The sequence below is a fragment of the Neovison vison genome, chromosome 6, assembly GCF_020171115.1.
Source record: "Neovison vison isolate M4711 chromosome 6, ASM_NN_V1, whole genome shotgun sequence".
Lineage (NCBI taxonomy): Eukaryota > Metazoa > Chordata > Mammalia > Carnivora > Mustelidae > Neogale > Neogale vison.
The window spans coordinates 213723034-213864697 of NC_058096.1; the positions used below are offsets into that span (position 1 = coordinate 213723034).

The 141664-nt window shown below is 48.7% G+C and overlaps 4 protein-coding genes across 5 annotated transcripts in view; 2 read left to right on the forward strand and 2 right to left on the reverse strand.

Moving 5' to 3' along the window:
• Nucleotides 1–6403: 6403 nt before the first annotated feature.
• NWD1 (NACHT and WD repeat domain containing 1) lies at nt 6404–65455 on the reverse strand. Its single transcript, XM_044253991.1, has 19 exons — nt 65398–65455; nt 61459–61544; nt 59137–59253; nt 54568–54865; nt 47764–49036; nt 43328–43531; nt 42372–42531; nt 41646–41763; nt 40823–40981; nt 36403–36600; nt 33348–33470; nt 27125–27333; nt 22815–23087; nt 21421–21511; nt 16772–16926; nt 14539–14815; nt 12618–13168; nt 10120–10225; nt 6404–8569 (listed from the first exon to the last, which is right to left on the reverse strand). The coding sequence occupies exons 2-19, from the start codon at nt 61540–61542 to the stop codon at nt 8277–8279; spliced, it is 4689 nt and encodes a 1562-aa protein (XP_044109926.1). The 5' UTR covers nt 61543–61544; nt 65398–65455; the 3' UTR covers nt 6404–8276.
• Nucleotides 65456–86823: 21368 nt separating this feature from the next.
• TMEM38A (transmembrane protein 38A) lies at nt 86824–103910 on the reverse strand. Of its 2 annotated transcripts, none has more exons than XM_044253992.1 (6): nt 103724–103910; nt 93025–93181; nt 92562–92746; nt 90797–90884; nt 89233–89350; nt 86824–88405 (listed from the first exon to the last, which is right to left on the reverse strand). In XM_044253992.1, exons 1-6 carry the CDS (start codon nt 103845–103847, stop codon nt 88166–88168), a joined length of 912 nt encoding a protein of 303 aa, XP_044109927.1. In that variant the 5' UTR covers nt 103848–103910; the 3' UTR covers nt 86824–88165. The 2 variants fall into 2 exon arrangements, with proteins under 2 accessions (XP_044109927.1, XP_044109928.1); XM_044253993.1 differs by having other exon boundaries at nt 93025–93178; nt 103724–103905.
• Nucleotides 103911–104930: 1020 nt separating this feature from the next.
• Nucleotides 104931–115890, forward strand: SMIM7 (small integral membrane protein 7). Its single transcript, XM_044253995.1, has 5 exons — nt 104931–104995; nt 105077–105118; nt 105616–105668; nt 109461–109551; nt 114770–115890. Exons 1-5 carry the CDS (start codon nt 104970–104972, stop codon nt 114783–114785), a joined length of 228 nt encoding a protein of 75 aa, XP_044109930.1. The 5' UTR covers nt 104931–104969; the 3' UTR covers nt 114786–115890.
• A 14923-nt stretch (nt 115891–130813) lies between these two features.
• The window catches only part of MED26 (mediator complex subunit 26), a 51541-nt gene continuing 40690 nt past the window's right edge, over nt 130814–141664 (forward strand). Inside the window, exon 1 of the mRNA XM_044253996.1 lies at nt 130814–131042. Within this exon, the coding sequence (XP_044109931.1) occupies nt 130971–131042 (72 nt within the window). The 5' untranslated portion in view covers nt 130814–130970. The remainder of the gene's footprint in view (nt 131043–141664) is intronic.

Genomic DNA, 141664 nt, shown 5'->3' on the forward strand with positions numbered 1-141664 from the left:
GTACCTCCTGCTTGTGCTCTCTCTCTCTCTCAAATAAATAAATTTTTTTAAAAAAAGATTTCGTTTATTTGACAGACAGAAATCACAAGTGGGCAGAGAGGCAGGCAGAGAGAGAAAGGGAAGCAGTTTCCCTGCTGAGCAGAGAGTTCCATGCAGGGCTCAATCCCAGGACCCTGGGATCATGACCTGAGCCGAAGGCAGAGGCTTAACCCACTGAGCCACTCAGGTGCCCCTCAAATAAATAAATCTTAAAAAAATAACAAGTCCCTCCCAAGTTCAAAAGGAGGGCAAACAGACTCCAGAACCTGAGGAATGGCCAGGTTCTGGAATACCATAGGGGACAGAAAATACTGCCATGACCATTTTTGGAAAATGCTACCTGCCACCTCCGGGGATTTAACCTGGTCTAGCAGGGGATGAGGAAGGCTTCTCAGAGGAGGTGGCATTCTAGGTGAGTTCTGAGGGTTGTGTAGGCATTCACCATGAAAGTCAGAAGGAGCTTGGGTGCCTGGGTGGCTCAGTCAGTTAAGCATCTGCCTTCAGCTCAGGTCATGATCCCGGATTCTGGGATCGGGTCCCACATTGGGCTCCTTGCTCAGCAGGGAGCTTGCTTCTCCCTCTGCCCCTCCCCCTCTCGCGCTCTCGCGCTCTCGCGCTCTCTGTCTCTCTCTCTCAAATTAATAAATAAAATCTTAAAAAAGAAAGAAAGGAAGAAAGAAAGTCAGAAGGAACAGCTGTACGAGAGCCCTGCGAAGGGAAGCAAGGTGGTGCATTTGAGCTTAGAAAGGGCAAGACAGAGACACCAGAGTTGTGGGATGGCAGAAGAGTCCAGGGCTGGCGGTGGGGACGGGGAGGTGCAGGGTAGGGGTGCCGAGGCCAGAAGAGGCAGACCACTCATCCTTATGGGCTGAGTTAAAAATTTTGGTCTTGGCATTTAGCACCGGTAGAAACCGCGCGTGGGTTTTCTCGGAGTTGCTGTTTGAGCAGCTTTGAATTTGGAAGCAAATGCTCCGGCTACTCTGCCGGGAAGCGATTGGAGAGGGGCCAGGGAGGCTGCGGGGAGGCTGTTTCATCATTTAGAAGGATGATGGTGGCTGAGACCAGGAGGAGGGCAGTGGAGGTGGAGAGAAGGGTGGAGGAAGGGAGCAATAATCAGAAGGTAAAGCAGAGAGAGTGCGGTGCTGGGTAGATGGGGGGGATGAGGAGGAAGAAAGCCTCGAGGATTCATGGCTCCCAGCCCAGAAAGGCATTCAGCTCAGTTTCAGCGCATTCCTGTATGAACATCAGCTAGGGCCGCCTGAACCCCTTGAGGCCACCAGATGTCTAGACTGTCACTCTCACACCAGCGCCTCCAGGCAATCTGTTAGTCACTGTCCCGGAGAGCCAACTGCACGCGTGGGCTTTTGACACACCGTGGGGTCCTCACTCCGTGCCTCCCCGCCTTCAAGGAGTATGAGTCTGTTTGCATTTCAAGGATCCCTTGTAGTTTTCCATTCTTTTTTACGGATCTCATGTGGTCTGAGGAAGCCCTCAGTCATTTGGAGAACAGGAAACCACAAGGCTGTTCTACCTTGGGTGTGTGTGCACATGTGCGTGCCTGTGTGTGTGCACATGTGTGTGCGTGTGTGTGTGTATTCAACATGTGGAGAGTAGTACAAAAAACCTTTCACCCTTATTTTTATAAAGCATAAAAAATGCTGAGTTTCTTTCCTTCACTGTTTTCATCTACACAGACAAAATTAACAACCTTAAAGTTAACGGTTTAAAGATTTTTTTGTTTGTTTGTTTATTTGACAGAGAGGGACACAGTGAGAGAGGGAACACAAGCAAGGGGAGTGGGAGAGGGAGAAACAGGCTTCCCGCTGAGCAGGAGCCCGATGCGGGGCTCGATCCCAGGACCCTGAGATCATGACCTGAGCCGAAGGCAGACCCTTAACGACTGAGCCACCCAGGCACCCCTAAAGCTGGCAGTTTAGATGGACCAACACACATTTCCCACCATTTCACAAGCTTGATAACACTGTGGTAAGATTCATAGGCAGGTCTTTCTTTGGATAGTGTTCTGGCAATGTTAGAAAGACAAGTTCAAAGGATCCTACTTTGAACTAATCTGAGTCTTTACAGATGGCAAACTTCATGACCAAAATCTCTCAAGTCCAGAATCACATATTGTGGCAGAATTATAAAGCAGGCCCCGAGATTCTCACCTCTGGTATGTGTACCCTTCCTACCCTGCCCCCCTAGAGTGGGGGCAGGACCTGTGAGTATAATGGATTTCACTTTTGCAACTAAGTCACACCACACGGCAAAGGTGAAGGGATTTTGCAAGTGGACTTAAGGTCCCCTTGGGTTGATTTTGAGTTCACCAGAAAGGAGATTCTTTTGGGTGGGCCTGACCTAATCAGGAACATCCTTTGAAAGACAATCTGAAGGTCAGAGCCTTGAAACAGCAGAGAGGTGCAATCCTGCTGGCCTTAAATGAGGAACTAGCTACGTTGTGCATGCCTGTGGACAAGAGCAGCCTTTAGGAGCTGAGGTCCGCAGTCTTGTAGCAATGAGGAGGACTCAGGGCTGCCAACAACCTGAATGAGCATGGAGGAGGGCTGTGAGCCTCTCAGTGAGATCCCAGCCCGGCTGGTGAGATCCTGAGCAAAAATCCCAGCCACAGTGAGCCTGGACTTGCAACCCACAGAAACTGTGAGTTATCATTCGCAGCTGCTAAATGAGCGGTACTTTGTTTTGTAAAAATGTCTACCTAATCCTTTTTGAAGTCGTCTTGCCAAAAATGTTTACCTTGTGATTATGATGTGTTAAAAAACAAAATTCAACCGAGTAAATTTAAAGATCGAGTTGACTTCATTCAGTGATTCACGAATTGGGCAGTATCCCGTCTAGCAAACAGAGACGAGCGCCAAGGAGCAGTAAAAAATGGAAAGATTTTATAGACAGAACGGGGCAAGAAAAAACAGATGATCTTATCTTTCTTTGGGGGCTGGAGGGGCTCCATCAGGTGGATTACCTCACTAGGGCTGACCAGCAAATTCCAGACTGATTAGTTAAGATTCCAGTCCTGGGAAGAGCTATTAAATTAGGTATTAAGTGTTGCTTTGCTGATGTGGAGCTTAGCACAAGTGACTGTTGTAGGCCAGCTGTTTCTTTTCTTTTCTTTTCTTTTCTTTTCTTTTCTTTTAAGATTTTATTTATTTATTTGACACAGAGAGAGAGAGATCACAAGTAGGCAGAGCAGCAGACGGGGGCGGGGTGGGGGGGGGAAGCAGGCCCCCTGCTGAGCAGAGAGTCCATCTCGGGGCTCGATCCCAGGACACTGAGATCATGTGGGGCTTGATCCCAGGACCTTGAGATCATGACCTGAGCTGAAGGCAGAGGCTTAACCCACTGAGCCACCCAGGCGCCCCAGCTGTTTCTTTTTTAACAGATGTATCAATGTAGGTTTATCAAGTGTAACTAAGGTACCACTTGATAGTAAAGGGGAGCTGTGCATATGTTGGAGCATGTGGTATATGGGAAATCTCTGCCTTTCACTCAATTTTGTTGTGAAGCTAAAACTGCTTTAAAAATTCTGTTAGGGGCAGCTGGGTGTCTTAGTCCATTGTCTGCCTTCAGCTCAGGTCATGATCTTGGGGTCCTGGGATGGAGCCCCCCCACCATGGGGCTCCTTGCTCAGCCGGGAGCCTGCTTGTCCTTCCCCCTACTTGTGTGTGCATGTATACATGCACGCTCTCTTCCCCCCCACCCCCTGTAGATAAATAAAGTCTTAAAAAAAAATCTGTTGGGACTCCTGGATGACATGGCTAAGCATCTGCTTTCGGCTCAGGTCATCATGCTAGGGTCCTGGACTGAGCCCCGCATCACATGGGGCTCCTTGCTCAGCAGGGAGCCTGCTTCTCTCTCTGCTGCTCTCCCTGCTTGTGCTCCGCTTTCTCTCTCTCTGACAAATAAATAACAAAAATCTTAAAAAAAAAAAAAAGATTTCCTCCTGCCTTATCTTTCTTTAAAAAAAAAAAATCTGTTAAAAAACATTTTACCTTGGGGCACCTGGGTGGCTCAGTGGGTTAAGCCTTTGCCTTTGGCTCAGGTCATGATCTCAGGGTCCTGGGATTGAGCCCTGCATGGAACTCTCTGCTCAGCAGGGAATCTGCTCCCCCGGCACCCCCGCCACCTGCTGTGATCTCTGTCTGTCAAATAAATAAGTAAAATCTTAAAAAGAAAAAAAAGGTTTACCTTGAATCTAATCAAGCCTTAAGATCACAATCATCGCACTTTCCTGTAAAGGGCTGTATTGGCTTTTGGAATCGTACACTCCCTGTCACTAATGAAAGCTGCCCTAGGCTGTATGTAAATGAATGGGTGTGGCCATGTTCCAATAAAACTTTATTTACAAAAGCCCCAGGTGGCAAGCCTGCTCTAGAAGGCAAGAGACTAAAAGAACAGAACAACCATGTGCCACTCGTGAACAAATCTTGATTGGATCCTAGTTTGAAAAAAAAAAATATCTATAAAAGATGTTTTAGGGCTGAGCAGGAAATTTAGGGATGCCTACTGAAAGATATTAAATAGGAAGTAACAACTGTTTGTTTTCATAGGTGTGCGGTTACGTTCAAGAATAACTTTATTCCTGAAAAGCCGTCTCCCGGTGCGTTTTGGCGGTGAGGAGTCTTGACATCACCAGAGTCAAAATAACGAGGCAAGTAAGGCCAGTTCACTCCAGTGCAGGGTCAGATCCCATCTTTAATTTAAAATGTTGATGTTTTGTTCAGTATGCATTTTTTAAATCCATTTTGAGTTTTTTTTTAAAGAATAGTAATAAAATATCACTTACTTTGATTTCTGCACCCTTAAAGCCTTCAGCCTCTGAGGGGCACCTGGGTGGCTCAGTTGGTTAGGCGTCTGACTCTTGCTTTTAGCTCAGGTCATGATCTCAGGCTCGTGGGATCGAGACATGTGTTGGGTTCCGAGCGGAATGTGGAGCCTGCTTGGTATTTTCCCTTTCTCCCTCTGTCCCTCCCCCCCAGCCCTCGTGGGCACTCTCTCTCTTTCATGCAAAAGGAAAAAAAAAGCTTTGTGCCTGAGGTGAGTGCCTCAGTACTCTCACCCAGTCTGGCGCTTCCTTTGAAATGTTTTAGCGGAAGATTGACAGCGATCAGGCAATTGTTCAGTCTTGATGGTGAGCAAACGCGCGTTCCTTGCCCTCATTGCAACTTGGTGGTAGGTTTGAACATCTTCACGTTGGGATAAATGAGTAAATAAAAAGTCTGTAGACTTTTAAAATAAAGTAAAATTTAAAAAATAAATTTAAACTTAAAATGTTAGAAATAAGCCCCAAACTTAAAGATACAGAAAACAGATGGGGGGGGGGCGGTTACCGGAGGCAGGGGAATAGGGTTGGTGGGAAAAATGGGTGAAGGTGGTCAAAAGTTATAAGAGAAATCCAGTTATAAGACAAGGGGGTTCTGGAGATGTCATGTCCAGCACGGTGAGTGTGGTTAGTAATACTGTAAGGTATATTTGAAAGTCACTAGGAATAGATCTTAGAAGTTCTCATCACGAGGGGCAGCTGGCTGGCTTAGTGGGTGAAGCATGTGACTCCTGATCTCCGGGTCATGAGTTTGAGCCCCATGTTGGGTGTAGCGATTACCTAAATCAATAAATCTTTTAAAAAAATAAATAAAATCTTAAAATCTTAAAAAAAAAGTTGTCATCACAGGAAAAAAAGGTGTAACTATGTGTGGTGCTGGATGTTAACTAGATGCATTGTGGTGATTGTTTTGTGATATATGCAAATATTAAATCTTTCTGTCATATACCAGAAACTGATACAGTGTTATATGTTAATTATATCTCAATTTTAAAAAGTCTCTGGGATCTCATATATGCTGCAACTAGAAGGGTGTATATTCCACTCATCTTGGGACTGTCCAATTTTTTTTTTCAGCTGTCAGGAGTAATCTTTTTTTTTTTTTTTAGGATTTTATTTATTTATTTGACAGACAGAGATTACAAGTAGGCAGAGAGGCAAGCAGAGAGAGAGGAGGAAGCAGGCTCCCCGCTGAGCAGAGAGCCCAATGTGGGACCCGATCCCAGGACCCTGGGATCATGACCCGAGCCGAAGGCAGAGGCTTTAACCCATCGAGCCACCCAGGTGCCCCAGTCCCACCTTTTCCTCTCAAAAGCATCCCAGTTCGGATGCTCCATGACACGGGGTCCTGCTTTGTGTAGGAGAGTGAGGTGGGGATTTTGATAATCTTGCTTTCATCCTGGCCCCGCCATGGCTGGAGACTTCCGGCTAAGTCACTCGTTAAAGTACAGAGCTTGTCAAACATTCTTAGCAACACAACTTCTTTCTCAAATGAGAGCTCGCTGCAAAAAACTCCAACAGAATAACTCAGAGTTGCATTTTATTAGTAAAATTTCTCTCCTCCGTTCAAAGTAGTATTTACTACAAGCATGGATTCTCACTGAGGTTGTTGAGATGGACACACACACATTTTAAACCAGAAGTTTTAGCTGAAATCTTACTCTGTCGCAATGTCCACTTTATTTCTGCATTGGGCAAAGCCCCCATTTCACTGAGGGGTGGTCCCAAAGAGTAGCTTTCCTCAAGAGCTCCCATCAAAATCTCAGTTAAATGAAGATGGCAGGAGAATCCTAAGTTAGTCCAGTATCCTAAAACCCGCTGCCTCATCCAGCTGGCCATGCATTTTACAATTACAGTTTAAAATATTTTTTCAAAATGGAATTTGATGCTAACATCTGCAGAACTGCCAAAGCCTCCCTGGGAACCCTAGTTTGGGAAATGACTGAAGAAGTCAATAGGGTCACACCTCACTTCAAAGCCTCTGTTTCTACGGTTGTTTTTCTAAAACTGTCTGGAAGCCAACAACAGAGGGGAGAGGGAATAGCACCTTGAAGTTTGGACTTTCCTATCTTTATGGTGAAAGCCCCAGAAGCAAGTGGGGGCTTTTGGAAGGCTACGGGCAAAGAAGAAAGATCCATTTCAGTGAAACAGAATCCGTTCCTCTGTTGAACTTGGGGAGAGTAGAGATGGTCAAAAAGCTCAGCAAAGAGATGTTGGTGACTTTTTCTGTCCACTTCCGAGAGCCTCTAGTTTTTTAGATAAAAGACCATCGTTATCCTCAAAGTTGGGGAGCCAGGGAGTAGGGATAGAAGAACTAAAATAGATTTCTTGTTTTCATGCTGGCTTGGGTCATGAAGTTGCCTCCTGAACTAGAGACACAGAGGCTAAATGTGCCTGTGGATGTAAATTTGAGACAATCGCCAACTTCTAAAAGTGGGAACATTTTGCCCAACAGTCTGGGTTTCCGACTTTGCTTACAACAGCAGGTAGCTCTTGCCGCTTTTCCCCATGGCCATTCTGAGGTGGAGTCGGGGTGCCCATATCCACCCAGGGCAGAACACACATCCTCCACGTGGCCCAGGGTCTCCATTATTCTCTGCTGTTCCCCCAGGTGCATGGCAATCACCTAGATTACTTGCTGGCCCCATGGACATCGGACTTGTCACCTATGGAATGGTCATGCTTCTGAGACTAAAATCAGAGGGAAGTGGGTAAACAGGATAGGGACAGGATGTCTCCTGGTTCTCATTTCCCAGAGCTTTGCCCCTGAGGCTTGACCAAATCACAGCCACCTACCAAGGCTCAGGTTCCTCATCTAAAACGGGTATGGACACTCCCACTCTCCCTGAAGTATGGGCTATGATAGAGATCAGAAAATAGCACCTGATGCTTTATAAATTATAAAGCTCTGTGGTCCACATCTGTGGTTGGATCAGTCTCACATCCCTCCATCCTCCCGCTGCCTTGTACCAGCACCCTAGGTCCCCTCCCAGGCTTAGCCTCTCCCAAGCTCAGGCAATCTGGGTGGGTGCTACTGACTCCATCCTTAGCTCTGGTGAGTACTGGGTCAGGCGGGCCCATCACAGCACTGCATTCTCCCAGAGACAGGTGCAAAAGCTCACTGGGACCCATAGAATCAGGGCCAGCGCTTTGGTTCAGATGGCTGGCAAGGGGGAAGGTTTCTTTTCTACTGACCTTGGCTGTCATGTTGTTAACCTGTGGGTAGCTGGTCTTTGACTACAGCCAACAAGGAGAGAAGAATGGAAGGGTGGTGAGAAACAGGGTCTGAGTTATATAACCTGAGGCTTTGGGTCCAGATACACATCAGCACATACATACTCTTTGCATCAACCAGATTGAATGGGGCTAACTCACTGGAGTCCCATGACTTTCGGGGGTTCTACACCAGCAGGCAGACTTGGGAGCGTTTGTTCGATTTGCATTCATTTCCCTGGGCACTCGAGTCCTGGAGTGTTCCGGCAGCAGCTGCCAGCTCTTCTCTCTGTCTGGATTTGACCTTCCACACTGCCTTCTTGAAGTTCTTGAGAGGGTCCTGCTGTGACGTTCTCGACGAAGGGCACTGGAAACGCTCGCGGATGAGATAGCCATGTCTAGTGGGGGCGATGAAGCCATTGGAAGTTGGGATGATCCTGTTCACCACAGCGTGGACAAACTGGACAGCCAGCAGAGTGCCTTTTGGGGGTGGAGGGCAAGGCACTAATGAGAAAGTAGGGGCTATAGAGATCTGATCTCACCCACTAGAGACTTGGCCGCATGGGGTCAAATCCTTCCTATGCCCCTTACTAGCTTACACACTAATTCTAAACTCTTGGAGTCCCTCTTGCTTCCTCTGCAATATGGGGATGACAACTGAACCCACCTGCAGAGGGGAATTCTAAGATTTGAAAAGGTCACAGATGTCACATGCTTTAGTATTGGCTTTAGCCCAGAGGGAGCTCGGTAAATATTATTAGTGGAGCAGGAGAGATTGGGAAGCAGCCGAGGAGGGGCCTTTAAGGCCACAGTCCACAGATCTCAGCTTCTGAACCATCTGTGACTTTTTGCCAGACATCTTTGCCATCAAACAGTAGACTACACTCTATTTGATTGCACTGTATTTTATTACAATGTATTCAAATCTACCCGATACTCATTCACTCACTTGCTTTGTGACCTTGGACAAATCTCTTAATGTCCCTGAATGTCAGCATCTTCACTTGGGCACCTATTCCCCTTCCAGTGTCATAAGGGGTCCTTTCTCTATAGAAGACTAGGTAGGAGAGTGACGAGGGTGACCATGGGGACTAGGCAGGCCAGCTGCAAACCACTGGGTACCAGTTACTCATTGTGTGACTTTGGGCAAGTCACCCTATCTCACAGAGCCTCAATTTTTGCTCTGCAAAATGAGCTGGCTGTCGAGAGAATCAAATAGCTCAGTGACAGTACCCAATACACAAAAAATCTTCACCCATATTAATATGCCTTGAAGGTAGTACTGAGCAGACCCAGAAATGTGGGGTTTTCAAAGCAGTTGGTCTTAAGCAAGCTGCCCCTATCATTTATAGAGCCTAGGGCAAGAGAAGGAATCGGGGCCCATATCCTATAAGGCACAATATGTAAATGTTGCAAAGCTAGCTAATAAACTATTAAGTGAAATTTTCTCTATCATCCTTCACTGAAGGATGTACCTTCAGAACCACCTGGAAGGTCATGCTTGGGTGGAGAATTGTAAGGCTTTTCAGTTCCATTATAGAATGTAATGGTGTGGGAGGGCCAGTCCCAGCTCTGAGCAGCTTGGCCTCCTTCTCTTCCCATACCCAGCTGTGTTCTTCACTCCTAAAGGCCTGACACATATGCATCCAGACCACCTACCCAGTTCATGCACCCAGACTCCATGCTTATCACCCCATGGTCAACCCCCAAGTCTAGGGATGCTCATACTAGGGAAGACAGTCCACCCTTGAGAGGATGAGCCTGGGGAAGAGGACTCTCCAGGCCCTGAAGAGGACACCATCCCAGGTGGGGAGAATGTTTCAGGGTTCCAGGTACCCAGAGCATGGGTCTAGAAGAGGAGATGTAGCTCCAGGGGGGGCCTGTCCCTTTGACTTGCAGACACCTCTCTCTAGGTAGCTCCCTCCCAGCTTGGGAAGGCCAGGGCAGGGCTCTGCAAGACCCAGAGCCCAACACAAGGTCTCCTTCTCCAGATCTAAGCTCAGTCTTGCCCCTGAAGCAAAATGACTCACCGTCTAGCACACTCCAGACGATGATGGAGCGATCCTTCAAGCCCGCATACACATACTTGTCATCCATGGAGAAGCAGAGACACTGGACTCCCCTACAGTAAGAATTCTGTAGAAAAAGACGATGTGATCTGGAGTGCAACTGAGATACCCAGGAGACCCACTGAAAGGCATTTGTGTCAGAAGCCAGGCATGCAAGCCTCCCATGGGGATGGATCCAACGGAACCCCGGAGACATGGGTATATTCCATCACCAAGATTCTAGGACCAAAACACATTTCACAGGGATTGGACTAAGAGGTCTGCAGACAGTTGGCCCTGGAGAGCCGGAATTATTGGATTTAATTTCCTAAGTGACCTCAATTCTATAAGCATCAGCTATCATGGTCTTTAGTTAAAGGCTATATACTAAATGCATCCTAGTTTGGATCCTAGACCAGGAAAAGGAAATGCACTGAAAAAATAGTATGATCCCAGTGAAGTTGGTAGCTTAGTTAACAATCCAGTCCCGTGGTAATTTCTTGGTTTTGACAAATGTGCTCGAGTTTTATAAGATGATAACATCGGGGAAGCTGGGTGAGGAGGAAGTAGAGGGGAACCTCTGTACTATCTTTATGACTTCTTTGTAGATCTAAAAAATCATTCCTGAATTAAGTTCATTTAAATAAAATGGGGGTGGGGAGGCTGTGGTCGGGTGGGTAAGTCAGTTAAGCCTCCAACTCTTGATCTCAGCTCAGGGCTTGATCTCAGTCCAAGTCACGACCATGAGTTTGAGTCCCACGTTGGGCTCCATGCTGGACACAGAGCCTGCTCAAAAATGACAACAAAAACAAAAACAAAAAGCTAGGTGTGTTTGACTGCTAGGGTGACATTTCCCATCTCAATGAAACAGAAGTTTACTGACAGCCCTGTATTATAGGGGCTTCATTTAAAAAAAGGTCAGATGGGATGAAGGCCTTTTAGACAAAACTCTATACACTCTCTTCTCTTAGTTACAAAATCATCTCCTTATGTTTATGAATAATGTTTACATCTTGCAACCAAAAGCGCGGCCTTTGTGCCGAACGTTGAAAAACCGGAATAATAACACCAGCCCTTCGAGGGCGTTGTGAAGATTAAACTCTTGGATTGTATTTTAATATGTGTTTTTATATAATATATGGATGTATTTATGACAGCCCCTGATTCTACTGATACAAACAGCTATCACAGCTCCTTGTGAGATGGGCAATGTGGACTCTGGCACACTTCTTAGGTTAAGGAGTCGGTTGCCTGTTTCTGCCTTCCTTCATAGCTGCTATTGCTTCTGCCTAGAAAGCCCTTACACCAGACTTAGTTTACCTTCTTCTTCTTTTCTTTCTTTTAAAGCTTATTTATTTATCATCTCTACACCCAACATGGGGCTCGAACTCCCAACCCCGAGATCAAGAGTTTCATGCTCTTCCGAATGAGCCAGCCGGGTGCTACGAGACTCGTTTGACCTTCCTAAGTAGCAGCCCTTGCCCCTCTACCCTGTTTACCTCGTCATTTTCTCAAAGTTCTTGTCACTCCACAGCCCATCATGTATGTGCTCTATTGTTTTTATTTTTTTTTAAGATTTTATTTATTTATTTGAGAGAGAGAGGGAGAGTGCAGGTGGTGGAGAGGGGCAGGGAGCTGGCTGTGGGGCTCGATCCCAGGACCCTAGGATCATCCTGGGATCATGACCTGAGCTGAAGGCAGCCTCTTAACTGACTGAGCCCCTCCCCCAGGTGTCCTGCTTTGTTTTTATTCCACAAACATTTGTGGAGCCCTGAGGACATGTCAGGAGCCCTCCTAGGGATGGGGGCCACCTCAGGAAGCAGAACACAAGAAGATCCTGTCGTCCCGGAGCTCACACTGTGTCCCCTCTGAGAACGTGGCTTTAAGAGGCAGAACAGCATGGACCCTGGCTATGGCTGGAAAGGGGACAGTCACAGACAAAGCAATCAAAACCGTTGGGCGCAAGTATGGCAGTCAGGATTAGGTTAAGGAAGGTGAGGCAGGGGTGTGCCGGGCAGGACTTGATCCTGTCTTTATTTAAAATGATATTTTGGGGACTTCTGCATGGTTCAGTCAGTTGAGCATCTGCCTTCAGTTCAGGTGGTGATCTCAAGGTCCTGGGAAAGAACCTAGCATCGTTGTTAATGGGCTCCCTGCTTCTCCCTCTCTCTCTGCCCCTCCTCCCTGCCCTTTCTCCCTCTAAACAAATAAATAAAATCTTTTAAAAAATGATATTTTGTTCTTTGGGGATTTTTTGCATTTCTTCAGATTTTGGTAAACATTGCATTAAAATCACATCTCTCTTAATGGCTGAGTCTTTTGGTGTCCCTTAAACTCTGCCCCCAAGGGGAGTGTCTCTCCTTGGCCTCACCCCACCCCCGACCCCAGGCAATGGTCCTTGGTGTGCACTTAACCCAGGACGCCTGTCCTCAGCTCTCTAATGCCAGGACCTCGCATCATGCCGTGTGGGGGCCACGCACCGTGTAGTTCATCTGGAATGTCCACTTGCAAGCCTGCAGGTCCCAGAGACACAGCAGGGCTTCCTCGGACCCGCTGACCGCCAGCTGCTCCCTGTGGCTGACCTGCATACAGGTGACCCGACTCCCATGGGCCTCCAGAGGGAACACTTTGGAATTCACACACTCATAAAGGAAGAGGTCACCGTTGGTCATGCCGTAGATGACGCGGTAGTCGGCCAGCACGGCCACGCTGGATATGGTCTCAGGCAGCTGGGTGTAGAAGGTGTAGGTTGGCCCGTCGATGACCGGACAGGGATCCCCGGGGCTGATGTCCAGCACCAGGACGATGCTGTCATAGGCGATGGCCAGGCGCTCCTCGCCTTGACTAAGGGCCATGCAGTTGATGGCTTTCCGGGCCTCGGGAGGGGGGATGCACATCACATCCTGTCTGGAATTCAGGGGGAACACCAGCACCACCCCCGAAACGAGGCCGGTGAAGAGGAGATTGGCCTGCTGGGCAACCTCCAGACACCTGACCTCATTGGACGTGTCCAGGGCATCTTGTTCCTCCCCTGCCACAGAGAGAAGACCACGTCAAGAACGGCTCAGAGGGAGGCGCATGCCATGGTTTTCCTATCTTTAAGCATTTTAAAAACTGCTTTCGTGATCCGTTCTCCCCACCTTCTCCGCTGCAATTCCCCTGCCTCCACTCCTGTCTTCCCATCTCCTCACCGCCCTGCCTAACACCTTCTGAGACTTTCCGCTCCCCATCGGGACAGATGGACAAAGGGACACGCAGGACCTCTCATCCCAGCCCTTTATAAACGCCCGGAAAGGGTCACAGACTAAATATCTGGCCTTGTGGGCTGTATGAACTCTGAGTGCAAGCTTGTAACCCTATTAGACAAATGGACTTTAGTCTGCACCCTTCTCTCTCAAGCCCCACTGTACCCCCTACCTCTGTGCACGGCTTCACCCCGTGCCTAGCGGGCAGGCACCTCCAACGTTGTAACCTCATCTGTCTTGCTCACAGCCAACCCCAGAGCCCGGCTCCACGGCTGGCACTAACCAAAGATCTGCCAAACCCGTGAACACAGGAACGTGAGAGTGAATCTCTTTTCTCCCAGTATTTTATCATTAACAAGGAATTTCCATACCTCCAGTCACCCCATGGAGATTACAGCAGACATATCAGTGACATGCCCTGACCCCCCTATACCAGTCAGGGCACCCAGCCCCAAGGCTGCCCACTGCTGTCAGGGCAAGGGAGCCCCTCATCTCAAAATGTTTGGGGAGCTGTCCCCAAACCAGAATGCCCCCCTGGGGATCAGGCTGAGCACACTTCCTTGTTCAGTCCTCCCCTGCCCCTGCCTGCTTCCCTCACTCCCTCTCGGGTTTCTCTAGGAGATCCCCTCAACACACCCCTTGGGCAAATGTCCCCATCCTGTGCTGTTTCCGGGAAACCGGAACTAACGCAGAGATTGACAACCAGGTGGTCAGTTACCCACGTGCTGGAAAACTTTTAAAGTCAAGTCCTGATCTATGTTAATCACTTTCAGCCTGACTGGAATTTGGGGGTTCTTATGGACTGAGTAAGTCCCCCCTCATGTGATGGTGTTAGGAGGTGATGTAGGCATGAGGCAGAGTCCCCACGACGGGATCAGTGCCTTTATACAAGGCACTGGGGAGCTAGCTTCCTTCTCTGTGCTCCTGTGAGGACATAAGAAGAAAGGGGCCATCAGCAACCAGGAAGACAGCTGTCACCAGACACCGATCTGCCTGGGCCTTGGCCTTGGCTTTTCCAGCCTCCAGAACTGTGAGAAATAAATGTCAATTTTTTAAACCACCCCAGCTATGGTGTTTGGTTCTGGTAGCCCAAGCAGACCAAGGCAGGGGCTCTACCTCTTCCCTGCACGAACGACCAGGCTTATATCTTACCCACCTTCCGCTGAGTCCCAAATGGTGACTTTGTTCTTGTCCCCAATCTTGGGGAAGTAAATGTAGCCCCCATTGTGTGACACTGCTGTGAGGCCGGTGCGATCCAGGAACGGGGTGCAGGCCCTCGGCTTCTGAAGGTAGGTGAGATTCCAGACTTTAAAAGACGAGGACTGATGGGAAGCAGATGCCACCAAGGCCCCACCCCAGGCCAGCAGGCTCACAGGGGCTCCGACACCTTCCAGAATGTCCAGCAGGGTTCCCTGTTCCGACAGACTCCACACCTGTGGACGGACAGCAGATGGCCAGAGCTGACTTCTTCCTTCTGCTTGTCCTAGCTCAGGAACAGGCATAAGCCTATCTGCGCATCTAGGGTGGAGTATCCGGCTGGAGTCCGAGGGCCTTCACCAGCCCCTCAAACTTCCCCACAACTCACCAATCTGCCACCACAGCAATTCTCAAAGTAGGATCCAGGGAACCCCTGGAAGTTACCTCCAGGCATCTTCAGGAAGCAATGCAGAGGCAAAACGGTTTTCACGCAAATTTAAGAAGTTATTTGCCACTTCTACTCTCTTCCCCTCATGAGTGAGTCCTGGAGTTTTCTAGAAGTTACCGGACACGTGATATCACAACAGATAGAACGCAGAATCAAATAGGAGAAGCCAATTCATCTTCCACTAAGCCAGGCATGAAAGAGATTTGTCCAAATGTGCAACAAGGACACTCTTGCCATGAGCTGTTTTGTTTGTTTCAGAAACTATAGTTATATTCCTGGAAGTCTGTCATTAACACTGACATGTCATATTCATGAGTCGATAGTGTTTTTGGATTTTCCCATTTCTAATTTTTTTTAATTTTTAATTTTTTATAAACATATATTATTACATATAATATATTTAATATATATTAAATATAATAAATATATATATATAATATATTTTTATCCCCCGGGGTACAGGTCTGTGAATCTCCAAGTTTACACACTTCACAGCACTCACCATAGCACACACCCTCCCCAATGTCCATAACCCCACCCCCCTCTCCTCACCCCTCTCCCCCCAGCAACCGTCAGTTTGTTTTGTGAGATTAAGAGTCACTTATGGTTTGTCTCCCTCCCAACCCATTTCTAATTTTTAACATAGTTAATTATCCATAAATACTAAATGCAACGGGGGATCCTAGATTGGATCCTGGAATAAAGAAAAAAAGGACATTGGTGGGAAAGCTGGTGAAATCAGAACAGAATCTGCGGGTCAGTTAACAGCATTGTCTTAATGTAAATCTTTCCGTTTGGATAGAGCTTGAGTGGCATGAGGTACTAATATTAAGCAAGCTGGGTAAAGAGTAGGTACACATACATGGGGCCTCTCTTTGCTTTTTTGGCAACACTTCTGTAAATCCTAAAACTATTCCAAAATAAGTCACGTGTTAAAAACATATCAATCAAAATGTTATAACCCACATGAACAAAAGCCCTTCGGGGTCCTCAATAATCTTTAAGAATGTAAATAGGTGGGGCGCCTGGGTGGTTCGGTGGGTTAAAGCCTCTGCCTTCGGCTCAGGTCACAATCCCAGGATCCCAGGGTCCTGGGATCCAGCCCCGCATCGCATCGGGCTCTCTGCTCAGCAGGGAGCCTGCTTCCTGCCCCCTCTCTTTGCCTGCCTCTCTGCCTACTTGTGATCTCTATCTGTCAAATAAATAAATAAAATCTTAAAAAAAAAAAAAAGAACGTAAAGAGGTTCTAGGGCCAGAATGTTGGAGAACTGCTACTTTCTTTCTTTTTTTTTTTTTTCTAGAGAGAGAGAGCTAGTGTGTGCACATGTGAGCACGAGATGGTGGGGAGGGGCAGAGGAAGAGAGAGAGAAGCCTCGGAGAGACACTCTGTTGAGTATAAGGCCCCACATGGGGCTCGATCTCAAGACCCTGAGACCATGACCTGAGCCAAAATTGAGAGTCAGAGGCTTAACCAACAGAGCCACCCAGGCGCTCTGAGAACTGCCATTTTATTCCGTGCCTCTCTCAACAGCCTGAGAACTTTGAGCTCAATGCAAAGTTTCCTCCAAGTTCGGTGGGAAGGCTATATCCTTTGCGAACATTTCGGTGGGATCCCTCCCCCACATCCTCCCAATGACCTGCCCTGTTCTGCCTGCATGAGTTTTTGTCTCTATATTGCGAAGCCAAGGGACGCCTAAGGAATCATACTTTCTGTTCCAAAGGCGGAGTGAGGACGACCCCTCACCTGAATGAGCGCATCCCGGGACCCAGTAATAATCAGGTTGTTCTTGGGATCGAAACCGGCTGTCTCCACCGTGTCCTCGTGTTCAAGGTCAGTGGCCATGAATCGATGAAACCCCTGTGAGTCGGCCAAGAATATCCGCACAGATCTTCCAAACCCTGAAACGGAAGGCATGGGATTGTCCCTTTCATTCCTGGAGGAGCTCGACAGTCATTCTGTTCAGTCAACAAAGGTTTTTCTGAGCACCTGCCATGAGGAGGAGGAAGGAATTCGGCGCAGAACAAGGGAGACATCGTCACCCAGCCTGTGGTCGCGGGGAGGGGGGCCCCTGACCACAGCGATCCATACGTTCACGGAAAACAGTCATGTTATTTGTCATCACAAAACTGTTCGTTCCCAGAGGACTGGGACTGCCTGTCTGGGCCGCTCAAGGCGTCCCAGGACCCAGCACAAAGCTGGATATAAGGTAGAAAATGTTTTGTAGATGGAAAGGAGGGAGGGAGGAAGACAGGAAGGGTAAGAAAGCATTACAATGTGCGATGAGGACAGTGCAGTCAGGGGGCTGGGTGCCGTGCGGAACAATGACACAGAGACACGTGGAGGAGGAGGCAATGTGAAGACAGCGGCAGGGACTGGAGAGATGTGGCCACAAGTCAAAGAATCACAAGGCAGAAGCGAGAAGGCGCAAAAGAGAAAATTCTTCTCTGGAACCTTTGGAGGGTGCATGACCCTGTCCACATCTTGATTTTGGATTTCTGGCCTCTAGAACTGTGAGAAAAGAGATTTCTGTTGTGTCAAAGACACCACGTTTGCGTGGTCATTGGTTGCAGCAGCCACAGGACATTGGAGCAGACATTTGAGAGCAGGACTAGCACCGGAAGAGTGGGAACAGCGGGAGATGACTGGGAGGTAGGAAAGGCCTGGATATGTCTCAGGAGCAACACAGAGACTCCTGTGGCAGGAGTGGTACAAAGGAGCAGGAGATGGGGGGGGGTTGCTAGATTTAACACAAAATAACACAAAACAAAAGACCCAACAGGACAGTTCAATTAAATTTGAATTTCAGATAAACAGTGAAATTCTGGTTAGTATAAGTGTATCCCAAATATTACATGGCATATTTTTATACTGAAAACTTGATTTGTTGTGTATCTGAAATTTAACTGTATTCTGTATTCAGAATGGGCATTCTGCATTTTCTCGGGCACCCCAGCCAAGGAGACTGGCTCCGGTGTGCTCCAGACACCAGCTGGGTGAATGCTTTATTAAGAGGAGGACCCCTGGCAATGTGGGAAGTGGGCAAAGGCCTGGTTATGCAGCTCTTCCAGGGCCCGAAGCTCTGGGGGGTGATGGTGTGGGACACCGAGCTAGGCTCCTGGCCCACGCCAATCGGTTTTGTTTCCTGGAAACCCTGGAATCAGGTCAGCGCAGGAGAAGCTGGGGGCCGAGCATCCATTCTCCTGCCTCTCCAGGCCCTCCGTGGAATTGTTTCACTGAAGTCCACTTGAACCTGAGGCTCACACAGAAGGGTGTTACGGGAAACGGATCAGAGGCAGCAGGATCGCTGCTATCCAAGGGCATCTGTGTTCCATTCTTGTGCCGGGTGTCAGAGATTTTGGTCGGCTGTGCAGGTGGTCAGCCTGTCTACATATCCCGCCCCCAGGAAAAATCCTAGACACCAAGGCAGGGTGGGCTTCCCTGGTTGGCAGGACCCTGTCGTCACACCCTGTTGCTGAGAGAAGTAGGCGCCGTCCATGTGCCTCCACGGGGAGGGGACACCAGGAAGATCGTGTCTGTTGCCTTCTCTGGGCTCCACACGTCTCTACCCTTTGTTGATCTTCATCTGTGTCCTTTGCCTCCAATAAATTGTGAGCATGAGCCTTTCTGAATTATTAGAGCCTTAGCAAGTCACCAAACCTGACAGCGAGCTTGGGGACCCCTGAGCTGCAATTCCATTTATGACACTAAGAAATCCCTGCCTGATCTTAGCTGAGCTGGGATTGGGGTACCTCTCCTGAGCAACAGGTGGGCTCCCGACACTGTGGATGGGGGAACCTGCTCGGGCTCCCCCTCATTGGCTGTTGGATAGAGCCACACTTGAGACCCACTGTGACAAGGTTCTCGGTCACTGAGGTCCTCAGTGGCTTTGGTCTTGGTCCTGATTCCATCTTGGGCTTCTATCCCGCGTTTTTCTTCCTTCTGTCATTCCTATTCCCCATGCTGCATTTCACACATACTTATGCCACCTAAAATTCTTTCTTTTTTTTTAAAGATTTTAAAAGAGAGAGAGACAGGGAAAGCGGGAACACAAGCAGGGAGAGTGTGAGAAGGAGAAGCAGGCTTCCTGCTGAGCAGGGAGCCCGATGTAGGGCTCGGTCATGACCTGAGCTGAAGGCAGATGCCCAATGACGGAGCCACTCAGGTGCTCCCCCCGACCCACCTAAAATTCTTTTGGAAACAGGACGGAAGATGCATTACCGGTCAGTCACCCATCAGTCAGCCTTGGAGTCTAAGTGTCTATCCATTCGACCTGTGCTCTCCATGCAGGTGTGGTCACCACGAGCCACGTGTGGCTCTTACTGTGGCTAATCAGGGTCGAGATGAGCTGTCAGTGAACAACACAGGCCAGGTTTCATATCCCGGGCACAAGAATTTCTTTAAACGTGAAATAGACCATTAATAATTTTTATATCAATGGGGCGCCTGGGTGGCTCAGTGGGGTAAGCCACTGCTTTCAGCTCAGGTCATGATCCTGGGGTCCTGGGATCGAGTCCCATATCTGGCTTCCCACGATTTGTGGGGAGCCTGCTTCTCCCTCTCCCTCCCTCTCCCGCTGCTTGTGTTCTCTCTTTCTCTCTCTCTCTGTCAAATAAATAAATAAAATCTTTAAAAAAATTATTTTTAGGGCACCTGGGTGGCTCAGTGGGTTGGGCCTCTGCCTTTGGCTCGGGTCATGATCTCAGGGTCCTGGGATCGAGTCCCGCATTGGGCTCTCTGCTCAGCGGGGAGCCTGCTTCCCCCTCTCTCTCTGCCTCTCTGACTACTTGTGATTTCTCTCTCTGTGTGTCAAATAAATAAATAAAATCTTTTAAAAAAATGATTTTTATATCGATTTCATGTTGAATTTTTGGGTGTGTTGGATTAAACAAGATCTGTTATTAACATGAATGACATATTTGTCTTTTTGCCTTTTTAAATAGGGGTATGAGAACATTCGGTTATACATGTGGCTCATGTTTGTGGTTTGCCTTGCAGGACAGCACTGGTCTCCCACTGTCTTTGACCCTTGGCAAAGGCGTTATAGAAGTCAGGCTGGGACATCTGGGGGGCTCAGTCAGTTAAGCGTCTGCCTTTGGCTCAGGTCATGATCCCAGGGTCCTGGGATCGAGCCCTGTGTCGGGATCCCTGCTCAGTGGGGAGCCTGCTTCTCCCTCTGCTCCCAGCTTGTGTTCTCTCTCACTGTCTCTGTTGTTATCTCTGTCTCTCTCTCAAACAAATAAATAAAATCTTTTTAAAAAATCAGGTTGATTTTAGGGCAATGCAAATGCCTTGAGATTATGATGGTGGGTATTATGTCGTTACGCGTCTGTCCAAACCTACAGATGGTCCAACACCCAGAGTGAATGGTAAGGTAAGCCATGGACTCTGGGTGATGATGGTCTGTCGAGGGAGTTCATCATTTACAGCAAATGCACCACCGTGATGGGGGATGTTGATATCAGAGGAGGCTGAGCAGGGGTATACGGGGAATCTCTGTACTTTCTGATCAATTTGGCTGAGAACTCCAATCTGATCTTTTAAAAAAAATATTTATTTATTTAAGTAATCTCTACACCTAAGATGGGGCTCAAACTTATAACCCTGAGATCAAGAGTCACACACTCCTCTAAAGGAACCAGCCAGGAGATCCCCCTCCCCAAGCTGATCTTTTAAAAAATAGTCTTAAAAAAATAATCAGGCTGAGGAGTTGGTCATCTGTGGGTCACCTCCTATGAAGCCTTCCCCGACTGCCTTAGACTCAAGAAGGAACCCTGTCACACCCTCCCCTAACCCCTCATTCTTGGCTGGCCGTCACACCAACCACTCTGCCCTGTGGCTGCCTTACCGTCTGCGAGCCTGGGAGCCCCTACAAGCAGGGGTCCCGGGGGCTGGCTCATCCTTGAGCACACCCCATCGGCTCACGTGGCACCCCTCCATCCCCGTCCCTATCTGGCAGGGATAACCACCGCCATCTCAAAGATAATGAACAGGGGTTGGCAAGCTACAGCCCGTGGGCCACAACTGGGCTGCCATCTCTTTTTGTATGACCAGAAGCTCAGAAGACTTTTCACAATATTAAATAGTTTCACAAAAATAAAAATATGATTCCTGTTTTGTGGCAGGTGAACATGATATGAAATCCACATTTCAGCCTCCATAAATGGGGTCTGAGGGGCACACAGCCTCGCCCGCATAAGATAGAATCTGTGGCAGCTTTCATATAGGCTCAATTTGTGGCGACAGAGACCACTGGGTCTGCAAAGCCAAGGTGTGCACTGTATGGCCCTCTGCAGAAAATGTCTAGGATGGCCCCCAGCCCCCTTGTCCCCTCTGCTCCTCCAACAAAATCTGAAGTTGCCGCCTCATGGCTCCGAATAAGAGCTAGACGCTACCTGCTGCCAGAAGGGACTCGTCTTCAGAGAGTACCAGGAACCTCACAGCTTCCGGAAGCTTCTCCAGCAGGCTGTCTCCTTCAGGGGAAACCTGTGCAAAGTCAAGGATGTCCATCAAACATTTCCAAGAGTGAAGGGTCCAGGGTCAGGGACTTGGATGCAAGGCTCTGCCGCTCACCAGCTTCTAAGCAAATGTCTCAGCCCTTGGGTGCCTTAGTTTCCTTATCTGTTAAATGGGCCATGATGCAGGACTACAGTATGGGGCCATCGTGGGGGGGGGTTCCCCCTTATCCTGCACACAGTCAGCCCTCAAACCGTGGCAGCTAGTAGTGTTTTTGTTGATGCTGCTTTTGTAATTGACTCAGGGACCTGGAGAACATCCCAGCATCTGTTTTCTGCCCCTGGGGGAGCTCTGGAGATCTCAGGTAAGATCGAAACACCAATTTCTCCCCATTCCCGAGTGGCGGAACTCATTTAGTTTGGATCTAAGAGGATGGGTCATTCCTCAGTCCTGCAGCCCCAGGTCAGCTACTGATTTCTGGGCATCAGACGGCTACCAGCCTGCAAGCCAAAAACTTTATGCTCATTATCTCGGTGAAGGGCACAGATGGGACACGTGGTGGGGGAGGGGCAAGAAAAGTGAATTTCCTCATGGATGTTATTGCTGACTTTTTAAAAAATATATTTATTTATTTATTTGACAGAGAGAGATCACAAGTAGATGGAGAGGCAGGCAGAGAGAGAGAGGGAAGCAGGCTCCCTGCTGAGCAGAGAGCCCGATATGGGACTCGATCCCAGCACCCTGAGATCATGACCTGAGCCGAAGGCAGCGGCTTAACCCACTGAGCCACCCAGACGCCCCTACTGCTGACTTTTTAAAAAACAAAAGCAAAAATATGTTTTTTGGGGCACCTGGGTAGCTAAGCGTTTACCTTTGGCTCAGGTCATGATCTCAGGGTCCTAGGATCGAGCCTCGCATCGAGTTCTCTGTTCAGTGGGGAGTCTGCTTCTCCCTCTCCCACCATCCTTTTTTGCACCATCCAGCAGAGACACTGTTCTACAAGTTTGCTTTTTTTCTACTTTATGTGTCTGGGGCAGTAGTTCTCAAGGGGTGGGGAGGGCCATTTTGTGCCATCCCCGCCAGCTGAGGACAGCTGGCAATGTCTAGAGACATTTTTGGCAGGACCGAGTGCCAACAACGACCCACAGTGGCCTGCCCCCAGGAAACACCAAGGCATGTTTCCTGAACTGCGCTGAGTTGCAAATCCCTCAATTAGAAAACCAAATGTCATTTAGGGAAAGATCAAAGGTGAAGTGGTTTCTCCCAGTTTCTAGGACATCTGAGCACTTTGGAGCTGAGCGATGCGGGCATCACATTCAGCAAAGGGACTTACCAAAGAGATGGAGCCCTTGCTAAACCCGGTCACCATCTTGCCTTGCTTCTGGACCGAGACCCCACAGGTTGGTGTTTCTTCTTTGACGCTGGATAAATGTTGCCTCCCCTGAAGCGTTCCTGTGGCTGAGCTCCACAGACTCACCACGCCAGCCTCAGACACGGTCAGCAGCATGGCCCGGGAAGCAAGTGCCCTGGTGCACATCCAGCGGTCAGAGACGTGTCCCAGGATACGGAAAACCAGCTCTGCCGTTTCTAGATTCCAAGCACTGATCTGAAGGAATCGTGGGAAGGAAGAGAAATCTCAGCATGAGACCTGGGTTGCAACATTTCTGGAGTCAGATGCAAAACGTGTGCTTTTCCATAGTGCATGCATTTATTTTCAACACTCTTCGTTACCAAAAAAAAAAAAAAAAAAAAAAAAAAAAAAAGGTAGAGGGGGAGAAGAGGTGTCCTGGATTAGATCCTAGAGTAGCAAAAGGTCATTTGCAGAAAAACTGAGGAAATCTGAGTGAGGTTGAGAGAACTTTAGCAATATTAATGTCTTAGCTGTAATGGATGTTCCCTGGTTATGTAAGACGTTGACATGATGGAAGACTGGATAGAAGGGAATAGGGGAACTCTCCATAATAGCTTTATAACATTGTCGTGAACCTAAAATTTCTCCAAAATAACAGTCTTAAAATGGGAAAAAAGGGGCCCCTCGGTGGCTCAATCATTAAGCATCTGCCTTCGGCTCAGGTCATGATCCCAGGGTCCTGGGTTCGAGCCCCACATCAGGCTCCCTGCTCAGCGGGAAGACTGCTTCTCCCTCTCCCAACCCCCTGCTTGTGTTCCTTCTCTCGTTGTCTCTCTCTCACCATCAAATAAATAAACAAAATCTTTAAAAAGGGGGCGGAAAATGTCAACCATACCATATGCATTCACATATCTGTTCACTAGAAGTATTTTTTTTTTAAGATTTTACTTATTTATTTGACAGAGAGAGATCACAGGTAGGCAGAGAGAGAGGAGGAAGCAGGCTCCCCACTGAGCAGTGAGCCCGATGTGGGGCTTGATCCCAGGACCCTGAGACCATGACCTGAGCCAAAGGCAGAGGCTTTAACCCACTGAGCCACCCAGGCGCCACTAGAAGTAATTTTTTAAAAAAGATTTTATTTATTTATTTTACAGAGATCACAAGTAGGCAGAGAGGCAGGCAGAGAGAGAGAGAGGGGGAAGCAGGCTCCCCGCTGAGCAGAGAGCCCAATGTGGGGCTTCATCCCAGGACTCTGAGATCATGACCCGAGCCGAAGGCAGAGGCTTAACCCACTGAGCCACCCAGGTGCCCCACTACATGTAATTCTTGATGACGGCAGGTTTCATATTTAACCTCACCCCAAAAAAGTACCTTTTCAAATCAATAGTAACCAGGGTGCCTGGGTGCCTTCAGTTCAGGTCATGATCTCGGGGTCCTGGGATCGAGCCCCGCATTGGGATCCCGGCTCAGCAGGGAGCCTGCTTCTCCCTTTACCCCTTCACCCAACACAAGAGCGAGTGCGAGCACTTGCTCTCTCTTGCTCTTTCTCAAATAACAAATAAAATCTTAAAAAGAAAGAAAGAAGGGGAGATTCAAACATCTATTTATAAGGAAAGTTGTCTCAGTTATTTGAAAGTACAAGGAACTAGAAATAACCTATATGTCCAGTAGGAAGGGATCAATTTAATAAACTGTAGAGGAGTCAAGGCAAGGACATCTCACAAAATCACTAAGCCTGCGGTTTCTGAAGAATGTTTGAGGTTATGGGCAAATAAAAATTGATTTATGAAGCAGCATAGCTAGCTTTCTATGTGGTCTGATCCCCATTTTGTGTTATACTTACACACACGAGTATTTGTACATACACATCCACACACCACAGAACACAAACTCATGTAAATGTCACAACAGTGGTTGTCTTTGGGATTAATTATTATTATTTCTTATTTCTTTTTTAAAGCTTTTTTTTAAAAAAAAGATTTCATTTATTTATTTGACAGAAAGAGCAAGCACAAGCAGGGGGAGTGGCAGGCAGAGGGAGAAGGTGGGTCCCCGCTGAGCAATGAGCCCCATGTGGGGCTCAATCCCAGGACCCTGGGATCATGACCTGAGCTGAAGTCAGAAGCTTAACTGACTGAGCCACCAAGGCACCCCTATTTCTTTCTTTCTTCCTCTCTTCCTTCCTTTCTTCTTTTCCTTCTTTCCTTCTTCCTTCCTTCCTTTCTTTTTTTAAGATTTATTTTAGAGAGAGGGAGAGCAAGAGATAATGTCTGAGTGCAGGGAGAGGCAGAGGAAGACAATCCAAGCAGACTCTTCGCTGAATGTGGAGCCCAACACTGCCCGCCTCCATCTCACGACCCTGTGATCATGACTTGAGCCGAAACCAAGAGTCGGACACTTAACCAACTGAGCCACACAGGCCCCCCTATTATTTCCTTTTTTTTTTTTTAACTGTGTTTTCCAAATGTATGCAGTTTGGAAATCAGTCAACACTTCCCTAATATTTAAGCCTGCCCTGTCAATAATAGTATAATGAATGCATGCCGTGTGTCTTCAAATTTTGTATTAGTCCCTTAAAAAAAAAGTAAGAGAAAACAAGTGAAATCGATTTAAATAATGTGTTTGGTTTAACCCTATGTCCAAATGTTACTACTGCAACATGTAATTAATACCAAATTACTATTGAAATCTTTTACCTTATTTCCACAGTACTAAGGCTTTGAAAGCCAGTGTGTGTTTCCTACTTATGGCACATTTCAGTGCAGAATAGGCACGTTTCAAGTGCTCAGTTTCAAACTTCATAATTGAAGTTTGGTGGTGACCCCCCATATTGGACAGCACAGTTTATAAGCTACCAATATTACTTATGTTAACAGTTGCCAGTTACTAATAAAATATAATAATTAATAGCTATTAAGTATTTGGTGCTTACTATGCACCAAGCACTCTTGCCAGGTATTTTAGTCATTATCTCATCAGGTAGATGAAGAATGGAGGCAGAGAGGTACAGTGATATGATCAAGATCACTCAGCTTGCAAAGAAGTCATCTGGGAGTTAGGTACAGATTTTTTACCATGCCTTTAGTTCCTAAGCTTTCACCCACTGTTCTACTGTGTCTCTATTCATCATACAATCAGATCGTAGGTTTAAAATTGACATAAGGGAATAACACAGCAGAATACAGATTGTTTTCAGGTGTATGTGGAATATTTACCACAAGAGACCCTAAAATGAGTTTTGATACATCTGAAAAGATTCATCATACAAATGAAAGTAATTAGGAAAGAAAAAGGTAAGCTACCTGGGAACCTTTCAAATATCTGGGAACGAACAGCACACTTCTAAATAGCCTGTCGACCAAAGAGCAAATCAAAAGGGAAATCTGAAAGTATTTTTTTAAAAAGACTTTTTATTTATGTATTTTACAGAGAGAGAGGGAGAGATCACAAGTAGGCAGAGAGGCAGGCAGAGGGGGAGGGAGAAGCAGGCTCCCTGCTGAGCAGAGAGCCTGATGCGGGGGCCCGATCTTAGGATATGACCTGGACATGAGATCATGACCTGAGCTGAAAGCAGAGGCTTAACCCCCTGAGCCACCCAGATGCCCCCTGACGGTATCATTTACTGACGGTAAATGATAATATGACATAGCAAGTTTTGTGGGATGCAAGTAAGGCTGTACTCAGAGGACAATTTATAGCACTAAAACGACCAAATTAAAAAAGATTAGGGGTGCCTGGGTGGCTCAGTCAGTTAAGCCTTCTACTCTTGGTTTCTGCTCAGGTCACAATCTCATGGGTCAAGGCTCCCTGGTGAGTGGGGGGGTCTGGTTGAAGATTCACTCCTCTGCCCCTCCCCACCAATAAATAAATAAGTCTTTATTTATTTATTATTTTTATGGAGAAAGAGTGAAAGAGCATGGGGAGAGGGAACAGAGGCTCTGCTAAGTCTGGAACCCAACGTGGGGCTTGATCTCATGACTCGGACATCATGACCTGAGCAGAAATCAAGAGGCAGAGGCTTAACCAACTGAGCCACTCAGGTGCCCCAATAAATACATCTTAAAAAAAAAAAAAGATGAAAGGTCTCAACTCTTAGGGTCAGAAAGAACTATCAGAATCATCTAATCCAACTGTGTAGTTTGAAACCCCTTATAGCATCCCATCCAGTGGTTGTGCACCCCTGTTTATGCCCACCCCCCCTCTCAGGGACACCGCCTCCTAGAAACAGCATATGCTGTCTTGGAATGCTCTAGTAACAGCTTTTCTTTGCAAACAGGACAGGTGTTTGTTACCTTTGAGCCAGATGCCAAATATACAACCTTCTTTGCTTCCTCCACGTGAAGACTCCAGATCTCAGGTTCAGTGGGATCTCTTGAGCCTCTGTCCCAAATGGTGAATTTCTCCTGCCCAGAGAGTAAGTCCCACAGACGCAGCGTGTGGTCCTTTGAGGCAGAGAGGGCAAGCGTCCCCTTGGCAAACACTTTCACATACCTCACCTCTCCTGCAGTAGACCGGGGGGGTGGGAGAATTTGTTAGTTGAAAACATTTTGACTTTCCAACTCCCCAAATGCCTGTTGGTTTGGAAAAGATGATGGATTCGAACAACCAAATTACAAATAAGGGAATGCGGCAAAACTCAATGAAGAGTGCAAGTGGTTGAGATTAAATCAATTGCCCTGATGTGACTATGTAATAAACAGAGATCGTGGCAATTTTAAAAAGCTCAGCGTCATCCTGGGAGTGTTTAAAATCAACAAACATGTAAAAACAAGGTAAGGTTATGGAGAAGATTTTACAGTCATGGAGAGATATTTTCCAAGCAAAACATGAAATTTGGAAGACATAAAGAGGAAACATTGATCAATTGCCTAACATAAAAATGCAAAATTTCAGGAGGACGAAATATAGTTGAAAGCCATATGACAGATCAAGAGAAAATATTTATAATGTATAACAGATGATGGAGACTCTCCTTAATAAGCAAAAAGTTCTTACAGATAAGCAGGGAAAATATAAACAACCCACTCAGAAATTGGACAAAGAGTATAATGCTGTGAACATGCATGAGCTGGGGTAGGGTGGGGTGGAGGGTAGGGGCAGAGAGAGAGGGAGAGAGTCTCAGGCAGGCTCCACACTCAGCATGGAGCCCTATGCAGATCTCAATCCCATGACCCTGAGATCATGGTACCTGAGGTGAAGTCAGGAGTCAGACATTTAATGTACTGAGCCACCCAGACGCTCCTGGCAAAAATTTTACAGATTGATTACTAGACTACTGACAAAGATATTCATACTGTCCTGATGGATGTATAAATTGATGTAAATTTGTAAAGGGTAATTTGGTAACACTGAAAGTTAAAATGTGTAGTCCCTTGGTTTTGTTAATACACTATAGTTATGTAAGATGTTGCCATTCTGGGAAAGTGGATACATGGTAGGGACTTCTACCTGTAGAGAAGTATAGCATAGAGAAGAAGGACTTCTCTGCACTACGTTAGCAACCTCTTGTGAGTCTAGAATTATTTCAAAATAAAATGCTCAGAAAAAGAGGGGACAAGGAAAAATGTGCATACAATTTGACTTAGAAATTCCACTTCTAGACATGCGTCTTGCTGAAATAATGGCACAGGTGTGTAAAGATACAGGATATTGGTTGCAGGGTTGTCTTATAAAAATAAAATCGCAAACAACCTATTTATGAAAAGGGAGTTGTTAAATAATATGGTGTAGGGGCGCCTGGGTGGCTCAGTGGTTAAAGTCTCTGCCTTCGGCTCAGGTCATGATCCCAGGGTCCTGGGATCGAGCCCCACATTGGGTGCTCTGCTCAGCAGGAAGCCTGCTTCCACCTCTCTCTCTCTCTGCCTGCCTCTCTGCCTACTTGTGATCTCAGCCTGTCAAATAAATAAATAAAAGCTTAAATAATATGGTGTATCCTTATAAAGAATGTTATGCAGCCATTAAAAATAATAAGATAGATCTATATATACACTTAACCGTAATAAATTATTACAACAGTCAATACTTACTGGGGGGCTTTCTATGTGCCAAGTGTAGCTATTAGTACTTTACATGCGTTAAACTCCTTTAATATCATAAAGATGTTATGAGGTACTATTATTATCCTGTTGTATAGATATGGAAACAGAGGCACAGCAGCTGAGTACGCAACTTACCCAGAACTACATGATTAATAAGTAGTGAAGCCAGGATTCCAGCCCAGAACCAAGCTCTCAGCCGCTACAAGGTAACATTACAATATATCGTGACAAAAGTGAGTTACAGCCCAGTGTATAAAATAGCACCATCTGCTTTTGACAAAAACATGAGCTTATACAGAGCTATGTCTGCATAAGCCTAGAAAAAAAATTGCTTATGGCATATCACAAACTGTGAGGACTGATCACTTCCATGGAGTCTGATGGATGAGAGAGATCAAAGGGAGTTTTATTTCTTTATGATTCAAATGACAGGAGGAGAGCGGGTAATTTTTATTTGTTGTGATTTGGATATTTTTCAATCCAAAATGTGTATAAATAGCAATGCATTACAAAATATCCCCATACAGGGATGCCTGGGTGGCTCCGTTGGTTAAGCGCCTGCCTTTGGCTCAGGTCATGATCCCAGGGTCCTGGGATCGAGTCCCACTTCTGGCTCCTTGCTCAGCAGGGAGCCTGCTTCTCCCTCTGCCAGCTCTTCCCTCTGCTTGTGCTCTCTCTCTTTCAAATAAATAAATAAAATCTTTTTAAAAATTCCCATACATGGAACACTATGCCACAGTTAAAATGAATTAGAGATATATACATAATGTGGAAAGAGGAAAATATGTAATGTTAACTAAAACAAAAAAAGTTTACACTAGCAAAAGCTTACATGACTTTATAGAAAACCACATATATTTATATATATCCAAACACCCCCAGGGGAAGGGACTAGAACAACAATATGCTGGTAAATGCCTCACAACGGGCTCTCCAAGGAGGTTGGGGAAAGCCCTGATTTGTGACATTGGCCAATTCCCTTGGTGTAAATATTCCCATCCTCGATTGATTTCAAGTCACTAACATGACGTCATAGAATGTAGGGTTGTAAAGAGAAACCAGTAGCAAGCACCCCATTTCCACTGCAAGGGTACAGTAGCCAAGAGCATATGTAAGAATGTGTGGTACAATACTTAGAAAGTGCTGAGTTTTGGGTGCCTGGGTGGCTCAGTTGGTTAAGCAACTGCCTTTGGCTCAGGTCATGATCCTGGAGTCCCAGAATCCAGTCTCTCATCAGGCTCCCTGCCTGACAGGGAGTCTGGTTCTCCTTCTCCCACTCCCCCCTCTCATGCTCTCTCACTGTCATTCTTTACCAAATAAATATATAAAATCTTAAAAAAACAAAGTGGGTAGGCTGTAAAAGAGAAATATCCAGGAGAGAGCAAGTTCATGGAGGACGAGAACCAGAGGATTTGTCTCAGTTATCACAGAGGGGAAGAATGTAAGGACCTGGTGTTAGAATATTAATGCTTTAAAAAAGAAAATAAAGTGCTGAGTTTTGAGGATTTATTACCTTGTTTAAATAGAATTGATTCAGCTGCAAGCTTCTATAATCGACTATTTTATAATGGCTGTGTTTGGGGCTCAGGGGTGGCTCAGTTACTTGTTCAAGCCAGCTCTTGATTTTGGCTCAGGTCATGATCTCAGGGTCTTGGGATCGAGCCCTGTGTTGGGCTCTGCTCTCAGCACAGAGTCAGCTTGCCCCTGTCCTTTCTCTTTGCCCCAGAAAATTTAATCTTTTAAAAACATTTACAAAATAGTGGTTGTGTTTGACAACTGTCTCACTGCGTTCCTGGAAATTTCCCCATCAACTCTTGCAAGCCAGGACGAAAGACCTCCAGGTCACCAGCACGTGATGGGAAATTTTCACTTTCCTTAGTACACATGCCTTTAATGCTCTCTGTTGTGCCAATAAACTGATGACTGAGTTTTCCTAATTACAAAGTTTGATGACTTTTTCAAAAATGAATCAAGGTGCATGGGTACATAAACGGATCCTTGTCTTGAACAGACGGTTCACGCACACACAGATACAAATATTGAATAGACCTAGATGAAAATAGCCATCCCAATGATGATAAAATGAATGGAATCTTATTGGATACTCTATCAGGACCCAACTCACTCCCAGCCCTTGAAAGAAATAAGAAAAAAAAAGAAAAGAGTAAATTGAGAACATCTGATGCCGGCAGCTTTGGGGTTGGGGAGGGGGGGATAGTCTATTACACACATACAGCCTGTTTGGAAAGCAGTAAGATGCCAGTTCTCAAAACCCCTAGAAAAGCTCACATCCTCCAATTTAAGACTCCTACTCGCTGGAAATAGTCATCAGAAGGAAAAAAGGGTTGATGAGAGAAAAAGAGATGCGTCGCGGTGTTCTCCCCAACAGCAGATAACTAGAAATAGCCTAAAATAGCAAAAATTAAAAAGTAAATAAATGGCATAAAATAAATTACCAAAAAATCATGTAATACATTCTGGAACATGATCTGTTGAGCATGAACTATTTTTGCCGCATTTTGACACGATAAATATACCATTTGATGGATCATAGCAGTGTGACTCACCCCAGCCTCAAATTGGAAACCATGTAAAAGTCCTTCAACCGATGCAATCACCTGATAAACACGTTGCTGTCCCTTCCATACAACGGATAGACTCGGCAACGCAGAGGACAGACTACTGCCACATGCAACAGTGAGAGCCAAGCCTTCCACACATCAGGCGGTGGACCAAAGATCACAGAGTGCGCAATTCCATTTGCAAGAACAGTCCAGAAAAGACGAATTCATAGACCCAGGATGCACATCAGCCACGGGGGGGGGGTAGTGTAGATGTATTCCAGAGTGGGCAAGTGATGCAAAGAGAACTCCTTGGGGTAGTGGAAAGTTCTACAATTATGGTGATGATTGTACAACTCTGTAAATCTACCAAAAAAGGTTGCATCCTCCGCTTAAAATGGGAGGAATGGTATGTCAATTACAACTCAATAAAGTTGTTTAAAAAAGATCAATGGAAAGAAAAGAATGTCTATGGCAAAATGTTGGGAAAAAATTATGAAAGAGCGTACATTTTTGGTTCACAATGATGTAATGTTTTTTAACACCTTTACTGAGGGGTGTCATGTGGCTCAGTAAGTTAAGCATCGGCCTTTGGCTCACCTCATGATCCCAGGGTCCTGGGATGGAGCCCCAGATCAGGCTCCCTGCTCAGTGGGGACTCTGCCTCCCCTATGTTGTGCTCTCTTTCTCAAATAAATAAATAAAATCTTAAAAAAATACTTTATTGAGATATAATGCACAAACATAAAATTCACCCATTCCATGGACCATGGTACAATTCATTGGTCTTTGAATGGTCACAGCTGGGCAACCATCACGCCAGTATAAATTTAGAATATTTTCAAAACCTGGCCTTCCCTCCCCTTTCTCTCCTTATCATGTAAACCATTTAAAGGTGTGTAACTCAATAACATAATAATTCACAATGGCGTGCAACCATCACTTCTATCTGATTCTAGAACATTTCCATCACCCCAAAAGGAAACCCCGTCCCCATGAGCAATCACTTCCCATTCCTCCCTCCCCAACTAGCAACTGCTAATCTGTTTTGCGTCTCCCTAGATCTGCCTGTTCTGGACATTTTGTATAAATGAATCATATACATGATGTGGGCTTTTGTGACTGACTGGCTTCTTTCATTTGATACAATGTCTCAAGCTCTGGCTTCATGGCTTCCTTGTTGTTCTGGAAACATGCCAACTTCCTCCCCCCTGTCAGGGCCTTTGCATGGGCTGTTTCCCATTCCTGGGATGCTCTTCCTTTTCCTACCCCTCTGCCCTCTGCCTACCTCTTTCTTTGCACCCTTGGAATCTTGGCTGAAATGTTCCCACTGAAGAAATGCCTTACACCTAACTGTCCTAAGTGGGTCACTTTGGTTACTGTTACTGATGACACCCTGTTGTCCTCACTACAATCTGTAACTATATTTTGCCTTCCCAAATACTTGAGTCTGACTTAGGCCAGAATTAAGGTAAGGCGAGTTAGGCACTCATCTTGGGTGCCAGACTTAAGGAGGTGCCAAATTCCTGAGTTTCTCTTTAGCCTCTGGCTCCCATAAGGTTTGGCACAGCACCATTACTGATCTTGTCTTTAAGACAGCTTGCTATTTAATCGCGGTGGAGTTTTTGCATTAATTCTGATTTTTTAAAACATTGCCTTGAAATATTATTTTTTTGAAAGATTATTTTATTTATTTATCTGAGAGGGAAAGAGTAGGAGTGGGTGGAGAAGGACAGAGGGAGAGTGAGAGGCAGACTCCCCGCTGAGCACAAAGCTAGAGGCGGGGCTCGATCCCAGCACCCCAAGATCACCACCGGAGCAGAAGTGAGATGCTCAACTGACTGAGCCACCCAGGTGCCCTGAAATCTTATTTATCTCGATGACCAAGTTGACAAAACCCACTTCCCAAGCCTCACCTGTGTGTCCAGTTAGAATGTGGATGACCTGCTGTTCCTCCATGTCCCACACGGCGACGATGCCATCCTGGGTGCCAACGACCAGCAGCCTCTCCTCCAGGCTCCACGCCATGGCCGTGATGCCTGCAGCCACACAGAGACAACAGTGACCACATCAGCTCCCAGGTTCGGACACGGGGTCCTCTAATGTTGCCTCTGCTGCACAGATGGGGAAACTGAGGCACAGGTTCAGTCCCTTGTCCAGAGCCACACACCTAGAAAGTGGCAGAGCCAGGATTTTGAAGTCAGCACTGTCGGGGGCCAGATTCAGGGCTCAGTTGTAACATTTATGTTGTTCTTAGGGACCAAACCACACAGAAGTGCCTCGCAAGTTTGGTGGTTCTCACATAGGGGTGATTCTGCTCCTGGGAAATGTCTGGAGCCTGGGGTCACTGGGCAAGTCTGGAGACGTTCTTGGTTGTCACAACCAGGAACCAGGTGCTACTGCCATCCTATGTGTGGAGGCCAGGGGTGCTGCCGACCCACCTCTGCAGCGCATAGGATGCCCCCCCTCCCCCCTGCAGAGGATGACCCAGTCCCAAATGTCAGTAGTGCCTGGTTGAGAAGCCCTGCCCTAGTGGGACAAGACTCAGAAATGGAATTATATTGGCTGAGAACGCGGACTCCTGCTTCTGACTTCTCTTGGAGGTCCACGTGGATGGAAAAATAAAGGCTGGCTGCTCCAAAGGGAAAAAAATCTTTGCCAATAATTTGGGCAAACAACAGCCTGGGGCGCTCTGCTGGGTTCTGACTGAAACAGCGCTGAGGAGAGAGAGGCGCTGATTTACACGGGGGAAAACACTGGCCCGGACCGTTGGAGACCAGATTTGCTGAATGCCCTCGGGTAATTCCTTCCTCTGCTCTGTGCCTCAGTTTCCCCAGATGTGAAATAGTGAGGAGGGAAGTGTGGAAATCAGCGCCGTCCAAGTTTGAGAAGCCCAGATTTTGTTCCTGCCTTATTGGGGCAGGGAGTGAGGACATGGGATCGATCTTTCTTTCTTTCTTTCTTTTTCTATCTCTCCCTCCCTCCCTCCCTCTTCCCTCCCTCCCCTCCCTCCTCCTTCCCTCCCTCCATTCCCTCTTTCCTTCCTTTCTTTTTTTTCTGGTCACTTACAGTGCGACCTTGGAAACATGAACTCAAACTTCTCATTTACAAAAGGGCCAAACTGAAGCCCAGAGTGGGTAGAAACTTCCTCAGCTTCACCACGACTGTGGCTGGTGTGAGAGTCATGGTGGGTCGGAAACACAGAACATCTCCCCACCCAAGGGATGGGAAAAACAAAACTTGACCTGACTGTGACTTCCTATGCCTATGCCATGGTAGAGACCACGACTGTCACTGCACCCTCTCAGATTTGTCCCCTGGAGCCATTCTGTCATGTTTCCTTTTGAAACCAAGCCCACAGCCCACAGGCATTAGCAGAATCCACACTCCCTGGGACCCTGTAATTCCCAGACTCCCTTGCAGCCAGAGAAGGCCGAGTTCTTGCCAATGAACTCGGTTCTTGCCAATATCACTCCAGAGGTGATAAATTCTGCTTCTAGACCGTGCCCTCAAAGGGAAGGGATCTGCCATCCACCTCCCCTTCCCACTGCCCACTGGCTGGAAGGCCATGGTGTGGGTCAGAGCGGGAACAGCCATTCTGAACCAACAAATGGAAGTTTCACATTGAACATGGCAGCAAACAAGATTGAAAGAGTCTGGGTCCTTGACACATTGAAGACTAGGAGTTTTACCTCTGCTTATGCCTGGACTGTTATGTGAGGGGGAAATGAACTGCCGTTTTATTTACATCACTGTTATCCTGTCCTTTGTTGTAGCATTTGAACCTGTAACCCAATAAATATACATTCTTACCCATTAAACTAGATTCGGTCCCAGAACCCTTCTGAACACAGCATTCAAGCAGCTGTCCCTAAATCAATTCCTCCACGCATGGTACTTAGTCTCTTGGAGCTTCTATTTTGGAAGCACTATGCCTTGGGAATGTAGCTTTCCCTACAAGGCTATGTGTGGCACAGAAACAGTCTGAGTTGCAATGACTGACATTTGAGCCAGACGTTAATTGTGTATTTGGTGGCCTTATAATTGATGCACGAGATTATGGGTGGGCAGAGGAAGGGACGGACGAGAGGGGGTGGACTGGTACATGAACGGATAGCTAGACGGCTGGCTGGATAGTTGGGTGAGCGGACGGATGGGTGTGCGTTGAGTAAGATGGAGGAATCAATGAATCAACGGAGAGATGGGGGGGGGCGAGGTGATGAATGGCTGGGCGGGTAGATGGGTGGAGGGGCGAGTGCTTGGAAGATGTCCAGAAGAGGGAAAGGGAAAGATACGTGGCGTGGCGAGAGGCATGGGAAGAAGATGACTAATGGAAATATGGGTGACTGATGGGTGGATGGAAGGAAGGAAGGGTGGATGGATGGATGGATGGAAGCACAGAAGGACAGGCAGGAGGAGGAGGGAAGGAGGGAAGGGAGGAAGGGAGGATGAGTGAATGGGTGACGGATGGATGGATGGATGGATGGATGGAAAGAAGGACAGACAGAAGAAGGAGGGAAGGAAAGAAGGGTGAAGGAAGGAGGGAAGGAAGCAAAACAAACAAATAGAGAGACAAGTCCTCTTGTCTCTGACGTTCTGGTGTCCCGGGGGCGGGATCTACGAGTTCCACCAGCCTCTCAGGGGCCAGTCAGGCATCTGTCCCTACCTTTTGGACTTACTAGCCTGAGCCAGTAAACCACAGAAACTGTAAGATGGACACTCTCTTCTTAGAGGCAGTCAGCACCCTCCTTGCTCTGGGCTCATTTGCAGTATTTACAATACTAATCTACAGTCCCTAGGGGGCAGAGACAGTCAAGTCAGCATGAGACAGCAAGGGCACACCCTGATGGGACCCTGGGGGCCTCCCTACTGACAGAGGGGAGCCCCAGGGAGCAGCCAGAAACAGCTGCCCTCTGCCGCCCTCAGGCACGACGGGCCAGGAAGGATTTTTGCTGTGCTGGGCAGACTCACCCTTGTGGCAGCCTGTGAGGGTTGCCCGGAGGGGTCCTCCTGGGGGCTGGAAGAATCCCCCCAGGGGTATGAGCACAGGGTGGGGGCACACCCGGAACCAGCTCTGGGCCTGTTGGCACAGCTGTCCCACCAGTGCTGGATGTGAGGCGGCGAAGAAATGGAGTCTGGCCAGGAGTTCTGTATACAGGATGCTCCTCTCTGCAACAAAGGGAACTCAGGTTAAGGGGAAGGGTGCTGCTGACCAGTCAAGGTCAAGTCCCCCGCCATCTTCTCCTGCCTCCTTCTCTCCTTTCCAAGGACTCTCATCCCTACTTCAAAAGCACCAGGTGGTTCCTAGCCTCTGGGTCCTCCCCTTCCCCTTTCTCAGGCTAAATATCTCGTTTTTTAGCTCAAGGCTTACTTCTTTAAAGAGCATTCTTCATCCCAGTGCTCTAATCCACTCGCCCAGCTCCCCCGAGCTCATCAGAGCTGCAACTGACATTTCTTTGTTTATTCCCTCCCTATCCTAGATTTTGAGTTTCCCCTGAGAACAGGGATGATATCTGTCTTGTTCATTGTGTTCGTAGTGCCTAGAACATCACAGACACCCAGTAAATTGCAGAGGCCACTTTTCAGTAATGGGCTTAAACAACGGAACGCAGAGCAAGGCAAAAGGGCCCACAGCAACCATGGAGCTGAAGACAGGCCCTCAAAATATCCAGAAGCCCTAGCTGACGGGGGCCGGCTACTGACAAGGAGGCAGAGATACAAAAAAAGGAAAATCTCCTACCTTCCCCATATCTCCTGACCTTCCCCCTGTAAAACAGCCCCTCCCACTGCCTTGGGGCAGACTGCCTCCCCTGTGGGGTGCTACCCACAGCTCCCTTGGGGTGTATTCAATAAACATCCATCTCCTTTGTTCTGGAAACTTCTACCTCCTTTGTCCTGCCTTTTCTGAATTATTTCACTGCTGGACCCTGAGCTGCCAGCTTCCATGGGATCATCATCGCCCCACTTTCCATCTCAAGTTTCTTTACTTAATCCCATCATTTGCAGTATAAGACGAGAGTCACAGGTTCCAGGGACTAGGAAGTGAATATATCTTCGGAATGAGGCAGTGTTTTCTGCCTCCCACAACAGGGGTATCATTATTATGCCAAGTTCGTAAAGGGGGAAATTGAGGCTCAGAGAGGTTAAGCAACTTGTACAAGGTCACACAGCCAGTAAGAGGCAGGAACCTAACCAATCAAGTTTTATTCCAACTCAAATGGACCAGGGACGTGGAAGGCAGGCAGTTCATTTTCCTTGTTCTAACTGTGGGGTTTGGGGCAATGGTGATGATGCCCTGTGCCTTGGTTCGCTGGTGGATGATGTGAGGCAAGGTCAGGACCAGGAGTGAGTGCCCCAATCACCATAGCTGCAAAATTTAAGGTGGCACCACCAAACTCAACCATCCATCCAGATAAACACTATTTTAATGGCAATATTTTAACAAATCAAAATTAATGCTCCCCAACCCATGATGAACAAAAATACCAGCCTTTAAAGCAAAAATAGGGTCAAAAACAGCACCACATTGAATCATCCTGGAGCCTGAGGCAATAAGAGAAATCAGGTGGGCTTTGAGGACCAGGCTCAAGGTCCTGGAATGTACTAAAACTCAAGGTTGGCCAACTGCACCCTCTGGTGGTGACATTCATTCCTACACCTCATTCTGGGCAAGCCACAGGGTGTCAATCAAGGATGGTTGAAAAGAACATGCTGTGCTGTGGGCTTTTAAATCTTCCCTCAAACTGGGCAGTTGTTCCCAAGGCTATTCTCCTGGTAAATCACTCCTTGTGAGGCTTACAACCAGTGAGCATGAATACACAAGAAAGGCCACGTTGACGGGCACCAGCATCTTCCCTGGGATGTCCTTTAGTTACAATCCTATATTTTGCAGATGATGGAAGCTGAGACTCCATGCAAAAGTGGCTCATCCAACAACAACAGCAACAACATAAACAAAAACAAAACAACAACAACAACAATAAAAGAAATGGCTCGTGCAAGGCTGTTCAGATCAACAATAGTGATGCTCTCACGTGACAGAAATAGGAGGCTTAGAAGGCAGTGTGGGGACAGGCTCTGCAAGAACTGACTTGCATATCTTTCCTCGTAGCTCTAGGTAGAAAGGTTGACCAGCATCCCCATTTTGCAGATGGAAAGACTGAGGGCAGTGAGGTCAGGAATGGGGTTGGAGAGCAAGGGACTTACAAGGTGACACCACCAGCAAGTAGCAAAGTCCAGATTTGAATCAGCCCAGTGGGGCTCAAATCTGAGTTCTTGGCCAGGACCGGTCTGTGTGGTAGGGCTGGCAATTTGGCAGGGAGCAAGTGGATGATAATGTCCCCATCCTCACAGAGCTCAGCGTCCGGTGGGGCCCTCAGGTGATACAAAAGACAACAGGCAGAAGTAACAATTTGAGAGCTAAGACAGACGGGAAAAGGGTACGTTGCTGGAGAACACAGGGACTGGGGAACCAGAGGGGGTTCCTGGTTCAGTGGTAGCTAGACAGGCTTCTCCGAGGAGGAGCTTTCGGTTAAGCTTCAAGAGAGCCCCAGAAGGGATATAGGGATTTAAACACCTTCGTAAAACTCCTTATAAAACCCTCAAATGAAAACCAGGTGGGAATTGTACAATAAAAACCACTCTGGGGGAACCTGGGTGGCTGAGTTGATTACGTGACTACCTTTGCTCAGGTCCTGGGATAGATCTCTGGGTCCTGAGATAGAGCCCTGCGTTGGCCTCCCTGCTAAGTGGGGAGTCTGCTTCTCCCTCTCCCTGTGCTCTCCCACCTCCGGCTGTGCTCTCTCCCACTCTTGCTCTCAAATAAATAAATAAAATCATAAAAAAAAAAGGTATCCTGGCCACCTCATACTCACTGGATGACTATTATTATTATTTATTTTTTTAATTAGAAAATCAGGACACCTGGACGGCTCAGCATCTGACTCTTGGTTTCGACTCAGGTTGTGATGTCAGAGTCGTGAGATCAAGCTCTGCATAGGCTTCCATGGTCAGGGTGGGGGTCTATGAGATTCTTTCTCCCCCTTTGCTCCTCCCCCTGCTCTCTCTCTCTCAGATAAATTTTTAAAAGTCTAAGAAAAAAAATCAGAAAATTAAAAGTATTGGTGAGGATGCAGAGAAATTGGAACCCTTGGGCTCTGCTGGTGGGAATAGGAAATGGGGCAGCCACCGCAGAAAATGGTAGGGTGATTCCTCGGAAAAAAAAGAACAAATAAATATACATAGAATTAGCATTTGATCTAGCAATTGCATTTCTGGGCATATATACCAAAGAATTGAAAGCAAGATCTTGAAAAGATATTTGTATACCCATGTTCACAGTGGCGATATTCCCAATGGGCAGAAGGTAGAAACTGCCCAAGTGTCCATCAAGGGATGAATGGATACACAAAAAAATGTGGTCCATCCATGTAACACAATGCTCTTCAGCTTCACAAATAAAGGGAATACAACAAGGATGTACCTTGAGGACATCATGGTGAGTGAAAGAAGCCAGTCCCAGAAGGGCAGACATTGTGGGTCCCCTGATATGAGGTCCCTATGGTGGTCGGATTCATAGAGACAGAAAATTGGAATGGTGGGCGCCAGGGACTGGGGATGGGGGTGGGGAGTTGGTGTTTCATGGGGACAGAGTCTTGACGGTTTGGGAAGACGGAAGATCTCTGGGCCAGGGTGCGGGCGGGGGACGGTGGTGATGTTTGCACAACATGGGGCATGTGCTTAATACCACTGAGCTCTACACTTAAAAATGATTACGTTGCTAAATGTGACGTTCTGTGTATTTTACCACAATTAAAAGATGAAGATAAAGACAGACCAACAAAACACAGTCCTGGGCAAAGCATCAGAGATTCTTCAAGTTCTAGGGCAGAAGGTGGGCCAAGCCCAGCCCGATGGCTGGCCCCTATTTGCAATGGATGGAATGGCAGGAAACACTGACTTTGAACCCCAAAGAAGCAAAATGTTTTCTTCTGGAGCAAATCTGCCCCCTTCCTTCTCTTGAATGGACTCATGTTAAAAAAAAATCATGTTCAATTATTATGATTGTATTTTGAATATTATCAATTAAAAAAAGTCACGGGAACGTGTTTTCTCTTGTTCTATTAAGTACTGACATAATTTCCTCGATTTTTGCCTGAGATTTTCCTATCTGGGCCTTTCTAGAAAAAGGTGCCATGCCAGGGAAGGGGATGGACACACTTTGGTAGTGCTCATTCCAAAGCTATCCCAGGTTCATTTCAAAAATCTAGATACCCTGCATGTGTAGAGATCAAAGATGTGCAGGTTGATGAAAATTCAGCTGGGGGCTCAGTGAGAAGAATGGACTTCTAGAAGTCAGTGCAGCCCACCCCCTCTGGCCAAGCCAACTCACCCATGCCTCGGAGCTCCACAGCCGGGCGGCACAGCTGGAGAGCATCCCGGACCAGGCTGACCTCGGGACAGTCCAGGTGAGGGCCATACAGGTCAAAGTCCTCCAACAGGCCCTCAATGCCCCCAGAGATGCCCCGGCAGGAAATCCAGTTCATGTTGCCTGTTTCGGGGAAAGGGGGCATTATGCGGAGGCACATGCCTCCCTCTGGTTCACACTGGAAGGCGGGCTCTCACCTGTCCATTTCTCTGGGGGTTCTCAGGCTCTGCACTGCCGAAGTTATCAGCACCCCTGCCCTCCACCCATCCGATGCCTGTAGCGCCTCCTCAGGCATGATAAGCAACAACAGGAGCATTGCCAAGAGTCCCCAGGGTGCGGACTCACCCTGAGTTGAGAATCTCAGGGAGAGGCAGATTGATAGCTAGACAGAAAAATGGAAAGACAGAGGGACAGATGGATGGGTACATAGGTAATGATAGATGGATAGATACAAATATAAATATGATATGATGATAGATATGATAGACAGACAGACAGGGTCTCATTCTAAGACCACATTTCTCACCTCTGTACTATCAACTAGCACTAGATGCCAAAAAGCGCCCCTGCTCCTCCAGCTGTGACAACCAAAATGTCCCCAGACATCGCCAAAAGTCCCCTGCTGTTGGGAGTGGGGCACAGAATGACCCCTGGAGAGAACCACTATCTTAGGAGGGGCCAAGGATTCTGACTTTTTCCCTTTACCCTTTCCCAGGCTCCTGGAGGGGGGAGCACAGCGGAGGGCTGGGACCCGCTCGCTGTGGTCCGCAATGGGTAGGAGCCTTACCCAGAACCTCCTGTTTCAGCTCCTCAATGCGGCCTGAGTGGACCAGGTGATGGGGCAACTCCTTCAGCTTCCGCAGATTTGCCACCGTGTCTGAGAACCACAGGGGCTGAGGGGCTACCTGCAGGGGAGAAGGGGGCTGGCAGCCAGGCCGCAGTGGTGCAAGCTCACTCATGCACTCCGGAGACATAGGCCAAGCTGGCACATGCAGGGGACACTGGAGGGGATGGGGACACAATTCCAGACAGAAATGACTCATGCCCACCCCTGGCAGGGCCAGGGAAGAAGGAAGATCTTGGGACTCAGGGAATCCGAGGGGCATCGGAGCTGGGTCTCAGAGTTTAAATGGGAGTCTGTCTGGGGAACCAACTTGGAAAACAATGGTATTCCTGGGCAAGGGAATGGCATGTGCAAAGGTCCAGGGGCAGGAGATGCCAGGAGTTCAGGGCAGTTCTGTATGCTCCGGAATGTTGTGATTCTTCCCTACTCTGGAATACTGGGGGTGGGCGGGCACAGGCCTCATCAGCTGCTCCCCATGCACCCCCATTATGCTCAGATGCTGAGGGGACATCCTGCTTTCTGGGGGAAGGAAAGGGAAGAAGGTCAGGAGCATTTTGGGTGGAAAAGAAGGGAAGAGCCAGGTAGTCCTTGCCAGGCAGCCTTGGTCTTGCCTGCACAGCAAGGTGGGGCCTGCAGGTAAAGAGCAGAGGTCCCAGACAGACACCTCACCTTACGGTCCAGGTTCAAGGGCTTCCCCACCAGTGGCAGAGTGATGAGTTTCTTGGTGCCCAGGCTCCAGGCTCCTGAGAAGAAGTCAGCCAACACTCCGTGCCTCTTGGCTCTCTCCGGCCTGGACAGGTAGCGCTCTTGGACCACCTCGGCCAGCTGCCTGCAGAGAGGGGACATGGGCTCATGGGCCTGGGGGACGGGGTGAGCTCAGAGGGGGCCACCAGCCTTCCAAGAAGCTGTTCCCAAATGGAGGTCCCTCCTAAGCCACCTGACGGGTGTTCTCTGGCGCCAGTGACCACCTTTCCTACTTGTTACCTAATATTCATCTATAAATTGGCCCATCTTTCTTTCTTCCCCTTAAATACATTTAGTTTAAAAAGGAACATTTGGGTTCTTCATTAAGTCAAACTTAAAATAAGGTAGTATAAGACCCAACAACTTTACTCCTGGGTGTAGACCCCCAAAAATTAAAAAACAAAAGCAAAGCAGGTGTTCAAATGAAAATTTGTGCTCACGTTTTCTTGCAGCACTGACCACAAGCCCGAGGAACGACCCAAGAGTCCGTCAATGACTCTCCCTCAATGGATAAACAAACATAATGAGGCCCATCTGTGCACTGGGATATTACTCAGCCACGGAAAGGAATGAAGCCCCGATTCATGCTAGAACAGGGATGAACCCTGGAAGCTTTATGCTGAGGAAAGCAGCCGGACGCTAATGGCCACATGCTGTGTGGTTCCATCTATATGAAACGTCTAAAATAAGCAAATCCACAAAGACAGAGAGCGGATTCATGGGTGCCAGACAGGGGCTGTGGGCAGAGAGGTGGGGGGGGGCGGGGAGTGACTACTGATGATGAACAGGGGTAAAAGAAGGATCTGGAAAAAGGAGGAGCCCCGACGAGTGAACCCTCACTCCCAGAAGCCCAGAGGGCCCTTCCACCACGTCGGACCCACCTGTGGGCGATGGCCAGGAGCGTGAAGCCGTCCACGGGCCGACGGGTCAAGCAGTGACCCAAGTCCCGGCGGAGCCTTACCCACATCAAGGGTGGGAAACGCAACAGCTCCTTGCTGGGCGGGGTCCAGTCCTGGTACACCGCCTGCAGGACCTCGTCATCCAGGGACAGGACGTCCTTCAGCTCTGCCTCTGAGAGCCCATGCCTGTGGGGAGGAGGGGTGGGCACTGGGACACACTGCGTCTCCTGAGGTCGGAGGGCGCAGACACCCAGGGACGGGGAGACGTGGCCAACCGCACAGCATCCTGCCCGTCCCCAAAGGGTCCGCCCTGAGGGTCGGCATTCAGACCCAGTTACAGCCATGCCCATCGAGTTCGCCCTTCCTGCTCTTTCCTTCCACGCACACACCGGCAGAGCCGTGAATCAGCCTCTCCCCAGCCTCACCTGAGTCAGGCAGCTCAGGGAAGGAGACAGGAAGTAACTTAGAAAAATAGTGCAGATGCCAACTGTGCCCACCCCAGCCTCACCCGTGTTTCCAGGCCCCAGAAAGGACAGAGCGAGAGAAGGGAAGCAGCCCTAAAGGGGAGGGGTGATGACGTTTTGGTGCTAGATCGCAAGGGACTTCTTAAAACCTAAGAGCATCAGACTTGAAATACTGGATTTGCCTGCAGCTTTCATCCAGATGGACCGCAATCAGAGCACCCTTCGGAGCAGGGGAGGGAGGGAGGCTGGCTTCTGTGGGCAACCTGTGTATGGTGTTCAACTCTGACATGGACGGGAATCTTCATTTTGATCGGAAGACCCGCCACCTACATTTAGAACATCTGCCCTCACTGCTTTCTAGTGTATAACATGGTGGGTGCCCCCCCAAGGGCTCTTCTGTGACATCAGTCATCTTGGACGATCCCAGCTAGAATATCACGGTTTTCTCCAAACTGGAATTCCTGGGAGCCACCTGCCAGCACCCCTGTGTGGTCCTGTGCCTCCTCAGAAACCCCCTCCTTCAGGATAGAATTCTTTCCTGCTCTTTGACACACCCTCAGCACAAATCAAGCTTGGGTCCCCTCCTTTCCTGCTCAGGTTCAGTGACTCGTCCATCCCACCGGCTGCCGATGGAACAATCCGGCAGGCTTGCGGGAGGACGCCCAGGAAGCTGAAGTCCCATAATTCCCCGGCATCGGGGCTCTGTACATGGCCCTCTGGGGAGGAGCCAGGCCAGTCCATTCATTCTCAGAGAAGCAGATGCAGGGTCTCGGGAGGTCAATGGCTCATCAGACCTTTGGCAGGTTTGTTTAGACATTATTCATGGAGTGGCGTCTCCATGCAAGTCACCGTGCTGAGTCCTGAGGGACAGAGAGGTAGACCCCTGTGAAGCTTCTCTTCTCATCCACAGAGCCAGGCAGGAAATAACAGAAGAGGAGCATGAAGAAGCCAGGTGACACCGATGACGAGGAAGAAGATAAACCACGTCCCACGGCAAAGAGCTACAAGGTCGGGGGGAGGGAGCTGGAGAGAGACGGTTCTTGGAAGATGTGAGTCCCTCCGAGAAGGTGTCACCGCCGCTGGGACTGGGTGGGAGGGAAGGGACCAGCATGAGATCTGGGGTCGGGGAGCTCCCAGCACGGGGTAGAAGGCAGCCAGGTCCAGCCAGGCTTGGTAAGGAGGCTGGATAGTTTTCTCAGAGAGATGGAAGTCACTGGAAGGCTTAATCAGGTCAGGAACCGAGTCAGATTTACGATTTTAAAAATCTCACTCCAGACAGGTGTTCAGACCACAGCTTGTACACACATCTTCAGAGCAACATCATTCACAATAGCCAAAAGGTGGCAACAGTCCAAACGTCCATGAACGTATGCGCGGATCAACCAAACGCTCTGCTATGGACTGAGTATGTGTCTCCCCCAAATCCACAGGCTGAAGTCCTGATCCCTAAGGTGATGGTGTCAGGAGGTAGGGCCGTTGGGAGGTGGTTAGGTCATCAAAGTGGAATCTCATGGGTGGGCTTAGTACCCCGGGGAGCTTCCTTATCCCTTCTGTCATGTGAGGACACAGCAAAGATGCCCATTTATGAACAAGGGAGCGAGCTCTCACCAGGCACTGTATTTGCCAGCACCTTGACCTTGGACTCCCTAGCCTTCCAGAGAGATAAATTGTGTATAAGCACCCGCCCCACACACTCTATGGTGTTTTTGTTACAGCAGCTCAAATGGACTAAGCAGGGGTGTATCCATACAATGGAATGTTCTTTGGCTGCAGAAAGAAACAAAGTCGGGACACACAGTGCAACACAGATCAGCCTGGCAAACAGTAGCTAAATGAAAGAGATCCGTCATAAAATACCGCACAGTGTATGATAAACTTGAAACGTTTAGAGCAGGATCCAAAAAGCCACAAAGTAGGTTAATGGTTGCCAGGCGCTGGATGGAGAAGCAGGGGGACAGCCCAAGGCACGCTCCTCCCCTCAGCCTCCTGTACCGCTGACATTTGGGGTCGGATCACCCTTTGCAGTGGGGACCATTCCGTGCATTGTAGGGCTTTTAGCAGCATCCCTGGTCTCCGCTCACTAGATGCCAGCAGCATCACCCCCAAGCTGCAACAACTGAAAATGTCCCTGGACCTGGCCACATGACCCCTGGGCGCAGATCCTCCCCAGGCAAGAACCAGTGGCCTAGAAGGACTCAGACCTGCCCCGAGAGCTGGGGCACCATCCCAGGGCACAGACTGCGTGGGGACGCATGATGTCTTTCCTGGAACCTGAGGTACCTCACCACCCCTGCATGGTCCCTCCCTAAACCACCTGCCACATCAGTCCCTGGGATGGCTGCTCCGACACACTGCAAGGCCCTCGGATTTACTCATTGGACCAGACGTGGGACCGAGGAGGTCGATTTTTTGTGTCTCCCTAGATTTTGGAATCAAGACTCAAGAAGGAGCCAGTAGGATGGTGCCAGGTCTCTGAAATGGGAGTTAATGATGCCAGTAGAAGCTTGAGGCAAGTAGAACAAAGGAAGAGTCCAGAACCGAAACCAATGGGCAGAGAGGACCCAGAGGGCCAGAGGATGAGAAACTGTCCTGATTCTCATGGCTTTCTGGTTCCCATGACAACCCACCTCCTCCATGTGGATTGCATCAGGGTTGGCCTGAAAGTCCACCCCTTCCCCCTGGAACATTCCACAGTCCGTCTTTGTAATCTTACAGGACTCAGGCCCAGCCTCCCCTCTGGGGGCACCCATCACAAAATCTAGGGTATGGCGTGCGATCTGGGGTACGCCCCCCTGGAGTTAGCAGTTGGGTGGGTGGTCCTGGATTCCCTGAGCTCTTCCCATGGCCTTGACACAAAGCCCTGACTTCTTATGCACTAGCATGTCTGTGCCTGACAAACAAAAACAAACAAAAAGCCACTCTCCCTGGTCTGATCACCAGGGACAAAGGTCTGGAAGAAAAACCTGCCCATGAAACCGGCACGAGGCAAAATCAGCCAGCCCCGCATTTCTAATGATGGGCTTGATGCTGGTTCTGCAGCGGTGTGTCTGCTAATTGGCCTCCATCCCACCCTCCTGGGGGTCCAGGGTCTGGCTGCTGGGTGTGTGATGGACCCACTCCTCCGTATTTCTCACTCCTCTCCGTCCCTCCCCACCATCTCTGAGCGGTAGCTCCCGACCATCATGACGTCACAGTGCGCCACCCTGAGACTTTCTCTGGGCTGAGCCGCAGGTCTAAGTATTCAGTCCTTCAAGCTCTAGAAACACACTGAAGTTGGATTTTCCTATTTGCTTTTTTGCTGATTCCCACGCGACAAGATTGGGATGAAGTGTAGATGTACGCTGGTGGACAGTCCTTCGGAGGATTTGGCTTTAAAAGGGTTTTTTTGAGCTCTCCCCATAGGATGGAGTATTAAATACAGAGCGGAGCTGGCAGGTTTACGACAGGGGGAAAAAAAAATCCGTGCCCAAGAAGGGCTGAGCGTCACTCAGCTTCAACCCAAATGTGATCATGAGGAAACATCAGACCAAGCCCGACGGAGGGGCACTCTACAAACTGAAGGTGACCTTGTTTGAGAACCTTCTTGAGGGGGCAGTCAGCGCATGTGGAACTCCTACTGGAATACGGCGGGCCCTGAGCCGGGGAGTGGTGTCCTTACGAGAGGAAAATGGGGACAGGAAGGCCCGCAGGGAGGAGGCCACAAGACGGGCAGAGGCAGTGGTAGGAGGGGTGTGTCTCCTGGCCAAGAGTTGCTGGCAACGCCAGAAATGAAGAGAAAAGCCTAGACCAGCGTCCCCTCTGGCGCCTTCAGAGGGAGTGTGGCCCCGCCGACGCCTTGACTTCAGACTCTGGCCTCCAGGACTATGAGAGAGGACATTTCTGTCCGGGGCCCTGAGGGGCAAACGCACGCATTCTGTCCCAGTTATAAAGAGGGTGTAGACAACAGAGACTTACCGGGAAGAAGCGAGGTAGCCCAGCACGTGGGCCACCAGGAGCTGCCCGTGCGTCTGCTCCAGGCGGGCGCACAGCTGGTGCATAGCTTCCTCCGCCGTGGAGCCCAGGGGGGTCGGGATGGTGAAGGAGGCCCATTTCCGGGCCTCCTCGAAGGCCAGCCTCAGCCGCCCTGGGTGGCCACACTCCGGGAGGCTGGCCCAGACCAGCTCCCTCTGCTCCGGGCTCAGCGTCCTCCTCGAGGCTGCCAGCAGGGTCTGGATCATCTCTTGCCCTTGGTTTCCAGAGAGGGCTTTCACCTCCCAGAAGGCCTCTGGGTCTGTCAGTGTCCGCCGCAGGGTGTCTAGAACCCCCTGCTGCCCCGAGCAGGCTGAGAGGATGAGGTGAACCCTCGGCGGGCATGTGGGGGGCAGCCAGGGGACCCTCCGGGCCCGGCAGATGGAATCCATGTCATCCATGGAGTCCAGCAGGATCACCAGGGACTCAAAGTTTCGGCAGGAGACAGTGTGGAGGAGGGTGTGGAAAAGCTGGACCACCCTGGCATGGGCCTCCAGGACCTGGGCTGGAGGCAGGGGCAGCCCGTAGGCCAGGCAGAGCTGGAAACAGAGGCTCGGGAGCAGGCCCCGGGCATCGGAGCTCATCTGTGACATCCCCAGAAGCCGCAGGACGGTCACCGTCTTGCGGCCAAGCAGTCCTGAAGTTTGCTCTGCCAGCTTACACATCAGAGCTGTCTTCCCGATGCCTGGGGGTCCAAAAAGCACCAGGGGTGAGTGGGGATGGCCGTCGCTCTGCCGGAGCCGCTGCCCTAGCTGGGCCAGGAGCCCCTGACGCCCACAAAAGGTCCGGGTAGCCTCGGCGCTCAGCGCCATGTGGTGGCGGATCTCCTGGTAGAGCCACGCCAGCTCCTGCCGGCCGGCCTCCAGCTCCCGGAGGTGCTCGAGGACCTGGTGGTTAGCCCTGGCCACAAACTGCTCCCCCAGCTCCTTCAGGTACCGAGCATGAGTCTTGTTTTTGGGGTTCACCAGGTCTCGGCTCCATGGCAGGTGGTGGGTCTTGAGGACTCCAGGTTGGGTGTCAGCAATGCGTCCCTTGAGGCCACCGAGAAGGTTCTGGGCATCCGTGTCCAGGCAGCCGTCTGCGAGCCGGTCCACCATCTTGAGGGCACAGTCGTCCAGGATGTGCTTGTTGAGGTCTTGGATCTCTCTCAGGAAGACGGTCGCCCCCTGGTCTCCGTCCGTCAAGCTCAGCAGGCCCCGGTCTATCTCCCATTCGATGACTGAAAAAGTGGGGGGTGGGGGGGATGGGAAGAGAGTGTTGTCATCACTGTGTGCTCAGCGGCCAGAATGAAGACACTTGAAAGACATATTTGGGAGGTAGGGACCTTAGTTCTCCCACTTAATGTGTTCTGGAGTCACCTTGGCATAACCACAGATGATATGCAAACGAATGCGCTCAAGTGTGTTCCAATAAAACTTTATTAACAAAAACATGCAGTGGGCCGGATTTGGCCAGAGGACTACAGTTTGCCAGAGTCTCCTGGCAGGGTGGGGGGGGGTTGCAAAAAACCCATACGGCTGGGCTCTTCCTCCAGGAGTTCTGATTCAGCAGGTGTGGGTGGGACCCATGAGTTTGCATTTTCAAAAACTCCTCAGGTGATGCTGAGGCTTCTGGTCCAGGGGCTGGGCTAAGAATAGCCCTGATTTAGCTATTATTAATCAAAGAAACCTTGGTATAGGCAGCACAGAGGTTGTATGTGAGAAGAAGCCCCATCATACAACATACCATCAAATTCAAAAAGTTAAATACGGAGTTTCCATAGGAATTCCACTCTAGGTATGGACCCCAAAGAGCTGAAAACATAGGCAAACAGTTATGTGTGGACCCCAATTCACAGCAGTACAATCCACGGTAGCCCAGAGGTGGAAACAACCCAACAGTCCCTCAAATGATGAGCAGATAAACACAATGTGATCTATCCCTACGAGTGACTAGTACTCAGTCATAAAAAGGAAAGTAGCCTTGATTCATGCTACAGCACACATGAACCTTGGAAACTTCATGCTGAATGAAAGAAGCCAGACATAGGAGGCCCCACACTGTCTGGTTCCATGTACACGAAACGTTTAGAACAGACAAAGCCATAGAGACAGAATGCAGACTGGTAGTTGCGGGCGACTGTGGGAAAGGGAGGGAGGGTGGCCGTTAATGAATACAGAAATTCTCTGGGGGTGATGGAAATGTTCTGGAACCAGACAGAGGTAGTGATTGCACAACATTGTGAATGCATGAAATGCCACCGAAGCATTTATTTTAAAATGGTTTATTTCATGTCATGTGAATTTCACTTCAATTAAAAAAAAATCCAGTGTTGTCGGTTTTGGGTGCCTCCGTCATCACACATTCCTTCAACAAACATTTACTGAGCTCCCACTTGTGCCAGTCTCTGCTCTCCATACTGGGGCATCTAGCAGTGAGAAAAATGACCAAAGGTCCCTGTTGCCTTTGTGGAGTGGTTGTTCTGGTCTTAGTGAATAAATGGACAGATGGCAGAAGAGAGGATCTGCCTGTCCTGGGCAGAGTAGGGCAAGCAGGGCATTTGAGGCCACGGAAAGTTGCTTCGAAGGCATGGGGGCCAGGGAGAAAGTTGTTTTTTTTTTAATTATTTGACAGAGATCACAAGTGGGGAGAGAGGCAGGCAGAAGGCAGGGGAGGGGAGGAAGCAGGCTCTCCACTGAGCAGAGAGCCTGACACAGGGCTCGATCCCAGGACTCCGGGATCATGACCCGAGCTGAAGGCAGAGGCTTTAACCCACTGAGCCACCCAGACACTCCCAGGGAGAAAGTTTTTAATGAGCCCAGAGGCTGAGAGCAAAGATCAGCACACTTTTCTGCAAAAGGTCAGATAGTGAATATTTTAGGTGTCCCAGGTCGAATGGTCTCCGTTACAGCTTTTCAACTCTGCCGCTGTAGCGTGGAAACAGCCATCGACAACATGCAAACTAGTATGTGGAGTGGGCCAATAAAACTTGATTTATGAAAACAAGCAGTGGGCCGAATTTTGCCTTTGGGCCCTGGTGGGCTGACCCCTGTCCCAGAGCATGAAGCGGCTGCCCTGAGGACCCGTATTTTCCAGAGCAGACACTGATTTCTCCTTGGAGGCCACTGTTTTGAAATAGCAGCCAGACCTGAGGAGTTATTTTTTAAGCTGCCCTGGGCTCAGCAGAGGCTCCCAGGTCTCTGGAGCTGAGTGAGTCAGGCTCCCTCGGAGACAAGATTTGGTCTCAGAGCCAGAGATAAGGGCCACTGAAAAGCCTTCCTTGGAGTGACACCACACCCCTCTCAGGTCCTTGGATGGAAGTCAGGGATAAAGGCAACTAACAGCCCTGACTTGGGATCCTTCTAGAACACAGCTCGGCATTAATCAATGCAAGACCATCTACTCTGCCCCTGTGACCTTGGTCACATAGACCTGTGACCTTGGTCAAATCACTGCATCTCTCTGAGCCAGTTTCCTCTCCCGTAACTTGGGTATCCTAGCTTAACCATTTTTTGTTTTGTTTCGTTTTCAAGATTTTATTTATTTGTCAGAGAGAGAGAGAGAGAGAGAGAGCACAAGCAAGGGGAGCAGCGGGTAGAGGGAGAAGCAAGCTCCCTGCTGAGCAAAGAGCCCGGTCCTGGGACTTGATCCCAGAACCCCGGGATCATGACCCGACCCGAAGGCAGATGCCCAGCCGACTGAGACACCCAGGGTCCCTGTCCTAGTTTAACCTTGATGAGACAGCTGGCAGGATCTTCTATGAAACAGTGCTTGTGGAAAGCTGAGCTTGATATGTGGAAGGAACAAAGCCAATCTCCAAAGGTTGCAGGTGTGATCCCATTCTATAACATCATGAAATAATAAATTATAGGGATGGAAATGGATTACTGGTTGCCAGGAGCTGGGGACAAAGGGGAGGGCCGGGTGTGACCCTAAAAGTGTAGTGGGGGGGGTGTCTTTGCAGTGAGGAAATAGCCCCACGTACGAACTGTGGCAGTTATCTGAAGCTACACAGGTGTGAAAATTGCACACATGCAAATGCTTGTTTGTAAAAGTGATGTTTTGTCTGGGGCGCCTGGGTGGCTCAGTCCGTTAAGCATCTGCCTTTGGCTCAGGTCATAATCCCAGGGTCCTGGGGTCGAGTCCCGCATCCGGCTCGCTGTTCCTTGGAGAACCTGCTTCTCCCTCTGCCTTTCTTTCTCTCCCTCTTATGAATAAATTAATAAGATCTTTTAAAAAAAAAGTGCTGCTTTGGTTGTCACAATGTCCACTTTTTGGTTGTACTATTGTACTTTAGTTTTGCAAGATGCTACCTTTGGGAGAAACCGGGTGAGCGATACATGGAATTACTTCCTACCTTTTTTTTTTTTTTTCCTTACAACTTCCTGTGACTCTCTATTTCCAAATAAAATGGCTGAAAAGAAGAAAATTGAAAAACGGGCCTGGAGATATGCTCTGAAGACACTGTTGCTAGCGTGGCTTTGTGCTTTCTGCTACTTTTACAAGTTTCTGTTTGTTCTTTCAAGTGGGAATACTTTTTGTTTAAATCTGTTTATTTTGAGAGAAAGAGAGGGAAAGAGCACAGGAGAGGGGCAGAGGGAGAGAGAGAGAGAATCTCAAGCAGTCTCTGTGTTGAGTGCAGAGCCTGCATGGGGCTCGATTTCAAGACCTTGAGATCATGACCTGAGCTGTAATCACGAGTCGGACGCTTAACCGACTGTGCCACCCAGGCGCTGCTCAGGTAGGAATTCTTAACGGGCTAAGTCTGATCGTATGAGATCATGGCTGGGACTAGATCACAGGACAAGATCCCCACAGCAACTCCGTGATGAACTACCTCGGACTGGTTCCATTTTACACATGAGGAAACTGAGGCTCTGAACCTGCCAGAAGTCAGTACAGCCAGGAAAGGGCAAGACTGACGGGCAAGTCCAGGTCCATCCCAAAGCGCAGACCCCAGACGCTGACTACAGTCCCAATGGCAGATATCGCCATGAAAGCAATTAGCAAAAGTCACAGAGCAAGACATAACAACGCGGTAAGCACTTAATAAATGGGAGCCATGAACATTATTAGTCAGATAGACCCTGTATTCAAAATTGATATGTCACTCGTCATCTTAACCCAAGTACTGGGTTAGCCTCTCCTGGGATGTCAGGTGGGCATCTGGTAACCCTGATGTGATGGGATATGGAAGGAACTTCACCTCCACGGTCTTCCTCCCGGACACGTACAGCCCCCTCCAAGCATGAGGGGAGAAAACGCCAGACAAGCCCAGACTGAGGGACATTCTGCAAAGGATGTAGCCAGTGCTCCTCAAAATGGTCAAAGTCACGAAAAACAGGGAAAGGTTGAGACACTGTCACAGTGGAACCCGAGATGTGACAACTAAGCTCATGTGAGAACCTGGACGGGATCCTGGGGCAGAAAAACATTAATGGGAAAACCCATGGACTCTCAGTAAAGGCTGGAGTCTAGTTACTCGTCATGGGCTGATGTTAATTTCTTACTTCCGGCAAATGCACTGTGGTCACATAGGATGTCACATAGGATGTCACATAGGATGTTAATTTCTCTGTGAAGAACATACAGAGACTCTATACTTTGTGCAAATCTAAAATTAGCCCCAAATAAAAAGTTGATTTTTAAAAATTGATATGTTATGACTAGAATTAATATATATAATAGATAATAATCAACATATTTTAGTACAATTAAAATCCTATTGGCATAAATTACCACATTCCATATCTTGAAACACATCAATATGTTTAGTATGTTCATAATATAAATACATATATTTAATATGTGGACCAAATGGGTTCATGTTTTTAATATTTTTGGTAAGAGAAATTCATATGCTATAGTTTTGGTGCTATAAATGGGCATATCTGATACTACCAAACCTGTGAATGATCATGATCTGTTTCTTGCTGGCAGGAAGCAGTAGGGAAATGGCTTGACAACATTGCCATTTTTTTTTTAAAGATTGATTGATTGATTTTAGAAAGAGAGAGAGAGAGAACATGAGCTGGGGGAGGGACAGAGGGAGAAAAGCAGGCTCCACGCTCGGCACGTAGCCCGACACGGGGTTTGATCTCAACACCTCGTGATCATGACCCCAGCCGAAACCAAGAGTCGGACCGGCTGAGCCATCCAGGCAGCCTGGAAACACTGCATTTTTAGAAAAATCTTTCTGGTAGCCAGTGTGAGGGATGGAAAAACCAGAGGTTGAGGCTAGAGGTGGGAGGTAAGAGGCCAGATGGGAGCTGGGTGATGGACTCTGGTCAAATCCCCATTCCCCACCTCAGGTGAAGGAGACCCCTTCTTGTGCCTCAGTTTCCACCTCTGAGGCAGGGGCAGGGAGGCTGGAGGACTCAATGTCCCCAGCAGGGGCTGGCTCCCGGGCTGAACATAAGGTGACCCCTGTTCCAGTTTTTCCTGGACTATCTGGGTTTAGCCCTAAAAGTCCCGGACAAACCAGGATAGTGGTCATCTTAGAAGCCTTCCCCCAGGGCCAGGAGTCTCCCAGGGAGAAGAGGAGAGGGAGCTGGAGGGGGAGAGAAAAGGAGGGTCCTAAGAGACAGACAATCGGGACATGGCTGAACTCTGGGATCAGGACAATACCCTCGTGCAGAACCAGGGACCCAGGAGCTGGGCTGGGCTAGCATTTACAGAAGGGCAGGCTATGGCATTTGGACAGTATGCGATGTGGGTATTTGAATGCTTGGCGCTTCCTGTGGACCCCGAGGGGGGTCCCGGCAGCCTCACCTGACCAGTGGTAGCGGACCCACTGCTCCTGGGTGATGAGGCCCAGCTTCCGAGCCTCCTGGGCTCCGGAGCGCAGCACAGAGGTCAATGTGGCCTCTTCGGGCCTGTGGGCCTCTGTGGCACCTAGCGCCTGCAGGAGGTAGGTGGGTGGCACTGAGTTCTCGTCCCTCCGGAAGCGTCGAGCCACCAGCTCCAAGTCCCGGGGCCTGGAGGTCAGCTGGGCTCTCAGGGCTTCCCACTCCTTCTCCTCGATCCGCGTGGGGGCTGGACAGGGGCCGTACTGGTCACCTAAGAGGGCCTGGCAGAGAGAGGGGGCACAGGTTCAAATCTTGGCTTGCGTGCTTAGCTCTATGACCCTCAGCGAGAGGCCCTGAGCCCCCAACATGCCATGCTGATGGGTACATTAAGAAGTTCAGGCTAGAGCCTCAGAGCACCTGCGTGTGAAGGTCCCTGAGAGCGAGGGACATCGGACAGGTGCATTTTGAATCTGATCATACCTAAGCAGCATCAAGGAATCTTCTGCTGGGAAAACCCTCCGTGGAAGCCGAATGATGGGCCCCAAAGATAGCCAACCCTAATCCCTGGCCCCTGTGAACATACCTTATATGGAAAAGGGTTGTGATGGTTATTTTTAGGTGTCAGTTTCCCTGGGATGAGGGAGGCCCAGATCGCTGGTTGAGTATGCTTTCTGAATATGCCTACGACAGTGTCTCTGGAGTGAGGCAGACGGCCCTCCCCGAGGCAGGGGACACCATCCAATCCACCAGGGGCCACCAAAAGACCCAAAAAACCAAACCCAAACCAAACCAAACCAAAATGAAAGTGAGGAACGATGAATTCCCTCTCTCTGCTTGAGCTGAGACATACGTGGTCACCCGCACTTGGTCACCCGCACTTGGCCATCAGCGCTCCGGTTCTCGGTATTTGGGACTCAGATCAGGACTTGCATCTCCAGCCCCCCGATTATCAGGCCCTATAACTGAATGACACCTGCATTTTGGGTTCTCCAGCTTATAGACGGAAGATGGTGGAACTTCTTGGCCTCCATTAACGATGTGAGCCAATTCCTGTCACAAATCTCCTCTTATGTCTCTCTATATATCCTCTCAGTTTTCTCTCTGAAGAACCATGACTAGCACCAAGGTCTTTGCAGATGTGATTAAGTAAAGGATTTTGAGCAGGGGAGATTATCTTGTATTATTGGAACCCTAAATGCAACCCCAAGGGTCCTTAACAAGAGATGGGCAGAGGAAGAGAAAAGCTACAGTTTCTCATATGTAGGTACTGGCTTGTCCCAGAAATAAAGCCACGGCAAGAGCCAAGGCCTCCACTGGCCCAGCTCAAATCTTGTGCTATGATGTGGTCCCCAGGGGCAGGTGGGTCTCAAAGATACAGGGTGGACCCTGCTTTTATTTAGATTTAAGGACTGAGCTGAAGAATAAGACATGAGAAAAGATGCACTGGTCAGAGTGCTTTTCAGACAGAGGGGACAACACATGCAAAGGTCCTGTGGCAGGAAGAGGTTCCAAAGAGCTAGAGCAGGAAAGCTGGGGTGAGGGAGGGGCTTGAAGAGGGGGCAGTGGTGAAACATAAAGCCATCCCTGTGTTCACTTTGGCAGCACATATACTAAAATTGGAACAAAACAGAAGGGCGTCCCCATGGGCAAGATTTTGTGGGGGCTGGGGGTGAAAAGGTCCCAAGACTTTGGTCTTTTTTTTTTTTTTAAGACTCTAGTCTTAATGCTAAGAACCTAGGAGGCTGTCTCTCTGCCCCAACAGAAGATACAAACTGGAATGCTAGAGAATTAGGCTAGAGGAGGTCTAGGACCCCGAGCCTGACGTCTTGAGTTTCATCATAAAATGGAAGTAATCACCCTTCCCCTCTTCACTGGCTTGTAGCAGAATATTCTAGGGGTGTGCACTGAGGAAACCTGGAGGCACGGAGCCTGTGATGTTGGGAGGTTGAACACGAGGCCACTCTCTGGGGGCCTTTCTCAGAGCATCGGTCTTGGAGCAGGGAGGGAAGTTAGAGAAGCCTGCCGACCACAAACCACAGATCTTAGGAGGGAGACAAGGTGGACAGTGTTCCCGCCTGAGGGACCGGAGCAAGAAGAGAAGAGCTTGAAAGAAAAAGGTCAGGAGCCATCAGGAGCAACTCTCTGGAGACGTTGGAGATGCAGGGGACCCAGGAGAGCCAGAACCTCTAAAGGAAGTACCTGGGGAGACGTCCTCTGCTACTCATGCTGCCTAATGACTTATTTACCAGAGAGACACCTCTCCAAGGGCCGCAGCACAGCTCTGATCTCCACGGGAAGACCCCCCACTCGGAGCCACTGAAGGAGAAGGATGCCGTGACCATTGGGGGACAGAGGGGAGATGCCTGGTTCAAGAACAAAGCAGGAAGCTGGTAGAGGTCAGCCGCAGCCCAAGGAGCCCTTCTGGAAGGACAAGCAAGGTCCCTGGGCCAGTCGGGCCTGGGGGAAGCTCAGAGATCATCATCCCGTCCCCCATGCCACCTGGAAGCTGCGTTGTGCTTTTCACTGCCTGCAATTTGGGTTGCAAAATCGAATTCCTCCTGGAGTTCCTTTTTTTCCCCATCGTCCATTTTTCTTTAGAAAATTTCTTTTCTTCCCTTTTTTTTTTTTTTTGAAACTACAAAATGATCAATCGTCAGGCTCATTTGGAAAACTAAATTGGAAGGTTGGGTGGGTGAGGGAATGCATGAAGGAGATACATAAGGAGGAGGGGAGAGCCCTCCAAACCCTAGGATGCCTTTGAAAGCAATAATAATTGAGGCAGAGGGGTTCAAAGGGCACCAACTTCCAGTTATGAGATAGACAAGGACTAGGGACGTAATGTACAACACAAGGACCACAGTGGACGCCACTGCACGTGTATTTGAAATCTCCTGAGAGTTCTCATCACAAGGAAAACACCCATCTTTTCCTTTATCTCTCTCTCTCTCTCTTTTTTTTTTGGTATCTATAGGAGATGATGGATATTAACTAAACTTACTGTGGCTGTCCTTTCATAACACAAGTCAGTCGAATCATTAAGACTGCCCGTCGGAAACTTACATGTTGCTGAATGGCAAAAACATCTCCGTAAAACTGGGAGAAGAAAAAAAAAAGCGATGCCAACAGACAAAGAAAAGCGTAGAGCAAAAGACGGAAAAAGGAAGCTTGAGTCTATCGATCGAACTTCACACATAATAAAGAAAGCTTCTCACACGCGTTGGTACTTAGTTTCTTCAGGGGGGGGGTCTCATCTCTAAGGTCGCACTAGAACCTTCGGCAGCGCCGAAAGGGTGCCCATCTGTGTCGTCCAATGTGGTGGCCAGTTGCCCCATGGGGCTACGAAGCCATTGCAACAGGGCCGGTGGGACTGAGGAACTTAAGTCTGAATCCTACTTGATTTTCATTTATCTACCTCTACATTTGCCTCGTGCGCTTTGTGGGTTAGCCAAGGCGATTCAGAAGCCAAGCAGCCCTCACATACTTCTCTTTATTTCCCTAGAAAGCAGCTTTGATAATGGGGATCACTCCTACGCTCTCCTTTGTCTCCTGGAGAGGTTCCGGGGGGAGGAGTTTTCTTTTTACTCAGAACTCCTCAAAGCTTCTTTGTGACTAAGGTGTTTTTTTTGGGCAAAGATACTTTCCTAACTTTTCCCCTCTATACATTTTAGGACAGAGGTCAGCAAACTTTTCCTGGGAAAGGTCAGATAACCAATCTTTCCAGCTTTGCAGACCAGGTAGCTTCTGCCACAACTACTCGGGTCTCTGTGTCTAGCTGGAAAGCAGCCATGGATGATACGTGAATGAAGGAGTGTGGTAGAGTGCCAACTAAGCTTATTTACAAAAACAGGCAATGGGCCAGATTTGCCCCAAAGGCTGTAGTTTGCTGACCCCTGCTCAAGGGTTTATGAGCTCGAATGTCATAGTTCTTGGATGTATCTGGAACTTGTGGTGGAGTAAATCAGGACAGTGGAATAACATTTGCCGATTGTAGCTCAAACCACTAATTGTGGGCTGGGAGGTGTTTTGGGGATGGAGAGGGTGCTGTTGGGGTGGGAAGAGAGAATGCTCTGGAACATGGAAAAACTGGTCCCACCCAGTGTCGGAGGAAGTTTGCCCTGATGCAGGCTCTAGACCATGACACGGAGGTTGCTCTCAACAGTATGAAGCAAATGGAAGAAAAGAATTCCCAACATCCCTATGCTTTTCCAGGATCCCCAAATTCCACACACATGAAGTGGATGAGGTGGGAAAGCTAGGAGGGTGGGGTAGATCCAAAGCAAATTCTAAGATTCCCTTGGGCTTCTACCCCCTGCCCTCCCACTTACTGGTTGCTTCCACTTGGCTGTTAATTTCTGGATCCCAGGTAGCTCGGTGGAAAATGAGTACTGTGATCGATTAGCAATGTCTGCCATGGGCAGGCAAGGGAGATTAGGTACTATAGCAGAAATGCCACCCACATCCCTCCACTGGTGGGTTTGGTTAGTGGGTAGGAGCCATGTATCGGGGCTGGAATGAGAAGTAAGCACCAATCCATTGCTCCCAAGAGACTCACGACAAAGGCAGGCCCTATGGATGTTTTCCGACACCGGTCGAGCTCCTCCAAGCAGAGTTCTGTGGTCATGTGGTCAGTGGCCTCCGAGCTCCGAATACCCCACCTCAGATCAACAACCTGAAGATTATAAGCGTGGGTATGTCAGGGAGGTGGCAGAATGGGTGATTTTTTTCAGTTCCCTTTGACAAAGGCATAACGTTTCTTTCAGTAATTTTTTAAAAAATATTTTATTTATTTATTTGACAGACAGAGATCACAAGTAGGCAGAGAGGCAGGCAGAGAGAGAGGGGGGTGGGAAGCAGGCTCCCCGCTGAGCAGAGAGCCCGCTGCAGGGCTCAATTCCAGGACTCTGGGATCATGACCTGAGCTGAAGGCAGAGGTTTTAACCCACTGAGCCACCCAGGTGCCTGCCCCTCTTTCAGTAATTTTTAATAGTCTCTCCCCAAAAGGAGGCTGTCCAAATTGAAAGAACTCGAATAAAGCCCATAACCCCGGGGTCATCACAAGAAAAACATCAGACAGACCCAGATGGGGGGCAATCCTGCAGGATGGCCAGTCAGCCCTCTCTGAGACTGCCAAGGTCATGAGCAACAAGAAAAGACTGTCTCAGCCCACAGGGAACCCCGCAGCATCCCCTGAGCCCCGCTGGGTCCTGGACCACAGAAAGGACACAAAGGGAAGAATGGTGACATCTGAATGAGTCTGGTTCACAGCATCGTACCGATGTCCATTTCTTTTCCTTTTTTAGATTTATTTAATTTATTTATTTGTCAGAGAGAGAGAGAGCGAGAGAGCATAAGCAGGGGGAGCAGCGGGAAGAGCAGGCAGAGGGAGACACAGACTCCCCACTGAGCAGGGAGCCCGATGTGGGACTCAGTCCCAGGACCCTGGGATCACAATCTGAGCTGAAGGCAGACGCCCAATGGACTGAGCCACCCAGGCACCCCCATTTCTTAGTTATGACAAATGTGGCCAATGATGTAAGATGTTCACAATAGGGGGAAAACCGGGTGCAGAGCATATGGAAACTCTGGACCACAGGCTACCTTCACGTAAGTCTAAATCCGAAATAAAAAGTTAACTTTAAAACAACGTATAAAAAAATGTTTAAAGAACTTGGCCATATTCAAACTGTTCTTTTCTAAGGGAGGACATGTCCACACTTGTTCTCAGAGCTTTCTTTGCAAAGGAGGGCATTTAGTTTGGCCCAAATCAGACTTGGCAACGTCTCCCTGGCAACCGCACACTTGTGGTCACTTTCGCCTGCTTGCCTGAGCGCCCCCCACCAACACCCCCAGCAGAATGGCTCAGTTCAGGTACCAAAGCTGACCTGGCAGAAAGCTGGGATAAGGAGGCAGGGAAAGGCGACTCAGAATGTCCCTTTCTCCCTAAATTCTTTTACCTAGAGGGAAAGACCCAGAAATTCCTAAGGAACTGGAACATGGGGATAGCAGCACCCTACTACTGAATGTGGCTGAATGGAGAGGGAGAGAGGGTCAGCACTGGGCTCGGGCCGGAGCCTTGGGCTCTGCGGGCCACCGCCTCCCATCTGTGCATTGAGGATGTTTACGCTGTTTGTCGCATAGCACCTGTGTGGACGTCAAAGGCACGAGCCTCGATTTTCCTATTTTCCTTTTCAGTGCCTCTGCCATTGAGCTGTGTCTCATGATTGATGGCAGGCAGAGTCGACTTCCCAGCACTGCTTCTTTCTCAGTAATACAGAAACTACGGTGGGTCTTATAATCAAGGGGGGCTTTGATGGCGTGGCTCGCTGTCCTACAGGTCAAGGAGTCAGGGTCAACTGAAGCCAATGCTCCAAAGACGCTTTATTGGTTTCCGCATCAAAACGGGCAGGGGGCAACGCCCCACCTCCAGATTGGTGGGAGAGCAATGGGGGCCTCTGTCTGGGGACCGCGGTGACTGTGCCCGGCAGGTACACCACTAGCGCTCCTGAAAAAGGCACATCGCACTTCCGTGTACACCCCAAACACCCCACAGTCCTCTTAGACTCCCCCGGAAGCTGTCCCAGTGCGGGGAGAGCCAGGAGAGCAGGACAAACCAACAATGAAAGTCAGTTCAGTGGCGTGCCCAAGGAGTGGGGTCCGATGGTGGCCACTCCTAGAGCTCCCACACCTCCTGGGCTCCCCACAGTGCCAGTGCCTGTTATCCCTCCCCCTGCCTTTTTAGAGGACTTTCATCACCACGCTGCATTGCCAGTGCAGAGCCTCTCTGAGCTAAGGGTCCCATGTGACAACGTGGGTGGCATGCTCTCGTTCCCTAATTTCAGGGCAGGGGACGCTGAGGCAGGGAGGAAGCTATTACCTCGAACATCAGCCCGTGCTTTTGGCAGAAGGTTTGCACTTCGGGGAAGGCCGTGCTCTGCAGAGCTTCCCTCTCCGCGTCCATATCTGCAAGGAACAGCATCGAGCGTGTGAGCTGAGAGATCCCAGAACCCTTTCTTGCCCTCACAGCTCTGTTTTTGGCCTCATTTGTCTCCACTAAGGGTGGCGCCCTGCGGGGCAAATGAAAAGATACAAAAACCACGAGGTAAACCAGAGAGGGACTTTCCTGATATTAGTATTAAAAATCCCAGATCGCAGGAAACCCCTCAGTCTCAGCTAGCCCAGATGGTTGGTCAGTCTAGCTTAGGGTTGCCAGATAAAGTAGGGGATGCCCAGCTGAATTCTCGCTTCAGATACTCGATGAAAGACTTGATAGCATAAGTATATCCTGTTCCGTGTACTATTTTGGACAAGTGTGCAGATCTGATCAGCCCAGCTGAATCTGCATTTCAGATAAAGAACAACTCATCTGTTAGCATAAGTATATCCCATGTCGTGCACTATTTGGGAAATATTTATGCTAAAGGATTATTCACTGTTGATCTGAAATGTGAATTTAACTGTGTCTTGGTTTTTGCTGTTTTTTTTTTTTTTTTTTTCCTTTTGCTAAATCTTGCAGCCCTACCCGGGGTAAACCTGGATTCTAAGACCTTTTGCACCACTGACTTCACTTTGTGGCTCAGTGCCAAGTGTTAGGCTATGCTCAGTTTCCCCCCCTTTGTAATTGGGGATGATGCTTCTACTTTGCAGGGTTGCAAGCTCGCCACAGTCAAACACCTCTGCTTGTCTTGGTCATGGCTAAATTCTTAGCACTCAACACAGTTGCTTATAAGTGTTAGTTGGGGACAAGTAAAAGCACGTAGATAGACGTGGAAGAAATGTTCGTCTTCTCCCCCTGCTCAGGGGAAGGGCGTCGGAGGGTACAGGGAAGGACTCCCAAAGCTGTTGGCACAAAGAAGCCATCCAGGCTCTGGGATAGGAGCTGATCGGGCTTCCAGTCTTGGCTGGGCCTCCTCCCCCCGCCCCTCGCATGCCTGTCTAACGCATTCCGCGGGTTATTCACATCCGTTCATAAAGTGTCTGTTAGGAAGTTGCTTTACGCTCAGGACCTTGCTTAACCATCAGGGGCAGGAATTTTGTGAATTCACATAGCCACTACGAGCAATTGAATCATCGGAACTGAACAACAGAAAAGGCAGAGATGGCAAATAAGCAAAGTGCATCACTTCCTGATTATTTCGTGGTATTTGGCTGTGCGCTCTGTTCTGGAGTTTGATCCGGGCTGCTGACGTTGGATCAGGGCAGTATTCGTCAAGGTGGGACTGCCACACGTCTCTGCCTGCCTCCTTGTTTGGAAAAGTCTTATCGGCAGCTCGAAATGGACCCTGGCGGAAGGATTTACACCAGGGAAATTGGCAGATGGTACAAACCAGGTATTTTGGTGTTTTTCGTTTTGTATTGTTTAAATTTGAGGGGAACAGGTTCGTAGATGTCTGCTAGCACACTGCCATGCTTAGTCCTTGCCCCACAGGGCTGGCCACCTGCTCGGAGGAGCCAGACATTAGACACACACATCCATGACTATCGGTTACGGGGCCCAGGACTTCAAGGGTCCCACAGTCTGCTGCAGCCCAGGGTGACTACAGCAGGGGGCTGAGGGGAGGACCCTATGAGATGGGAGATGAGGAGGCTGGGGTCATGCAAAGCCTGGTGTCTGGGGGCAGGGGTGGGGGAATGGCTCTCACACTCTTTAAAAAACCTGGTATGTGGTCCCTTCATCCTAAATGTTAGTTGCAATGTGATCTGTCCCCTCATAGCAATTCTGTCAAGTCAGGCTCTCAGCCTGGCTTATTGAAGAGGACACAGAGGGTCTAGGAGGCTCCCCTTCACCAGTTCCCATGTGGGTCACTGGCCAGGCTGCATTCTTATCCAGGTCTTCTAGAGGACCCTCTGAGCCATGTGCTGGCCACTTGGCCCCTCCCCCAAGAGTACCTGCTGACTCATCACCCCCCAGCCCTGCCCTGCCCCTTACCCGAGACTGTGGAGCTGATGAAGATGGCCACGCTGCTGGGCAGAGGCGCTGGGAGGGGCCCTGCCTGACCCTGGAGAAGCCGCCGGCGGGTGCCCGGGCTGAGGGGGCCCACACTCATGCTGCCTGTCCAGCTGGATGATACTTCCCCAGGATAGGGCCTGGGACTCAGAGACCTCAGGCCAGAGGCCAGGGGGCCTTCCTGGGAAGGCAGCCAGACGGGGTGATCTGGAGTGGGGCGTCCATCTTATCCCCTCGGTGCCTGGGAGTCCCCGCCACCTCGAGCGCCCCCGGGGAGCTGAAGCAGCTGCTCCCCGCTGTTCTGCTCGGTCTGCGAGCACTCACGGGGGACGTTGGACAGCCGCCTCCCAGCCGAGGCCCCTGGATGTTGTTTCCTCCAGGCACTGGAGACTTTTGCCCCTCAACCAGCCAGCTCCTCACCCCAAGAGCTCAGCAGTCGCTACGGCAACTACCGTTTCCTAGAGCCCGGCGTTGGGGCCTGGGGACCAGCCAGCCTCTGGAACACCTAGGTCCCCTGGGGATCCCTGAAAGTTGAGCCCGGGCCCAGGTGTGCAGAGGGAAGCTATCAGATGCTGGGAGTCCTGCCGGTCCTGGTGGGGCGGAGCGGGCCAGAAGGGCAAACACTTAGCAGAAACCCCACCTCTGGCTGTGCTCACTGTCCCCTCCAAAGGTGGTCCAGGCACTGGGTGTCCTATTCTCAACAGGGGAATATTCTTCTTCCTAGGGGACACTTGCAACGTCTGGGGACATTTTGGTTGTCACGACGTCAGGGAAGGAGAGCTGCTGGCGTCCAGTGGGTAGAGCCCGTGCACGCTGCTCAGCCCCCTACCATGCACAGGATGGCCCCACCAGAGAGGATTATCTGTCCCCAAATGTCAGCAGTGCCGAGAAACGGAGAAACCAGCTTTCAATCAACTCTAGCCAGATCTCCTTGCCTGCGTGAGGCGTGGAGCCTGAGGCCAACTCTCTTGGAGGAGAAGGGAGATTAGCAGATCTCCAGGGGCAGCTGGGGACCTACCCACATCAAACTGAGACGGGCTCTTTGAAATAATCCCAAAACACTGCTTGTGACAACACGAAGAGACCTGGAGGGCATTCTGCTAGGTGAAATAGGCAGCACGGAGAAAGACAAATTACTGACAGATCTCACTGGTATGCGGAATCAAAAAAAAAAAAAAAAAAGCCAAGGTCATCGAAACAGAAAGTAGAGTCATGGTTGCAGGGGCAAGGGGGTGGGGAGATGGGGAGATGTCAGTCGAAGGTTACCAACTTCCAGTTAAAAGGTGAATAGGACCGATCTAGGAATCTAACACACAGCGTGGGGGTCACAGTTAATAATACCGTATTATACGCTCGAGAGTCGCTAACAGCATAGATCTCCAAGCTTCTCGCCATGAGAAAGAAATAGTAACGAGGGACGCCTGGGTGGTGCAGTTGGTTAAACGACTGCCTCCGGCTCAGGGCGTGATCCTGGAGTCCCGGGATCGAGTCCCGCATCAGGCTCCCAGCTCCATGGGGAGTCTGCTTCGCTCTCTGACCTTCTCCTCGCTCATTCTCTCTCTCACTGTCTCTCTCTCTCAAATAAATTAAAAAAAAAAATATATATATATATATATATATAAAAGAAATAGTAACGAGGCGTGTTTTGGAGGTGTTCACTAACGCACTGCGGTAATCACCGAGTGAGATAGAAGTGCATCAGATCGGTATGCTGGGTACCTTAAACTCACACATACCCGATCATCTGTCAATAAAGCTGCGGGAGAGAAATGAACCAAAAACCAGGGCCTCTATGACCAGGAAATGTTTAAGGTCTCATTATTTGAACTTATTGAAAATACCCGGGTGATCTGAGTTCTGCCCACTCACCTCTCCGTAGTAACGAACCGCAGGAGAAAGAAAGTGTACCTGGGTGTCCACGGGCCTGGTCGGGATGCCATCACTGTCCATCACTGTCCTGGGGGACTTAAGCAAGTGACTTCTCTCCGGGGCCATCAGCCGTATCGTCTGTGAGTTGGGAGTGAGAACTGCTCAAAGATGGGCTAGGACCAGGAGAGAAAGGCAGTCCCCTCGGGATCCGTGCATAGGAAAAACGACAGGCCTGAAAGCCAGAATGAATTCCAAACATGCCCGCGATGACCCCCGTGTGAGCGAGGCCTTTGGGAGTTGGGATGCCAAGTCCTCGCTTTACATACAGGCCCTTGAGAAATGGTTGTATCAGTTCAACCAAACGGCTTGAGCTTTTTTATACCTTTCCTTCTCTGCCTCAACTTCCCTTCCCTGCCTCATCCACCCAGGAAAAGAGTCTGCTTTTCAGGACCTCCCCGACCCCGTGCTCTGATCCAAAGATTCATTAGAAGGACTCATGGAATTCGGGAAAGCTGTTCTCATGGAGATGGTTCATTATAGTACAAGGACACAGGTGAAGGGCGGCCAAGGAGAGAGGCGTGCAGGGCTGAGTCCTGGAGACGCAGGGCTTGGGGCTCTAGTTGTCCCCTCCCAGCAGAGTTGTGTGAGCAGCACCAGACTCTCAGTGTGTGACAACAGGCTCAGAGGATGGCCAAGCAGGGAAGCTCCCAGCGTCTTGGTTTGTCCTGGGCATTAAGCACACAGACACGGCTGACTTCAGAGTCTAGGCCCCCGGAGCCCATCCGGAGAGGATTCCACGAGGCCCAAGGTCCCCACCATAAATCACATCGTTAGCATAGACTCTCGGGTATATTCCGAGGCCCCCCAGGTAAACAAACACTCTCCGATCAGGCAAGACATTCCAAGAGGACACATGCTAGGAGGCAGTCAAGGGCCAAACCTTTTTGAAGCAGAGTGTGGACCACCCAGGCTGCTGAGTGAACCTTGCCTGCACAGACCAGAAAAATATTGTAATATCACCGACTGTCACCATTTTACAGATGAGGAAAACTGAGGATCATGGTGAGAACTTTTTCACTAGCTTGGAAGGGCAGGTTCTGGGAGTGAGTGCTGCTCTGGCCCCTTCTCCTCCAGGGGCACCCCCTCCCCGCAAGCCAGACTGACCATCCAGACACCTTTCCCTGAGGCACCCAGACCCTCTGATTAAGCTACACCCCGCTGACCTCACCTAAGCCCCAATTCTTGACTCCTTGGAAAATCTAGGCCTTTTCCCATCACCTCACCAAACTCCTGACCTTGAATTTGCCTCCTGCCAAATCTCTGCCTCTTCCTCCATTTGTTAGAGGTCCCAGTAGGCCCCTTGAACTCTACCCCACTCCAGTAGATGGCCATGTTCCCTTGCTCACAGGAGGATCGGAAGGTTTTGACCTTGACGCTCACACTAGGCTTTCTTTCTAACCATGTAGCCCGGATTTTTCCAATCTCAGCACTACTGGCGTCTGGGGCGAGATCATTCTTCGCAGTGGGGGCCATTCTGTGCAGTGTATGATTACTGAGGAACATGCTTGCCATTGACTCTCCAGACGTCAGTAGCAGGGTTCCCCACCTCTCACCAAAGCTGGAACAATCCAACATATCTTCCGACATTGCCAGTGTCTGCTAAAGGGCACAGTCATGCCTGGTTGTGAACCCCCAGCCCGAGAAAACCAGCTTCTTGCAGCCTCAGTGCCTTAGGCTGACATGAACTCCCCATCCTGAACCCTTTCCTGCCATCCACACCTTGGCTTAAATGCCATTTCCTAGGAGGCTGTCTCTGACCCTCCCATTGCTCGATGACCAACCCCGCCCCAAGTCACTCCCGATGCCATCACCCTGTTTTAATTCTCTGCATGGTACTCACCACCAGCTGATATGTTTCTTCTTGCTTCTTTATTGCTTGTCTTCCCACAAGGACATGAGTCCCATGAGTACAAGGACTTTGTCCGCCAAGGTCGGCGTGCTCGGCACATAGTAGGTGCTCACTCAATGCTGTTCCCACCAATGGGCTCATCCACAACCGTCCATCTTTCCTGGCTCCTACTTGTCACTGCAGGCAACTGAGCAAGACTGCATTTCCCCTAGGAAGGATGGAGGCTCCTTGCAGGGCCCGCCTTCTGGTGTTTCTTGGGGGCTCCAGCCTCCCTCTCACTCTCGCCTGTGGTGGAAGGGCCAACTTCAAATCTTCTGGAGAAGTAGGCTGGAGAAGAAAGTTTTCTGGTCGCACCAATGCGCGGAAGCCAGGCCCCCAGCAATCCTAGAAACTTTTGTCTTAGGTACTTCCCAGGTCTCTCTGTGCCAATTCACCCAGCAACTGGGATAATGAGAGAAATTGTGTGGCTCTCGGGCCCTGGCTTAACTGGGCACTTAGCCAGACTCGATGGTTAACCGTTGGGTGCCGGGCTAAGACACTCGTCACAGAGGAGGCCGTGTGTTAAGCGTCCATCAGGTGCCAGCTGGTTGGCATCCTGTGTGGGCAGTGGGCCTGAGAGGCAGACATTATCATCCTGTCCCACGGATGAAAAAAAATGAGGTCCAAAGAGACGAGGCCTCTCGCCCTGGCCACTTGACCTCTCTGGGCTTAAGTTTTCTTCACGAGCTCCTGAGTTGGCAAGACAACGAAATTCATTCATGCAGTTGAGCCTAATGCTGTGCCTGGGGCATGTGAAGGACCCATGAAATGTGGGTCATGATGAATTACTACGACTTCCAGGCTCACCCAACACTCAGGAATCAGAGTGTCCAATGTCGATGTCCCCGCAAGCGTTAAATGAAATCTAAGTTTCTAGAGCAGGGTTTCCCAGGCTCAGCACGGTTAATATTTGAGGCCAGAGCACTCTTTGTGGCGGAGTGTGCACAGTGGAGGAGGTCCTCGAGAACACGTGACTGCAGATTTGACCCACCCGCTGGACCCTGGCAGTGAGAGGCTCTTCCTCCCCCTCCCCTGTCCTTGGAGTGTTGGCTCCACTGGCCTTCCCCGTGCTAGATGCTCCCCAAGGACACAGCCTTGAGATAGTGATGTGGTGTTAAGACCATCTGGATGGTATATGAGCCTGAAGCCAGTGGAGGTCTCTATGTAAAGGTTCAGATTCTGGCTGGTAGTTGTGGAGATCTGCTTGTCCACTAGACAAGCCTGGTAGGTAAGTTCCCTTGCTTATCAAACCTGCCACCTACTCTTCTGAAATGGCCTGACTTTCTTTGGTCTTGCCCTCTCCTCCCAGTATGGGGGCTGGTTCCAGATTAAAAGGCGGGGGGGTTGGTAGGCAAAGGTAGCCGAGGCGGTGGCAAAGCTTCCACAGTGCGCTCACGGTAGGCTGCTGAGAATCATCCCCCACCCCAGTCTCCGCCAATTAGATGCCAGTGGCAACCAAAAATGTCTCCTGACATTGCCACGTGTCCCCTGAAGATCAGAATCCCCACCTCCACTCTCTGGTTGAGAACCATGGCTCTTTAATGTTACTTTATTCCTGTGACCATCTTCATGTCATTCTATGATGAGGAGCTCTTAGCTTCAGGTGCTAATGTAACATACGGTCTCTGATTCTTCCTGTGACCTGGGAGCTTCCTTGGGCCACCCAGGTTTACCCATGATGAAAATAAGCTTCAGAAGTGGGGGGCACCTGGGTGACTCAGTCAGTTCAGCATCTGCCTTAGGCTCCGGTCATGATCCCAGGGTCCTGGGATCGAGCCAGCATTGGGCTCCTTGCTCAGCGGGGAGCCTGCTTCTCCCTCTGCCTCTGCCTACTTGTGCTCTCTGTCTCTCATGAATAAATAAATAAAATCTAAAAAAAAAAAAAAAAGCTTCAGCGGGGCACCCGGTGGGCTCAGTCAGTAGGGCAGGTGATGCTTGATCTTGGGGTTGTGAGCTCAAGTCCCACGTTGGGTACAGAGATGACTTAAAAATTTAAAAAAAGGAAGAAAGAGAATATGCCTCAGAGAAGTTTAGCAATTTTCCCAAGTTCCCTTGGCAAGGAAATGATGGCGCTGACCTTCAAAACCCAACATTTGTGAACTATATAGGAATCTGTAGGGATTAGAGAATTCTTGGCCAAGTTTTTAAAGTACGATGATATCATTGTAAGGTTTGGTTTTTTTAAGTGTCTTTATCTTTCAGAGATGCATAATAAAATATTTACAGAATAAGATTTCTAGAATGACTGGGATTTGCTTTGGAGTAATAATCCCAGACGGCAAGATGGATGGGGTGAGGTTGGCCAGGGAAGGGTAGCAGTGGGACCCGGAGCTGGTGGTTCATTGTACCATTCTGCCTACTTTGTGTTTGAAATTCTCTACCTTAAGAGTGTAATATATACTTCCAAATCTATTCTTAGGGAATAGTTACAATGATCATTATGTGTTGGGGTAGGGGCTGTGCCCTAGGAGAGGGGATTTCCACAGCTCTGCCTACCATTCCCACCTTATACAAGAGGCATCCCGGCAGGGAGATGTTAATAATCCAAATCAAACTCCTAGCCCGGATGGACGCGCCTGGGCTGAAAATGAGCGGGGAAGCGGCGCCCTCTTGAGGTCAGCGCGGGAGCTGCCACGTGAATGAGCAGGAACCGCTTGAGCGCAGCGCAGAGGGAGAGGGGAAGCCGGAGAGGGGCTGGGGTGCCACATTTTGGGAGGAAGGCACACACGAAAACCCAGCAACAAAAATAAATAATACCTTTAAATTTTAATGGCGATAAACGTGTAATGTTTCAGATAATATTTAGAAAAATTTTTTTCAATTTATTTATTTTCAGAAAAACAGTATTCATTATTTTTTCACCACACCCAGTGCTCCATGCAAGCTGTGCCCTCTATAATACCCACCACCTGGTACCCCAACCTCCCACCCCCCCGCCACTTCAAACCCCTCAGATTGTTTTTCAGAGTCCATAGTCTCTCATGGTTCATCTCCCCTTCCAATTTACCCAAAAGCACATACCCTCCCCAATGTCCATAACCCTACCCCCCTTCTCCCAACCCCCTCCCCCCAGCAACCCACAGTTTGTTTCGTGAGTCAATGTCTAGAAATCCGCAATGAATGAACTATCACAATTTTAAATACAGTGAGGCTAGTGAGTTGAGTATGCACATGCAGGATTGGGTCCCGTTCTCATGAAGATTTTGATGTTCTGCTCAGGCACGGGTTTTTTTTGGTGTGGATTTCGATTTTTAGGAAATATTACTTTAAAATATTATTATTATTTATTTTTTATTTTTTATAAACTATATAATATATTTTTATCCCCCGGAGTACAGGTATGTGAATCTCCAGGTTTACACACTTCACAGCACTCACCATAGCACATACCCTCCCTAATGTCCATAACCCCACCCCCCTTCTCCCAACCCCCCTCCCCCCAGCAACCCTCAGTTTGTTTTGTGAGATTAAGAGTCACTTATGGTTTGTCTCCCTCCCGATCCCATCTTGTTTCACTTATTCTTTATCTGTAAATCAAAACCACAATAAGATAGCATCTCACACCTACCAGGACACCTGTAGTCAAAAGAGTAGAAAACAAGTATTGGCAAGTATGTGGAGGAATTGGAACCCTAGTGCACCGCTGGTGGGAGTGTAAAGTGACAGACCCCCTATGGAAAACAGCTTGGAGTTGCCTTGGAAAGTTAAACATAGAATTTTCGGGGCACCTGGGTAGCTCAGTGGGTTAGCCTTCAGCTCAGGTCATGATCCCAGAGTCCTGGGATCAAGCCCTGCATTGGAATTTCTGCTTGGCAGGGAGCCTGCTTCCCCGCCCCCACCCCGCCAGCCTCTCTGCCTACTTGTGATCTCTTTCTCTGCCAAATAAATAAATAAAATCTTTAAACAAGTAAATAAAAAACTTAAAAAAAATTCCATACGATCTTGCAACTCCATTCCTAGGTATATACCCAAGAGAACTCAAAACAGGTGTTCAAGCAAATCCTGTACAAGGATGTTCAGAGAAGCACTACCAAAATAGCCAGACGTGGAAACAACCCAAATGTTCATTACTGGTAAGTGGATAAACAAAATGAGATCAACCATTACGATGAAATGTTACTCAGACGTAGAAAGGAAGGGAGTGCTGATATACGCTACATGTGGAAAGAACCTGGAAGACATTGCACTGCGTGAGAGAAGCCAGTTGCAAAGGGCCACAGAGCGTATGCTTCATTGACATGAAATGTCTAGAATGGGTAAATCCGCAGACACAGACAGCAGATTGGTGGTTGTCAGGGGTTGGGGGTGGGGGTTGGGGAGTGACTGCTTATGGGAGTGGGGTATCTTCGGGGGCCACAGAAATGTTCTAGAACTAGACAGAGTGATGGCTGTGAATGTACGAACTGCCACCCAGTTGTGCCCTTTAAACTTATTTATTTATTTTAAGATTTTATTTTTAAGTAATGTCTGCACCCAACACCGGGCTCGAACAACCCCGAGATCAGGAGTCACATGTCACATGCTCCACCCACTGAACCAGCTCGGTGCCCCGACAATTAATTTTATGTTATATGAATTTTACCTCAACTTAAAAAATTGATTTATTTGTGAGCGCCTGGGTGGCTCAGTGGGTTAAGCCGCTGCCTTCGGCTCAGGTCATGATCTCGGGGTCCTGGGATCGAGTCCCGCATCGGGCTCTCTGCTCGGCAGGGAGCCTGCTTCCTCCTCCTTCTCTCTCTACCTGCCTCTCTGCCTACTTGTGATCTCTCTCTGTCAAATAAATAAATAAAATCTTTAAAAAAATTGATTTATTTGTGTTTTGTATTTTTTTTAATGGATTCAAATAGGAAACAAATCTTTATCTGCTCATCACTGATGTGTTGGGAACCCCCTGCAAGTATTTTGCCCCAGGTGAGCACCCCTCTCCTGTCTTGGCCCAGCTCACAGCTCCTAGGTGTGGCCGCTGTTATCATCCCTACGTTACAGATGGGGGAGCCAGGCCCCTGGTCACACAGCTAGTGACAACGTAGTAACTGGAATGGTTTGAAACCAGGTGCCGCATCTCCTGTATTCCGAATTACAGAAAGGTCCAGAATGGTCCCGGTGGAAATTGGCCATTGGCCTCATTTTTGCCCACTGGTTCTGTAAGTTTTTTGAGGTTGCAGATCACACTTGAACATCCTCAATAAAAGCTCTAGACCCTCTCCTAGAAGATGACGTGTACACACAATTTTGCTTAAGGTCCCAGGAAATCTGCGGAACATCTAACTCCTCCCGGTCCTTGACTGGAACCTGGTCAATGAGATCTTGGTTAAGAAGTTCAAAATCAGAGAAATACTCTGAGATTCGACCATTTATGAAGAACCAAAGGCATAATTTGTTACTAAAGAGACATTTACCTTCAGGCAGAAGAGACATATGCCAAGCACAGCTGTCACTTCCTGAGTGTTTACATGTGTCAGAGAACTGTTCACAGCATTTGCCTCTGGGATGGTGTGTTGTAGGTGAGAGGGCTAAGTCTCGCTTTTTCTCTCGCATTTCTCTGTCGTTGGCATTTTTAACAACCAGACTGTATTGTTTTTATAATTTAAAAAATCTGAGGGGCACCTGGAGGGCTCAGTTGTTTGAGTGTCTGCCTTCGGCTCAGGTCATGATCCGAGGGTCCTGGGATCGAGCCCCGCATTGAGCTCCTTGCTCTGCAGTGAGCCTGCTTCTCCCTCGCACTCTGCCCACCCCTCCCCTTCCTTGTGTGTGCTCTCTGTCAAATAAATAAATAAAATCTTTAAAGAAAAAAAAAAAACTCCGAAAGATGCACAAACAGAAATCTCTGCTTTTATAGGGCATGGAGAGCAGGATCTCCCTTCAGGAGACGGTCTTGGATGTTTGGACATTCATGCCACAGTCCAATAAATGTGCCTGTCTCTGTGTTCAGAGAGAACTGCCCTCCTCACTCACTTACCTAGTTGCAATTTTGTTCCAGGTCCATCATTCAGGGAGAGGTTCCTCTTGGTCTTTTGTCTAATGGGTGTAACCCTTTGTGAAAGCTGCCATAGCAGAAGACTGGAGGCTTGAACAGCAGAAGTGAATCGGCTCACAGGTCGGGAGATCAGAAGGCCGAGAGCAAGGTGGCAGGAGGGCTGGTTCTCTCTGAGGGCTCGGCGGGAGGATCTGTCCCAGGCCTCTCTCCTGGGCGTGCAGGTGGCTGTGCTTTCCCTGTATCTCTGGGTCGTCAGCCCTCTGTGCATGTCTGGATGCCCTGATTCCCTCTTCTTCCAGAGGCAACCACCCTATTGGGTTAGAGGCAACCCTACTGACTTCCTTTGAACTTGATCACCTCTTTAAAGGTCCTCTCTCCAAATAAGGTCATATTCTCAAGTACTAGCAGTTAGGACTTCCTCTTGTGAACTTTGGGGGGGGGGACCCAATTCAACCCACAACAGTGAGTGTTTTACTCACACATGGTTGTTAAAGTGTGGTGTTGGCTATGGGCCCCCAACACCTCCACAGTGGGATTTCTTTATGGGCACCATGTCAGTAAACAAAGCCTTCACTACTGGATCTAGGGTTCCCAGTGAGGGAGATATGCCAACTCCATGGAAAAACTAGAGATTCTTCCAAGAGATAATCACTATGAAACGTCCTTGTATTATGCACACATAAATACACATGGGGAAAAGGTTTTGTCTGTTTTGACCAAACTGGAATCATACCACACATTCCCTCTGGCACTGTGCTATTGTCACATCATAATACAACATGGATTCCATTTCATGTCAGTCTCCTAAAGATCTATGTCATTCATTTTAACGGCTGCTGGAATTCTATTGAGTGGATGGGCTGTAACTTATTTATCCAATCTATTCTCTCTGAGTCCTGAGGACTGAGAATCAGGGGGCTGAAGGCCTGAGCCCAGATCTGAGTCCAAAAGCTCCAGAACCAGGAGTGTTGATGCCCAAGGGCAGGAGACGATGTCTGTCTTAGCTCAAGTGGAGAAGAGTAGGAACTTGTCCATCCTCTTTTTTGTTATTTCGAGGACCTTGAAGGATTGGGTGATGCCCACTGGCACTGGGGATGGCCATCCGCTTCACCCAGTTAATCAATTCAGATGCTGATCTCTTAGCAGTAGACACCATTCCAGACACACCCAGAAATCATATCTGAGAAGCTCTCTGGACATCCCTTAGCCCAGTCGAGTTGATATCTACAAGTAACCATCACAGTGGTGGCATTTGGAAATGGGGCTTTGGGGAGGTAATTAGGTTTAAATTATTGGATCAAGAGGGTGGGCCTGTCCGGTCAAGAGTAGTCTTTACCAGAAGAGGAGGGCTGAGAGGAGAAGCCATGTGAGGACACAGCAAGAAGGCGACCGCCTACAAGTCAAAAATGGGGCCCTGACAAGAGGCCAAATCAGCCGGCACCTTGATCTTGGACTTCTAGACTCTGCGTCTGTTGTTTAAGGCACCCAGGCTTTGGTATTTTGTTATAGCATCCTGAGCAGCCTGAGACAAGGAGCTTACCACATACCAGGTCACATCACGATGCAGCCCAGACACGGCCTGGGGGATTGGACTCCTGGGACGGTCATCACACAGTTCCAAGAAGTGGGTGGCTCAAAACAACAGAGATGGCTTCTCTCCCAGTTCCAGAAGCTAGAAGTTGAAATCAAGTTTTCAGCAGGGCTGCACTCCCTCTGAAGGCTCTGGGGAAGATCCTTCCTGGCCTCGTCCAGATAGGTTCTGGTGCTGGCTCTCAATCCTTGGTATTCCTTGACCCTGTTGTCACATGGTCTCCTTTTTATATATGAGTTTATGTATCGTGTCTTGTGTTCACCATCTCTTGAGTTGAGTTGGATGAGTTTAATGTTTCCTCTTCGCACAAATACCCAGGTCATATTGGATGAGGGTCCATCCTGGTGGTCTCATGTTAACTTGATGATGGCTGCCAAGAGACCCTATCACTAAATAAAGTCACATTCACAAGTGCTGGAGATTGGGACTTCAACATCCCTTTTAGGGAGACACAGTTGGCCCCATAATGGGCAAGTGCATGTCTTTCAGATATTTCGTGGGACAAAGTGGGAAGTACATACAAAGCCCTTCTATTGAGACTTAATTTCAGGGGCCATCTCCAGGAGAATCATTTGAATGAAGTTTATGATCTTTGTTCAGGGAACATCAATTTCATTTGAAACGTCTGACCAACCATGATTCAGACTAGGCTGTTTGTCAGACATTTTCTCAAAAATGAACAAAAAGAGCCTGTTGCTCCAAGGAAAACAACTCAGTTTTGTTGCTAATGATAAAATTCAAGCTTTCAAGGGAAAATAAGATTTTTGGAAAACCTGCACCTGCTGCTATGAGCTTGAATGGTTTCTGACAGCCAAAGGAAGGCTTTTCTGATAATATGGACAGTGATTTTAATGAAAAGGGCCTTTCTGATATTGAATAATGAAATGTGACATCCTCTGCATTGACAAAACCAATATTTTTCAAATGATCAATGCATGATGCTACAATCAATGTAGGAGATCCATTCTCCTTCATGCAATCCGTGAGGATTGCATGAAGATATACTCAGTTCCTAACCCCTAGAAACTTCAAGAGCGATCTTATCTGAAAAAGTCTTTGCAGATGGGATTAAGTTAAGGCTCTCAAGATGAGATCCTTCAGGATTACCAGATGGGCCCTAAACCCAAGATGACAGTCTGTGTAAGAGTGGGACGAGAAGAAGGCACAAATAGAGAGGAGCAGAAGGCTGTAGGACAGTGAAGGCAGAGATTGAAATGATGAAACCACCAGAAGCTGGAGGAAGTGTAGAAGGATCTTCCCGTAGGGAGGACGGCCCATGCAAATGCCCGGGGGTGAGAGAACGTGCTGTATTCTAGGAATTGCAAATAGTTTGGTGAGGTTCAATATTAGATATAATGAATTTAGATATAAACTATAAGAAATATGAAACTAATAATACCACATATGCTTGCTAAATTGAATTTAAATTTAAAAAATTTTTAAAACTACAAGAAATAATAAGATGGATATCCACGTACCCCCCACACACACACCTAGCAAACTTTTTCTATAAAGGGCAAGATAGTAAATATTTTCAGCTTTGCAGTTCAGACAGGCTCTGGTTCCACTAGTCAGCTCAGCCACTGTAGCTCGAAAAGAGTCATAGACGATACCTAAACAAATGGGCACAAGTGTGTGCCAGTAAGACTTTATTTCCAGACGCTGAAATATGAATTTCATATAATTTTCACATATCATGAAACAGTCTTCCCTCCCCCATTATTAAAAAAAAATGTGAATCCATTCTTAGCTCAAGGGTCATACAATATCAGGCATCCTTGCTCTAGCTTAAGAAATAAAATATTTCCAGGGGCACCTGGGTGGCTCAGTGGGTTAAGCCGCTGCCTTCGGCTCAGGTCATGATCTCAGGGTCCTGGGATCGAGTCCCGCATCGGGCTCTCTGCTCGGCAGGGAGCCTGCTTCCTCCTCTCTCTCTGCCTGCCTCTCTGCCTACTTGTGATCTCTCTCTGTCAAATAAATAAATAAAATCTTAAAAAAAAAGAAATAAAATATTTCCAATATTTGAAAGCTCCCTGCACACCTCTTGGTCATCTGTCTCCCTCTCCTGACAAAGGATAGCCTTGATCTTTTGTCTTGTGTTCACCATCTCTTAGCTTATGTGATGGTTTTACCATATAAATATGTATCCTGAAACAATATTGGCTTTCATGTAAGGAACAATGCTGCAGGTATTCTGATACAACTTGCTTTTTATACTCAACATGTTTTTGAGATTTGTCCCATGCTCTGGTTTGCTCATTTTTACTGCTGTATGGTGTTCTGTCATATGAAATGCAATTTGTTCATCCTCCTGTTGTCAATGGACATTTGAACTTGTTTCTAATGTTTTTTTTTTTCCATTAGAATTTTCTGGAATATTCTGGAAGGGTTTGGGACAAAGTTGGAGGTGGTCAGACTGATGGGTTAGAAAAGAAACAGCCCCCCACCCCCAGCTATTTGTCAGGCAGGCCTCAGTTATAGTAAGAAACAATGGACTGTCTCAGACAGATGCACAGATGGAGAAATAGGCTGAGGGGGTTAGTAACACCTATGGGCATGGTGGGCAGCCTCTAAGATGGCCCCTGATGACTCCACCTCCCTGAGGCACAATTTTTTTTTTTTAGATTTTATTTATTTATCTGAGAGAGAGAGAGAATGAGCAAGGGGATGTAAAGGGAGAGGGAGAAGCAGACTTCCTGCTGAGCAGGAAGCCCCACACAGTGCTCGATCCCAGGACCCTGAGACCATGACCTGACCTAAAGGCAGATGCTTAACTGACTGAACCACCCACCACCCAGGAGTCCCTCCCTGAGGCACACTTTTATGTTAGCCTTCTCTCACACTGCCCCCCGGTTAGTTGGCCAATAGAATATGGCAGGAGTAGTGGGATGTCACTTTGAAGATTGGGCTATAAAAGACTGTGGTCTCCATCTTGGGCACTCTCTTGAATGCCTCTGTTCTCGCTTGGATGGCTCACCCTGGGAAGAACAGCTGTCATTTTGTGGGTGGTGCTGTGGTGAGGACTGAAGTCTGTGTCCATCAGCCAATGAAGAGTAGAGGCCTGGAAGAGCTCCGGGAGGGGTCTTGGGGTCCATTCTCCATCTATAGTTGGACTTTGCAGGGACTGCTTCTCTGAGAGAGACTGAGCTGGAACTGCCCAGCTGAACCACCCTGGGATTCCTGATGTTTGGAAACCACGTGAGATAAGAAATGTTTGTGGTTTTAAGCAACTACAGTTTGGAGTATTTTGTTATGCAGCAATAGCTAACTGATACAGAGCTTAAACCTTCCAGCTTCTTGTCTAGACCCTTATAGGATGCCCTGCTTTTCCCAGTCTGAGTCTGTCTGCCTTTTTCCCACAAAGAGTCTTTAATAACCATTTCCTACCATTTTTTGGCACAGAGGCACACCCTAGGAAGCTATAATGCAACCCACAGAAGGGATGACAAACGTGAAGGTCTAGACCACAATCACAGTGAGGTACTGGCCAGCCAGGAGGGAATCTATCACACCTGGCAGAGCAGGGGGTCTGCAGATGTGTGTCCCCTCAACCGGTCTAGTCAGAGTCTATGGATAAATGTTTTCCAAACATTTCCCCATCCCAGCCTATGTCCATGCTGTGGTCTCTGTTTGGAACGCTTTCCCAACATCTTTTAATCCTCCTGTGTATTTTAAGGCCCCAGACAAATCTCTCTCTTCCAGGAAGTCCTCTTTGACCCTCCACAAGGCCTCTGAATCCTCAATGGCATTTCTGTCTGTCTGTCAAGGAACTCCTCGAGAGCAAGGCTTGTGCCCTTGCATGTCTATGACCCTGGTGCACAGCCCAGGCACAGGCACACTGAGCATTGGCAAACGTTTGTTGAATGAATTTATACCTATTCTGATGTTATAGACTCAATATCTGTACAGTCCCCTACCCCTAAATTACCTATGTTGAAATCCTAATTCTCAACGTGATGGTATTTGGAGGGTGGGGCTTTGGGAGGTGATTAAGGTTAGATTAGGTCCGGAGAAGAGAGCCCTCATGATGGATTAAGGCCCTTATACATAGAGAAGAAGACACAGGATCTCTCTCTCTGCTCCCCACCATGTGAGGATACAATGAGAAGGAGGGTGTCCACAAGTAAGGAAGACAGCTTCACCAGCCACCAGATCTGTTGGCACCTTGATCCTGAACATCCCAGCCTCCAGAGTTCTGAGGGATGTCTGTTGTTGAAGCCCCCTGGTCTGTGGTAATGTGTTGTAGCAGCTTGAACTAAGACATTCGATTATGGTCTACTTTTACTGAGAAAACGAGGACTCAGGGCATGATCAGATCTCCATCAGTGGTGTGGTACAGAGTTTGAAACAGCCCTCTTGGCTGTACCTACCTAATTGCATTATTCATTTCTTCTATGAATTATCAGATTTTTAGAGTTAGAAAGCATCTAAAAATTCATCTAGTCTATGGAGGCCCTGCGTGGCTCAGTAGGTTGACCCTCTGACTTCAGCTCAGGTCATGATCCTGGGGTCCTGGGATCGAGCCCTGTATCAGGCTCCCTGCTCCGTGGCGAGTCTGCTTCTCCCTCTTCCTCTCCCTCTGTAATCTTTCTCACTTTCTCTCTAAAAAAAATATATCATCTAGTCCCGGGGATTGGCAAACTTTTCCTGTAATGAATCGGATAGTCAGAATAGTCAATATTTTGAATTGTATGGGTCGGACGGTCTCTGTTGTAATGACTCCATTACCCTGTTGTAGCTCAAGAGAGGCTATCAACAGTACGTAAACAACTGAGTGTGTCTCTATGCCAGTAAAACCGTATTTACAAGCACTGGCGGTGGGCCGGGTTTGGCCTGTAGGCCATAGCTTACCTACATTTGACCTAACCCAACATTTTCATTGAACTAGGAAGGGTTTGCCCAGGATCACGTGGGACGTTAGGAGCAAAACCAGAACTCACTGTCGGGCCTGCCAACCTCCTATCTTTACGCCTTTGCTTTGACCTCTTGCCTGGCTGCTGTGGGCTCAGTTCAGCTCTCGTTTCCTCCACTAATTGAGCTGGGAATTTTCCCCAGATGCCTCTGGGCAGGTACCAACCAGAAACGGCAGTGGGAAAGAGCTTATGAGCACCCAAGTCTGCGGTAACTGGATGATTGCCTTTCCTTCTGAGAGTCAGAGACTCTACCACACACCTCCCACGCATGTATCTTGGGCTTCCCTGAGGAGACTCAGAGAGGTGAAGTGTAAAGGGAGAAGTGTAGGATTGGGAACGAGATAGACCTGGGTCCTGATTCTGCCCCACCATGAGCCCTGTGTGAGGGCTGGCAGGTCCCCTTGCCACAGAGCCCAAAATTTTTCCTAGAAAACGGGAGGAACAACCCACCTCAAAGACAGATCGGCTCGTAAAATACCTACTTTTGTGCTTGGCATGTTGTGAGCACTTAACAGGAATTCCTGGATGCAGTTGTGGCCTGGATTTGCTTACGGAGGAGTGGGCGGCTTCTTGGGTGGTTCCCGTGGATCCTCTGCAGCTGGTACTTGTGCTTTTGTTTAAGCACGATGTATAAGCTCTAGCCTTGAGTGTAGAAGACTTGGGATTTGCTTTTCATGAACAGAATATGGAAAAGGGATAAAAAATGGCTCCTCAGACTATTAAATATACAATCCTCCCATATGATCCAGAAATTCCCACTTCTTGGTATATCCCTCAGTATAGATCCAAAAGAATCACATGGAAACCTTTTTAGATGATAGCAATGTTCCCTCTCTTGATGATGGTGGTGGTTACATGGGTGTCTACACTTGTCAAAACTGGATAAATGGCTCAGGACATGGGGTCACGAGGAGAGAGTGATGGAATGTTACTTCCAAGATTAGGTTATAGAAATCTATGACCCAGAAATTTTACTCCGAGATGTATCACCCGAAGAGCTGAAAAGAGGCGTTCAAACAAATGGTTATAACAGTGCCATCTGCAATGACCTAAAAGTAGAAATAACCCAAATATCCCAACAATGAACAAAAGGATAAACAACATGTCGGATATGCGTATCATGCCATATTACTCAGCCATGGGAAGGAATGGAGCTCTGGCCCACGAGAAATGTGGAGAGAGCTCAAAATCACTATGCCGAGTGAAAGAAGCCAGACACCGAGACTCATACGGTGTGTGATTTCAGGTATGTGAACTGTGCACAACATGTAAAATCCAGAGACACAGAAAGCAGATTCGCGGTTGCCAGGGGCTGGTGGTGGGGGATGAGGGGTGACTGCTATGGGCATGGCATTGCTTTTGGGGTGATGGGAATGTCTTGGAACCAAGCAGAAGTGATGGTTATTCAACACTGTGGACACACTAAATGCCATTGAATTGTTCACTTCAAAACAGTTTGTTCTGTGTTATGGAAATTTCACCCTAATTAAAACAAAACAAAACCAAAACCTCTATGATTTCTGATTTGCAAAAAGGAATGACACTTCTTGCTGGCTTTGTATAAAGAAGTTGCCAGGTTGGAGAGGTCCCCATGGCAGGGAACTGAGGGCAGCTTCCTGCCACCAGCCGGTGGAAAACTGAGGCTCGCCGAGCAACATGCCACAAGAAACAAAAATCTGCCAACAATCATGTGAACTCAGGAAACAGATCTTTCCCAGGATGAGACCCTGCCACTCTTAGTTGATCCTTACGACGGCCCAGTGTAGAGATGATACTTGAGTTTCAAGAGTCACCTGCTCAAGTCATCTGCTCCAAGTCATGCTTTTAACGGGTTTACCCGAGCCTAAGTTCCTGCTCATACCCCCACCTTTGTGACCTCTTGTAGCTAACGTCTGTAAGAGGCGCGAACAGCCAAAATACAGTTGTTTGCTTGATAAATTGTATTTTGATTTCCCTTTCCCTTTCTTTGGTGGGGAATGTGGAGGGGCATCACTTAATGGTTAAAAGAAGACCCTGCAGATTTCTCCCTATGGGGGAAGACTACAATATACCCCGTATTGTTGAGCTGGAATTGGAGATTCTGGGCACATTCATGGTTGATGATATATGTAACTGAATTCAGATACGTGTGTATCATATTCATACATATATTTCAAAGCTCTGACCTCTGCGACCCAGAGGCTCTGCTTCCTCCCCATCTTTCCTGCTTCAGCAACCTTCCTCCCAATTGAAAGCAGGGTCTTCAAGAAATAGTTAGTTGCACACCCATGGTCACGCAGTATTTTTCATAATAACCGAAAAGTGGAAACAACCCAAGTGTCTATCAATGAATGGATAAGCAAAAACGTGCCATAGCTATACAATGGAATAATACTTACCCTTATGAAGGAAGGAAATCCTGACCGAGGCTCCACCATGGATGAACCTGGAAGACATTATGTTGAGTGGAGATAAGCCAGTCACAAAAAGACAATGCTATACGATCCCACTTATATGAGGCATCAAGAATAGTCAAATCCATAGAGACAGAAAATGGAATGGCAGGGGCTAGGGGGAGGGTGTGGGGAGTCAGCCTTCAATGGGGTCAAGAGTTTCAGTGTGGGAAGACGAGAAAGTTCTGGAGATGGTTGGTGGTGGTCGAACACTGTTGTACAACAGTACAACTTAATGCATAAAAAATGGTGAAGACGGAAGATTTTGTGTTGTGTCTTTTACCATAATTATAGCAATAATGATGATGATGATGGTGATGATGTTAAAAGAACATTTCTCTCAATCCAAGACAGAGACAGCTACTGCAGCTATATTTAGGCTGGAATGGAGAGCCTTCTCTTCAGAGTTCTTACACCTACAGGGGCGACAGGGTCAGCCTGCCCGGCCAATCATCCCCCCCATCAGACGGTGGCCTACCCAACCCATGCCCAGAATAGGCTGGGAGGTTATTTCGGTACAATCTGTTCTCTCATAAAATGAGATCCCGGAACATCCATTGGTGCTCCCGGGCGGAGATCCGGCTTATCACCCACACCCACCAGGGGCTCGATGAGCAGAGGTGCTCCAGGGAATTACAGTGCTGGCCTTTGGAATCGGGCTCCAGACCCTCCCGCTGGTCATGCCGAGAGGAAACTGAGATTCAGAGAAGGGGAGTTACTCCCCCAAGGCCATGCCCCTCGCAGGCAAAACACCAGGATGTGAACAGATCCGAGAAGCTTCGCAGCATAGTCTGCGTTTCCTCTTCTTGTTAGATGAAGCTGGAATTCTCAGCACCCATTTCTGGAAGTTTTGACAAAGACACGCAGTTGTGGATTTCCCCACCGCAATCAAGACACAGAACGGTTTCGTCCCCCACCCCCTTCCCCTGGCTCCTTTGGAGGCTTTCTCTACTCCCACTCTCCAGCCCTGGCAACCACGGATCTGTTTTCTTTTTCTTTTTCTTTTTTTTTAAAAGATTTTATTTATTTATTTGACAGAGAGAGATCACAAGTAGGCAGAGAGGCAGGCAGAGAGAGAGAGGAGGAAGCAGGCTCCCTGCTGAGCAGAGAGCCCAATGTGGGACTCGATCCCAGGACCCTGAGATCATGACCTGAGCCGAAGGCAGCGGCTTAACCCACTGAGCCACCCAGGCGGATCTGTTTTCTATCCCTATAATTTTGCTATTCCTAAAATATCCTCTAATGAGAGCACATGGGATGCAGCCTGAGTCTGGCTGCATTCGCTGCGGAGATGCATGCACGATGCGGTGCGTATCCGCAGCTCGTGCTTTTTCATCGCTGAGTACTATTCTGTAGCGTGGCGGGACCCTTGCGCCAGTTTCATCCACACACCAGCCGCTGGACATCTGGGAAGCCTCCATTTTCGGTGATTCCCCAAAACAGCTGCTTTGAACATATTTTGCATGAACAGGAGTCTGTGTTTCACTTAGGGATGGGATTGCTGCGTTACACGGGAAACGGTGTTTGGTTTGGTGAGAGACCGCCCAGCTGTTTTCCTGCAGCCCTCTGTGAGCCCTGCAGTTGCTCTGAGTCCTTACCAGCACCCGGCATCCTGAACTATTACTTTAAACATTCAAGGCAGTATCCTTTTAACTTACTATGGTGGCCAAAGCAACAGACTGAGCGGCTTTTTGGCAGAAATTCATCGTCTTACAGTTCTGGCAGCTAGGAGTCGGAGACGAAGGCGTTGGGGGCACGAGTGTTTTCTTCTGAGACTTCATTGCTCTTAGATGGCCATCTTCTTCCTGGGTCTTCGTAGGGTCTTCGCTGCTCATGTCTGTGTCCTAATCTCTTTCTCTCTCTCTTTTTTAGATTTTATCTATTTGAGAGAGAGAGAGAGAGGGATTGACAGAGATGGTGACAGCACAAGTTGAGAGGAGAGGGAGAAGCAGGTTCCCCACTCTGTAGGGAGCCCTACCCCAGGGCTCCATCGCAGGAGGCGGGGATCATGACATGAGTGGAAGGCCCACGCCCAACTGACTGAGCCACCCCTGTGCCCCTCTAATCTCTTCTTATAGGGACCCCAGGCACACTGCAGTGGGGCCCACCCAAAGAGCTCATTTTGACTCTATCGCCTTTTTAAAGACCCTATCTCCATATATGGTTACCTTCTGAGGTATTGGTGATTGGGACTTCAACTTCTGGATTTGGGGGGTGGGGGACACAATTCAGCCCCTAACACATATGCAGGGGCATTTTGTTATAGTTTTCATGTGTTTATTGCATGGGATTACTTGCTGTCCATATATTCTCCATGGTGAACTGTTCAAATCTTTTTTCTTAAGTTGTTTTTTTTTTTTTTTTAAATTTGAGTAGGGAGAAAGAGAGCATGAACAGGGGGAGGGGCAAAGGGAGAGGGGAAAAAAGCAGGCTCCCCACTGAGCAGAGAGCTCCCACTAGGGACTCGATCTCGGGACACTAGGATCGGTTCAGAACTGAGCAGAAGGCAGATGCTTAACCGAGGGAGCCACCCAGGCACCCCTGACTGTTCAAATCTTTTGCCCAATTTTTTATGGAGTTCTTTTCTTTTTTAAGTGAACATTTTTTTACATCTTTATTGAGATATAATTGACATACAATAAACTTCACATTTTTTAAAAAGTAGGCTCCACACCCAACGTGGGGCTTGAACTCACAACCCTGAGATTACCAGTTGTGTGCTCTACTGAATGAGCCAGGCAGGTGCCCCTAAATTGCGAACATTTAAATCACAGGATTCGGGGCACCTGGATAGCTCAGTGGGTTAAGCCTCTGCCTTAGGCTCAGATCATGATCTCAGGGTCCTGGGATCGAGCCCTGCATTGGGCTCTCTGGTCAGCAGGGAGCCTGCTTCCCCCTCTCTCCCTGCCTGCTTCTCTGTCTACTTGTGATCTCTCTCCCTCTGTCAGATAAATAAAAAAAAACCTTTAAGCCATAGGATTTGGTAGGTTGTGATGTGCATATAGACCCGTGAAATCACCACTACAGTCAGGATAGTTAAGATTTCCACCACTCAATTTCTTTCTTTCTTTTTTTTTTTTTAAAGATTTTGTTTATTTATTTGATAGAGGAGATCACAAGTAGGCAGAGAGAGAGGAGGAAGCAGGTTTCCTGCTGAGCGGAGAGCCTGATGTCGGGCTCAATTCCAGGACCCTAGGATTATGACCTGAGCTGAAGGCAGAGGCTTTAACCCACTGAACCACCCAGGTGCCCCCGCCACTCAGTTTCTATGTGCTTCTTCACCTTCCCTCCCTCCCTCCTCCCCTCCTCATCCCTCTCTCCCCAAGCATCCACTGATCAGCCTGTTACTATAAATTAATTTGCCTTTCCCAGAATTTTATATACATGGGCTTGTAGAGTATGTATTCTTCTTTATATGGTTTCCCCCACCCATTGTAATGCATTTGTTGTAATGCATGTTGTCCCATGCTGGTTCCTTTTGCTAATGGAATCGCTGAGCACGATTCCACTGGGATGGAGCAGTTATCCATCCCCTCACCTTTTGATGAACATTTGTCGTTTCCAGTTTGGGGCTATTACCAAGCGCCTATGCAGATCAGTGTACACGTCTTTGCATGGACACATATTTTCATTGCTCTTGGGCAAGCACCCGAATAGCTGGGTTATACGGTAAATGAACATTTAATTTTTAAAAGATTTTATCTATTTATTTGTCAGAGACAAAGAGCAGAAGCAGGGACAGCTGCAGGCAGAGGGAGAAGCAGGCTCCCCGCTGAGCAGGGAGTCTGATATGGGGCCCGAACCCAGGATCCTGGGATTATGACCCGAGTCAAAGGCAGATGCTTAGGTGACTGAGCCATCCAGGTGCCCCAGAAAGCTGAATTTTTAAGAAACTGCCACTGTCTTCCACAACAGCTGCACCATTTTATATTCCTGCCCACGGAATGAAGAGAGTTCCCGTTGCTCCACATCCTTGCGAGCACTCAGTATGGTCAGTCTTTTTAATTTAACCAACCTAGACAGTGTAATGGGTATCTTCCCACCTATTTCCCTGATGGCTAAGGATGTTGGGCATCTTTTCATGTGCATTTTAAAATGTCATCTATATATTCTCCATGGCCAAGTGTCCTTTCAAATTCTTTACTTATTTTTAATTGGGTCATTTTATTATTGAGTTTTCGGACTTCTTTATATATTCTGGATACAATCCCTTTATCAGATGTGCGATTGCCACGTGGTTCTCTTAACAGGTTCCTGTATGGCCCCTTAGCTGCAAACCCCAATCACCCCGTTAATTCCCCCATCTGTCCATAAAGGACAGTGATAATCATTACCCCCATTCCCCAAGAAGCAAACAGGCTTGGAGAAGGGGAGACCCCATGATTGGTGGCACAGTAAATATCTGAACTTCGAACTCCAAACTCTACCCACAGGCTCCATCTCCTCTTGGCCATTGGGGGCTGCCAGGAGCCTCGTCTCCCTCGAAACTCTGAGCGTCTCTAAGGACAAAGAACCCTGCCGTGTCCGGAGGCCGAAAGAGCAGAAATAAATCAGCCAGGCCAATGTGCTTCTTCCACAACAGATTTATTTGCTGAACCTTCATGCCGAGCCTTGATAAACATGCAAGAGGATGCATTGGGAGCCTCAGGACCCAACCGGCTCCCAGGTGTCACCAGATCAAGGCACTTTCCCAACAGCTCGGCAATACCCGGGACCCCGCGCGCTGATCTTGCTGTCGTCGTAGGCTGCTGCTCTGATCCCCCCTGGTGCAGAGGACAGCTCTAAACCGGCCCCATCCATGCCCAAGCCCCACCTGAGACTAGCCACACCTAATATACCCAGACCTCCTGGCTGTCCTGGTGATGCAGGCTGAGATGAAGGTGGCCCGTGGGGTCGGGGCAGGGGGCCTCAGCTACCGTTCCTCACTCACCCTGAAGCACATTCTGGGCCCACCCAGCAGCAGCACAAGGCTCGGCACAGAGCAAGCCAAGTCCTCTGAATGACTGAGCCGTGGAGGACGCCAGCATGGGGAGGCCTGAAGCTTCTAGGGTCCGACAGCAAGTGTCCAGGGGCCCTTGATGGAGCTGGATGTTGGCACCCCGGCCCAGCTTGTGGCATTTCTTTGGTTTCGGGACTGCCTGAAGCCAAAGATCACAACATGCCTTCCCCATCACCCAAGCTCTTAAGACTGGCCCAAATGTGTCTACTGAAGGCCCCCTCCGTGCCAGGTAACTTGCGGGGGTTCTCCGATCCACGAACACAAATAATCTAAAATGCAAAGCCGTTGTCAAGCATGAGGAACACCCCTCAAGGCCTCCCCTCCCGCCTGCATGGTGCTTTAGAGTTGGTAAGGCTGGTTCACGTCCAGGTGCACACCAGCACTTCCACACGGAGGTGCTGGGGGGGAGGGTCTCCACTACACAGATGGGGAATGTGAGGCTCGGAGTCGGCAGCTTGCCCAGTGCCGTCTGGGAGGAGCGGGCACGAGGAGACGGAAGTCGCAGCAGCTGCCTCATAGCAGACACTTAGGAATTGTCCATCAATTTCATGAGTCTCAACCTGACTTGAAGTTCTTCTGGAGTCCAGATGTAGTTTTAAAGAGGGAATAGTAGAACCAAGAATATAACTGTTGGGGTTTCTGGCTGGGGCCACTGCCAGGATGCTGTGGGTCTCCCACCAAATAAAGCTGTGTCGCTCTGGTGGCCTGGCAGAAAGAGAGAGGGACCCCTCTACCCTCTCCGCACCCCCATATCTCATTTAACACCCCCCCCCACGGCCCCAGTTTGCAGACTGGGAAGTTGAGACCCGGAGAGGGGAGAGCAGAGCCCACGATGCTCCCGCACTGGCTCTGAGGGTCCTGGGTCCTGGTCTTCTCCCTGGCACCCCTCAAGGCCTCTGGGCCATCCACTAATCTGCCTTCTTGGTCTTCTTCTTCCTGGAGCCCTCACTCAGCTCCTCCTTGGACCTAGCAGGTAGGGCTGAGTGTGGCGAGCCGGGCCCGCCTCCACCATGGGACCCACCGTGGGACCCACCATGGTTGTCGTGGTGATGGTTGCCCCCCCAGGCGGTCCCAAACAGCACAGGGCAGATGTAGCCCTCCAGAACATCAAAAGGGGAGCTGTGGGAGTGAGTGGCCGTCAGGAACACCTGAGGTAGGGTAACAGAGAGACAGGGAGACAGCAAGAGAGATAGAGACCAAGGCAGAAAGCAAGATGTGGGGGTAAGAGGAGGAAAGAAGGGAGAAAAGGTCAGCCAGGTCAAGGTCAGAGGTAGTCAAGACCCATCCCTCTGGTTTTATGCACCCCCAAGAGGATGACTAACTATTGTAGGTTTTCTGGATATGGGACTTCTGGTGCTGAAACCCCAGACAGCAACGGGGACAGCTGATCTCTCCCCTCAACATCGGGGGCCCTCCAATACCTGGGCCTAGAGAGAAACAGTGCTTGGGGTGTGGGGGGGGACTCATTCCCTTCCCCCTTCCAGTGACCAATGGGTCCCCTCCCAGGCAGCCAGCAGCAGAGCTCCCCAGATCTATGGGGTAGGACAGTGTGGTTCCCAAAAACCCCTCCTGGGTGAGCTAACTCCAGCTCAAGGCCTCAGGATGAAACCAGCAGCATTCCTCATCCAGCCCGAGTCCCTGGGGTCCTGAGTGTACCTTCCTGGGTCTTATCCCTCAGCTCTCCACCACCAAGGCATGAGGCCCCGATTCTCCAAACAGACTCCATGTGCTTCTGCCCCTCTTTTTGGCCTTTGCCCAGGCTGGGCCCTGTGCCCAGAAGGCCTTAATTGTCCTTACCCTGTCCCCACGTGCTGGACCCTCCTCTTATCAGACCTTCTTCCCACGCACAGACCTATAGGGACTCCCTTCCCCAGCTCCCTGCCTTAGGGCTGTCCATTCTGAGACACAAGAGCACAAGTCTGAGCTCCCAGCCTGGAAGGTGTGGGCTGGCGTGGGGCAGGGCAGGTTGGCTTACCTTACAGGATACCATGAACATGGTGAAGATGAAGATGAGGCTGGCTTTGGACACCGGGAGCCAGCGGGTCTGCTGGAGGGTGAAGAGTACGGCTCCGTAGAGGCTGGCTTTCGTGGGGCTGGAGGGGGCAGCCTCTGTTACTATGAGGCACCACGCAGCCCAGGCCTTTTTCCCTCTGGCCCAGACCCCCTTCTCCACCTGCCCACTACCAGCCCCAGTTTCATCCCAGCTTCTCCTGAGTGGGAGGTGGGAAGCTGCCGGCATGGCATAGATAAGGAGGGGGGGGTCTCCCTGCACAGTAAAGGGTTAACTTGGCCCAAAGAGAGGTGTGGCTCCCCCTCTGGCTCCTGGGAGGTCTCCTTTCAGCCCTGGAAATGTCCCGCCTGAAAAGAGTGGTTCTGTTCACTTGGGGACTTTGGGTCATACCCGTTAGGAACGATGTGATTTAAGGTGGGGTCTTGGGCCACGTGGTATCAGATGGACCTCTGGAGGGGCTGAAGACAGGTCAGGCATGCAGGCGGTCAGCTATGTCTGTGTAACCAAACCCCAATAAAACGTCCCCCAGAAGGTAGGATTACAACACATGGTTTTTCTTAACTTTCCTTTCCTTTCCTATGGGATGGGTTTGCAATATTTTAACTTGTTGCAGAAGAGAGACCTGTGACTTCTGCTCCCGATGTCTGTGGTTCACTGTTGTCCTTAATGATGATAATTCTGCCTGATATTTCCAAAGCGCTCACCAGATACCAGGGCCAGGGAGTTCATGAGCGTGAATCCATGAAGCCCTCACCCTCCGCTCATGAGGCCGAAACAGAATGCAGGATGGGAAAACCCTTGCCCATTTAGTAGCAGGCAACGTAACGTTCTGGGTCCCCATTTCCTTGTCGGTGAACTGAGGGTGGGAATAGGCCTCCAGTGGGGATGAAATAAGATAAGTGTGAACTGGGAATTTTCTTTGGTATATGGGTGAGCCTTTTAAAAAAGTGTCATATTTTAATGGCTATCACTTTATTATAGATTGGGAGAAAATTTAATGAGCCCAAACCAATGAGGTCTTTTAAAAATGTATAGGCTAAATGTAGCATGGGACCCTAGGTTGGGTCCTGGATGCTGCCCTGTGGTCCTGCCCACCTAGTTCCAGCTACACTTCCCACCCACACTCTGTGCCCTGCATTCTCCACCAATGCTCTGTACTCCTCCCCACCCACACTCTGTACCGTGACCCTGCAGAACTGGGCAGAATCATTGTACTTTTCTCACTTGACAGTTGGCAGAGGTGCTGGCCTCTGTCCAGAGGCTTGCCCTTTGCCAGGAAACTCCTACTCACTCTTCAAAACCCAAATCAAGTATCTCATCTCCCTGCGGCTCTGCCTGCTCCTCCCCACAAGGCAGAGTTACAGTTCCCTTTCAGCTCCAAGGATGCTCCATGACCTCTGGAAGCTTCTGGAAGACAGAATTAGTGGCTGGGGCTTCTAAGTTACTGGGAACGTCCAACCCAGGGTCAGGCCCAGGAGGCACCTGTACATACAGAAGGGATGGTAGGGGGGTGGAATGGGATACTCACAAGGACATGTGCAGGATCTCATTGGTCTCTGGCTTCCAGACCCCTCGGAGCAGCTGCTCAATGTTAGACATGAGGGCGACGCCAGAGCCTAGGAGACAGGGTGCTCCTGAATGAGCCGGCCACCTCCAGCTCCCCACTCTTCTTGGCTGAGTTCCCAAGGAAGCAGCTTCACTGCTCCTAGAGTCTTCTCCAGAGAGATACTGAGCCTGGGTGTACGATAACCAGCTGCAGTGGGGAAACTGAGGCTCAGGAAGGTCACATGGCATATTTGGAGTAAAAGCAGCATGAAGGAATTGAGCTCAGATCTCATCTTCAAGGCATATCTTGGACAGATATGGGTTGTCTGCCCTGATATCCCTAGCCCAGGACCCTGAACTGTGCATAAGGCTTCTAGAAGGCTCCCCATCTCAGTCTTCCTCCTCCTTAGGGTTCTAAATTTTCAATCTTTCTTAATCCATGTTCCCTCTGGGAGGCAAGCTATACCCCTGAGGCATTTGTTCTATAGCATAGGCTTCGTGGAGATCAAATAAGGAGACCCACATGGGACATAATGGTTGAAATTCTAGAAAAATCTTCCCATTTACCCCAAATGTATTGGCTAAAGAGAGCTGAACACTCACTCCAGAAATGGCTGTGCTGAGGTACCTGGTAAGTACTACTGGACCAGGGGTTCATATCTGGAGTGATCTTGCCCCCAAGGAGGCATTTGGAAATATCTGGAAACATTTTTGGTTGTTGCAACTGGGGCAGGGCTGCTACTGGTGGGTTAAGGTCAGGAATGCTGCTCAACATCCTACAGTGAATCCAGCCCCATGTGTCAATGGAGCTGAGTACACTATGGCTCAGTGGAGTGTGCTTGTAGGCCCTGGCATGTTGGCAGTACCCACTTTGGTATCAGGGAGCAGGGATAAGGAGGCCCGTGGTGTTAGCAAAAAGGAAGTCGAGCCTTCTTTCCTTGTCTTCTTGTTACTCCTGGGTCCACCTCTACAACTATTATTGCTGGACTGTCTATTTCTCCTTTAGCTTCTCTTAGTTTTTGCTTTATATATTTTGGTGCTATTTTTAGGTGCATATATGTTTATTATTGTTGTATCTTCCTAGTGGATTGACCTATCATTATAAAGGGCCTCTCTTTAATTTTTAGTAACATTTTCTGCTTTAAAGTCTATCTTGGCCTGCCTCTTAGCATAGCCAAAGGAGAAGGGAAAAGGAGGACTTCAAAGTCGTTAAGAATGCGGATATTGAATTCTGAGGATCTGGAGTCTAACGTAGCTACACCCCCTTACCCGTGTGACCATGAGCAAGTCATTTCATTTCCCTTCTCAGTAAATAGGGGATGATGTTAGATTTTTCCTAAAGCAGAGTCTTAAGAATCAAATGAGATAAGAGATTTCTGGTTGTCACACAGGTGGGCACTACTGACATCTGGTGGGAGAAGGCCAGGGATGCTGTTCAACATGTTACCCCGCACAAGACAGCACCCACCACAAAGGATGACCAGGCACCAAACATCAGTAGTGTCACAGCTGAGGACCCCTGCTTGAGAGATAGCCATCATTGTCTTGCGGGCCTATTTATCTTTGACAGTTAAATTCTGGAAGAATCTTCCCATTTACTCGAAAGCTGTCGGCTAATGAGGCTGGACTTCCACAACAGTCCTCGTAGCCTGGAGCAATGTCTGTGCCAACCTGGGTGCCAGGCATGTACCACTGAGCAGGGGTTCTCAGCGGAGGTGACTTCCCAATGTCATCATGGTCCTGTTTACCTTTGACCCAGCCGGTGGCAATCATGACGAACCACCCATGGTGGTAGTGGTGGTGGGCGTGATGGATCCCCACGGCAATCTTGCGGACTCTCACTACCTCCTTCATGGCCACGAATATAAGTTTCACAGGCAGGAAGCAGACACACTTATAAAAGAGGTCCAGAGGGCAGAAGAAAATCAAGTACCTTTGGGGAGAGAACGCAGAGTGTCAGGGGGAGACAGACCATTGGAGGTCCCTGGGGGGGTGAGGTTGTGTCCAGATCCCCCTCCCCGGCTTGCTGGGCTTGGGATAGAGCTGGGCAGTGGACAGCAGTACACTCAGGTCCACAGTGAATGTTGTGCAGATGGGACCCATTTCCTCCAACCCCATTTAGTCCAACCCCACCTCCCACCTTCCAGGTGGCTGGGTCACCCCTGCCCCCAACTCTGCTCTCCCACACCTCACCAGCCGGACAGTGCTTACCAGACAGCTGTGGCCAGCAGGATGCTGGAATTGTTGCTGAAGTAGTCGATTAGGGGCTCCCCAAGGAGCAGATCAGCCAGGATGTAACTCCCGAAGCAATGCAGCATGGCACACAGCCAGGATGCCATGGGATGGCGCCGGGACAGCTCGACTGCTCCTGAGGGGACAGGGGTGTTCCCCACTATCACCAGAGTGGCAAGGGCATACTTTGTCCCCATGCCCTCCGGTAAGCCCATCCTAATTCAGCTGCCTTGCAGCTTGCCCATTTCAGAGGAAGAACGCAGGCTCAGACAGGTGCCTGAGGTCACATGGAGAAAAGGCAGAGCTGGGCCAGGGCTCCTTCTTCTGTGCTCAGAGACGTGGCAATGACGGTAATGCCAGGTCCCACTTAGCAAGCCCCTCCAGGTCTCAGATACTGGGTTTACATTTATATGAAGGACTTGCTAAATCCTCATTGATAACCACAGCCAAGCGGTCACTCTCATCCCCACAAGAGAGGGCGGTGTGGAGAGGGAGCGATGTACAGATGGGAACGCTTCCATGCGGCTGCTCCTGACTTGGGCTGACGCCAAGATCCCTACAAGCTCATGCCTGTCCTCTTGGTCTCTCCTTCTTTTTACCTTTTTAAAAAAATTATGGTAAAATATACATAAAATGTGCTACTTTAACCATTTCTAAGTAAACAGCTCGGCGGCATGAAGCACATTCACACTGTCATGTAACCATCACCACCATCCATCTCCAGGACTTTTTCATTGTCCCCAGCTGAAACTCTGTCCCCATTAAACACTAACTCTCTGTTGCCTCCTTCAGCCCCTGGCTCCCACCATCTACTTCCTGTCTCTGTGAATTCCACTCCTCTAGGGACCTCATGTAAGTGGAATCACACATATTTGTCCTCTTGTGTCTGGCTTCTTTCACTCAGCATAATAACCTGATGTTGTAGCATGCGTCAGAATTCCTTCTTCTCTGAGACTGAATAATCTTCCGTTGTATGGATATACCACATTTTGTTTACCCACTCACCCATCAATGGACATTGGAGTTATTTCCACCTTTTGGTGATGACGAATAATGCTGCTAAGAACATAAGTGAACCAATATCAATTTGAATTCCTGCTTTCAACTCTTCTGGGGATACACCCAGAATGGAAGTGATGGGCCAAATGCTAATTCTATGTTTAACTTGTTTGAGGAACGGCCATATTGTTTTCCATGGCGGCTGCACCAGTTTATATTCCTATCAGCTGTTCACAAGGGTTCCAACTCCTCCACCTCCTCCCCAACACTTGTTGTCTTCTGTTACAAGCTAGTGGCATAGAAGGAGCAAAGACACAAAAGCAAAAATGGCCAAGCACAAATGCCACCTCCTCTAGGAAGGCTTCCTTGCTCTGCTGGGTCAGTCACTCCTGCCTCTGGGCTCCCATGACCCTGTGGACTTTATCCTATTATGGGTCTTGGTATTTTATTTAATTTTTAACACTAAGAGAAAGTAGATTAGAGGTTGCTTAAGGCTGGAGGGAATAGAGGATATGGGAGGGTGTAGCTAAAGACTACAGATTTCTTTTGGACGTGATGGTTGTACAATTCTGCGAATATACTGAAAACCAACCAATGGGATGCTGTAAATGGGTGGTATGTGAATTATGGCTTAATGAAGCTGTTATAAAATAAAATGAACGACAGAAAAAAATGTAACTTATTTCAGTTTCTGTAACTGAGGATACACACTTATAAATGATAGTCAACTGAGTCTTTCTATAAACCCAAGGCAACAAAATACAAAAAAACAATGATCTTGCTTAGCAAACAGAAACAGGAATCCCGGGGCACCTGGGTGGCTCAGTGGGTTGAGCCTCTTCCTTCAGCTCAGGTCATGATCTCAGGGTCCTGAGATCGAGCCCTGCATCGGGCTCTCTGCTCAGCAGGGAGCCTGCTTCCCCGCACGCCTCCCCCCTACCCCTGCCTGCTGCTCTGCCTACTTGTGATCTCTCTTTCTCTCTGTCTCTGTCTCTGTCAAATAAGTAAAAAAATAAAACCTAAAAAAAAAAAAAGAAGAAACAGAATCCCATTTGTCAAGAAAAGGGCTCAGTGCACTGACCTTCCATTTGTTTGTATATCAGCATTGCTGGGGGACTTTACAAACCAGATACCTGAACCCCACCCCTAAGTATCTCAGTCAGCCAGTGTGGAGCCTGCTTAAGACTCTCTGTCCCTCTCCCTCTGTCCCTCCCTCACTCCTGCTCTCTCTCTCAAATAAATCTTTAAAAAGAAAAGAGGAGGTTACATACTACATGATATCATTTCTATGACTTTCTCCAAGTAAAAAAAACCATAGCGATACGTGGCAAAGAGTAGATCAGTGGTCACCAAGCGTTAGGGCTTGGAGGAGGATATAACTATAAAGGAACATCGCAAGGGAGTTCTTTTGGGGTGCCAGAACCATTCTGTACCCCAACTGTGGTGGTGATTATTAGAATCTATACACAAGGTGCCCCTCTTTTTTTTTTGTTAAGCTGTGTTTATGTATTTGAGAGAGAAAGAGCGTACACGCGAAAGAGCACAAGTGAAGGAAGGGGCAGAGGGAGAGAGAGAATCTCAAGCAGACTCCCTGCTGACTGTGGAACCCAATGCAGGGCTCGACCTGAGCCAAAATCAAAAGTTGGGTGCTGAACTGACTGAACTACCCCGTCACCCTGTTTTTTGTCACTTTGGGGGCACCTGGGTGGCTCAGTTGATTGGGTGTCTGCGTTTGGATCAGATCTTGACCTCGGGGTCCTGGGATCTGGCGCCACATTGGGCTCCCTGCTCAGTAGGAATTCTGCTTCTCCCACTGCCCCTCCCCCTGCTCGTGCGCCCTCTCTCTCAAAAAAAAAAAAATCTTAAACAAAAAGTCACGTTGTTTCTAGAAATTGAATGCCTTTAGTCTCTAAACTGAGTCTGAATGCTTGGTCTCTCCATGACCTGCATCACGGACAAAGCCACTGACAAGAATATGGATCCATACTGTTGATACACTCAACGGACTGGTTTGGTCTTAATCCTTTGGTGAGTAGGGGGACCTCCTCAGTCTTATATGCTGCTGCACCCCCAGTGCACGGTGCTAGTCCTGCCAAATAGCATCCACCCAATAAACAGCTCCGAGTGAATGAACTCCCACCCTCATGGAGCCCCCCTTCTAGTAAATGTGGAGGGAACACCCTCAGGCATTGAAGCTGTGTTGGGCACTCTGGGTCGCACTATAAGAAAACCTCCCCACTTCATTGATTCAGGGCATTACTATTTTGTCCCAGGAAACTATACCCCTTCGTTCCATTTTTTTTAAAAGATTTTATTTATTTATTTGAGAGAGGGAGAGAGAGCATGAGAAGGGAGAAGCAGACTCCCCAAGGAGCTGGGAGCCCGATGCGGGACTCGATCCCAGAACTCCAGGATCATGACCTGAGCTGAAGGCAGTGGCTTAACCAACTGAGCCACCCAGGCATCCCCCCCTTCGTTCCATCCTTGAGAGCTGTTAGCCACACATGATATACAGATCATTATCCCCACTTGCAGCGAGTTATATGGGGGACCAGGGTCCTGCTGCCCAGCATTCGTGTCCACCGGAACCTCAGCATGTGACCTTACTTGGAACAGGTCATTGTAGGATCTTTCATTCTAAAAACCATGAAGTTGGCTCCGTGTGCCACTCAGAGTCTGCTTGAGATTCTCTCCCTCTCCCTCTGCTCCTTCCCCAACTTGCACTCATTCTCTCTCTTTCTCAAATAAATAAATAAATAAATAAAGTCTTTAAGAAAACCATCTGAAGCAAATCTATGTTCACATCTGTTAAATCTGTTTGGAGGGGAGAGAGGTGTCCATGATATTTATTCTGTGTGTATGAAATACTTAATCATCAAAGCTAGTAAAAACAAGAGTCCTCCCGGAAAGCCAATAGGCAAGAGGGACATGATGTTCATCACACAGGGTTCCACCAGCCTCCTATCAGACCCTGACCACCTGCTCCCTCTCTGATGGCCATGATCAGAGGTCCAGGAGCAGGAGGTGGGCAGTGGGGAACCGTGCTATATCCTACTGGAGAACCTAGCAAAAGGTTCTGGAAGGCTCTTAAAAAATCATGTTCACGGGGCGCCTGGGTGGCTGAGTGGGTTAAAGCCTCTGCCTTCAGCTCAGGTCATAATCTCAGGGTCCTGGGATCAAGCCCCACATGGGGCTTTCTGCTCAGTGGGGAGACTTCTTCCCCACCCCCTGCCCCCACCCGCCTCTCTGCCTACTTGTGATCTCTCTCTGTCAAATAAATAAATAAAATATTTTAAAAAAAACATCGTGTTCATGGCAGCACTATTTACAATTTGCCAAAAGGTGGAAACAACCCAAGTGTCCACCAATAGATGAATGGTTAAACAAGAGATGTGGTAGAGCCACACAATGGAATATCATTCCGCCTTAAAGGGGAATGAAGTCCTACAACATGAAAACAAATCTTGCAAACATGCTAAGTGAAAGAAGTCAGACACAAAGGGTCCCACAGTGTGTGAGGTCATCTGTATGAAATGTCCAGAACAGGCAAATCCACAAAAATGGAAAGTAGACTGGTGACTTTGGGGGGGGGGTTGGGCGAAGGGAGGGTGGGGACTGACTGCTCGTCGGGCTGGGGTTTCCTTTTGGACGAAGGAAAATGTTCTGAACTTACATATTTCATATAGGTGGAATCATATAACATAGTCTTTTACCTCTCGCTCTTTCGTGGAGCACAATATTTTCAAGTGCCGTATTTCTTTTTCTCTGCTGTAAGGTATGCTAACATAGGAATAGAACCCAAGTTATCTATCCATTCTCTTGCACAAACTACATTTTATAATCAGGAAACATGTTTAATAAAAGTCTGAAAGAAAGTTGTAAACACACTCCCCTTTCTCTTTGCCACCCCCAACTAACCATGAGACCTTGGACAAACCATTTTTCCTCTGTGTCCCACTCCTTCTGCCAGGTGCGAACCCCAGTCCCTTCTTTGCCCAGCTCCTGACAAGGGCTGGAATTGAAATTTCCCTCCTCGATCTCACTCTGGAGTTACAAGCCCACAGCGCATCTTCTCCCTGCCCTCGAGGTTGTCCTAAGTCTCAGCATTGACAAAGGTCCTACAGTATGAGGCAGAATGTTCTCTTCTCTTCCCTGGGGTGTCTATTTAAAAATGCTGCCAGCTGAGAGTTAATCCTTTGGAGCAGCTGGTGGGTCCTCCAAGGGCTTGGGTCAGGTGAGGCACCCATGTTTTGCAGAAATGGATACCTCTGCATCTAAAAATAACTGTTAGGGGTTGAATTCTTTCCAGGGTCACTCTGGTGCCCTCTGGGACCATCCCAGGGACCGAGGCCAGGGAGCAGGGGATGGGGGTGGGGCCACAGGTAATGGGAGTAAAGCAGGCTCCTGTGTTTGCACCATGGATGAGTCCTGATAGAAAAGTCACAGACCCCGGTTTGCCCCTGCTGCTCACTCTCTCTGGTGTGGCCTTGGACAAATGACTGTTCCCTGCCAGCCTCAGCTTCCTCTGCTTTCCAAAGAAGAGGATGAGAGTACCCTCTTCCCAAGTTGTATTGGTGATTCAATGCGGTGTGGGTAATTATCAAGATGATTCTTAGCATTATCAAACTTATTTATCTCAGCAACCCAGAAGACCAAGGTCAGTCTCCTCATTGCCACACTGGAGAAGACGGAGGCTGATGAGGGATGGGCCTGCCCTGAAGATCACACAGCAAGGCAGTGCTGAGAACCTTCTCTTTGGCTCTTTCCCTTTGCCATACTCCTTCCTGGTTTCTCTTGCTGGGTTCTGGGGGAGCATCAGGAACCACGAGAAAGTGGGCTGCAATCCCAGGTTTGCCACCAAAGCCCTCCCCTCTCGCCGGGTGAGCTTGGCTAGTCACTCCTCTCTCCGGGTTTCAATGGGTGCGTTTGTGCATAATGAGGGTGCTGTCTAGAGGGACGAGTCAGCCTGATTTGCCTGGGACTGAGGGGTTCCCGGGACATGGGGCTTCTGGTGCTTGTCTTAACGGAACCTGGGTCAGGTCACCCCAGTGCTATTACCCATTTCAAAGTGCGCCGGTGAGAACAAAAAGCAATTGCTTAGAGCTTAGCAATTATGCACGAGTTATTCCTGGAACTGAACTGAAATGGAAAGTACCTGTGGGTGGAAATTTTAGCTGATGGATTTATAAAAATCAGCTCTGCCTGAGGAGGGAGGAGGAAGCCCTGATCACGTCCCTAGCTCTGGCCTGGGATGGGCATCCCAGCATTCCCTCTCTGGGGGTTAGAGTCCTGTCTATGGAAGGCAGGGAAGCACTAGAAGGTTCCCCAGGGCACTTTCAGCAAAGCCATGGCTCTGCACTACTTAGTCTGAGGTCCAAACATGGGAGGTATATTTACAGAGCTTCTCAGTGACTTGAAGGAGGTCAGCTGTCTGCCTTGGTTTCTTCCCCTGTGACAGATTTTTGGAAGGCTGGAGGAGAGGCAGCCCTTCACCCTCAAAAAGCTTAGAGTCCATGCCAGAGGTCTCAAAACAGGGCTCAAGGAGCTGTCTTGTTAGTCCCACAGTATTTTAGATGTTCAACCTACAACCTAGATGTCTTTCAGTAGGTGAATAAGTAATTATGGTACATACGTACCCTGGGAGATTACTCAGCAGTGAAAAGAAATGAGCTTTCAGCCACAAAAAGACATGGAAGAACCTTCAATGCATACCGGAGTGAAAGAGGCCAGACTGAAAAGGCTACATACTGTATGGTTCCAATTCTATGACATTCTGCGAAAGGCAAAACTATGGAGATGATGAAAAGATCAGGGGTTGTCCAGGATTTGAGGGAGGGAGGGGGCAGGATGCTCATGGGGAGCCTGGGGGATTTTTAGGTTAGCGAAATTATCTGTAGGATAACCTAACAGTGGATACATGTTATACAATTGGCGAAATCCACAAAACGTACAACACCAAGTAGCCCTAATGTAAATTCTAGACTTTGGTTGCTAATATGTGATAGTGATATTATAATAATAATGATACGGGCTCCTGGATTATGACAAAGGTACTCCTCTGTGCAGAATGTTGATGGAGAGGAAGTCAAAAAGTACAGGAAAATCGTACTTGCAGCTTAATTTTGCTGTGGATCTAACTGCTCTAGAAAATAGCCCATTAACTTCTTAAAAAGAAAAAAAAAGTTAATTGTTTTATTTAAAACAAAATTTTTTTTAAACAAATTTAAAAACAATGTCTGAACAGCCGAACATATACACATAGGGAACTGCGTATCGCACTTCCAGCTTCCCTTGAAACCTTGGTTCTTGCTGCAATCAGGCGAAGATGTGCATGGCTGGGTCTCACCTGGGAACAGTCCCCACGTGGCTGGCAGACCGCTTCCCATACATCACCTGCCTGGTCCTTGAAAGCACTGGGCATTTGAGACTTGGTCTAGATCACTGCTTCTCAACTGGGGGCAACTACATCTGGGGACATTTCTGGTTGTCACAACTGGCTGTCACATTCTGGTTGTCGCAACTAGATGCTACCAGCATCTAGTAGGCTGAGCCACAGGGATGCTGTGATATATCTTGAAATGCCTGTGATGGCCCCCACCACAGAGAATGATCTGGCCCTGTCACTCGTGCAGAGGCCTGGGCAGCACTGTTTACACAGAACTGGTTCTCATCTGGGGAACTTAAAAAAGACACCCTGACACTGGTAACGTGCACAGCGATTCTAATTTAAGTGGGAGGGTGCTGCGGGAACAAGAGGGTTCTGAAAAGCTCCCCAGGTGAGTTTAATGTGGAGGTATATTTGAGAACCACTGGTCTGGAAGGTTCTTGGGATAGGTCAAGGCTTAAAAGGATCCAGGACTGTCATTCATTCGTTCAACCATGCAGCCGACATCCACTGCTTTTTCTTCTCTTCTTGGATAGAACTAGGGAACCGGGAGGTGAGCCAGATCTTCTCCTCCCTGCTGTATTAAGGAGCTCCAGGTTCTAATAAGGAGCTCCTGGCTCTTTTAGTCCATCCTTCCTTAAATATTATGCAGATTCTGATTTAGCGGGTCTGAGGGTGGGGGGAGGGTGGGCTGGCATTCTGCATTTCTTGACCAGCTCCCGGGGCCACAGATGTTGTTCATCTGAGGACCACACTCTAAGCTCTGCCCTCATTCAGGATTCTCACGAAAGCCTGACCCAGAAAATGCCCGCATCTCGGGAAACACATCCTCCTACGGCCTTACAAATAATTGTAACTACCTCTCCCAAGTGCCTTAGACCCTACTACGGACAAAGTTCGCAATACATCTTTACAATAGCCTGGCAGAAGAGTTTGGGATTATGTTCCAACGAGCCTGTTTCATAGATGAGTGAGCTGAACCTCACAGAGGTGCAGACACCAGCCTGGTGTTCAGTGGTAGAGGCTGACTCCTAATTCAGAGATTTTCCCTAAAAGCCAGCGTGGCTCTCAGCTCGACAGGTGTGCTACCTGTGCCATTGCCCAGGACCCTGTGTTCAGAAGGGTCCCACATTCACTTTAGCGTTGCTGTCACCATCTTGAAATTCTGACTTTCTGAGTGGGAGGCCTTGCAGATTCTGTGGCTGCTCCTGTAGTCAGCACATAGATTCTAAGAAACCTTAGTAGAGACTCAGCAGGAACAACAAACAGGATGCGGTGGGGTGGGGGGCCAACAGCTAAGCCCAACCCCTCCCTTTTCTAAAGGGAAGCAAGTATCTCAGCAATTGGAGTGAGTCTTGGGGTCCAGCAGACCTGGGTTTGAGTCCCAAGGCTGCATTTACCAGCCATGGGACCACAGGTTGGGTATGCAAATTAGCTTAGCCACTATTTCCTACTTCCTCAATTGCAAACCGAGGGCATTTGAACTGGGCAGGGGTTTCTCAATCTTGAAGGCATGCAGGAATCACTGGGGAGGGGACCCTGAAACATAAGCATGCAGGGATGGCCCTATCCCAAATATTCTGATTCAGTTTGTCTGGAGTGGAGGTGAGATGGGGGTTTAAGAGCCCCCAAGAGCCCTTAATATAAGCAGGTCATGAACCACTGGACTTTCCCATCTTCAGGAACCTTCAGGCTCCAGTACCTCTAGTTCAGATGACTTATTCAGTCTGGCAGAAATTTCTAGACCCCCCCCCAACCCTGCATACTCCCGGCCAGCCTGAAGACCTCTTTCCTCCAGACATTTGTGTCCCACATCCCTCTGAAGTGCCAGCCCTCCACAGTTTAAGATTTCCCAAGGTGTGCTAGGTTCTGTACTTGCCCAGGAATCGGCATGAACCACCAAAATCTGTCTTGGACAGGAAATGCAGTTCTGTGCCAGTGCTAAGACAACACAAAGCTTATTTTGCTTTGCAAAGTAACTGATCTGCAGAATAGCTTTTAAAGAATAGGCTCTGGCTTGTGGACGGGCAAAAATAAAACAGAACAAAAACACTTGGCAAGCAGAATATGATCCTATTTGCATAAAATCGTGCTTTACCATCTCTAACTACAGGGTTATAAACGCATGGAATAGAGGTCTAGAAGGGCCGGCAATACCTCAACTGTAAGGATCTTTTTTCCTTTCTGTTTCTCAGCTTGATTTTTAAAAACAAAGAAGCACCTATTTTTACAATCTGGGGGGAAAAAAAAGCTATTTCAGTCCTGAGAGAAGAATATAGAGGAATTTACATCTAAGTGCGAGAAAACAGTCACAAAGTTTCCAGATGATCGATCCCTTTTCTAAAGCTAAATTCTTTAGTCCCTGTAGTTGGCTGGTGTGCTATAACAGTTAAAACGCTAGGAGATGAACAAGAAATATTCAGTGAGTCTTATCTAAAAATAGACCACACTCTAAGGAGGCTATTTACCATCATCTAAAAAAAATGCTTTTAAAAAACCCCAAGAAGCAGTCTTTCTTCCTTTCTGCGATTCTCTGCGGGGGGTGGAGGGGGCGGTCTGGGGCTGGCTGGGTTAGCTAACCCCAAATCACCCTGCCCTAGGGCAGATTCTGCTCGGTAAGTGGAAAGGATCCGCGCCACCGCTGGAAGAATTCCCGCCGGGCGCGGGAGACCCAGCTTCGCTCTGTCGGAGGAGGAGGGGAGATTGCCCGAGGGCCGCAGAGCAGCGGGGGCACCGGTGTCACTTTCTCTGAACCGGATTACTGCCCCCAGCACTGCCGGTCCTTATATAGACACTGAGCCGCTCCGGCTCTGCGCGCCAAGGGCAAGGAGGGAGGTCACGGCTGCGGGCGGCCAGGACATCTGGACTGACCGGCAGCACCGACCCCAGCCTGCGCTTTCACCACGACCTATGCCGCTTGTCAAAATTCATGCGACCCCGCCGGGACCCCTGACCTTCTCTTCCAGCCCCCTCCCGAGCACCTGTTCCCCCTCTTCTATACAATTGCACTCCTCTCCTGCCATCCAGCCCTCATCCGCTCCTACTCCCCCAGCCCCACAATCCCGAGGGCTTCTCTCCTTGCCCTCCCTCGTCTTCCCCCCGCCGCCCCCCGCCGCCCCCCGCCCACTCCTTGTGGAAGAACAGCACGATCCCAGCACCTGCTGCTTCCCCGAAGCAGTCCCTGGTACTGTGCCCCGCCATGATCTAGGGCTTCCCCCTCCTCGCGACCCGCAGGTTTACCCCCACCCCCCGCCCCGCGATGCCAGCCCCCGCGGACTGCTGGCTCTGGCTCACCTGGCTCATACTTGAGGTAGAGAATGGAGACGATGAAGTAGCTGAGGTCGAAGACTGGGAAGAGCGGCACCCGCGAGAAGCTGAGCGCCAGCTCACCGAGGCTCAGCGCCGAGAGCAGCTCCATGGCGCCCACCCGGTTCCACCCCAGCCCCCGGCCCAGTACGTCCCGCAGCCAGCCGCCGGGTGACTGCGCCCCCGCCGCAGGACCCGCCCCCGCCCGCCAGGCACCGCCCCCAACCCGGCCCCCGCGGGAGAGGAGGGACGACCGCTGGCCCCGGGGCGGGTCGTGGGACCGTCCTGTCCCATAAAGCCCAGTAGGGTGTCCCATACTCCGTCCCTCGGGCCATCACGACCCCCTTCAGCCCAGCGAGGTAGGGTGTAGGGGTGTCCCTGTGGTGTGAGTTGGACAGGGTAGGTCTCCATGGCGTGGGGGGGGGGTGTCCTTCCCGCACGGAACTCACCCAGAAGGGACGGGTCGGTCAGGACCCTGTCCTGGTAGGACTCAATTAGGACCCATGTCCTCTGGAGCCTTGGATCGGGACCTGCATCCTCTGTGGGTCTCGACAAATGGTGAACCCCATCTTCCCGTGCCCTAGAGTGTCAAGACCCCCGTCCTCTATGGAGCTTTCATGACCCTAGTCCTCTGTGGGGCTCTGTAAGTCATGACCTCCATTCCCCACCAGGAACCCTGTTCTCCAAAGGGACAGCTCGGTCGGACCTCCGCACCCTCGTTAACTCTAGCCTAGGGGGGAATCCCTGCCTTCCATTGGGCTCAGGAGGAACCTCCTCCCCGCGGGAAACCATGCCCGGGAGAGTCCACTACAGCAGCACCCATTCCCCTGCGCAGCTCAGTGGTCAGGAGGCCGGGTTTCTCCAGAAGCCGCCTGGGAGACCCCAGCCCAGAAGGAAAAGCTACCGCGCTAATTCTGCAGCGCGCAGGGGTCTCACCGCTGCGCCGCACGCCTCCAGTGCGTAACCCAATCTCACCCGGGTTGATGCCAGTTTTGGGTGACGTCAGACTCTCGCCCCGCCCTTTCTTCGCTACCCTCTGGGCCTCCCTAGCGAGAAGGGGCGCTAGTTTTTTCCTAAAGGGGCCTGGCCTGTAGGGGGCGGGAGCCTACCTGCCTTGGCCTTCGATTGGACCAGCCTTCGCCAGCGAGGCTTCGAGATTGGTCGGCTCGTGCTCTTCTCTCCTCCCCCTCCACGACTTCCGCTTCCGGTTCTGACGGACGCTTCGGCCGTAACGATGATCGGGGACATCCTGCTGTTTGGGTAATTGGGGGGGCCAGAAGCTGGGGTGAGAAGGGTGAGAGGGACGAGGGGCAGCCCAGGTAATCTAATTCTCCTTCGCAGGACGCTGCTGATGAACGCAGGGGCAGTGCTCAACTTTAAGCTGTGAGTAGGCCGCTTTGGGTCGCGGCTCCACCCAGGGGACCCGTAGCCCCGCCCCCGCGAGCGTGAGCCGGCCCCACGCCAAAGGCCCAGCCCCTAAGCCCCAGCTCACCCTCTGGCCACGCCTCCAGCCTGGTCCATCCTCCTTTGACACTTTGCTGCACGGTGGCGTGAAATAGAGACTGCCTCGTTTCCCGGGGATCTCTCTTCTCGCATCCCGTAGAGCCTCCGGCCCGTCCCCTCGTCCCCCCCCCCCCCCCCCATATTTAGCCCTATTCTGTACCCACGGACCAACTCTACACCTTGGTGGCTGCAGGCTTGTGATTGGCAGGTAGATGATGGCCCAGAAAGGGGCCTTCAACCACCTGAGGTCACACAGCAGCTCAGCTAGCGGTCTAGAGCTGAAACTGTCCGAGGCCCTCTGAGCTGGGTTCAGAGCCAGGGGATCGAGTGGTCTATATGTCCCACGGAAAGTGGACACTGTCTGTTCCTCTTTGTAGGAAAAAGAAGGACACGCAGGGCTTTGGGGAGGAGTCGAGGGAGCCCAGCACAGGTAAGGCCTCCTTTCTGGACTCGGAAATTGGTCCAGTTCAGAGAGGACAGTTTTTTCTGAGCCAAGCCCTACCTTAGTTTTCTTTCCAGTAGTGTGTGTGGGGGTTGGGGGTTGTTGAGAGAGAGAGAGAGAGAAGTGGGCCTGAAGGTATGCTATTCCTTCTGCTCACTTTTGTCATCTGCATTCTCCTGTCAAACCACCTTGCGTAGGTCACCACCCATATAACTTCCTACAGTCATGATTTTCCTTTATGTATGCTATTATCTGGCTAATATTTGCCCCGCACACTTGCTCTTGCTTGTTTGGGCCCATTTCTGTCCTTGTGGGCCCGTCTTCCGGCATGAGTGAATGAATGAACAGCTAGCCATCGCTCTCAAAGTGCTGCAGTCCTCTTTTAATTAGATGCCAACGTTAGCTTTCAAATAAATCAGATGTTACATAAAAATTCAGGTGTCTGATTTATCAAGAAAAATTTGAACATTCTACAGCTCAGGGTTTAGGCAACCTCTTGGCATCTATTGGATAAAATGAAGAAAAACAGGACCCCGTTTAGGCAGGGGCCTGTGGCCTCTGCCTCATCCCAGCCCCTACCTCCTCATCTTTATATCATCTCACTGCCCTGGGAGCGCTGGAATTTATTTATTCATGTAACTGTTTGAAACCTGGTGGGACCCGCACATGACTTCTATGTCCATGCATCATTCATCACGCGTTTATTGAGCACTGCCACATGGTGGCCACTGTCCTGAATGCTGCAGACACAGCAGAGAACAAGACAACAATACAACTGCCTTGTGGGTTGTATTGCTCTGGGGTGGACAGGCAGTTCCTAAACAAGGAACAAATGGTGATGGAGGAGATGAAAGGTGAGGACAGGGATGGGATTGCTGCTCCAGCTGCCACGTGTGGAGGGAAGGACCCGTGAGTGGGTGGCATTGCAGCCAAGGTGGTGGGTGCTGTGTTGGAGCATTGCATGGGAATGATAGGAACCCCAAGGAGCAGTGAATTCGATGCCGACCAGACCATTCCCTTTTATTGGGGGCCCAGCCAGTGGTAGCTGCCTTGTTAGGTGCTTCCTGTAGGTGTGGGGCTCTCCCTCCATCCTGAAAGGTAAAGGGCATTTTCCCTATTTTATAGATACGGAAAATGAAGTTCAGGGCTGTGGCTTGACTTGCTTGTGGCCACGTAGGAAATCAGTCCCAACATCCTGATTGAACCTGAGTTTTTCTGACCCCGGAGACTGTTCCCTCTCAGTCACTAGACCATTCATCCATTCATTCTTTCCTCCATATGTTCATTCAGCAGCTGTTTATATCACTTACTCACTCTCTAGAAGGTACTATACCAACTCTTGGGGCTGTGTTCTAGAGATCTAAATCGGAGGTGTGGGGGGGGCGTGGGAGAACAGAGGAAGGGCTTGGTGGCAGTGGGGGTGACAAGGACAGTTAACAACAGTGGCTTCCCTCTGATCAGGGGCTCTCTGCCTGTCTCCTTCCAGCCCGTATTCTGTTCTTACTGTTGCCACTACAGAGAATGCTGCTCTCCCTGTGCTTGGCTCACCCCAGTACTGTAGTGGGTGCATTTGTTGAGAACCATCTGCGTGCCAGGCACTAGTTGCTTGTCACCCCCATTTACACAGGAGGAAACTGGGGCATATGTAGGCTGGGGACTGAGCAAAGTCATTCTTCGTGGAAGGGCAGTAAACTCCTGCCCGTGTTTAAGGTCGGAGCTTATGCACTTGCTCACGGCTTTCTGACCTCCCATCACCCACATGGACTAGGCTGGCATCCCCCCCCCCCGCCCCGATTGTATGCTCCCATGGCACTGGCCATGGTGAGTAACAGTTGTGATTACTTGCTTAGTATTTGTCCCATTTTGAACTTTTTAGGGCAGGGATACTTGCCCTGTTCCTCCTTGTATCCTCTGCACTTGGCTGTTGCCTGGGACAAGTGGCCTTCACTTAACATCTGTTGATGGCAGGAGAGCCTGTTTTTGTGATGCTGGGCCCAGAGAAGGGCCTCATCAAGCAGTGCCTCTCAGACATCCTGGGGCTGGGCCTTTGTTTGACATTTGCACTCTGGGCTGGGCTGCACATGGCTCTCCCAGTGGGTTGGGTAATATCAAACTCATCTAAACTGTGTTCAGCAAGACTCTGTGTGCCCGTTGCGTGCTTGGTTGGTGCAGTGGTGCCGGTAACTAAATTCCTGAGCTCCCGCCTGGTATTCTGTACTTACGGGACAGCCCTGGTCTAGAGAGGACACTTGGGGTAGCTCCCTTGTAGATTACCCTACGTGGACCCATACATTTCATTCTGGAGGATTAGAGAGGTGAGTGACTTAAAACTCTGGAGGAAGGTTCTGGAACCCATGCCTCTAGAGTCTCAACATACCAAGTTGCTTCCTCTTGGAAGGGTTCGGTTCTGTGGCATCTGGGGACTAGAGTAAGTAACCATCAAAGCAGAACCTCCCTTTTACTTGTCTGAATTAGTATGCTTTTTCAGGTGCCAGCACTGAAAACCCAACCCAAAGTGGTTGGAGCAAATGGAAACCTCAAAGGATTAGACTGTTTTCAGGCACATCTGGCCTCAGGGCTCTCTGTGTGTGACCCTCTCCAGCTCCCTTTTCCCTTCTGGGTTGGTTTTACTGTCAGGCTGACTTGTGTTGGCAAAAGATGATTCTAGAGCAGGGCTGGGCCCAGTGTACTGTAAAGGGTCAGATAGTAAACATTTTCGGCTTTTGGGGTCGTATATTGTCTGGTGCAGCATGTCAGCTGTGTTCCTTGAAAGCAGCCGTGGGAAATACAGGCATACCTTGTTTTATTGTGCTTCTCTCTTGTGCTCTGCAGATACTGTATTTTTACAAACTCAAGGTTTCTGGTAACCCTGTGTGAGCAGGCCTGTCGGCCGCGTTTTTCCAACAGTGTTTGACCACTTGGTGCCTCTTTGTCACATTTTGGTAATTCTCGCAGCTTTTCACCTTTTCATTATTGTTGTATTTGTGATAATCGGTGATCAGTGAACAGGACTTGCTGAAAGCTCAAATAGTGGTCAGCATTTGTTAGCCATAGTTTTGTAATTCACGTGTTGACATTGTTTTTTAGACATAATGCTATTGCACACTTAATAGGCTCCAGTATAATGTAAACATAACTTTCATAAGCACAGGGAAACCAAAACATTCATTTGACTTGCTTTATTGCGGTGTTCTAGAACCGAACCCACAATATCTCCAAGGTATTCCGTATATAAATGAGCGGGCATGGGTGTATTTTGATTAAACTTTATTTGTAGACCCTGAAATGTGAATTTCATGTAATTTCTGAGTCTCACAAGGTATTCTGAGTATTCTTTTTAGCTATTAAAACGTTTTTAAAACATTTAGCTCATGGGCCATACAGAAACAGGTGGTAGGGGCTAGCTTTGGCCCATGGGCCATAGTTTGCCACCCCCTAACTTAAAGGACAGGGCTTACATCTTACTAGCCCAGCAAGGCTGACAGAAAGCAAGTGCCTCTTTCCCAGTAGTTGGGACAAAATTCCCAGGACTGAGTCTCATTGGGCAGACTTGGGTCACGTGCTCCTCCCTGAGCCAGTCAGAAACTGAGTGCTTTTAGGGGTTGGTCAGTGGCAGCCACTGCTCGAGTACCAAGGGTTGGGGAGCAGAGGTGACCCACAGGAAAAGCCCCTGGAATGTGGGGCGGTGGGGTTGGGGTGGTTGGAAACTGTGGAAGCACCCTGCGGCCGTGACAACAGAAATGTCGGCAGTGCTTGTAAAAACACGTTTTGACTTTCCAGGTGACAACATCCGGGAGTTCCTGCTGAGCCTCAGATACTTCCGGATCTTCATCGCCCTGTGGAATGTCTTCATGATGTTCTGCATGATCGTGTAAGTCCGGCCTGCCTGTCCCCTTCATTGTCCTGTTCTCGGTGTTGTTCCCTAGAATGACCCACCCGAAGCTCGTCTTCTGTCTTCTCACTCTACACTTTCATGTCACGCTTCCCGCTTTCAGAATAAGAACTCTCTCAGGCTGGAGAGGGAAGCAGGGTCTACAGAGGTTAGACTGTGTCACTGTGGTCTAGGCTGGAGCTCTGATTGGAACATGGTGTTCTCCAAGTCCTGGCTGTTCCTGGTGCCTCAGCAGGGGCTGCCAAGAGATGCCTTCCCTCGAGCCCATGGCCCTGTTCACCTCTTGCCAGCTGTGCTGTGTTTAGCCTATCCTTGGTATCTGCCAAGGTAGAAAATGTGGCTTAATGACCAGTGTGCTCCTGGGTTCTGCTCCTGCCCTGCAGATAGCCCTCAGAAGTGTCTTCAGACTCTTTTCTGTTTTCATACCCATTTTTCATTTCTTCATTGGGCTTAAAAAAATCTAATCGGCTTGGTTTTCCTTCCAGTGTCAGGGCCTTAATGATTCTCACGGACTGTGAGACTCAAGAGTCAACAGACTCAGGGAAAACGCTGTAGGAGAACCTGGTGTGTTATCATCTGGGCTAACTGTGCTGGGCTGGTCCCGTTCTTCCCCTAAAGAGGAAGAGAATGAAAAGTCTGCTCTCCTGAGTAATCATGGTGCTGAATTTGGGGTTGCTGGGTGGTCCTTGTGCCAGCCCAGTGGCTGTGTGAGGGGGTAAGTCCCGGACTTAGGAGTTTCACTGTGCCACTGGGAAGTGTTAGAGCCCAGAATGAGGACTGTGATGTGTGCCAAGAGAACCCCTTTTGGAGAGCTCGGAAGAGGCCTGTGCAGGTACTGAGAGGGCTGGTGGAATGATCAGGGAGTTTGCAGAGGAGGATATGGGCATAGCTAGGATTCACAAGAAGTAGAACAGAGTTGGTCTTTCCAGGTTCCGACCTGTCTTTTCCTTTCTTCATTTACTGATTTATAACTATCCAGTGCGGGCTGTGCCTTGCGTTGATAGCTGAGTCCGAGACAACCATTGTCGTTGCCATCAGCAAATGTACAGTATAGCAGGTGGGACAGGGACAGAAAAATAAGTAGGGAAAAATCACTGATGAGGCGAATGGGAGGATCTCAGTTTAGGTGATGGTCAGGAAGAGGCTCACAGAGAAGTGCTATGTAAATCAAAACCTAAAGAACAGGAGGAAGCCTTGCCATTTGCAGAGCTGAAGAGAGGCATGGTAGCATGTGCAGAGGTCCTGGGGCAGGGAAGAACTCCTGTGTTTTCATCCTTCTTTTCTATCCATCAGCTTCATTCATGCTCTCACCCGCCTAGCTTCCTTTATGGCTCACCTGTTGGCCTATTACTGAAAGGGTCGCGTTAGGCTCTGTGACCTCCTGGCTCAGCTCAAGGCTATCATTGTTTGTAGCCTGGTGTTCTGATTTTGCTTCCTGGGAGCAGAGCCTGCTTGACTTAGCTAGGTGTGACCCAGGTCCAGTTAGATGGGGGTTATCCCGATTCCAGCATAATCCCTGAGGTCGAGTCAGCAAGCCACAGCCTGTGAGCCATATTTAATTATTTCCTGTTTTCATGCATGAAGTTTGGCACACCCATTTCTGTGACTGCATTTGTACTACGGCAGAGGGGTTGAAGCCCTGAGACAGAAACTGCCGGGCGTGCAAAGCTCAAGACTACTTACTGTGTGGCTTTTTTGCCAACACCTGACCTGGGCCATCCTTTTCAGTAGGTGCTGTGAGTGAGGGAAGATGTCATCAGAAAAGGCTCTATCAGGGAGGCTGTGACTGGCTTTCCCAGGATATTCAAAAAAATCCAGAAATCACCTAAATGTCCAAGAACAGGGGAAGAGTCGGGTAACTCAGATGGACGCCCACACGAGCAGCTGTCGCAATCCATCACTGACGACGTGCTGCAGGTTCTGTCTGCACAGGGGAATGTTTCGAAAGCAAAAAAGGCTGGAGGTCGCTTACGTATGCCCTCCGGCCCCGACTGTGATGTGCTTGCAGTAAACACTGAATAAATGCCTGAAGTCTGTGGAGAAAACACTTCCAGGGGGCCCCTGGGTGGCTCAGTGGGTTAAGCCTTTGCCTTCGGCTCAGGTTATGATCCCAGGGTCCTGGGGTCGAGCCCCACATCAGGCTTTCCGCTCGGCAGGGAGCCTGCTTCCCCCACTCTCTCTGCCTGGCTCTCTTCCTACTTGTGATCTCTGTCAAATGAATAAATAAAATCTTAAAAAAACAAACAACAACAACAACAAAACCCCCCCCCCCAAAAAAACAAAAAAAAAGACTTCCAGCCAGGGAGTTGGAAGGATCTGCTCCAGGCCATCCACAGAGGTGACCCTGTTTGGATCGCTGAGGGAGATTCACGGGGCCCAAGGGAATGGTTTGCAGTTCTCCTATACCCACTTTTATGTTGCTTGAGCTGAGCTACTTGGGAAATTTTTAAAAAGCGGCAAAAAACTTGAAACATGGAGAGAAACATGCCCGAGTGTTTAGGAACTGAGTATAGATACCTGCAAGTTAACAATGAAATATATCAAAAACAAGGTAGCTGGATAAATAGATAGGTACACTGTAAGGCAAAGTTATTTATTATTATTTATTTATTTGAGAGAGCGTGTGCAGGGGGAGGAGCAGAGGCAGAAACAGACTCCCCAGTGAGCAGTGAGTCTGATGCAGGACTCTATCCCAGGTTCATGACCTAAGCTGAAGGCAGACGCCTGACAGACTGAGCCACCCAGGCATCCCAAGCACAGTTTTTTGTTGTTTTTTTTTTAATTTGAGAGAGAGAAAGAGAGAGCATGTCCACGGGGGGGAGCAGACAGAAAGGGAGAGAAAATCCCAAGCAGATTCCCTGCTGAGCCTGGAACTTGATGTGGGGCTTGATCCCACCACCCTGCGATCATGACCTGAGCCAAAATCAAGAGTTGGAGGTCCAACTGACTGAGCCACCCGGGCACCCATGTAAAGCAAAGTGTTAATTACAGAATGGAGGTGTATATGCGGGGGTTCACGGAACTGCTCTTGTAACTTTTTATATGTAAAAATCTTCGTAATAAAATACTGGGTGGGAAGACACGGAGAAGATGAGGGTGTCAAATCACAGAGCAGGATTAATAAGTAAAAGCAGAAGTCAGTCTTCACAGTTAAGTATTTTGTATTATATTCCCAGGGTTGTGAAACCACCCACAATGCAATTCTAGAACATTTTCATCACCCCAAAGGAAAACCTTATACCCATTAAGCAATGACTGCCTCTTCTTCTATCAGCCTTTGGGAGCCACTTACCTACTTTCTGTCATTATGGATTTGCTAGTTCTGGGTATTTCCTGTAAACGGAATCGTAATGATGTATGGCCCCGTTTGTGTCTGGCTTCTTTTGTGTAGCGTGATGTCTTAAAGGTTGCAGCATGTTGTAGCGTGTATCAGCACTGCATTCCTTTCTGTGCCTGAAGAATAGGCCATTGTGTGTCTGTGCCACTGCCTGTTTATCTGCTCATCAGTTGATGGATATCTGGAATGTTTCCACTTTTTGACTGTTGATGAACACTGTTGACACAGATGCTGGTGTTCAAGTTTTTGTGCAGACAGACTTAAGTTTTCGGTCCCCTCTGGTACATACCCAGGAGTGAAATTGCTGGGTTATATGGTTACTATATTTATCTGTTTGAGGTTCTGCCAGACTATTTTTTAAAAGTAGCTGCCATAATTTGCCTTCCCACCAGTAGTGTATGATGGTTCCAATTTCCCCACATCTTTGCCAACACTTGTTATTGTCAGTCTTTTTCATTAGAGCCATCCTAGTGGATGTGCAGATTGAGTAGCATTTCCCCAGTGGTTAATGACATTGAGCCTCTCCATGTACTTATTGGTCATTTGTATGTCTTCTTTGGAAAAATGTCTGTTTAGGTCCTTTGTCTTTTTTTTAAAAAACTGGATTATAACTGAGTTATAAGAGCTCTTTTTATATTCTAGAAACCAGTCCCTTATCAGATACATGATTGGCAGATATTTTCTCCTATTCTCTGGGTTGTCTTTTCACTTTCTTGGTGGTGTCCTTTAAAGCACAAAAAAACCTTAATTTTGATAAAGTCTATTCTGTCTATTTCTCCTTTTGTCACCTGCGCTTTTTTGTATTGTAGCAAAAAGTCATTGCCCAGCCCATGGTCGTGAAGATTTGGGCCCAAGTTTTCTTTTAAGAGTTCTGTAGTTTTAATTTTAATAGTTAGGTCTGTGATCAACTTTGAGGTTATTTTTGCATATGGTGTGAGATAGGGAACCAACTTCATTCTTTTGCATGTGTTGGTCCTGCATAATCTATTGTTCTTTTTTCAAAAAGACTTTTTATCTTAGAAAGAGTTTAGATTTATAGAAATGTTGCAAAGATAACAGAGTTCCCATATATATATATATCTTTTTAATAGCTCTGTGGTCTTCCCCTGGAAACCTCTGTCATAACTTAACAGACCCATTCTCAATTTCATGGGCATTTATATATTTTCCAGGCCTTTCCCATTCAGATTTTCGTCAATGACCAGAGTTAACTGTAATCATCTGTTCACTCAGAAAAATAATCTTTTTTTTCAAATTGTGAAAGTCATCATCGACTTGTAGTAATGAAGAATGGGCTAAAATAAAATGTTACAGATTCTGATGAAGTACTTTCTTAAATAGCTTTTATTCTTTTTAAAATGTACCATTTTATGGGGCTCCTGGGTGGCTCAGTGGGTTGAGCTTCTGCCTTCGGCTCAGGTCACGATTTCAGGGTCCTGGGATTGAGTCCTGCATCGGGCTCTCTGCTCAGGGGGGAGCCTGCTCCCCCCACCCCCACTTGCCTCTCTGCCTACCTCTCTCTCTGTCAAATAAATAAATAAATAAAATCTTTAAAATAAAATAAAATGTACCATTTTGGGGGCACCCGTGTGGCTCAGTTAAGCATCTGACTCTTGCTATCAGCTCAGGTCTTGATCTCAAGGTCATGAGTTCAAGCCCTGCTTTATAAATAAGATAAAATATACCGTTCAGTAGTGTTAAGTATATTCGTGTTGTGTAACAGAAGAGTTATTTATAGAGTCATAAGTAATATAAAATACTCTTAATAATAGTAACAAATATTTTCTGAAAATGTTTTCTGAGTTATAGCTTTACATCCTTCCCATCCTCACGGACTTCTCTGCCCTCTGACTTTTCCAGGCTCTTCGGCTCCTGAGCCCCAGACACACACTTTCCTGGGAACCAGGAACCACCTTCCCAGATGCCGAGTCTCCCTTCCTCCGTTCCTGACAACTTCAAGAATGGTTTTGACCGGAAAACCAGCGACCTTCCCAGAAAGCCCAAGTTCGTGGTGGGTGGAAAAAAATGTTCGCCAAGCTGCACACGGCTTCCCAGCCACGTCCTTGTTTTCTTTTCAAAGATATTTTCACTTTGGTTTCTGCGTTGAAATGCTGTCTACTTAAGGAGTTTTAGGAGGGTTTATGGAAGGGGATGTAATAACATTGCATTCCCCACAGATAAAAGAACGTTGTGTAGATTGCTTTTTTAGATTGAATTTCTCATCTAGCAAGCTTTTACTAGAAACTCATTTCTGGATGTTTCTTGGTTTATTTTTTAATAACCCTTCTTTTTTGGTTCAAATTATACAGATTTTTCAAAATAATAATTTTTTATCTAGGGATCTGAAACAGAAGGGTTGGCTTTTAAGATTGATGCAGCCTCTTTACTGGACTGTGTTTAGGAATAACAAGCAAGTTCATTGTTGCTGGGCTTGTGTCCAAATTCCTTTCCTGTCTCGATGGGCTCTGCTCGGCCACTCAGTGCCTCTGAGGTCATGCCCAGGACTTTAAGGGTAAAGCCTTACTGATTACCGTGGAAGAGAGGTACAGAACAGTTGGCAGAGGCAGATGTGGGTGTTACGAGAAATTTTGCCCTGCCTTGCAGGCCTCTGTTACAGTAACCCTTGGGGCCATTAAATGTGTAGTTTTTAAGAATGAAAGACTTACATGATGATAATCAGGTCCAGGTCTGAAAGCTGGGAATTTGGAGTGGTCTTTTCAAGTGAGTGATTTCAAGGTTGAAAAGCAGTGAGCCTCATTTGAGGAAATACAGCATTTTGCATAGATCTCCTTTGGAAGGCAGGTCCTTTTTCGCCAGAATGAAATGCCGGTTGTCAACACCCAGATCCTGTTGGTGTCTGATCTGTTGGTTGTGGGTTTTGAATTCCTGATTTGGAGGTAAACCTGGTGGGAGGAGAAACTAAATATGCCGACTTTTCAGAACTAAGTAGCACTGGAAATAAAGCTCATTTCCAAAAAGGATCTTTTGTTTATACATTTTTTTTAACTAAGAACTTCCAACTGGCGATGTTTCGAATTACACTGTGGGAGACACCGAGGAGTCATTTTGGAGGCTGTCAGAAAGTCAGAAGAGAGGCAATGTTTGATTTCCCATTTTGGATTTTCCTTAATACTTATGTCAGGCCAGAATGGGGCAAATGGGCTTTGGACCTGGCTGCTTTGGGGAGTGTTGAAAGAGTCAGGGAAAAACAGCGGGGTTTTGCGAGACCAGGGCCAAATCTACTTTTATGGCTGCTCAGCTGACGTCATTCTCCTCCACCGCTTCTGTAATTTATTCCCTTGTCAAACCCAGGCGTATGGTTTGTCAGTAGCCAGGAACGTAGCTGCTGAATCAAGCTTCACACAGGCCTGTGTCCTTGTCAGCAAGAACAGATGTGCCGAGATCTTGGCTGGTCACTCCTCAGGTCGTGTCAGTGGTGCGAGGAAACCTCACTGCCTTATTCAGACTGGTGCTGAGGTTTCAGTGAGGCGAGGCATTCGTACGTTACAGGGATGAATCATTCTCTGAGAAGAGAATGCTGTCATTGAGAATTTGTTTCAATAGTTGTATTTTCTCCCAGAGAACTATTAATCTCATTGTTAAAGCCCTCTGCAAGCAGTGTGGCTTTGGAGGCTGCTGTCTGTTTTAAAAGTTGCATCTCACGGACGTGCACCTTTAGGAAGCTTTTTGAGAACTCTTGTTAACATCAAAGGTTTTCAACGTTTGAGTTTCGAGTGCCAAGCGTTCCCCAGCATTTAAGCGCTCACGTTCTGGGCCAGTTAGTTGTGGGTTCAAGTCCCATCTCTGCTCCTTGCCAGCGGGACCTTGGCTGCCTGCTTCCCCATTCTCTGCCTCAGTTTCCGATCTCCAAAGTGGGTCTGGAAGTCCCACCTGCCTGGGGTTGTTGTGAGGTTCAGCACGCTCAGATGTGGGCCGAGTGGTTGACCAAGTGTGCCTGGCACCCAGGAAGCGCTCAACACCTGGGAGTCCTCCCTGCCTGCCTCTTCTGTACTCCGCCTGCGTTCATGCGCAGAGTCTGCACACATGCCATGAAAGAGAGATGGCATCCTTTAAAAACTATAGAAATAGTTTTCCAACATGGAAAACCTTTTCTCGCCTTCCTCCTTCATTTCCAGCATTTTCCTTATCTGTATCAGTAAACGGGCATACCTTAGAGATACTACGGGTTTGGGTCCAGACCACCCCAATCAAGCGAATATTGCAATAAGGCAAGTTAAATGTGTGTTTTGGCTTCCCGGTGCATATAAAAGTTATGTTTTCACTGCATCGTGGAGTTGGGCCATAGCCTCACGTCTGAAAAACTGGCGTGTGTGCCGTGATTAAAAAATACTTTATTGCTGACAAATGCTTAGTGGTCATCTGACTGATCAGACATGAGTCAGAATCACTGATCACAGATCACTAAAGCAAATACAGTAATCATGGAGAAGTCTGAAATATGGTGAGAATTACCAAAATGTGACTGAGGGACACGAGGCGATCAGACGGTTGGGAAAATGGCGGCGGAGACTGGTTGCCGCGAACCTTGGGTTTGTCAAAACTCGAGGTCTGCCTGGATGTGACATAGTTTGATCGTGGTTAAGACAGCTTAGTTTCTACTGTGTTCATTTTGGCATCGTTTCCTTCGTATCTTCCGGCCTGCCAGACAGGCTTCGTGATGCTGGGTTTTAATTACTGCGCTGTGTCCATAGAGCTCTCTTTAACCGTGGCCCTCTTGCTGGTCTTTTCCTGTGTTGCTTTGAACTTGTACTTTGCCCAAGCATCTCAATGCCCCTGCATCCCCATTGTTGTGACCTTCGTTGGCGCCCTTCATGGGTGCTTCTGCAGTTCCTAGGAAGGCCACATTGGTATGTGCCGCCGTTGTAGCTTTAGTGGTTTTTGTTTTGTTTTCACGTTTCTTACTATCCGTGCATGTTCCTTATAGAAAAATTATACAGCTTTGCCCTAAGGGATAGAACCACCAATAACCACCTTCCCTCAGAGAGCATCACTCAAGGTACAGACATACCCTTCTGGCTCTTTCTCTGTGCGTGTGCACTAGGTATGGTGCACGTGTTTTCATTATGTAAAATGTCTTTGTGCCTTCTAGCCTGCTTTTTTTATCTGAGAATAAATTTCTGTATTTTTTCCTACAATTACCGTTCTTAATAACATTATAATGATGTGCCATGATTAACTCCTCCCCAGGTGATGGAGACTTGTGTTGTCTCCAGTGTTTGTCTGTTATAAATGACACTGTGATGAACATCTCAGTATGTCATCCCTAATGAATTTTTGTAGTCCCATTTTTTTTTCTTTAAAGGTTTTATTTATTTATTTGAGAGGGAGAGCATGTGCGCACAAATGTGGCAAGGGGCAGAGGGAGAGTGAGAAGCAAACTCCCCACTGAGCATGGAGCCCCGACGTAGGGCTTGGTCCCAGGGCCCAAGATTACAATCTGAGCCCAAGTCTGATGCTTAACCAGCTGAGCCATCCAGGCTCCCTTTGGGGTCACTTTTATTTATTTTTTAATTAATTAAAAAATTTTTTTATAAACATAATATATATTTTTATCCCCAGGGGTACAGGTCTGTGAATCGCCAGGTTTACATATTTCATAGCACCCACCATAGCACATACACTCCCCAGTGTCCATTGGGGGTCACTTTTAAAAAGAGATTCATCTTGACAGCTTTGGGCTAAGGATCCCAAAGAAAAATGCATCTGGACAACTTGAATCTGTGTTCATTTGTTCATGTGTATGTATGTTCATGTGTACAAGAACTGGGCTCTATATCCCCATCAGCTTTGACTGGGAGTAGTATTAGGCTATTTCGATTTGCTTAACCTGTTAGTAAGGATGAGAGTTCCAGGGTCCACCCAGATAACTGTTTTGTTCTGTAAGTAGCTGCAGTTGACATCATGCCAGCTGGCTTTCCCTTGGTCCTGATGGTTAGGGACCTCAACCACCGTCTAAGTACTAAATGCCCACTGCTGCTTGCCCTGGAGCATGTTACATGGAGTTGCTGCCAAGGTGAGAAACTGCACGTTGAGAATGAACACAAGGCCACAGTTTGCAGTACCTGCCCTTTGGGATTCCTGTTAGAAATCCCCTTTTGCTTCCTCCCCCTTGGCATCTTGAGAGGTGGAACATGTCCCTCCTTTGGTGGGTTTCTCATTGCACTTCAGTTCCAGCTATTCTAGAGCAGAAGTTGGAAACTATGGTTCCCAGGCAGAGCCTGGCCCGCCACCTGTTTTTGTAAATAAAGTTTATTGGCATCCAGCCATGTGTCTTCAAATATGTATTATCTAAGCCTGCTTTAGTTGCATTCCTGCTACAGTGGCAGTGTTGAGACAGAGACCATCTGGCCCACCAAACTGAAAATGTTGTCTTTCTGGTCCATATATGTGATGCATTTGCTGACCGCTGAGCTAGGGGGTGATAGAGAATCTCGAGGGGCCCTTTCCCAGCAAAGGCACTCAAGTGAAGTCATTGGCACACCTTGTCTACATTTTAATAAACACATTCGAATTTGCTGAAAATCAAGCCATCTATTTTCAAGCGTGAGCTGAATAGACCAAAACGTAATTTTATTTCTCTTGATAGTTAGGGGAGAGATCTCTTCAGGGTTCCCTGTGATTCTCCTGAGTGGGAGTTCCTCTGCGCCGGCAGCACAGTGTGATAATGATCGGCTCTCCTCTGAAGTGGTTGGATTTGAAAAGCCAGCGTGGCTGTCATTAGTGAGGCATTTTCTTTTCATTTCAACTGTTTCATTATCTCCTTCTTAACCACATTTGTGTTTATGAAATATTTGACAAACCTCCCGATGTTTTCCCATGTTGATGAAAGATGTTCGCCATTTGTGTATAAAGCAAAAGGCCTGGTCTTTTCAAAAGGAAGATGTAAATTCTACTTGGGTATTTGTTTTCATCATTCCCTTGATTTCCATTATGGCAGGGAGAAAAGTACTTGATCTGCTTTGAGCCCCTTTCTGAGAGTTGCTGGAAATGAGAGTTTGGTAATAGTGAGCTTTCCTGCATGGGAAATTGGGTGGAGGAGTCTAGAGCAAGTTAGAAATGCAAAGTCCATGTTTTTCAATAAGAAAACAGCAAGTACTAGTTCAGAGTATGGCTTTGTGGTTTTCTTTTGACCGGTGGATGATTTTGGATGAGACCAGGGGTCAACAGATTGCTGCCCACATCTGACTTGCCACCTGTCTTCGTGGTCCACAAGATAGAATGGTTTTCCCATTTTTAAATGGTTGAAAAAGGATTAAGAAGAAAATGAGAGGAAATTCTAGGTTTTTTGTCCGTAAATAAAGTTTTATTGGAAAGCTTCCACGCCCTTTCATTTACATATCATTAGTGGCTCCAAAGGGAGCTACAAGGACAAAATTGAGTCCTTGTGACAGAGACCATCTGGTCTGCAAAACTAAACATATCTGCTGTCTGACTCTAGAGGAGTATGTGCTGACCCCTAGATTAAACAGCATTTTTTTTTTTTTAAAGAAATCTCATGGGTGGGTCCTGTTCATCTGTGGTTAGTTCACATTGTTGAGACCATTAGTGATAAATGTGGGCCACAAGGGTATTGGTCCGCTGGGGGGGAGTTGTAGAAGTTATTTTAAAGGAAATAAAGCGTTGGTGCATTTAATTCGAGTTTATTGTGTGAATCAGATAAAATCGTGGAAATGATGGTTGTGGTAGAAACTAACAAGTCTGAGCCAGATTACAAACGCCTCTGTCCCTTATGGAGAGTGATCTGGAGCAGCAGTTGGCATCGCTGCCCCTCCATGTTCTCATCTGTGAAAAGGGGACAGTGAGGAAGAGAGCCTTGACACGTACCTACCGCCTGCGTAACACACAGCGGGCACTCAGTAAGTGGTAGTATTTTTGCTGCTGTCATTACTTCTATTAAAAAAATCTCCTGGATGGGGATTTGTGAACCTTAAATGAGATAGCGTCTGCTCAGTCGGCCCTAACAAAGTGCCCCAGACTGGGCTGCCTAAACAACAGAACGTTTATTTTCTCATGGCTCTGGGGGCTTGGTGGACCAAGATCAAGGTGCCAGGAATGCTGTTTTCCTGGTGAGGCCTTTCTGGGCGGCTTACCAATGGCTGCTTCTTGCTATGTGCTCACGTGACCTTCCTCTGTGCGTGCGCGCGCGCGCATGGGCTGCCGCCTTGTGCGCTCACGTGGCCGCCTTCTGCTTGCGCTTATGCGTGCGCATGCGCATCTCTTTTCGCATGAGGACACCGCCATATTGGGTCGGGGCCCACCGTTATGACCTCAGTTAATCGTAAGTTACCGCTCTACAGACCTTATCAGCACGTATTTCACTTTGGGAGTTAAAGCTTTAACATAAGAATTTCTAGGGGACACCATTCAGCCCATAATATATGGTCAAAGATCTGCCCCGTAGCAGAGATTCTGGAGGTGTGAGTTCATGTCCTTGGCTAATAGTATGCTTCGAGGCATTAAAAACTTTAGAGATCTCCCTGTGGTCTAGCAAAGCTGATCCTGACACCAGGTACAGAGGGATTTTGCCTCCCGATGTTCCGTAGTGCAGTATTTGCCTGGAAGTGGGGTGACGGCTTTGACCATAGCATCTCTGACCATGGTGTCCCCATGAGTCCCCCAGGAGTCCTGGCAAAGTGGGGATTTCACAGGACAGGGTGGGGCACAGCCGGTAGTTATGCATTTCTGTCAGCTCTCAGGTGATGTCCATGCTGCTGCTGGTCCCCGGACCACACTTTGAGTAACGACGCTGTCTGTTCAGTAGCCACTAGCCACACGTGGCTATTTCAGTTTCCCTGTCAGGGAAATACCCTTACCAATCCCCTGAAATTAAAACTCTAGCCCCCAAGTCACAAGTCCATTTTCAAGTGCCTTTCATGGCAGAAACCTTGAATTGGGCAGCACTGCCTCTAAAAGAGAGTGGTAAGTTTTCCTTGTCCAGAGCCTGCATGAGTTAGTTGCCCTTGGCTACTATGGCAAATGGCCACAAGCTTCGTGGCTTAAAATAACACAGATTGATGATCTTATAGTTCTGGAGGTCAGAGGTCCAACATGGGTCTCATTGGGCTAAAATCAAGGTGTTGGCAGAGCCAGTTTCTTCTGGAGGCTCTAGAGGAGAATCTTGTTTCCTTGCGTTTTGCTGTTCTAGAAGCTGTCCACATTCTTGATTTGTGGCCCCGCCCTCTACCTTCCAAGCCAGCAGTGGCTGTGCAGATCTTTGTCATGATGCCATCTGATTCTGCTTCCGCTTCCTTCTCCATTTAAGGACCCTTGTGATCACGTTGGGCCCACCTGCTAGGAGCATCCAGAATTATCTCCCTGTCTTAAGGTCAGCTGACTAGCACCCTTACTTCCATCTGCAACCTTAATTCTCTCTTGCCATGTATCATCATTTATATACAGGTTCCGGGACATCTTTGGGGGTGGGCTGATGGTTATCTGGCCCAACACAGGGACGGACAGTAAACACTTTTGGCTTTGTGGACCACACAGCCTTTTACTCAGCCATGCAATTCTGCTGTTGAAGGGTGAAAACAGCCAGAGACCGCACACACCTGACAAGGCCTTGCTTGCTGTGTGACTCTTTTTCCATCTTTTTTTTTTTTTTAAGATTTTATTAGAGAGAAAGAGAGCAGGGGAGCAGCAGAGGGAAAGGGAGAAGCAGACTTCCTGCTGAGCAGGGAACCCCATGCGAGGCTCGATCCTGGGACCCTGGGACCCTGGGATCATGAGCTGAGCCAAAGGCAGACGCTTAACCAACTGAGCCCCCCAGATCCCCCATCTTTAGCTTTCTTATGTTAAATTGTAAACACACAAAAAGGGTTTGTGTGTTGTGCTGTGATTGCCCATGTACCCATCAGGCAGTGGTTTTCAAATCTTATTTTATACTTTGCTATACTTGACTGATGGTCTGCACCAAACATCTTATTACTCTTATACTCAGGAAGGACAAAAAACACACAAAGATGGGAGCATCGGAGCATCTAGGAAATGTGAGGAAAACCACCACCACCATGTCTTGAGGTTAAAAAGGAAAAAAGCCACAAATAGAGCTTCCAGAACATTTGTGCTTTTCTGGACTCCTCTTCCACGAGCCTGGGAATTTGGCAAAGCTTAGGATGTTCCCAGGGCAAGCAGCAGCTCCAGTTAAATGGGCTGCCTTTTGGATTACCCTTTCCAAATAGGACATTTGCTTGCTCATGTCTCCTGAACTCTCTTTGTGACACTTCATTGAGAGAAGAAAATCTTGTCCAAGCAGTTCAGTACAATCATCCAGTTCTGAGATTCATGTTAAGACAAATGATCTGTGTAGTTGCCAGGACAACATGGGAGGGAGTTCCGGCCAGGGTTGGGGTGGCGGGGGTGCAGTTGGGGGACACATGGTTCCCCCCTGAGTAGGGAACCTGACGTGGGACTCAATCCCGGGACCCTGAGATCATGACCTGAGCCTAAAGCAGATGCCTAACCGACTGAGCCACCCAGGTGCCCCTGGGGTTCTTTCTCCAGCCGCCCTTTATATCTGACTACATGAACAGAAGTCAGAGTCATCAGGCCCGGGCTTTACACGCATAACCTTTATGCTTTGGCACAATAAGGGGAGACCATAGTATTGCCATTATCCCATGTTTCCTGATGAGGAAATTGAAGCCAATCCAGGGAGGTGACTTTGCCCAAAGTTGCTGGGGTCATCAGCTAAGCTGGTACGAGGAGGTCCCTGACCCTCCTCTCCTCTGATGCTGCCGCCCTCCCACCCGAACACCTTTATTTGGGCTCCGCTACCTCTTTGTGGACGTGGATTAGGAAAGCACATGGCTTGTGTCCAGCCCACCTGGGAGACCCTCCAGAAGCTGGGGCACCAGAGCCAATTCCAAATTCAGAACTTCTCTTGCTTTCCAGCAGCACGTGCTATATATGCCACGATGCCCCGAGGCATCTGGGCTATTCGCTCACTCTTCAAAGAGTAATAATTCTGCAGCAAAACAGCTTGACATTCACACAGAGCTGGGCCAGTGGAGATTTCGGATGAGCTTTGCCAACCAAATGGGTCTGATGCAAAGTGAAAGAAATTCTTTGGACTTTCCAAGCCGTGGGGTTTGGGAACGGTGGGGAGGGGGTCATGGGCCTGCGTGCTGAGTCCCCGCCTTGTCCCTTACTTGCCAGCGATGTTGGGGACAGGTCATTGCTTCTATTTGTGTGTCCATTTCTCTGTCTGTGACCCCGATGGCTCCAGACCCAGTATTGCCAGGGCTTGACACTGTAGGAAATACTTTCTAGATCATCTCCCCTCTCATCACGTTGCTTTCTCTGCTGCAGCACAACACAGCCTTTGTTTCTGGGACATTTCCATTGGCGAGTTAGGGACCTTTTACTGTGGCCCCTGTCTGCTTCTCTTGGTGCCTGGTGGCTTTTTGATATCAGTCCTTTGGCCCTGGTCTGCTCCATGGGGGCATGGCTTGTAACCTGACTTGGTTCACGTATTTTCTCTGCCAGTCTGGGAACTCTGAGCTCTGGGCCGGGGGTTGTCATCCTGTCTAAAATCCAGTCACATGACTTGTTCCTCCTCCTCTGAGGAACAAGGACGAGGTCACCTGGTTGGCTAGTGAGGTGAGCAATGTGACAGGAGGGGAGGAAACTAACTGCTAGGGTTGGGGATGAATAAGGCTGGCCAGGAACATGGGCAGCGTGTATGAGTGTGACGAGTAGTGTGAGACAAGGGGGCTTCCCAAGGCCAAGGGCTTAAGTGAGATGAAGTTGGGGGTCCCCTGAGTTTTTAGAGCAGGGGGCAAGAAGATCCAAACCCATGTTAGCAAGAGCTGTCTAGAGCAGAAAAAGCTATAAGAGACTGATACTTTATCCTGCAGTTCTTTACTGAGGAAGAAAGGATTATCTTACCTTATTGCTATAGACTCTTAAATAAAATGTTTATCAAAGTCATTCACTAGAGAGTTAAAAACAGTTTCTGATTTTCTATCTTTGCTTCATAAGGGTTACTGAGAGAACATAAAGCTGCGCTAAGCAAAACAATACCCTCTAACAATGATTTAGATCACTTGATTGAATGATGAGATTATTGGAACATTTCAAAAAACCACTTTAGCAAGTTTTTGGAGGTCTTTTTAAAAAAAGAAGAGGCAAGAAGAATAATTTTATGACTACAAACCAAAAACAGACAAAATTGCTTTTATAGTTTCTAACCATACTATCTGATCTGTGTTCTGAAGAATTAAGTGTAAATGAAAGAGATCCATAGGTGTGTTCCCATAGCTACTAGAAAAAAAAAAAAGCATGGGCTGCAGGAGGAAAGGTAGAATCAAAAGAGAGACAGAGTGATCCTTTATTTCCTTCATGGGTATGTGTGTGTGTTAAGATGAAATGTGCTGTGTTGTCTTTATGTGTGATAATTCGTTACCCGGTACTTACCTGAAGGTCAGCGTGATAAAGGAGATCATTAAAGCTTATAAGGAAATAAGCTGTCTGGACATGTGTGGCACAGATCGGAGGAGAGAACTGTCAGCAAGCGAGATGATTGGGACAGGGCACGGGTTCAGGGGAGGACAGAAACACAGGGGACACGTGGCCAAAGACAAATGTCTGGCAGGAGGGGCCCAGGAGTTAAGGAGCCATGAGGGCTGGAGAGTATTGTCCAGAATCAGAAAGAGCCAGCCTGGAATCCCAGCCGTACCACTGTGGGTGAAGGGGCCGTGTGTGTCTCTCACTGTCTGAGACTGAGACATTAGCCACTGTGTCTCGGTTAGTTAGCACTGAGTAACGAATGCCCCCAGTACTAAGTAGCTTAAAACCTGTATTATTGAGTCACAGTTCTGTGGGCAGGTAATTGGATGGGGCACAGTGGGGCTGGCTCTGAGCCCCAAGGGCTTCTCAGCTCACATGCCTGACACCTCCCCCAGGGCGTCCCAGCCTCCTGGGGTTAGACATAGGGGGCTCCATGTCCTGTCATCAGGAACTGTGTTCTCCTTCACAGAGGCCTGTGGCTGCTACCTCTATGCTGAGTGGCCCTCTAGCGTAGTCACTGGATTCTGCCATGGCAGCTCCCTGCTCCCAGGTCTAGAAAGGACTGCTGCTTCCTCTTTTTCATTTCTTCATTCCTTTTTTTTTTCTTTTAAAGATTTTATTTATTTATTTGAGAGAGAGAGAGCATAAGAGAGGGGGAGCATTAGAGGGGAGAGGTCAGAGGGAGAAGCAGACTCCCCACTGAGCAGGGAGCCTGATGGTGGGACTCGATCCTGGGACTTCAGGATCATGACCTGAGCCGAAGGCAGTTGCTTAACCAACTGAGCCACCCAGGCACCTTCTTCTCATTCCTTCTTATGGCCAAGTGATATTCCAGCCCGTGGGTGTTTATTTCATTCATCTATTCACCAGTTGATGGACATCCGGTGTGTGTACTTTACACCCATTAATAGTCCTGCTGTGGACATTTACCTGTACACGTCTCTGAGTGTAGTTTTCAGTTTTCTTGGCAAGATTGATAGGAATGGATTTGGTGAGTTGGGTGGTAACTGCTAGGCCTTGAAGCTTTAGCCTGGACCGGGCAGAACATGGTTCCACTGCATTCTCTAAAGCAAACTGTAGCCCCCTCCTTTCCCCCCAGCAAGTTAAGAGGAGAGGCTGACACAAGAACCTGACTGCCCAGGGGGGTTCGTCTGGGTCCTTAGGTAAAGCCCTCAGCGTGCAACCTGACACTTCGTAGGTACTCAATAAATGTTACTCTTTTTGTCACTAAGAATAATACCGAACTGGGGCAGTAGGCACAACACAGGCTGTTAGGACTTAGATGGACAGCTATCAGCAGGCCTGATAGTAAACCCCTGCTCAGGATTTTGGAGATTATGGGCACGCTTCAAATTAGCAGTATCTGAGTCCGAAGGTGACAGCTAGAGGCTACTAGAGGTCAGAATAACCCCAGCACTGAATGAGATGAGGGGAGGCACTGCGTGTTCATTCCAGAAAATGTGGAACGTTAGGGACGAGTATTAGAAGTAAGATCACCTGTTATCCTGCCTGTCAGCGATAACCACTGTAAATATTTTGGCTGCTTTCCTTCCAGTATTTTTTCAGGTGCATTGAGTAGACGTACTTGTATAAAACCAAAATTAAGATCATAATGTATATGGTTTATATACTGCATTTTAACATTTAATATGAAATATGGGAGCATTCCATGTTGTTCAGTACTGATTTCAATAGTTAAGATGATCTATCATCTGTCTCTAGGTCCTTTATTTTTGTACTTTTGAAGCATAATGTCCAGCTTTGTGAATTTCTACATGTTGCATACACCCATAAGACAAGACCACTACCCAGGTGGAATTATAAAATCCCATGGTCCCTTCCCATCCATAACCTTCCCATTTGCAGGAATCGACCCCTAATTTATTTACATACTCTCCTTTTACTGAACACTTGGGTTACTTCCAATCATTTGCCCCTATATTATAAATGATGCTTCCATCAACTTCCCCTTATGTACATGTTTGTCTACAGTGATTGCTTTTTTTTTTTTTTTTTTTTTTTCAGTGATTGCTTTCTTTGGATAAATTTCTAGAAGGTGGGAAATACTGGGACAAAGGGTATGAACATATGGAAATGCTGTCAGACATCTTTCTTGATACTCCTGGCTTTGTCCAGGCGTGGCTTTGTCCCCCCTTTGGGGCACCTACCTGCTCGGACAATACAATTAGAGCACTGTCTTCCTGGATCCCCAACCTGTTTCCAGTGCTTGGAAACTTCAAAACTAGATCCTCAGGAGTAGGCTTTGTGCTTCTTAATGTGCCTTTGTATCCCCTTACTTGAAGACATAGTAAAATTATTTTGAGTTCTCTTGTTTGTCTTTGGAGCCCCTTCATAAAAGCAGTGATGTTTCAGGTGCTATTCAAAACCAATTGAATTTTTTTTCGCATTTAAAATCAGTCGGCCTTGCTGCAAAGAAGCCACGCGGAACTCTGAAACCCGTCTCTGGGTGCTGCTGAGCTCATCAGTAGGGTTGAATGAGTTAATTCATGAGAGTGTTTTTTAAAAATTCCCATCAGATGTTAAATTCAGAGTGAACAAATTGGTCAGAGTGAGGTGGTGGTTTCCTCGCGTTCATTTTTCCTATTAGTCATCGAAGCCCTCACATACTTTATTGGGGTAAGTCCAGTTACTTTCTCGCCTTTGAATTGCCCAACTCCCAGGGGTGTGGGTGTCTTAAGGGGTCACAGCTGCCTTTCACTTTATGAATGATTGAGTCCGCCTGGTGGGTCCCTGCTGTTGCTTCTTGCAACATATGGTGTCGCTGTTGAAGATTGGTCCTAAGCAGTTGTGGGAACTGGCTTGCCCACAGCTTCCTCCATGATGCCCTTGCCTATCCCACTCGAGCAACTGCCGTTCATGGAGGGAGAATGAGCCCACACCCTCACTGCCAAGCCTGGCTGAGGATGCTCTGCACCCAGGCTCTTAAAGCTACCTTCCTGCCACTTACCATGGCAAGAGCCAAGTCATGGACTCAGTGCCTCTTACTTTTTGAGGGGCCACCTCACTAGGAAGTAAGGCAGCATTGTCAGGGGCATCACAGGCACAAAATATCTTGTCCTTTCAGAACAGGGTGGGGTGGATGTTCTCTGGACCTAACTAATTTAAAGGGCACGTTGCTGGGGAAGAACCATTACAACAAGAGGATTTACCTTGAGCCCCCCACCTTTGTATAACTGATAGGAGCCATTTCAAGTATGACCTCCTTGAAACAGAAGGTCTTGCTAGGTGAACTTCAGTATCTATCCTGGACCTAATAGAAGCTAACGTTTTCAAGACTCAAGACTCTCATTGAATGGCCATCGGATTTAATTTTTACCACTATATCTATGTTAAATGTGAAATAAAACTATATCTATATATATCTCTATAGCTCTGTGTCTATGTGCATCCTCAAGTGTATACAGTACATTTAATATTCTTTGGTTAATTTTTATGGAGCCCCACTTTGTGCCACATCTATGGAGATGAACTGCATACCTATGTCTGGGTGTGTGTGTATACAGCTGGCCATGCAGAACTCAGTCATCTTAATGTTGCTTCTTAGTTTAAAAAGAGCAGGTAAGTTGAGTGGCTTTCCAAACCTTTGTTGAATGATCTGACCCATGCAAAACAAATTGCTTATATGTGATCCTTGATTAAAAAAAATAAGATCTTGAACATCTGAGTTAGAAATTGAAAGAAAGGCAGGACCAGACTATGCTTGGGGAGAGCTTGTTTATTTTGCTTATCTAAAATGAGATAAAGAGTATCTCCAAATGGGTTGGTTTCCAACCTGGACCACATACACAAAGCATCTCATTCTAGGAGAAAAAGTAAATTTAAGTATTTTGCCCGTTTTTATTTTCTGCTACAAGTGTGATGTAAAACTTTTCACATGTCCAGAAGGAAGCAGCCACAACCACGTGCAGAAACAGCCGTTTCTGCAAATAAAAATGCTTCCCAGAAGCATGACAAATGTAAGACTAACAGGTGTAGCACAGATCCAAGGCGCGCGTGTGGTTCTCATCAGCTAGCTGCCTCCCTCCTGTTTTAAATCTAGGTCTTCCTATAACAACAAAAAAGGTTATTTCTCCCGAGGCTGCAGCTAATAATCCACTCAGCCTTCCTTCTCACCCCTTCCCATAACAGTGTTCCTAACAGGGCTTCCAGAGTGAGCAGAGAGCAGTAAGAGGAGGCAGTAAGGTGGGGGTGGGGAAGGAGACTCCTTAGACTTGACCTAGAACTCTGTCTGAACTTGGGCCTCAGTTTCCTCCTTTGTGAAAGGTTTTGTTCAGAGAAGGGAGGGTTTCATTTTTCCTGCACCTCCATGCCGAGCAGGGTGGGTCTTTTAAACTAGTGGTTCTCAACAGGGGACATTGGCAATGACTGGACATTTTTGGTTCATCTGACTGGTGGGGAGAGTGCTACTGGCATTTAGTGGGTAGAGACCCAGGATGCTGAATATCCCAAAATGCGCAAGACTGCCCCTGCAACAGTGACACGGCTCCAAATGTCATTGGTGCCCAAGATGAGAAACCTTGGCGTTGACACAGGTTTTCAGCCCTGGGGTCGGTGGGCTCACAGGGCTGGCTTTGGGGCTTTCCTAGCTGGCGTGACGGCTCCCCCGAGAGGCGCTTTGCAGTCATGTTTTCGTGATCCCAGCACGCGAAGCGCTGCAGACCCCCTGCACCCACTCCCTCTGGAAGGGTGGGGCGGTCTTCGGCGCTCCTGAGGTGACCCTTCCGCACATATTATCACAGGGCGGTCTTGTCTCCCTCGCCCCCAGGAACAGCGATCTAGAAGCTGAGAACCCTCGGCTCGGAAAACTTAGCAGCTTATCCCGCCCGCGATTCCCGTCACCTTCGACCGTACGGGGAAGGCTTTTCTCCTCAATGAGGAGTCCTTCCGCCGCTCCTCCCCCAACTCCCCCCGCAGAGGCGGCCTCCTGGAGCGCCCGGGTTCAAGGACTCGGCGCGCACCGCGCGTTTCCGTCGGAAACCTCAGTTCCCCATGGCCCAGCGAGGGCGGGGACTCGTAGCGGCGGCCGTTGCCCCGCCCAACCGCCTCCCAACGGCTCCCTCCGCCGGGTGGTGGGCGTGGCGTGGCGACGGACCAGCGCGCCTGCGCGCGCATGCGTGGGAGCTACAGGGCGGGGCTCGCGCGCGGCTCCGCCCAGGCCCGGCGTCTCCGCCCGCCCCATCTCCCAACCTCCTCAGCGTGGCGCCGACGCTGCGTGCGGCGCGGGTTACCCAGAGTGCTCCGCGCGGGGGCAGCTCACTGGAGTTTGGTTCTCGAGGCGGCGGCAGCAGCGGCGGCGGCTCCGGTGGCTCCTCCTCCTCCTCTGGTGGCGGTGGCGCCCCGGGCCCGAGCCCCGGCTCCCCTCTCCGCCACCCCGCGCGCCCCCTCCTCCCCCGGCGCCGCGGGGAACATGAGGCTCCGCTCCCGGAGGCCGGCGAGTGAGTGACCCCCGTCCCCCGCCTCAGCCCGCCCGCCCGCTGGCCCGGCCGCTCCCCCCCGCCTCGCCCAGGCAATGACAGCGGCTCCGGCGTCTCCGCAGCAGATCAGGGACCGGCTGCTGCAGGCCATCGACCCCCAGAGCAACGTAAGTACCCGCTGCGCGGGCCGGGACGGAGGCCGCGTGGGCCCGGGACCCTCCCCCTCCCCAGTGTCCCTCGCCCGCCGGGCTTCAGGGTACCCGCCTGACGCCCACCTACCACCGAGGGCCGCTGCCATCTCGGTCTCTCGCCCCACGGGCCCGAGCCGGGGGCAGGTAGGGCAGTCTGGCGGCGCTCGGTACGTGAGGCCGAGGCTTCCGTGCGGCCTGGGCGGAGGGAGCAGACGGGAGCTGAGGCCAGAGCTTTCCCTTCTCTCTCGCTCCAGCTCTTCGACCCTTGTTGCTTCTGACGGAGCTCACCTGCTTTGCCCTTCCTCGGGGACTCGCGACCCCCTGGAAGTCCTCCTGGCGTGGGGGAGGGGAGGGAGAAAGGCTGTGGAGCAACTGGTGTCCGGGGTATGACTCGGGAGCCTCTGCCGCCTGTGTCTTGGCCTTCTGGGTGATCAGGGAAGTCCTCCTCCCCTCTTCTCCCGGCTGGAAGCACCTTTCCGGTTTCAGAGGGAACCCCCCAGGTTACTTTGCCCTTAGCCAGGTGCCCAGGACGCGTGGAGAGTCCCCCTCCTTGGTTCTGCGAGTGGACATGCCTTTGCTGGATCCCTCTTGGGATCGCTGCTGACCGTAGATGATCTTGGGGAGGGTGGGATCCTTCCTATTACCTTTTCGGCCCTAAATGCCCATTGCGTCTCTAATCAAGCCGGAGCCTCGCTTTTTGGTGTGAATTAGAGGTGATTATTTTGTCTCCAGTTTCTTCAAGAGCTCTCCTTTGGCTATCCCTTCCCCTGCCCGAGGGTCCCAGCTTGGTGGTTTGTCACCTAGACGGTCAGGGTTAACCCCAGGGTGTTGCTTTCTCAGATGGCCTTCCACCGAGGCTACTGTTTGCAGAGGGATCTCCTCTGCCCCCCTTCGTGTGTGTAGGGGAAGACTCACAGTGTTCTCATATTTTCTCCAAGGGATTGTTGGCAGTAGGGGTCATTTTCCCCTGTGGCAGGAGCAGATTGAGCAATAGGAAGATGTTGTGGCATCCAGGTATGAAGTGAGCCCCTGCATTTGCTGGGAGACCAGGAAGTGGCTATTGAGATCACTTTTTAATATGTTGGGGACCGAAGAAAAACTGTCTTGGGCCAGGTAACTCAGGTTTCTCTCACTGTAGGGTTTTTGTTTTCCCTTATGTGAGTTTGACTAATTAATTACTTTTAGCACTAAGCTTTAAACTTGGTGTTTTTGGAGTAATTCACATTGGCTTGTACAATTTTGGTAGAAATTCAGGAGTTATGGTCTTTGTAGCACTGATTTTTGTATCATAAGTAATCCTCTTATCCCTAGTCTTGAGGCCCCATTAAGATTAACTTGATGGTAATTGTTTTTAACAAATGTTGTATACATTTTTGTTATGATTTTGGGGGTGGAGTAGGCACAAGCTATATTAAACCTTCCAGAATTTTATGCAGTAACTGGTGCTGCTGTAGTTCCCAAGATTGAAATGTTAGAGGATAAAGCAAGTGATGTGAGAAATGGAACTTGGTGACTTTTGCATCTTTTGTCCAGAGTATAATTTCTTGAATTCTACGTGCTTGTTTGCCTTTGGGAGAATCTGAGAGGTTGCTGAGTTATTAGCACTGATCCTTAATGCCACCTAGGAGAGCTTTGGGATCAGGAGGCACTTTGACAGGCAGTAACGATGTTGTAGATTAGGTGGAGCAGTGACCTCAGGGGTTCCAGTGTTGTGTAAGGCTGTAATCTAAAGGGTTCCTGGTGGGGGAGGAGGGAGAGGAGGGAGAGGGGTTAGCCAGAAGGAGAAGGAAACAAATCTCAGGTTTTTGTATTTTAGTGTATGCAGATATTTTGCATTCGGAGAAGCCCATGGTGGTTTCCATGGGTTGGGCTTCACATTTCTTATGGTTTGTTTTGAGGAACTCCATCACTAATGGGGGTGCATGGAGCTCTGATATAAGTGTGGTGGATGGAATTGGGAAACTGTCTCTGAGATGAGGGATGAAAAAAGTGCCTCCTTTAAATGCCGCCATTGCCAATGACCATCCGTGAGCATTGTTAGAACATTTTGACAGGAGCGTGGCTTGGAGCAAACCACATACAGAAACTGGAGCCATGGCAGAGTAGGTTACCGGCAGAGATGGTGCAGCCCTAATTCTGCAGGTTCTCTGGATTGGCCTGGACTCACGGGAGAGCAAGGTAGCTCCAAGAAGGCATTGCTGGTGCACAGCTGCTTTTCTCTACTTTGCCCAATTATGAACTTCACTTTGGGATAGTTAGTTGACACATATTTAAGATGCTCATGGAAAAAAAAATGGGGACAGTGTTGAAGAGCCAACACTAAAATTAAACCTCTTCTGAGAGAAGCGATAGAGAATTGTGTCATGTAATGCTTACCTTTATGGGCATGCAATTATGGTTAATAAACTTAGCTTTTGCTTGAAAAATCAATGTCAGGCAACTGACCTAATATCCACAAGTATCTGAGAAGTTAGTGAAGTAACAAATTGACCATCTCCTTGACAGAGGAGTTCTTGAAAGTTGTCTCTGTGTTCACAATTCTAGCCTCTAGGATATTTGAATTTCAACAGGCTCTGAGTTAATAATTTCTGCCAACTCAGTAATAAAGTAAATCCTCTACACTCTTTTTTAAAAAGCAGTGAATAGTTTTTTCAGAACAATCTAAGCCTTACCCTCCTTATGGCGTGTGTCCACCAAGGTGTTAGAAATCCCTGAAGCACATGTGCGCCTTTGTCCCAGCTTAATCTTGGTGGATAGAGTTGAGGGCCATGTCTTCCTTCTGCTCAGAAATTGGAGTCCGTCCGCCCAAGCACAGACTTCCTCAGCAGGTGATTAGATTTTCATCTGTATTGGACACTCTATTTCATGGAAGTTCGGGTTGTCTTCCTGACCAGAATGTGGGCTTCAGGAACATGGTTTGTTTGTTCTTACTCTAGAGCAGAAGCATTAGGCGCTTTAGAGTGCTAAGTGCTGGTTAAATAGAATCCTCCTTTGGCCTATGAAGCCCGTGTGACTTTAATAGGTGCTGAAGTTCAGTCTTGGAGTATTCTAATTCAGAACTCTCTAGAACTGTGAAGAACACAGATGTTAGTCTGGCATCTGAGAATAGGTCTGACAGACAGTGGTGTGGGTACTGCATCCTCATAACGAGTTGAATAATGGCACAAGGCAGGCCTTGCTCAGAGCAGGTGAGCATCTCTGTAATCAGACCAGAGAGAGGCCAGAGAAGGCACTGAGGGGGAAGAAGGGACTTGAACTTGCGGAAGATGTCTGTGTAAAGAAAGGCCTCCCAGTAGTCGGGATCTCCAGCAGGAAACTTCAAAAACTACATTCTTTCTCACAGTTACGCAGACGTCAGGTGCCAGTGGGAGGTGGTCATAGACCAGGAGGCCTCTACGGAGAGATACACAAGGAATGATAATTTTCCTACCTGGGCATTTGAAGATTTAAGATGTTACCTAGCTTCTTTGGGCTGCAGGGTCCTTGTCTATAAAGTGGGACTGGGAACTGGTATATGCACCCATAAAACTCTTTCCAGAATGTGAACCAGGGTGCATGTTCTAACATGAATTGTTTTAAAAGTTTTTTCTTTTAATGCAAGGTGCATTCTGTGAACTTCTTAAAATAGCAAAATTCTAACAGAACTCTGCACAGAGATACATACTGTATATGATTTTGCAGCACTTCTGCAGGGTCTCCTGCTTCCCTGCAGCTTCCCTGTAAGGGAGGTGGAGGGAGCAGCCGGTCTCCCCTTCCTGCAGGTGTGGAAGCCAATGGCATGGTGTCAGTCAGTGCTGTTTAGTGGGGGCCTCCTGTGACAGGAGAGGACAAACTGCTTTTGTTTCTATTGACTTCATTTGAGGTGACTGCCCTAAAGTTGGGGACTTACCCAAAGTTTAACTGACAGTGTTTCTAATTCTTAATGTCACCACACTGCTCTCAAAGGTGAAGAGATGACTTCTGAAGAGGCCCGAGAGGGCATTGTTCTTGAGCTGGCAAAAAAAGATGTGGGGAGCCTTTTCTGTCTCATGTAAGTTTATATGAGATTACAAATTGGTTTAGATTTACCTGTGATAGATCTAACAGGTTGATGATATTAGCCTGTCCTGGAAACATCTAAAGGTTTCTGGCAGGGACAGAATCCTGGGCCAGAGCATACCGTGGTGTGGCAACTGCCAGCTGATAATGGAACTTTTCATAAGTCTTGCATGCCAGTTTTGTTTTTTGCTTCAAGGTTATAGCACTTATGTTAACTTGAAACACTGTTGATCCTGCTGAAAGGAGGATTGCTAAAAACCTTAAAAGGGAAGGCTGTAGGTTCTCATTCTCCCCAACACGGTAGGGGGTATAAAAGCTAAATGTGTGGGTGCTCTCTGATCATTCTGGTTGCCCAGGTGCAATGACATTTCTGTCTTTGCTCTTTATATGTGGCCAGGATGTCTGAAGAGAGCAGTGTGGCATTTTATGACTTTGGGACAGGCAAGTAACAAGTGTGACTTGTGAAGCAGGTGTAAGTCCTTGTTCTGACTCACTCTGTCCCTCAGAAGAAGTTGGATTTTACAGTCTGTCTCCGCAGAAGTCTCCTGGTGGTCCTCAGAAGTGACTTTAGTTGTCATCAGAGTATGTTGTCCTGGCTGGAAGTCACAGAGGCCTGGAGGACTGTCCCAAGATCAGCTTGTGGGAAGGGGCCTTTGTCTTGATACAGATGTGAAAAGGCTCCATGGTCACCTGGGCTCCTGGGCTCAGGATGTTGCCGTGTGTGGCAGGACATGCACCTCAGGGGTGCAAGCCTTGGGGTTAGGTGAAGGAGAGGTGCCTCAGTTTTGGTGTCTGTATAAGCATCTTCTCAGAGCTCCAGTTTAGCCAGAACCAGAACTCGATTCACTTCCTAGGGATGGGCAGTTCTATGGACAGGTCTCTGCCCAGCCCCCACTCTGAATTGCCTTCTTGAAGCTGTGGTTTTGTCTCTGTTTGTAGAAGTTGTGCCTCCCCCCACCCCCAGCCCCTGCCCTGTGCTGTCTTGAGTCTGTTTGGTCCCTTTGGGACTCCTCAGCTGGTTGTTGGAATGGGTGACTGACTTTGTGGCTTGGTGAGTGACTGCATAGGCCGTGCATTTTCAGCCTGGCCACTTGGAGCCCCCATCTGAAGCTCCTCCTGTTGACTGTCAGGGCACACATGTAGAACTGAGCAAGCATCGACGCGGTAAGTCCGTGAACTGGAGGGAATTTCCTGCGGGAGGAAGACATACCAGTATTCTGCATGTGATGCTTAAAAGTGGTCTCTAAATTCTAGGTCTGGGGAGGCCGTACACTAACATCTTAGTCACCAACTGGTACACACTGTTTATAGAGAAATATGGTAAAACTGAAAAAGGTGGCTCAGCAGTTGAATAAACATTTCTAGCAATTGCTTATGCTGTTGGGTGGGGGGGGGTTGAACCTGGAGATGCCCACCCAGCCCCTGCCCCAGAGGGGCCTGAAACAGGAAGAGAATGTGCACATGGGCAGTCTGAGGTGAGGTGGGACTTGGGGGGGTGCTGGGGTGGTCTTAGAGGGCTACAGCTCTTCAGTCCAAATGGGACAGTTCTTGGTGTGTCTTATTCAGAGGTAGTTCAGAGTTTTGAAGAGTATGAAATGACTTCTAGAACACATCATAATTTGAGTTTTCAGAATGAAAACTTTTAGAGTCAGATACAGGAAGTCCATTCTTGGTTTGTCTCTGACCTGAGGGAAACAGAATTTAGAGGGATGGCTGGCAGATCCTTCAGCAGTTTGCCTTCTCAGCAGTGGAATGGGAAGGGGGCAAGTGTCAGGCTCTATGAAGGGCCTGGGGTCTGCTTTCAAGTATTTCAAGAGCTGTTGTACCTTGGGGTTTGGTTTGCTTCGTCTGGCTTTCTGAGGCAAACCTAGAAGGGGAAGGCAGGAGGTCCTGGGAGACAGGCCCAGCTGCCCTTGGGGGAGCCCTTGGTTATTGTCAGAGCTGGCTTGTGACAGTCCGGAACCACTGTGCCAGGTGGCTGTGCAGACATGCCTGGGCCTTCCATCTGGACCCCCAGACTTCTACCCAAGAGTTCCTGGAGATTATGTTCTGTGATTGTGTGAAGAGCCCACTAAAAAAGGAGAAGGGTCACATCAGGTGTGTGCCACTGCCAGGCAGGTGGGGCTGAAAGCCTTTGAACACTCCTGGGACTGCAGTGAGGTTTCCCCTGTCCATCCACCGGAGGCTGCAGAGTGGACAGCCGCAGCCTGCAGAGCACCTGCTGCATGCCAGGTACCGCGTGGAACACCTTGCTTCCTGGTTTGCTCTCTGAGCTAGTCCTATACGTAGATGCTCTGTCTTCATTTTAGGGGAGGGTAGAGATTAGTGACCTCTCCGGTGTTGCAGAGGACCCTATGGGCCTATACCTGGCTCAGAGGTGGTGGGTTTAATGACAGTCTCCTGCCTTCCACTTAAGCCATGCCCAGCAGGGAATTTGGACTGCTGTGTCTTCTGAGGTTTAACCTCGTAAATACAAAGTGTTTTTAAATGTTAAGTTTTCGTGTTTGTATTTCCTTCGCAGTTCCCACAACCTTTCTCCCTTTGATATCTTCTAGACTCGTGACTCCTACCTTTTTGCCTGTCAGGATCCATTCCTATGATCAGAAATAGCAGTTTCCACATAATGGCAGATGTATTTCCAATAGCTGCTTTATGAGAAAATTCAAGGAAAGAAGCTACTCTTAATCTAGTCATGCTTTGAAGTGAAGTTGTGTCTTATCATCAGAACAGCATCTACTTAAATCTGTAAGCTAACCTTTCTTGTGCGTGACACCTGGGATGGGACCCTCTGTGGCTCACATGTGTGGCCTTCTGTCATTCCTTCCGCTCTCCTTTTCCAGAAAACTTTCCGCTTTCATCCCAGACAGTTGCCCTCAGGCACTCTACATAACTTAAAAACCCTACATTCCTGCTGATAATAGGTCTTGTTGATTATGTTTTCCTGGGGTTGCAGGCTCCTTGGTAGTGGAGCCTGAGATAATCCCCATGTTTCTATGACTGCCATAGCGAGCTGGTGCTTAGAAGCTTGTTGATCTTCCTGTGAGAAGGGCTGGTCTTGCGAGCAAGACTTACCGAGCAGGTACTAGGGGACAGTACTTTCCAGCACTTTTCACGAATTGAAAACATTCACTCTGTATAGCAGCACAGGGAGGGAGGTACTACTGGTGCATAGACTGAGGCCCAGTAGACACACAGCTAGAAGGGATCACACTGGAGTTGGGAATCCTCCTCTCCCTACCCCCCACCAGGCCTCACCCACCTGCTGCCGCCGCCTCTGCCACCTGAGAGAGCATAGTCGGTACAAGGTAGGCATTCCACTCTCCTACCCGAGTGTGGATCCTCATGCTGGATTTGTCTATGGTATGTTTTTATGTCAGGCTGGGAGAAAAGTTGTACCTGAAATGCTTTGTGCTGTCTCTTGAACTGGCTGAGGAAAAGGTATGAGGCGTTTTTTTCCTTCCTGTCTCTTGGCTGGCATTTTTCACCTCTGACAGAAAAGATGACTCTTAACCGACTGTGCCACACAGGGGTTCCCCAGAAAAGATGACTCTTAATCTTAAATTCCTGCCTGTCTGTGGACCCTGGAGATACTGTTCAACGGCTACCTTGGGACTCTTTTAAAAAGTCTCATGACAAACCAGACCCTTTCTGGACACCCCCTTCCCTGGGTTTCATCGGGGCCAGGAAGTGGGTGATGCTTCTTCCAGGTCGTACCCTGTGATGGGTCAGCTTGACTGCTGTGGAGATGATGATCACATGATCACCTGTCCACAGCGAGCAGAGTGATTTCATAGGTGGCTGGCTGTGGCTGGCCTTGACTCTGTGGCGGTGGTGGTGGTAGAGGGTGGTTCTGTGGTCCTCTCATGGAAGACTCACGTGTATGTGACCATGGCTCACACCGAGAGCGCAGTGGGGGGCCTGGCAGCCCTCTCCCAGGCTCTAGTAGCCCCAGTGCCCTGCCCATACTTCTACATAACTTCGGCTCCATCCCCTACCCACACCTCTGGTCACACTTGGTTCTGGCCAAGCTGGCTGTAGCTCTTCTTGCACACATGGCATCTGGGTTCTTCTTGTCCCCCCCCATGCCCTCTTCCGTTCCATTAGCTCTCTTGACCCCTCTTGCCATGAGGACCCTGGGCCAGCTCAGGTTGGGGTATGGGGACTGTGGCCACGTTCTGTTTCTCCAGGTGATCCCCAGGGTAGCTAACTGCCCTCCTCTTAAGGCCAGCCCTTTTGGAAACCACTTCAGGTAGACACTTTCCAACTTTATTTACCCCGTGCATCTTGCAGCTGTGCCAGGCACGTGGTTGGCAAGCCGGCCTTCTAGTGCTGTCTGTGGAGGAGCAACACTGATGTGTAGATTATAAAATAGGAATGGTTTGCCCTCTTTCCTCCAGTTGTTTCACATTATTTCCTTCAAGTGTTCAGCTGGATAGATGCCAGCAGAGCACTCGTCTTCTGCTTTTACTACTTCTTTTGGCCAAGCCGTCCCTGGGGAGGGTCGCTCTGTGCTCGTGACAAGAACGTAAGTGCAGAAGCGCTGGTTGCCTTGTGCCGCTCAGAGGCTCGGAAGTGAGTCTGTTCTCAGGTGAGGACCTGGTTTCGCTCTCTCTTTTGTCATGTTCCCTTCACACAGTGGGGTGTCTTCTTCCCAGCTCCCCCAGTTGGGGTTTCACCTTCTTTGACCATCATCCAGAAGAAGGAAGAGAAGGTGATGCTTTCCCAGAAGTTTCAGCAGACATTTCCTTGATGCTTTTTCTGGGCTTTGATGGAATTAGTGTTAATTGTTGCACCCCTAACTCTGGGCATGGTGTTAGTTCGTCCAGACCATCCCAGAATAGAGGGGAGGCCTCCAGGAAGCATCAGGGTCCTGTTGGTGGGAGGGATTAAGGGGTGGGAAACAAGCTGACAATGTTCCCTGAATGCATGCAGTTTAATCATCTCTCTCTCTCTCTTTTTTTTTTTTTTTTAAAGATTTTTATTTATTTATTTGACGTACAGAGATCCCAAGTAGGCAGAGAGGCAGGCAGAGAGAGAGGAGGAAGCAGGCTCCCTGCTGAGCAGAGAGCCCGATGCGGGGCTCGATCCCAGGACCCTGGAATCATGACCTGAGCTGAAGGCAGAGGCTTGACCCACTAGCCACCCAGGCGCCACAATCGTCTCTTTGATGTGATAATACCATCAAATAGTTGGCCGTGGTACTGGCCTGGGAGACTTGGGTCCAGGCACAGAAATGTGAGTCACTGAAATGTAAGGTCTGAAGTAAGCGAAGGAGTGATTTGGATATTATGAGGTCACAGCACGAGGTTCTGAGTACCCACTCCTGGTTGAACCTGCAGACTCTTGAGTTGCCTGTAGTCACATTTGGGTACTTTGCTGTTACCTATGTTAGTGCCTGCGTTGGGGTGCAGCTTCTGACCCTATGCTAGACTGAGGAGTATTTTGGAAGTCTAGGAGAGCCTGCCACAGTGCTGCTTGTTCCCCTGTCCCCCATTTCTCCTGGTGCTGTGTCCAGCGCAGCCAGGGGGAGGTGGTGCAGTCCCAGAGGCACAGACTCACACAGGCCTCCTGTCCCCGTAAAGCGATCCCTTTGACCAGGTGAGAGCTGAGTTCTCCGGATTTCTTTCCCCTTGGCTCAGAGGCATGGATGGACACTGGATGGTCTGTTGAAAGCTGATCATCCTGCCCATTTCCTCTTGCCCTTGGTTAACCTGGGTAACCGGAAACTGGTACCTGCACTTCCGGGCCTGGCTTTTCTTCCCCTTAGATTAACTGAGAAGGGTGGGGTCAGATGATCTTTCACAGCCTTCTCCATTTTTCTTTCCCTTTGTCTGTTGGGGTAGGGGTGGCTCTCAGCAAGCTCCTGAAGTTGGTGATGTCTGCACCCCCACTTGCTGGATGCTGGTAGCCTAGCAGCAATAGAAGTGGGCCACATGTTAGGTTTTAGGCATGCTCATAGGAGGAAAGGTTTGCGAATGAGTATTTCACTTTCACTTCTATTTTAGAGGAGCTTCTCAAGCATTTACAATTCAGTTTGAAGGTTGGTGACAAGGCAGTGCTGCCACTGAATGCAGGAACTTAACTTCTTGCCAAAGGGCAGAAATAGCACCTTTCCAGGTGTGGTGTGAACTTGTCCTGCCTTTGCTTGTAACTTCTCTCACCCCATCACTGAGTCAGAGTGGGGTATGTGTGTCTGTCTGTCTTATGGACAGACATCTTCTATGTGGTGGGAAATGCAGCAGGTCAAGTGTGACCTCTTGACAGGTAGGCCACTGAAGAAGAGGGGATTCACTTTCTTGTTTCCAGTTTGAAAAATGCAGAATAACTCTGGTTTTGCATGGGGGTGAAGGAGCCCTTATAAGAAAATGGTAGTGTTGGGGCGCCTGGTAGGTGGTTCAGTGGGTTAAAGCCTCTGCCTTCCGCTTGGGTCATGGTCCCGGGGTCCTGGGATTGAGTCCCGCATCGGGCTCTCTGCTTGGGGTGGGGGGGACCTGCTTCCCCTACACCCCCGCCTGCTTTTCTGCCTACTTGTGATCTCTGTCAAGTAAATAAATAAAATC

Excerpts from the sequence above, each read along its gene's own strand:
- NWD1 (XM_044253991.1), bottom strand. The coding sequence starts at position 61,542 with ATGGACGCGGAGAGGGAAGCTCTGCAGAGCACGGCCTTCCCCGAAGTG. Across the intron at positions 42,532-43,327 it reads CTCCTGGCCATCGCCCACAG|GCAGCTGGCCGAGGTGGTCC; the intron begins GTGGGTCCGACG and ends CCCTCTCTGCAG. Across the intron at positions 13,169-14,538 it reads CATTTGGGACTCAGCGGAAG|GGGAGGAACAAGATGCCCTG; the intron begins GTGGGTAAGATA and ends TCTCTGTGGCAG.
- TMEM38A (XM_044253992.1), bottom strand. The coding sequence starts at position 103,847 with ATGGAGCTGCTCTCGGCGCTGAGCCTCGGTGAGCTGGCGCTCAGCTTC. Across the intron at positions 89,351-90,796 it reads GAGATCCTGCACATGTCCTT|CCCCACGAAAGCCAGCCTCT; the intron begins GTGAGTATCCCA and ends TGCCCCCTCCAG. Across the intron at positions 88,406-89,232 it reads TGTTCATGGTATCCTGTAAG|GTGTTCCTGACGGCCACTCA; the intron begins GTAAGCCAACCT and ends ACCCTACCTCAG.
- SMIM7 (XM_044253995.1), top strand. The coding sequence starts at position 104,970 with ATGATCGGGGACATCCTGCTGTTTGG. Across the intron at positions 104,996-105,076 it reads GGGGACATCCTGCTGTTTGG|GACGCTGCTGATGAACGCAG; the intron begins GTAATTGGGGGG and ends TCTCCTTCGCAG. Across the intron at positions 105,669-109,460 it reads GTCGAGGGAGCCCAGCACAG|GTGACAACATCCGGGAGTTC; the intron begins GTAAGGCCTCCT and ends TTGACTTTCCAG.